At 37.6% G+C, this 130,332-nt stretch overlaps 1 protein-coding gene across 5 annotated transcripts; it reads left to right on the top strand.

The window, feature by feature from the left end:
- Positions 1-19,689: 19,689 nt before the first annotated feature.
- On the top strand, positions 19,690-118,059 carry EPB41L2 (erythrocyte membrane protein band 4.1 like 2). Of its 5 annotated transcripts, XM_034060630.1 has the most exons (24): positions 19,690-19,776; positions 23,567-23,648; positions 58,720-59,198; positions 60,511-60,723; positions 70,422-70,526; positions 76,473-76,515; positions 83,807-83,882; positions 85,134-85,352; positions 85,812-85,899; positions 87,383-87,535; positions 88,385-88,482; positions 93,637-93,809; positions 94,723-94,901; positions 99,307-99,369; positions 102,147-102,293; positions 103,658-103,762; positions 106,633-106,779; positions 107,753-107,806; positions 108,017-108,571; positions 110,424-110,546; positions 111,040-111,138; positions 112,604-112,684; positions 114,241-114,362; positions 116,781-118,059. In XM_034060630.1, exons 3-23 carry the CDS (start codon positions 58,734-58,736, stop codon positions 114,346-114,348), a joined length of 3,294 nt encoding a protein of 1,097 aa, XP_033916521.1. In that variant the 5' UTR covers positions 19,690-19,776; positions 23,567-23,648; positions 58,720-58,733; the 3' UTR covers positions 114,349-114,362; positions 116,781-118,059. The 5 variants fall into 5 exon arrangements, with proteins under 5 accessions (XP_033916521.1, XP_033916517.1, XP_033916518.1 ...); XM_034060626.1 differs by lacking the exon at positions 106,633-106,779; XM_034060627.1 differs by lacking the exons at positions 106,633-106,779; positions 107,753-107,806.
- Positions 118,060-130,332: the final 12,273 nt, after the last annotated feature.

Below are 130,332 nucleotides of genomic sequence, written 5' to 3'. Positions count from 1 at the left end.
CTGTTGAAATTCTTGTCCAGATCTTCACCTTACCTCTCTAATACTAAAACATTTTTTTTTCCTCAACAAATACAATTTAATACCGCTATGCAGTAATTTTGAAAGTTTTTGGAAAGTTAATTTTTCTAGAATTTCAGCTTTGGCGATGTCACCTATCTTTAAATTCCTTCACAGCTTCTGTATTTTAGCAAACAGTTCAGGTGTCATGACTCATTCTTTATGGTTAATTGTCTTTTCTTTAATACTAAGAAAGTTGATTTATTTTTCTGGAAGATTTGTAGCTTAATTTCTAAACAGGAACTATCAGTTGTGCATGCATAGCTGAAGAGAAACAGACCAGATCTTAACAACTGGTCTTGGGTACTAGAAACTAGGTGGCTGTATTACTGTGGCTGTACATCTGGATGAATATATTGTGATCCTTAGCTGCGTAAACAGCCCAAAGATAATACTGCACTAATGAATTTATTCTGCTTCCAGTGTGATTTTAACTCATTCAAAAGCAGCTTAAATATCTGTGCACATCATTACATAAGTGCAGACACAAAATCCATGTTTCTTCCTATGGTTCTTCTTCTGTTTGAAAAAAAAAAATAAAAATGCTGTTAGCACCAGAAAAACTCCCTTGTTTTCTCCTTGAAACTGTTATTTGCTGTGATATTGCCAGAGAAAATAAAATCCCAAACAACAACACTACTAATCCTTACAACTGCTGAGCTAGTAATGCACTAAGACAATCTTCTAAGCCATTTAACACTTATGGCTCCCTTGTATATATCCCTGTCTATCTGTCTCAGATGGGGCTTGTCTGCTTTAAAACTAGAAAAAATAACGAAGAACAATAAGCTGGCTCATGAACACTGGACAAGAAAACTTCTGGTTTGTGTGATATATACATCAGTTCAAGCCTTGACGGAACAGCTGATATCCCTTTGTAAACCTTTATTTTAAAATCTCAGTTTAAATTATTAGTAAATAACTTCAAAAAGAACTCGTAAGAATAGCAGTAAATTGTGTGTCATAAAAGGCACATCTTCCTGCAAATACCTATTCCCGAATCTTTTAAGGTATTATTACTTGAAAAGTATACTTTCCTCCAGGTATATTCCTAATGTTGGTTTTTGAAGGACTTATTGCATCCAACACTGTTGAAAACGATCCAGTTAATTACACAAAATGACATGTATGTTGGTAGAAATCCAGGATGTAAAGCTGTAATAAAATCTGTACTAGAAGGAATTATCCATATAATTATAAAGCCCTTTATATTTTATTTAAATTTGCCTTTTTGAAAGTGGTAGGGATTTTTTTCCCAATTTACACCATGAAACAGGAAATAGTGTATATTGCCTCTCTACAATCAGGACACTAGAATATTGAATAAGTCCTTTGCAGACAAAAGGGGTATATGCTTACTGTGATTCTGCTGCACACAGATTTTTTTATGTGTGTGTGATTCTCCTCTTGCTAGCAAAAGGTGGTTAAATCCATCTTCTTCTTGCTAAACAGTTACTACAAAACTGATAGCACACTGAAAGGAGACAGTATCTTTTGGAATACCGGGGCAATTTTTGCCAAAAATACTGTCCCCTTAGCATCAGAAATCAACACTGTTGTGTTCCTGCTTTCAACCAGACTGTACATGCCTAACAATGAGCAAAAATTGACCACAAATATATTTAACAGAGTTAGCTTATTACAGTTTCTTGACTATATTGAAATAGCTGAGTATAAACCAGACGATAAAGTATCTAAGTAAGTTGTTTGGAAAATGTATTTACTGTATTTTTCCTTACTACCTTGTGCTAGTTTTTACATGCCTTGTCACTGAGTGCTCACTGTGAAGGCTGCTGTACTCCTCTTACTCAGGAAAAAGGAATTTTTGCCAAAATTAAGATTTCATGAGCAGGTTCTGTACATTATGAACCAGCACGTGGAAGGTCATTAGGAACTGGCTGAACACTGAGCACAGAGGCTGGCAGTTCTCTTTCCTTCTCCTTGTATATCCTGCCAGCACCTGATTTTATTCTGACGCATCTGAAAATCATATTTTCAAACTGCAAAACTGTTTAAATTTCTGGTGTTCATATCTCTGGCTGCACTGCTAATGCCAATTTTATGGAAAACAGGTCACAGTCTGTATTAACTGACACCGGTTTAAGAAAAAAAAATTGAACCAGGAAACTTTAAATACTTGCATAAAATATTTGCCTAAACTATGAATGTAAATATAGGCACAGTAGAATTAAAAGCTTTTTGTATCTTAACTAAGTTCTGAAAAGATCAGTATAGTTTTAAGTCTGGAGCAATACTAATTTCATCTTTTGGTCCTTTAATAATTCTTTTTCCATAGTTACGATTGGAATTTGTAATGGCAGGGCAGATTCTACCCACAGATAATCTTTCACAGGTTTTACTGCTATCCTAGCACAGAGTCACCACTATTGCAGTTTATTCAGTGCCAAGACGTTGAATTCATGGGATATTTTACTCCTGATGTCGGTGGGGACTGGATTCTTGCCCTTGCTCTGTGGCTGCACAGAATGAAATTCTACCCACTCTGCAGTAAAAGACAAGCTTTCTGGTATCGTCAGTTAGGACAGAATTTCACACTTCAGGGGTAACTCAAAATTAATTCCCCATTAACAGCAGATCCACATTAAGACTCATCTCCTTGCTCCTTTCCTCACTGCAGCTGTGCATATTTGCCCCTGCACCACTGAAGTGGAAAAGATGAGAATGCTGGAAAAAAATGGATTAACAATACCTTAAAAAAAATTAATTTGGGTTTTTGTATTTATTCCTAGTCATTTTAGCAAGCCACCTTACCCTACAGGCAGCTGTGTTCACACAACTGACGTGGTTGCAAAGCACAATACAGATTTGATAAGATCAGGAGCAGTAGAAAAGAGTCCATCAACTTGACTTCACTTGAGATGACTTTGCTACCAAAAGCAGTGCTCCATAGTACGCCTAGTTTCCTAAGGCGCATGTGATTGTATTGTCAGCCACTGCCCTTTAGCTTTTGAAGCCAGTAACCAATTTGAGCCATATGTGCAAGAGGATAGTGATGTTAAAGACAATTAACATTTTACAAGCTTTGTAAAAGAACCCCACAGTTGGCTAGAAGAGAAAGCAAAATAATTCTTTAGCAGATGGAACCCTAGGCTCAGCTACTCTCCTTGTTCCAGGTTAGCCACAGGTCACATTCTCCTTTGTCTAGGACAGGTGCCACGGAAGACAGAGGAGGATCTGAGATCACTGCAGTAGGGAAGGTGATTTCAGGACCAGAAGACACAGATTTTTACCTAAGCAGACTCCATTAGTTGTGCTGCTCAGCAATATATTTGCTATTTCCTCATTAACAGCTACTGAACATTCCTAACATGAGCGCAAATGAAAGACCTCTGAATTCTCTGGCAATGCAAATAAACAGTTTGATTTTTTTTATGAAGTAAAAATAAAACCATGAAGAAAGAAGTAAAGAAATAACTTCCTGAACAGCTTGAAGGAAACAGGAGAAAAGACGTCTCTTTTTTTCTGCTTTCCTCTTTACCGGATGCAGAGCTCCCAATATCCTGGAGCATAACACCTATGAATAAGTGGAATCTGATAGTCCATTTTTAATTACCGCCTTTATCTGCAATTCTGCAAACCAAACAAATTAAAAAGCCTAAATCTGGGTTTGCACAGGGAAAACCTAGGTGTTCGTAGGACTGAATTCACCACACTTCTCTCTGCACTATTTCTCTTTTCTTCGTTCTGACTTTTGAATGTGCCCTGATGCCCTCATCTGACACAGCAACTACATCAGGGAGAGAGAAAACAGGATAGGCTTTCACTTTTGTCTGGCAGCACAAGCTTGCATTCTGTGCTTTGGAGGTTTTCAGAGGCTCTTTATTCCATGTAATGTTCCTGGAGTGGGGAAGCGTATCTTTTGTTCTTCCTTATAAAGGGATATTTTTATACACAAAGATATACAGTACACTGAACTACAAGAGTTTTTATGTATTAGATTGTGAGGCTTTAACACAGAAATTTCTGATGATTCTTTAATTCCGCCTTATCCAAAGCATTTAACTTCAAAACCCTTAAAGCATAGATGTATCGAAGCCCCAGAATCCATCCAACACATCAACTAATTGTCTGACATCAAAACCAGAATGAGACTCTTAAACAGATTTCACTCCCAGCATGCTAAACATGCAGCCTGTGTATATGTGCTAAGCTGTATTATCTCATACATAGCCATACATATGTATGGCTTTGTACACTTGCGAGTAATTAAAATGAGGGAGACAGACACCTATCTTCTCTGCAAACAGAAATAATTCTTCTATGTTTAAGCATATCTCTTGTTTTAAACACAGCTTTCATGTTTTCCCTGTGAAACACTGTATGTCCAAAGTGTCGAAGACTGTATAGGTCTTCTGATTCCTTTAATATCGTTTCCATATTAGATAGCCAGATGGTGGAGAGCGATAATACTCTGTACTAATCACTTAGGAAGTCTACAGAGTGGTGCTTTGAGATTTAGACCCACGGCTACCGCCATCACTCTTTTGATGGGAAGCTGCAGATACTATTCCAACCAATTGAATGTTTTTAAATATATCAACACTGAACAAATTGTCTAAACAGGAAAAAGACTGATAAATACCATTCAGTGCTAATGAAAAAGGGTTTTGTCTGAAGGAAAGAATTGCTTTTACAATGGCCAGAGATCAATATGGCGTATGCAATAGTATTTATACACATCTAAAAAAATATTTTTGTTTCGTTGTAGCCATCACAACCAGGAGATTTGAATTGCTAAGTTACTTCACAAAGAAAAAAAATAGCCTAAGGAGCAGAATAATTATCTCAATCAGTTCCTTAAGGTTTGATTTTTAATTCCACACCGATCTGTTCTGCCACTTTTAAGATCTTGTAACTCCCACAGATAAATCAGCTGAAACCATTTTTCTTACAGCAATTTCCAGTTATGTTCAGGAATACTTTTTTAGTTTGTGTTTGTACCTTGAAAATACTTGGGTTTCCTTTCTGAACTGTTAATCTGTGGGTGCATTTTATAGGAATCAAATGTCAGATGTGCCCATTTCTCATGTCATAGATTTTTTCATATGCTTTATTGCTCTGATTTCTACATAGGAAGGGAAAATATTTCTCTGTGAATTTTACTTTTATTGCTAAGCCTTTCATAAACCCCCACACTGCAGGTTCCACTCCACACTGGCAAGCAGAGGCTCTGGAGAAAGAGACTGAGGCAGCACTAATCAGCACTCAAATATGATAAGCAAGCAGACTAAGCATGTAAACAAGTCCTGTGCTGAGTGCTTTGTTTTGGTAGCACCAATTGTCATTTCAGTAGAGGAACAAACAAGTCACTTCAGACTATCTGGCTTATACACTTTAAATGGTAAAGATAAAACACAAAGTACCGTTAAGCGAAAAAGCAGTGCTCAGTACTGGGCTGCTCTAGCTCAAACAGCAGCAATGCTTTCCTCCATCCTTAGGGTAAAATGAGCATCTTCATTGTCCTAATATTTGTACAGTATTGTACTAATGTTGCAAAGATGGTGGACTTCATAGAATCTACCTATTCAGCATAATTTTCTCAGCACTACTGAACACATATTTGCTCAGCATTTCTGAAAATCAGGCTGTTTAACACCTGAGAACAGAAAATTAAAGTCATTACATGAAAAATAATCATGTATCAGATACAAGTCCAGAGGAGGGCCACGAGGATGATCAGGGGGCTGGAGCACCTCCCATATGAAGACAGGCTGAGAAAGTTGGGGCTGTTCAGCCTGGAGAAGAGAAGGCTGCATGGAGACCTCATAGCAGCCTTCCAGTATCTGAAGGGGGCCTACAAGGATGCTGGAGAGGGTCTATTCATTAGGGACTGTAGTGATAGGACAAGGGGTAACGGGTTCAAACTTAAACAAGGGAGGTTTAGATTGGATATAAGGAAGAAATTCTTTACTGTGAGGGTGGTGAGGCACTGAAAAGGGTTGCCCAGGGAGGTTGTGAATGCTCCATCCCTGGCAGTGTTCAAGGCCAGGCTGGACAGAGCCTTGAGTGACATGGTTTAGTGTGAGGTATCCCTGCACATGGCAGGCGGCTTGGAACTAGATGATCTTAAGGTCCTTTCCAACCCTAATGATTCTATAATTCTTAATTCATTGTGTATTTTCCTCTTACTATGCTTAGTAAAAATATATTGTTCTGAATGCCACTATTAAATTGGTAACTTTAATTAGCTTTTTTCCTGCTCTCCTAAATCTCTTACTCTGTTTTATAGTATGTATCACTTTAGATTCATTAGGTACGTTACCATGCAATGTGGTATTTCATGATGCTGCCCAGTCAGCCTGAAGCCAGAAAGCCTGATCTGAATCTTGAATGACTTCGTGGAGTTATTCTTAATACACACTAATATATTAAAAAAAAAGAAAATCCCACTGGATCATAAATTGTATAAAACCAGCACTCAAGACATAACTACTGTTACAGCATGCAATTGTGAAATATATGTGAGAAATAAACAAAGCATTAAGGAATGTCTTTAAAATGAGGATGGTGCAGGCACATGGATAGGAAGAACATGTAAACAAGTGGTGGAAAAGAACAGATGTGTGCTGTTTAGACACACAGGCAACTTGCCCGAGGGAAGTTTGGATTACTGAACTAACATGGCAAAGATACATCGTCTGTTCACATTTAAATCATAAGAGGTTTTTTTGCATCTCGTGTGAAGACTGTTCCTGCTACTTCTCCAAAGAAGTTTGCGATTTCTTTGAGTATGCCACATTCATACATATAGCCAAATTACAGTTAGTTTGCTTAGAAATTTCCTCAGAAATGCTGGTAAAATGCTGCATCTAGTACAAAATTCAAGAGATGCAAGTTACAGAAGCCCCTCCAAGATGCTTCCAAGTCAAGAGAAAAAAGTGCTTCAATAAGGCTAATAACTTCTGTAGGTGTTACTGGGTTTGCTTCCGTAGATACAGCACCCTGGTGCTAAACCTTTACGTTTTTCAGAGAGTACAGAATACAGTTCAGTGCTGTCATTACTGTATGCAGGAGGTCCTGGATATACTTTTTATTTTTGTGGACAGCTTCCCAAGACTGTTGTGCACCATAAAAAACTCAAAACAACTGATGGAGCAGGAAAGGGAGAAGAGAGAGAGGTTAACATCTCCAGACACTCTGATGGAAGTAGTCCAGAGACTGACAGACCACAAAACTCATCTGAGAACTTTCTCACCTTCACTTTAGTTATGATCCCAGTAAAAAAATAAAACAGACCAAGAATGAAACTTAAAATTTCATCCACATTAGAAGAGAAGGACATATTTTTTGAGTTCTATTTTAAGTCTTTTCATAAAAAATGGTACATAAAATGTGGCAAGCCACAAGAGTACCTATTATGTAGGAATAGCAGCAATTTGTTCACAGTGAAATTAGGGTTAGAGCTGAAGACTGTACAGCAGTAGTGAATAGTTCATTGTCACGACTCAGGCTTGCACCTTCTCACCAGCATCAAAATCTTTCCTACCCCTTTTCCCTGTCACATTTTGTCGCTCGGCTGAAGCTTTAACAAAAAGCATGTATTGAATACAGGGCCTTGCAGCAAGTCAAACAGGGACAGGAAGAGAGGAAAAAGGCTGCAGATGAGATAGGTGATGCTGAGTGAGGTGCAAGTTTTAGAAGGAAAAGTGTTTCACGTGGGGTGCCCTGGCTGAGCCCTGAAGGAATGGACAGACATGACTATCCCCAGCAACTCCAGCTATAATATTTTTTCTTCTTAAAGAAAGAGAACTTAAGAGGATTTGCAATGCAAGTGTTTGTGAGGCATGCAGAACTATTTGTGGGTTTCTCCATGTGCTGTTAGCAGACTCTTAGGAGGCATTTGGTTACCCTTTCTCCCTGCACAGTCACCCCCCTGTCCTTCCGAAGAACCTCGTATCTCCTCTCTAGGTCTTGCACTTTGCACCACACTGGTTGGCTCCAGCCCCTCCTATCGACCAAGAGAAAATGGTTCAGTGCTTCTATTCTTCTGTAATGCCTCTGGGGATTTTTGCATTTGTGATAGTGGCTTCCCATGGCAGCTATGCACAGTGAGACTGTGGACTGCAGTAGCGGAAGGGGGAGGAGAGGGGCCACCATCATCCTGGATACCAGGCACCTTTCATGGTAAGACCAGAAGAAGTCTGGGGAGCTTGGCAAAGGTCTCTCCTGGTCCTCCTGATCTCACCTACAGCAACTTGCCCTCTGGCTCACCATGAAAAGTGGAGGAAAAGAGACAATGATGGTGATGGGTAGGGAAGAGAGCCAACAAATACTATGATTAAAGGAAGTCAGTGGGTCCTGTAAATTGCTTCTCCTTTTAAATTAGTCAGGGCCACTTTTCAACAGAGCCATGCTTGGCAGAAAACTACAAATAGACCTCACAAAACCAGGGTAACTGATGCCTGCAGGAGCAGAGAGGCTAAGACTGTCAGGCTTCCTGTAGGATAGAGGCTTACTGATTCGAGAGAGGGAGAATAAATAACGCTGCTAGGCTGGAAGCCAAGCCACTAGAAAAGAGTTGTGGAGCAAAGGGGACTCCAGGTGAAGTCCCTGAACACCACCACCTCCAAACAACAGATTTGTGAGAGGCTGCCATTGTGCAAAGGAGCAGCTGAAGGTGCCAAGAGATGTTTAACCTCCCTTTGCAAGGCTGTGAAAAACTGTTTGGCTATAAAGTATTCATGCAGTATAGAACTGTATTGTAAAGTAAGGATAACATTATTTATGCTTATGTTTTTTTATGTACTTCCTTTTTTTATTTATACCTGTACTAAACAATGTTGACAGTATATGAGATTACAGACCAATGCTTGCCATGAGTTGAATTGCATAGGGTCTGCAAGCACTATGTGCTATAGCAGAACATCACTAATCCACAATAATGCAGGGAAGCCCCAGTGCAGATTAGCAGGGTTTGTGGATTACAGACTGTGAGGGCATTTGAGGAGAAGTCAGCCATGCCTTACTCCAGGCTCCTCTTCCCTCTCAGTAGTGCAGTGAGTCAGTGGAAGGGGCTGCAAGCGGCACCACTGTTCTGTTCAGCTCCAAAGGACATTACAAGCAACATCAATGTTGCCATCATTTCTTTTTCAAAAGCCATAGGAGGCCAACTCCAGAGAAATGCACTTCTGGTCTCCCCTAAATCACACACTTAGCATACACCTGCTGTGCAGACACATTAGATCAATTTAAAGTGAAGTTACCTTGTGAATATGGAATTGCCAACGAACTCTAATCTGCTCTGGGCACAACTCCCATGGGTATGTGTTACTCTGTGTGTGCAAGTTAGACCTTGAATGCAAAAGTTAGTTACCCAGAGTTTCTGGGCAAAACACTAGTCATGTAAACAAATACACTGTGTTACTGCTAGTCTCTGATTTTATATATATGTATATATATAATGGTTATTTCCACTCACCCAGAGGACAACATCATTGCCTAATTCACATTAATCTAAAACTGCACACAGGATAACCATGTTTCTCACTAATGATACAATTAGCCACATAAATTTTTAACAGTGGGGGATGTTTTTATTTGTATGAAACTGAAATACTACTAGATGTCATATGAATAACAATCAAAGTTAGTATCATGATAAATATCAGTATAGTAACCATTTTGGTTAAAGATTTTATGGATACATGCAATAATAAAAAATTGGAAATTGAACGACTAGGCCAAATATTTATATTAATTGTAATTTCTTCCTTTCAAGAAGCAAAATGAATAATCCATATTGAAAAAAAAATAAGAGTGTGAAGCTTTTGGCTGTGGGTCAGGCAAATTTTAAATTATCTGAAAATCAGGATATTAATAATTTTTGATACAAGACATCACAGATGTCTTGGGAATGTCACGGCTATACATGGTATGCTTTTTTTTATGCCAAGAAATGACCTGAGGCAAACACTCAGGATAGATGATTTTGAAGAGATTAGCTTTTCATGATGCACATTTTCCCCTTAGTGCTCTGTAGGCTCAACCTGTAAGTCTATGCATTTTAAGTTTATTGACCTTTTGGAATATAGTACTTGAAAACTGGTAACAGATTTCTTTGAAAATCAGTGCCAGTTGTGAAGCTGCTTGTTACCCACTATTTGTTCTTGAGTGTGATTAATAATAATAAAAAATCATGTAATTGAAATTGTAAACTGTAATTGATTAAAAATTAAATACTCATTCCATTCTTCCTGGGGAAAGCAAAATGTAGAAGAGGTGGATGTTTTATCTGGATGTCTCTCAGACATATATATTAATGTAGTTCATCACAGACCAAAAAAACTTCCAAAAGTCAATCCTAACCTTTCCATGAGAAAACACTGTGTAGGAACAAACCAGCATTTGCTTCTTCATCTTATTTTCACCTAAGCTCTAAAGAGCTGATTCACACTGCTGGCCATATTTCAATGTAAAACATACAGGATAAATTTCAGGTCATTACTGTCAAGAGAGGTTGGTTTTTAGTGATGCAGTGCAGTGAAGGCAGGATTTGCCCTTTGTTTCTCCTATCACCACTGACGTCAGTGGACTGACTTTTTACTGGAGTAGTGACAATTAGAAACATCAACGAAAGTAACAATTTTGCTTTAAAATACATTTTTCTGACAACAGCGCACATGGTATTTTCTCAAGGAATTTGCTGTGAAGGTATTTAAGCCTAACTAGCTGCATGGGAAATCTCTTGTGGGTAAAGCTAGTTTCTAGCCCTGCAAACAGACAAAAGGTATGAACTATGTAGGTCTGCAGGACTGAGGTCTTAGCAACCTTGGGCCAATCAATACAAACATTAAAACCCAGCTATATGGCAACCTGTCGATAGCCCGAATCAGCCATGGTTACAATATAGATGGGGCTCCACAAGCTATTCAAAGAAAACATTGCAAAAGCTGCTTGCCATTTAATGATTGCATTAACAGCATTATCTACCACCTAATCGATGTTGTGACTGACAGCTTTGCAAATCAGATTAGCTTTCAGTCTGTGTATGATAGTAGTGTGGCCAGGAATGGAAAATTGCACAGGCCCCAATTTATGGCAGATGAACAACAACAGTCAAAGGTATCAAACAGAAAATCACTGGTATTGTGGATTAGTTGTAACAACTAAACCCCAAAATGTATTAAAATCACTCGTGTGATTTTATGCTCATCTTGCATCACATCACACCAATGCTGCTTGCATACAGTGAGGGGAAGTTCCCACCCAATGACATCATAGTTTGTCTTTGGCTACAGCAAGCTACATATTTTTAAAGAGGTCCTGTTTGTTCCATAACTGAACTCTTCACCTTTTGATTATGTTTTGTTGGGGGAGAAGGGGGGGTTAAAGGGAAGAAGCCTGCTAGTAAATTTACTTTAACTTGGCTTTCACAGGCTCAGACTTGGGTGGGCTGCATTCCCTTCTCCGGTTACACCCTACCTGAAATCCTTGTATGTTAAATCACTTTACTAGTTCAGCCTTAATGATTGGGTCATACTCTGGGAAGCAAGTCCAGAGATACTGGAAATGTGTGCTTACAAAACACACTAATTGTAGAAAAGTATGTGGATAAACTACAAGAGGAACACTGGGACTGCACTGAGAAAAGCTCAGTTATTTGGAAGAAAAAAATCTCTCTTAGTTGTGATGAAGTGTCACAAAATACACATAACATGCTACATGTCCAGTGACACATTTTTATGAATAAACCCCTTGCTAATCAGGAAACTTTATTTTGATATACTAACACCAACCTGAATATTCTGTTCTGCTTCAGCTGATACAAATGCATTCCCTATTAATTATATCTTCTTTGCTCTGTGAAAGGCTTACACAGTTGTGGGAACAGTCACATCATGAGGAGGAGCTGGGTTGTCACACAAGTATTGATATGAGAGAAAGATATTCTGTAAATATCTGGATCTTTGTAGCAGCAGACCAGGCTATTGATAAGCTTGAACTATTACAGAAGTTTTATGTCACAATCAAGTGAATGGATTTATTATTACAGTTACAGGCACACAACTTTTGTGTTTTCCATAGCAGCAATCTCCAAGATGGGATCAGCAGGCAATTTTCTAATGGTCTGTAGATGATATGGTACATAGTGCTGCTTTCTTCTTTCTAGATACTCAGAGGAGTAGCCAGGAAGAAAAAAAAGTCAGGGATCTTATTTAAGAACTTGGAATGGGACAGAAATAAGTATCTTAACTGCCTCTTCTATCCTTATATGTGGTGTCCTCACAGAGAGAAAGTGAAGGCTGGAACCTAAATATCTTCTTAACATTGTTTTTCCATTGGAGCATTTGCTGTGGTTATCCCTGTTCCACAAATGAAATAGGAGGTGACACCACCAGTATCCTGTGTCCCTCACTACGGCCTCAGAAAACTTGCTTTTAAGGATCCTCAGCACATATCCCAAAGAGAAGCAGAGTGGATGCTGGATATTTTTTTTATTTTGAAAAAAATTTAGCTTTCAGGAAAATGGTTGGATATGGTATAAAATCTGTGGGTTTTTTTCTCTTTACTGGAACTGTGAGGAGAAGAAATGTGTAACTACCATGCTTGGGTGGTGGTTGGTTTTGGTGGTTGTTTTTGAGGGGTGTTGCTGATTTGAATTTGTGCCTATGTTGTGAATTCCTGTTATTAACTTTTTGCCATTGGAAAGTTTCAAAGCTTAGCAGGAAAATAAAGTCAGCAAGTGGTAGAAACTTGAAACATTGTATAAAGAAATAGGGGAAGTATAGAAATATTCTGTTCAAAGTTCTTGCAGGAATTTAACTTTATTCCTTTACAAGTATTCTGATACATATTCTAGTTTGTCTTTGTCAGAGCAGTGAGGCCAAGACTCCCATGCAGATCTGTGGGGTTAATATGTAACTCATCTAATTAACCAATATCACCTTTCCTCATTGTGTGGTCTGTCACATTGCAGTATGTTCTTTCCAAAGCATTCTTGGTGAATGGTTTGGCTTCCTATCATAGGCCACTGTGATACAAGACCTTCTTTAAAGAATAATGGTGAGTCTGTTCCTATGAGGTGTTAAGTGATTTATACTGAGTTATAATCAGACTCAGCTTCTTTGAACTTTGCTAAGTGTAAGGTTGCCCACAGCTTGGTTTCAAGTTTTTTGTCTGGATGATTCTAGCAATATGTATGATAGATACCACGCTGGTGACATAAATACCCATTTTGCCAACAAGGACAATGGGACCAAAGTGGGACCTTAGCCTATCTGGCACAGCTTTTATGGGACTCCAAAATAAATAAAAAACAAGCCTCCCAGCCTACATTTTTTCCAATATTCTATTTATCAGCTGCATGAAAATGCCTTTCAAATGTAATAATTCTTCATAGCTTTTCTAAGCTAAGTGAGAGCCCTCTCACACAACCCCATCTGCTCACTCTGAAATTGCAAACTGAAAGTCAAAACAAGAAAATCTTTACCCCCAGGAGGAAAACAGATCAGTGTGATCAGTACAGTCCACAGACTTGGTAGCTACAATTCTTCAAAAAAGAGTAGAGATTAGAGATTATACAGGAACACAGAAACCTTGGGTTGCTGCAACAGCGCCTATGCACAACCCTGCACAAAGAACATGTGGGCTCCATCCTTGAATTATCTTAACTGGACAGCAATAAGATGTGCCTCTGCAAGTTACATTATGATATTACTATTATTGTTAATGCACATGTATCCATTTTATCTAATCCTTTCCACACTAACACTAGTATCTTAGACAGCATGTTGTTCCAGTCCTCTCTCTTATATTCATCTTCTTTCTTTTACACTGTATGACTGAGCCAGCTGTTTTGGCCTCTTTACAAAGTGTTAATTCTCTCATCTCAAATGCTTTTTACTTTATGGCCTTACACCTAAAAGATGTAGCTAGTGTGTATGTGCCAAATTTATCCATCACAGCTTTTGATTTGATGAAGACAAACTCTTTCCTAACAGAGTCTTGAAGCTTTCATCAGTACTTAAATAAATTAGAATCAGAAACACTTTAGTTAACAGATTGTATATGAATTGAGAATTATCAGCTTTGCAATTGAAATATCAGAGACACATCAATCATGTTTTCACTAAGTTACTAAAAAAACACATCCTTTGTATTTCTTATTTTTTCCTTGGAGTCTCTTTTGGTTGGTATGGTGCAGCTGTGAAGTACGTAAATTACTTTCTTTCATAATGACTTTCGTTCTCTAATTTATTACCACACAATAATGTTTCAACTATGTTTCTTTTGCCTTAACTGATTTCAAGCCCTGACTGGTCTGCCAGGTTGGATCTTTCTGTCTGTTGTGGATGTTTGCTCTACAAACAAAATCTAGGTCTTCAGCAACACTTCCCACTTACCCATGCCAATATTTGTTATCCGCTTCACTACCCAGTCGGTCGCAATGCCAAGCAGCAACATCAAGAGAATACAGGCTTTTCACTTCAGCAATCACTTTGAACTACTGGTTGTTTTTTGCTGTTCAGGGGAATTTATGTGATGGCATTGATTTTGATACTTAACAACACTACAGAATCAAAACAAATCTACAGATAAAAAACAAATATCACCCAATTTTATGACCAACATGGTGTACTTTCTATGTAATTCTCTCCCTCCCTCTTATCTCCAGATGAATAGAGTTTAAATTAATTGTGTTTACCTTATATCACATACTGCTCATATTCTGTGGGTTTTTGTTGTTATTTTGTGTTTTGCCATTAACACTCCTAACTCTACAACTTCTATTGCTATAAAAGGTGCAAATGCCCCACTTAAGGTGTGCCTTTTCTTCCAGAGATAAAAGCAAGCTTCTTTTCTTTAACGGTATGGTATAACAATCAACAGACCTGTCCTAACTGGAGGACAACCCTCAAACCAGTATAGCAGTAACCAAGAAGCAATTAAGCAATTCAGAAGGTGCATTCACAGGAAAGAGTCTTTTAATCAGTAGTGTCTGCAAGATTGGAATCTCAGTAATTCCAAAACCTTACAATTACATTTATCATCTTATAATCACCATATAAGAGCTATCAGAGTGGGATTTCTACATTTGTCCCCTCTGCCAGCACCACAGTTAGAGTCTGAGAAAATTCATGCCTTCATACTGCAGCAATATAACTTGTCTCTTGTTTCGGGCTGTATCTGATGTGTCAAAATCTGAGGCCAGAGGGAATCCACAGCGCTGTTCTACTGTGAGAAACGCAAAGCAGAGTCACACATTCCTTGATGAGCAATCAAAGATAGCAACATCCATTCCTGTGATGCCACAAGGTACCTTTCACATGACCACATGCATGTGCCTAAGTCATGTAACCCTGAAACGCTGCATACAAATTATATTACAGGGCACATGAAGGCTCATGTGCCAGTAGATTAAAAATACTGTCCATGATGAACATCATGATCAGTAATGCCGTTTTATCATAGTAGAATTACAGGTACATGAACTTCTTTTCTTAGAGCACATTTTTATGCTGCAGCACATTTTCTATTCATTGTGGAAGATATTTTCACCTACTTTTCCAATGCCTTTGAGCCTTCCTGAATGTCAGCAGGCAGACCTTTGGGCAAAAAAAGGAAATACATTTCCTATCCAGATAGCTGTCTTTTAGAAGCTTATTCCTATCAATAAGTAACTTTACAGGAGGAGAGACACTCTTTCAGGACCCATTTCTAAACCACTCTGTATTTTACTCATTAAAAACCAGTGATGACGCTGAATAGCTGAAGTAGCTAAAATTAAGTTTAACAGTAATTCTATGATTGTATTAGGAATAGATTATGTAGTTTTATTGTATCTACTTTGTCCATTTCTTGGAAAGTTTTTTGTTTGCTTTTTGAGGTTTTTTCCTAAATTTATAAAATGGAGATATTTTTATAAACAAGAAGGCATCATTTTTGCTTATGTTGTGCTCTCATTTAAAATAAAATAGTTTAACAAACAGTGCTGATGGCTGTGCCATGAGGTTAATCCATAGGTGTCCCTGCCCATGGCAGGGGGGTTGGAACGACATGATCTTAAGATCCTTTTCAACCCTAACTATTCTATGATTCTATAATTCTATACAGGAGGAGTTACCTGAGTGTTATTTAAGTAAAGCCAAGAAGCCAACTGATGCAAGAGCTGAGCAAGCAGCCACTTTGATTGTAGATTTATAATCTATAGAAACAACAGCTCCAATATGAGGTCCAAAATTGACTGTGTTTACATTCAGTTGTATTGCTGCAGTCTTTATATCTCTTAAACAAGTGTTGGTTGTACCAGCACTTTCAAGAGATCTTGCATACTGAGTGCTACAACATATAAGTAACATTCTTATCACTGTAGCACCTACACAAAATTAGATGTAAACTCGGAAGAGTGAAAAGGGCATAGAGGATAATATTTGAAGCTGCATTAATGGCATTTCTCTAGTACTAGTGCAGCAGCAGTGTATCTCCAAAGAAAACAGCAGATTATGAAAATTGTCACCTGACATGCTGTAGGGAGAATGACACAGATTTTATCTGGCTACCCAGATATTTCATTACTTTGCTTATGAAATTGTCTGTGTCTACACTTTAGGCCACATACATCCCACAGTAAAAGAGTTAAGGGAAAGCATACACCAAAAATTGTGTTATATTTTATACTGTTTAAAGAAAAGCAGTATATCTTTTAGATTGAGTGAAACAGGTTATTTATTTTTTCAGAATTGTACATCAGAGAAGAAGGAAAGTTTGTCATAAGGCAGCAGATCTTTTCAGGAAAAAGGCCCAAAACGAGTGTGAGAGCAAACATCAGCATAATTGAAGCCCTCAGGGAGGCACAGCTAACTGGGATTCTCAACAGAGGTGTCTGACTCTCTCTGAAAGATGAAAAAAATGAGTCTGAAGCAATTTCTTTCAGACTCTTCCTGACTTTTTGCAACTAAGGAAATTTCATTACAGGCGTTTCCACTGGTTTTATCAACATTGGCAACATTACTGAAGACCAGATTGTTGCAGGTGCAGCTGTCTGTAGTACTGTGCCAATTAAACTTTGTCAGGCCAATGGTATTAAATACTGGCAGTCACACAAGTGCTAGCATTAAGAAAGAGCAGTTTAGATGATGTAGACTCAGGTAGCCTCAGAAAGCTGCAGAGACCAACAGCTGAGCCTGTAAATTAAGCCTTTTATAGTAGTAGCTATTGGTTGTAGGCAGGCATGTGAAGCAGCTATATTCTTTCTTGAGAAACTGGAGCATAATCTATCATTCCTTATGTCAAAGCATCTGAGGAATGAATCAGGGAAGATCCTATACAGAGTTTTAGAGTCCATTCTGCATATAAGAAGCATCTAGAGGTAAGATCCTAATCAATTGATGCTGTGGTAATTTTAGCACTTGCTATATCAAAGAAAATAAATAAATAAATAAAAACGAAACTGCACAGTGACTGGTTTTCCTGAAAAAGAAAAATTATACAAATGATACTCGATCTCCTCTTTCAAAGAGTCAAAGGTTTTTATTTTTTATGCCATTTTTGAATGCAGAGCAACAGATACTGAAAGTATTTCATTACCTTAATTTATACATTATAATAAAATATAAAGATTGCAAAATCATAGAATCATAGAATAGCTAGGGTTGGAAAGGACCTTAAGATCATCTCATTCCAACCCCCCTGCCATGGGCAGGGACACCTCACACTAAACCATATCACTCAAGTCTTTGTTTAACCTGGCCTTGAACACTGCCAGGGATGGAGCATTCACAGCTCCCAGGGCAACCCATTCCAGTACCTCACCACCCTAACAGTAAAGAATTTCTTCCTTATATCCAATCTAAACCTCCCTTGTCTAAGTTTGAACCCGTTACCGCTTGTCCTGTCACTACAGTCCCTAATGAATAGTCCTTCCCCAGCATCCCTGTAGGCCCCCTTCAGATACTGGAAGGCTGCTATGAGGTCTCCATGCAGCCTTCTCTTCTCCAGGCTGAACAGCCCCAAAATATAAATTATTTCACTGCACAGTTCTGCTCCAATGTAGAATAATTTCTTCTGTGCACTGAAAAAAATTAGTCATGGCTTGGTGTGCATATGAGGGTTACGTGGGAAGTCTGTGGTTAACTTTAGGTTAAAATTCATAAAAGGGATAAAGTTGCACAGGAAACATATAGTGTGTGCTGGATTATGTAAATTCAGTATGACTGCATGTAATGAGAAAAAAAGATCAAAGCTAAGAGAGGTCTTATTTCCTTAACCAGCTAGTTCTTTAGTTGTTTTGGGTTTTGGTTGTTTGGGTTTGGTTTTTTTGTTTGGTTTTTTTTTTGGTGTTTTTTTTTTGGGGGGGGGGTTGTGTTTTTGTTTGGGTTTTTTTTTTTTTTTTACACCTGTTAGTACTACATTTCTCTCTCAGCGTTTTCTTTTTCTTGTATGTACATGCACAAATTGCAGGCCAAAATATCACCTCTCAGTCCACGATTTGACACACCTTTTGTACGCTAGAAGTTACAAAGAGAATGAAAAAGCTAATACATGGTTTAAAGGAGAGGCCAATGGCTTAAAGACCTGTCCTAAGGTGGAGGTGGTGTCAAGGGCAGACTGCCCACAGCACCCCTAGGGCCTGCAGCATCAGGTTTTTCTTATCTGGTCTCTCAGCAGTCACCCTCCACAAAGTCATCTGAAAGATCTTTAGCTAAGTGAAGGACAATCCCTATCAAGACTGTAGAGCATTAGAAAATACAAGTTGAAAGGAGATCTATATCCAATCCTCTGCTCACATCAGAGCCAGCTGTGTAGTCAAAGGCGGTGTTGCTCAGGGCTGTCCTCTTTTGGGAGTGTAGAGCCCCCGAGGAACTCACTCCACTGCCCTGCTGCTCTCAGGAGCAAGGAAAACTTATTTACAACCTGTCTGAACCTCTCATTTCAACTCTCGACTGTTTTCCCTCAGCCTCTCACCACGCAGCACTGGCTGTGTCTTCTCAACCACCTTCCCATGGGTGCTGCTGTGAGCCCTCCAGCGTTACCACTTCCCCACGCTAAATCAGTCCCGACCCTCAGCCTCCAAGCACAGGACGGGTGCTCTGGCCCGGCCACCTTGGGACCCCGCTGAGCTCCCACCGGTGTGCCCGTGTTCACCAGCGCGGGCCCCCGCTGGGCAGGGTAACCGCCTCTTCCCTTCAGCACTGCCACCCGCCCACCCCGCCGTGCCACCGGCCTCCTTCGCAGCCCGGCAAGAGCTCGTTCCGCCTAATAGCAGCGGATTACGAGTCTGCGTGGAGACACAGCCACGGCAGGGACTGCAGGACAGCGGCATCCCGCCGCCCGCAGCCGTGCCCAGGGAGCCGAGGAGGGGAGGGGCAAGGCGGCGCCTGCGGCAGACCGCACAGCCCGCCCGGTGCTCTGGCTCGCCTGCAGCGCTCCCAGGCAGCCGCCCCTCCGGTGCAAGTGTCCCGGTGGCACCCCTGAAGCCCACCCCACAGCTCAACTCCACCACAAGGAACCCAACCCCACCACGTCCCTCACGGCCAGCGGCTGTTGGAAGTGGCCCAGGAAGAGGGGGCGGTGGCGAAGCGCCTGCTGTAACGATTGACGTAAGCTCCAGCCAATAGCAGCGGGGCGCGGGGGCGGGCGTGACGCGGATTCGCCGTGGGGCGGTGCCGGCGGGGGGTTCTCCCGTACTGCGCTGACGGCTGCAGTTGGAACTTCGGTATCGTGTGTGAGGCTGGGCGGCGGCGGGCGCTTGGGCAGCAGGTACCGGAGAGGTGTGGGTCCTCGGGCACTGCGGCCCGCAGCCCGGCCTCCCGCTGGTGGGGGAGGCGGCAGGAGGGCGCCGGGCAACCGCAGCGCTGCGGCGGAGAAGAGGGGCTGCTGTGCGCCGAGGGGCCGCTTTGCCCTGCATCCGTCAGCGCTTTCCGCCGTCCGATGCGGGATGCGGGGGCTGCGGGCGGGGCTGGGCCGGGTGATCGTCCTGTGGGCCGAGTTGCCCCCTTTCTCCCGGCCCCGAGCGGCTGTTGGGCGGGTGGGAGGTCGGTTGGTGGGGGCTGTCAAGAGTCGGGGACGGCAGGGGGCGGCAGCGGCCCTGAGGAACCGTGTCCGGAGCGGTGGCCTCGGTGGGGGAGATCATCTCGGTGCTGCAGCCCCTCCTTTCCCTGGGGCCTTTCCCTGCTCCTGGGCGGACAGGGGTCTCTGAAGGGGCTGACTTCTCCCTCCCGCCTCTCCCCCATGGGTTTGGGCGCCACTTCCTGCGAGTCGCGCCGAGGGGAGCAGCTTCTCGCCGCTCAGGTTCAAATCTCCCTCGCGGGGCTGCCTCGCCGGGCACTGCCCGCCCGCCGCTCTGCCCTATGAGCCTGCTGGAGCACGGCCCGTCAGGGTTGGGCGTGCTCCTGCGGTCCCGCCCGGCCTCGCATCTGCTGCCCTGTCGCGTCCGCCGCTTCCTCATCAGAGGCAAGGAGGAGAGGAGGATTTTTTTCCCTGAAAATATGTCCTGTTTTCTGCTGGTTACTCTCCCGCACCAGTCATGTGAATACTGAGAGAGGAGTGTTTAATTTTTTTCCTCTTCCTGCTAGAGCAGTACTCCTCATTCTGATAACTTCATCTGTTTGCATCTTGGGCAGTTTCTTTCACCTCTAAGTGAGCAACTGCAGAAAAATGCGCTAAATAGGATTCTGCACTAGAGCTGTTGATCAGTAACTAGATGGGGGATGAAGTTGAGGAAGACTGCACATTCCTAATTTTCTTAAGAATAAGACTAAAGGTCATCTTAGAATCCAATTGTGTGTGTTCTTTATCTACTATTAAAAAAAAAATGTCTACCTTTCACCATGTAATGACCTGGCCTCTGTCTGAACATTAAGCACTGACATCTTTAAAAAAATTAGGTGTTATTTATAAATTTAGGTCCTATAAATTCATCTTCTATTATTGTTCTTTTGGGAGGCTGTGATTACAGGGCAGTAAAGTCTGAATACTCTCAAAAGAGCTATTAACTCTGTGGTAACATTTTTAGTGCATCGTTTTTCCACAGGTGAACATACTGCAGAGTTGAAGTTAATGCCTTCTGATGTTAATAGTACTGTGCATGCATGTGTATGGCTGGAATGGATTTAAGGGAGGTTACTCTATGAATGATTGTTGATTGACAGAAAGGTAGTTGCTTTGAGGGTTTGTCATCTTAATGATTAGGATTTCCAGAAACAGCTTCTGAAATAAATCACTGACAGGGAACAGGTAATAGCCAGCTAGGGAGTAAACTTGGGTTAAGGTGCTTTGATACCAGTAATAACCAGCAAGCAGATCAGTTAGTTGGGTTTTTTTTTTTTCTTCGTATAAAGCTAAGACCCATTTTTAATTAAACCAGTCTAATTTATAGCTTTTTCATTGACAGGTAGTGCTTTACTTGGCTTTACTGCCTCATTTTCCTGTCTGCTAGCATGGGTGCTTCCAGAGTGTTAGTGAAATGCAACAAGCACATAGTTCTGCAAAACTTAGCCTTCAGCAAGTTCTCACAAAACCACGTATTTCCAGACCTGGAGTGTTTGAAACCAGAAGTGGTGTGATATTTTTAAGTTTCTAACATCAGATAAATTCAGCCCCTAAGCTGCAGAGCTGTCCTGTTATGGAACAGACCTAGTTCAGAACCAGTTTTGTGGCATCCTGGGTTACACAGAAGCAATCCTGAAAGGGCGTTCAGCTGAAGCATCCTGCTTCAGCCTACTCTACTCCTTTCTGACAAGTTTCCATTTCTGCTTGCCATGCTGTTCTCTATCTGATCTTAACCTCTATGGTGGGAAGTTAAAACTGCTTTCTCTTGCTTAAATTGCAGAGTTCTAATGAGTTTGATTCCCATTGTGCTTACGCTGTGACATTCCCTTCCATGTTTTCAGAGGTTATGGATCTCAAAGTTTCATCTCAAAGCAGATGAGCTTGTATTGTAGCAATATCATTTAGAATGGTTCAGGCAAGGCTTTCAAAAATTGTATGTATGCTGTGCGCACACATCTTGCAGTAAAGAGGGAGAGCTCAAATTGAACAGTCAGGGCTGTGTGGAATGGACTTCCAGGCTTCAGTTCTTTGAAAATATACCTGTTGTTCCCCTTCCGGTTTGATAAATCTCCAGAAATTGCAGTCAATTCATAATATTGTATTACCACTTTTTGGTACGACTTAAAAAGTAGGAGCAAATGAAGCACTCTGAAGCCATTCTGACTTGTTGATGTGAGTTAATTAAGTTTTAGCAACAACACTGAGTATGTCTCATTTTGAGAGGATAACCTGAAGAATAATTGCATTTCTTATTGTATTCAATATAATCTGAATAATTTAGTGAAGTCAGATATAGGCAAAATATGCATTTTTCTATGTGGCCATCTCCTAAGCATACATTTAAAGATGAACAGTATGGGCCATAGAGAATGAGGAAGTGTTCTGGGAAGTAAATACATTTGAAAGACATGTTGTGGGTTGTGAATAATAATAATTTGAACATAACTTCTCTGTAAGTTCTTATTAAACTAGGTATATACAAAACATTAAATATATGACAAAGTAATAAAACCTTTCTGTAGTTGATGCTTATGTGATTCGTTTTGGAATTCTGTGTTCACTTTTGGCATTAAACTTTAGAAAGTTGAGAGTAATAACATGAAAGAATTGCAAAAGTTACATGAAGAACTGGGAAGCACATTTCAGTACAAAGATTTATCTATTTAAGGATTAAGAAGGGATGGAACAAACTAAAATGGTGATAGTTGTGCCTGTAATGTGAATGACAACCATTGATCATGGCTGTGAAAGGATTTAGTGGCAGGAAAAGGATCTAAATAGTTTATATTAGTAATAGTTATCTCTCTAGTGCATTACTCTCCTTGAAAGAGGACAAGTTTTCTATGTTTTGGTTTATTGTGTGTAAATTTCAGGAGGGTAAAAATGGTTTTACCGACGGTTGTTGTGTATAGCAATATTTGCCATTAGATATCTTTAAAGCAAGATTAAATGCTTTCCTGAGAAATATGTACTAATTCTAACAGTGGTTTCATTCTGGAACTGATCATAAGTTGGGGGGATCAGGAGGAGGGAAGGTGGGCTTTCTCCTCATTGCACGCAAAATTAACCCAAGAAAAGTGGTATTGGAAAACTATTTGTTGTATACTTGAACAATGGCCGGACACAAGAAAGGAAGATGGGAGCAAGAAAAGGGGATGTGGAAGTGTCTGATTGTGTTATAGCCTAGGTTATACAAGAAGTCAGACTACAGGGGTGTTATTTTTGGTTTTCTAAACGGAAAGACTCATCTTGACTTAAGAGTGTTAGACTTTACAATTAACTGCTACACTTCAGTTTTTTAAAAGGAGATAAAATCAAAGAGCAAGTTAAATGATTGTGTTGGTGGTTTGTTTTTTTTTTCTTCCTATGTGAAAGGGTGTTCACGTTTTAAAAAGGTACTTAAGCACAGTTCAATTTCACTTCTCTGGTTTTGTAATTCACTCGGTGGGTGGGATAGTTTTCGATGTAATTTGACTCCAAATTTAACTCCTTCTGACAGGCAAAGAAGATACTGTGCTGTTACCCAGTTGTCACAGTTAACTGGATTCTACTAATCTTCAAGACTTCTATTGGACTGAAAGGTAACTTGTAATTAACTTTTTTTTATGTCAGAAAATTCACTGTAGGAATTTACTAAATAGGTGAAGTTCTGTGTTCTGTTTCAACTTGTCCAGTATTTCTGCTGTAGTAATAAATTTACATGATTTAAAGTGTCAGTTTTGTAATGTTATACAGGAAATAACATTAATGATACAGGAAATATTTAGATTTTTAGCAAATCTTATTTATTAATTAAAATGTTTGTGATACAAGCTCTTCTGTTAAGGTAATTTTACTGGTAACTTATTTCCTACATAGACTTCACTTTGAGTGCTTTGTGAAGATTTACACTCTTAAGTGCAGGCCACATCAACAGATCATTGATTCATTAGTATTGGGTAATCAAAAAATAGCCATTCTCTTTGGCTAGTCAAATAAGAAAATGTTCTGTGTATGGTATGAGATTATAGACTTGCCTGTTATGCAAGTGGGGCAGCTCAACGGGAATGCAGGCTTGTTTATTTTAACCAGCATGGGGGGAAAAAGTTTGTTTCCATTGCAATAGTGTCTGTTAGGTTAGTGGCATTGTGCAAACACTACCTTACAGCAGCTCTACAAGTGGTGTTGCCTGCCCAGCAAGCTGTGTAGGCATTGCTGACAATAATGCTGAATAGTGCTGTGTGATTTCAGTTTCCAGCTCCTGGCTTGGTTTTTTCATTTTATATTACTCATGTAGCTCCTTACATCTGACATACTACCTTGAAAATAGAAACAATCAGGAGAAATCTGTGGACTAGATATGTAAAACTTGAAACCCAAACAGAAACACAAATCCTTTTTCCCTTTTCCAGTAATTCTGGGCTGCATCTCCTTTAATTCTTTACTCAGTTGTAGGTAATTTTTATGAGGTCTCATAAAGGAGAATTTTAGATGCCTACCTTTTGCTCTGCACATCACATGTTTCATGACTGGACTTACAAGATTCTCTGAAGGCCTGACTTCAGTGAGGTTGGCCTCTTGTATAAAAATTGATTGGCTGGCCCTGAATACTCTCAGAAGCAGATAGTTATATTTTACTGGTTTTTGGTTTGTTTTTTTTATTTTTTTTTGTCTCTCTAATGGAGATAAGGTCCTACTGCTGTTCATCTGTGTAGTGCTTTCATTAATAGTAGCTTGGCTCTTCAGAGACCTCATTGAGAAGGAGCATTGCAGGAAGATACTCCCTTTAAAACTGGAGACTTGTCAGTGTGTAGGTGGTTAACTGGGTATTTTACTTAATATTGCATCTACCATGGTGCTCATATTCATCTGTGTCTTAGTTTCTCTTCCCTGCCTTCTTTCTGACCTGTCTTTAACTTACCTTGCTGTTAAATGATGCAGCCTGTGTGCTCTATGATGTCATTGTTAGAAGTGTTTGGTATTGAATAGTAAAATAGAGTTAGCCAAGGGAAGTTTAAAGGGAACTGTGGATTGCCAGGGTGCTCCAGATTTGAATCTCCCTTTTGCTTCTACGTTGTCTACATGGTTTTCTGTTTGCAAAGTGGTAGTTCTGGAGAAAGGTTCTGTAGGAGAAGATGTTCAGTTACCAGAAAATAAAAATAGACTCTGAAAAAGTGTGGGGTCTTTGAAAGATCAGTTTCATTTTAAATTGCTTGCACTGATGACAAAGCAGAGTTTAACCAAATATTTATTGTTGAAATTACTCTATAATTAGTAGTGTTGTACAGCTAAATGTAACACCAGATTTTACTGTAAATTACTGCTATCCCATTACTGTGGCTTGAGAAGTATAGACTTTAACTGTGGTATTCTTTTTAGTGGCCTGAATAAGAATTTGACTACAATGTTTTAAGAAGATAGTTTTTATATTTTTAATAACATTCTTCAGTACATATTTAAAATGCATGATGTGCTGTCTTACCACAATGGAAAATTAAACCAGCTTTTTCTAATTTGAAACATTCAGTTGTCCTGTATATGGGATTAAAATGTATATTCTTGTTGTGAATGTGGACTAGGCAAACTTTTACATTCTGATTGACTCAGCATGTATCCTGCTTCTTCTGAAAATGAAACCAAAATTAGAATCTGATGATAAAAATACGCACTTAGGTTTCATGTTTGAAACATTTTTATTGCTTCCAGTTACTCATAAAAGCAAGAATTAATTAATTAAATATTTTAGAGTACACTGAGTCAAGCTCCTTTGAGTTTGAACATTTTGACTTTGGAACTGCAAGTTCTTGTTCAATTCCCAAATTGAACAAGTTTTGTACTTTGTAGTCACTATATATACGTGAACTGTTTGCTGTTTCTTAAGCTGGAAGAAGCTGCTTTATCCTGTTTGGTTTACTCCTTTTGAAGTTGTACTTAAATGCTGTACTTAAATAATACTGTAACTACTGTTGTTCCATCATCAGTTGGTTAAAGAAATCTGGCGAAAGAGCAAGCCTGTACATCACTGATAATGTCTTAGGGCACTGGATCCTTTCCCTTGAATAGTTTTTTTGGGTACTTTTCCTTTTAGGATATTGCATTATTGGACCATGAATCAAGCAAATTTTGGAGGAAAAGAGGTGGGGAAGTGGGGCATAATCCCTAGCAAAACCCAAAGAATGTCACAGCATAAACTTCATACTTAAGTCCATGTTTGGTCTTAAGGCTGCTTTGTCCCTTCTGTAGTGAACAGTTTTCTATTGCAGTGATCTTTGACAAGTTACCTACCTAATGGTAAGAGGCAGCTGCTTGGATCAAGGCTGAGATTGCTGTATATCAATGCTACTACTTCTGTACAAACCCCAGTTGCAAGTGATTTGGCATTAAACCTGTTTTGGACCTGCAGTTATCTCATGTTAATTAACTTAAGCTGTTGGATATTTGAACTCAGTTTCACAGTGTGCTTTCTCTATTCTTTGTGTACTTAAGTATGTGTCTTACAGAAAGCAATTAATGTTTAATGAGATCTGTGCACTTAAAGTTTTTCTTCCCCCTCCTATCCTTGAGTACAACATCTGCTTACAATGAGACCACTGTAAGTTTTTCTGAGTAGATTGTAATATTTTCATTCAGAAGGGTAAGACACATTTCTGAAGACAGATCCATATTTTCAGACTTTATCTCTTAATTTCATTCAATAGAAAAGGTGAAACACATAGCATATTAAAACAATTTTTTTTTGTCTCAGTTGAATTTAGTCAGAATGTAATTTCAGAAAGTAAGCATGCTGTTTGTAAGTGAATTGGGGAATACTTCAGTCCTGCATTGCAGGTGAGAAAATGCTGGGGGGGAAAAGGTGCCTTCTCCATAAAAGCGTTCTGTAAAATGACTTGCATTACTAGAGATTTATGTTTAAAACCAATCCAAAACCAAAATGAAATCTTACTACAGAGCACGGTAGTGAATGACAGTGTTCTGACTTGGGGAGAGTGCCAGCATGATTGATTCAAATAGAATAGTTTTAAGAAACCACATATAACAAATTTAACGGAATATTCCTGCTTTTTGAAGACCTGAAGGGGCTGAAGAGAGAAACTTTTTTAACATAGCACTCCCCCTTCCATCTCCCCCGCACACCCATGCGAACTTGTTTTGGCAAATCTAGTAAAACATAGAGGCCTACATTTTACTTTCATCCATCAATCATGGCAAGATCAGTAATCCTGATAGGGTATTTGCAGTCTGAACTGAGTTCCTGGCTAGGCTTAAACCTCAACAACTAGAGATCAAGTATTAAATGTGAGACAGTTCTTATGGAGGAAAAGTTTGTGTGATTTTGGCTTTGATAGAAAATCATGATGCTGGAAGCTTCATTACTTGTCTCCGTTACGTATCACAGCTCCTGTTTTTTGTGTTTCAAGAAAGCCTAATGAAGCTCTATAAAAATACTGGTATGTTAGCTGAAGTGTATTTTACTATGCTGACTTATTAAAAAGTTTAAATAATTGAATTCTTCATCTTGAGGAATCATGGGACGTGGAAGTACTGGGCTAGGAATGTTTTATTTGTTGCCTGCAAATGGATTTTTAAAAGCCTATGTGAAAAACCAAAGCATGCTTCCTGTATATTGGGAGCAGATTTGATTCAATAATTTTTTTTTTGCTTTTATTGAAATACAGCTTCTTTGCTTTTTTTTCAGACTTTTGTTCAATTTCCCCTGATTTTTCTCCCCTTCATTCTCCTAACTTTCATCACAGTGGAGTACCTACTAGGAAGATGGTTGGTTTACCATAAAATTCCCCAGGTGTTGGTACTGGTTTAGAGTATGTCATATGCTTTAGATAAAGGATGAGACATATGCCATATATAGCAGCATTAAACTTTTGTAATGGGACAAGACGAAAACAGTTTTTATTGGATGAACTGTTTAGTCACAGTCATGAGCCCTAATTTTCTAGAAACATGTTATCTACATAAACTCTTGAATGATGTGGGAAGATTAATTTGCCTGGTGAAGTTTTTTTGTTGTTTTTAGTTTGGTTGGGGTTTTTTATGCATCAGAATTTGTATTACATGGTGTATGAGGGAGTTATCCTGGTTCTTGTAATAGGGAAGGTGCTTGAAGTTTTAAGCATCAGGAGCTAGTGCTGATGATAGATGCTAGAGATGATATTATAAAATGCATTGAGGTTGCCATGCAATTTTTTTTTTGGTCTCTTCCAACTTTAGTAATGGCTTATGTCTTTTTTACTAGGAGTTAATTGTATTTTTCTTGAGTGCTGGTTTCTTTTGGTCAATCTGTTACTGGATGCTGTTCTGTGTTAAGCTTGAGCCCATTTTTAATTAAATTTTGCAGTTTCCCTCTTTGAGGTAACTTTTTAGTAGAAAAGATAGTTTGTTATATATATATTTTGTTTTTTAATTTTAGACAAGTTAAGTGACTTAATATGTAATTATTTGAGCTAAAGCTTAGTGGTGCAGTGGGCACTTAAAGCTGGACATACTTCTAGAAGCTCTATCAACTTTTTTGAATTGTACTGTGTTAGGTAGTACTTGTGTGTTGCCAACAGTTTTGTGGCAGTTTGTCAAATATCGATTGTTCTTCCACCACCTTCTTTTTTAGTATAAAGTGGATTAAAGATGAACCCTTTTTTGGGGGGGATGGGGGTGTGTGGAAACAAAGTAGTTTATTTGTTTTTAGGGGTATGGAGTTTGTAATCTCTTTCAGGGAAGAGGAGCTTTTGCTTCAGATTCTGCCTCCAACCAGTGTATTGGAGCTGGTCACTTACCTCCTAGTCTTATTGCTGTTACATGTATGTGTGGGGAATCTGTGGGACAGCACTGTGTCATAACAGCATTTGTCTGCTGTCAGATGGCACTAATTCTTGAAATGATCTCTTCCTGATTTGAGGAAGAGGGTTTCTATATGCTTATGGAAAGCAACAGTGTTTCATGGCAACTATGACTTGGATTAGTCTGATTTTGTTACACAGATGCAAAAATGTCTGATTTTGTGCAGTTAAGTCTTTTTTTCTTTTTTTTTTTCCCCCAGATGATTTCATATGTAGTAGTAATCTCTGATAGTGTCTGACGATTCTGATACTTGAATGTGGTAATTTTTTACTGAAGTTCCTTTAACTTTCTCACATAACAGAGCAATTTTCTGTGCAGAAACCAACTTGGAAAGTTTTACAGTGTATACTTCTGTTATAAAATGAAAGAATAACAATCATAAAATAGCAACTTTTACATTTGTTAAAACAAAGTTTTATTACTACTAAATATTCTTATTAGAACAGCAAGATTCTGCTATCATGGGAATTATATTTGTACCATTTTTTGAGTTGCTTGTTTGCTGCTCTTAGGGTATTAACCAATCTTTTTATAGATGACAGGCCATGCTTTGCCATTAGATTTTTGCAAGCTTCAAATTATTTCTACTTTACAGTATCATAAAGTAAAATTACAGATATTTGTTTTCTTTCAGCATATTTTTGCAGAGCATTATTAGTCTCAAATGGTATGTAAACTATGACAGCATGGAGGGAAAATGTGCCACTGTGTAGGAGTGAATTGGAACTGGAGCTACTAGAGACATTTCTGACTATGACACTATTTGTTTGCCTGGTTTGGTGAGCTTGTAGTGAAGACTGACTTTTGTACTTTTGGTCATATGTATCTGGTAGGTACAAACAGTTGAACAACAAATGTGGCCCCCAATAGTTTGTAACTTTTTTTTCTTCAATACTTAATTTGAGCATATTGAAGTAGTGATATCGGTGGGAAGCTCTGTGTCCATGGATCCTTCAAGGACAGTACTTTGGAAATATTCCTCCTTTCATGGGACTTTGAAAACAATAATGTACTTAGAGATGTCTTTAAAATAGGAGGCTGAGTATATCTGTAGTCTGTATGGAGGTTATGTTACGCACCTGAAGTTGGGCTTCCATTTTCATCAATAGATACACTGTTCTGAGTGATTTCCTTTCCCTCCCTTCCACTTCAGTTTATCCTCTAAAAGCATGGTTTCTTGTATTTTATCTCTCCTTCATCCTTTCCGCTCCAAGCAAACATTTTGTAACTTTTCCTCCCCACTTCGTTTTCTTCTGTTCTCGTCTCTTTTGGTCTCCCCTTAAATTAACTCTGAAGTAAACACTACTGTTGTTTAGAAAGTCCTGTACTCCTGAAGAATTGAAGATGGCTTTTCCTCTGCTAGTCATTGCTAAAGAAACATTTGGCATGAGTTGAGAGTGGTCTGATCATGATATGCAAAGGTATGCGAAATTTTGTCTTCACTGTGAGCAGTAAAATGTTACCTGATCCACAGCTGGGTTTTTAAATGGTACACTACTTTAATATAGAAGGTTTCTTGTTGCTTTATATGAAGGTAGTCACATACAGGGCTTTACCTGAAATTGAAGCAGGTGCCTCAGAATTCTTTGTTTAAAAATAGCCAATGTTTAAATTCTTATCATGCTGCAGCATAAGGAGAAGTGATGGCAAGAGAAAAGTCACTAATGCGTGTGGAATGAATGGGTACCAGTCCTGGACTTTGACTTCCACTAGCTTTTGATTTCTGATTGCAGCACTAAAGAGGGTGTAACTTTGGGGGTGATAAATGTGACTTCTCAGTTAAAAAAATTCTTGCATGAGAATTGTTAGAGTGACATTTATAAATATAGAGTGATTTTATAATCTATCACTCATATATATGAATCTGTAAGTTCACACAAAAGAAGGTGTTGTAATATAGGAGCTGATGGGCAGACAGAAAATAATTTTGGGGAAGGATTTGTTGTGGTGAAAATTACGCTTCTTTTACTGCCAAAATGCAAAGACTTGCATATTAAGATACTTCTGAATGCTTTGAATTATTTTTGGTGGTCTTACGAGTATAGTATATATGTCATCCTGCAGCTTACATAAGCATTAGGAGACCAAAGTGTTGCTAAATATGAGGTATCTCCTGACCTTTCAGAAAAGGTTGAGATGCCATTATGAGAGTTGTAAATCAGATGTGCTGAGTTTTTGTAATAAGATGCCAAAGATCCTTCACTTTTTTTCTCTTCCCCACAGATTCTCAAGAGTATTGTAACTTGATTTATATTTTCTTCCAAGTCAAGAAATTTGTTTAAGCAGCTTAAGCTCTACACAGGCTGCAAATGAACTTCTCTGATGTATTTTACCTCTAACATAGCCTACTGGACTTGGTATGTTTTTCAGAAGAAAAATATATGGAAGTTAGTATAGTCAGTTCCCTGGGTGAGACTGAAGTGGTCTATGAATTGTCTGTATGTTAAGATGAGTCTGTGTGAACTGTCACTGCAGTTTTGAAATTGTCCATTGGTGCTCAGATCAGACGTAGCTGGACTACCCAGCTGTGAGTAAAGGTAACCTTTTGATTCAGGCCATGACACTTGTTTCCATGCACAGTGCTCTCTGCTTCCAGTCTGAGGTCACCATGCCTAGTAAACTAAACTGCAACAAATTCTGTGCCCTTGTGATGGGGGTAAAGAAATGATGCCACAATTTATTTGTAGTCTGAATTGCTGCTGCCAAAATTCCAGAATGACTGTCTAAAGTTTTGCATTCTTAGATTTGTGAGCTGCAAAAGTTGAGGTGTGTGGGTAACTTTCTGAAGTAGTTAAATTTACACACTGTGATAAGATCACCTGATCCCAGGCCTTCTCTTTCCCAAACAATCTTTGCTTTCTCAGCCTCTCATCATATGGCAGATGCTGCAAGCCTTGGATCATCTTAGCTGGGCGTGTTCCTGTATATTCTCAGCTCTCTTGTACGAGAGAGCCTAGAACTGGATGAACATGCAAACTGTAATGTGCAGCGGGGGCATGGTGGCACATAAGTCTACCATGAATCCATAGGCATCAGTTAGATATGGGGGAGGGTCCCACTAGTTTTTCTTGTAATGCTGTGTTTTATATGGTCTGTGTACCTTTTGCCTGTGATAACTTTGGCACTTCTTATAAGAACATATGGTTCATATTTGGTTCTGAAGACCAGCTTCCAGGCTCATATAAGGTATGGTTGTAATAGGATAAGATAGGATCAGCGGAAAGATGATCAATACAGAGAATGGTGTTTACTTTTAGGTATGTGTGTATGTATACATAAGAAGTTTGCCTAGCTTGTGATTTGTAATATAATGGTTAAAAATAAAAAGTTACATGATTTAGCTTCTGTTTTGTTTCATTTTGTTCATTACTTGTACAGGTATACCTTCAGGAGATGTCAGGTAGGATTTGAACTCTGTATGTGAGACACGGTAGTTACATTGAGAGCAATTATGGAAATTTTATGACTGGGAGACAGATGTTAATGTTTCCTATTTCATTTGAGAATTCTGATTTACTTCAGCAGGCTTTTTGCTTAAAGAACGGTTAATACTTCTGGTAAAAATGAGTATTTAGACTGCCTTTTGCTGCTATACAAACTCAACCTGTGTGTTCTTGGAATCATAGAATCACTTAGGTTGGAAATGACCTTGAAGATCACCAAGTCCAAGCATTAGCCCAACACTGCCAAGTCCACAACTAAACCATATCCCTAAGTGCCACATTTACATGTCTTTTAAATACCTCCAGGGATGGTGACTCAGCCAATTCCCTAGGCAGACTATTCCAATAGGCTTCCACCTGATGAAGAAATTTTTCCTAGTCCCCAATTGAAACCTCCCCTGCTGCAACTTGAGGCCATTTCCTCTTGTCCTGTTACTTGGGAGAAGAGACGGATGCCTGCTCACTACAGCCTTTGTTTCAAAAACTGTCAACTTTTTTGCTATGTCCTCTGTAAGCTTTTAAGTTCATTCAGCTAAATATCTCATATTTAGCAACTGAAATTTCTGACAGCTTGTCATGAGTAAAAGGTCTTATTTCCTCCTCTCCTGCAAATAGGAAAAGATGTTAACAAGCAGAAGGATGTTGCAAGTTAGGGAAAATACAGTCATGATTGTTAACTTAGCAATACTTAAGTCATTTGCTGGGCACCTCTTAGTACATGGAAAACTTTTGCCTGCTAGACCTAAATCTCACCTGATTCTTCTTCTTTGGAAACCTTATTATGAAAGTAAGAATTTTCTCAAGTGCCTCAAGATTATCTTTGACGCAGGGTTTTAGGGTAGATGTTAATACCTCTTTCACATTTGTTCTCCAGCAAGATCTTTTGAATTTACTGTTAGCTACTCTTAGTTTTTCTTTAATGAGGAGTCTTTTGAAATTGTAGGCTGGGTTTGTCTAGTATTTTGCTAGTGTCAGTCATTTGGTGTTAACACTAAACTAATTACCAGGACAATTGCCTCAGTGCTGTAGTATTGTCTGTTAGCTGATTCCCTGACCCTTGTATTTTTCTTTTCTACTTACTATCTTCTGTTGCCTTTTAAGCATCAGAAGTTATCCATTAATTTATGTGTATCCTGTTATTAAACCATCTGGCAGTGGAAAGTTTGTAGCAAGCTTCCCTTCTAATTTTAACCAAGGGCATGCCATGATTCAAGTGAAAATCCTTCACATTTATTCCTTTACTGTTTAAGATGAGGAGACAACCTATTAGTAGACCACTCAGTAGAGCAGACCCAGCAACAGCTGGGGCCATATCCACCAAAAAATCTAACCCTCCAATGTGTTTTGAAGTGTTTCATGAGTAAGAGGAGAGAGTCTCTGTGTTAGATTACAATACTTGTCCTGGTCATTGTCCTGAGTTGCTAAGAAAATATGGAATATTCTTATTCAAATGAAGCTGAGTATTCCAGGCAGAGAATTAACTAGGCTTCTTTTAAATGTGGAAACTGTGTTGTTTCTTTTTCTCTGACCTTAAGCACATGGGAAAGAAGATAGTTTCTAAGCAAAGGGAAAGGGAAATTGTCTCATATTTATTAAACCCTTTTCCTATCAGGAAGCATGCATCAGGATTATATGCTTGGCAAGCAAGAGTACGTATTTTGGCTCATACTTCTCTTTTTGTAACTTTAACAGCCTGCCAGCATTGCAGGCAACACTAGCAGCAGTCTGTGTCCCAGACAGTTTTGATTATAAATCCCAGTCCCTGCAGTGGGGCAGAAAGCTCCATGGGGATGGGTCATGTTTGGTTTCCTTGTCTCCTTTTCCTTCCTTAGTGCACTTGGAGAAAGAGAGGGTAAGGGATATCTGATGAGGGCAAGAAGATGGTCATGCTGATAGTAACCCCTCTGCATCTTTGTTAAATATCCTGTGAATATTGCCTAAATTTGATGTTCTGGGCTTGTTATGATGGAACCAATGGTCTGCAGTCTAATTGTATCTGAAAGATCTTCTATGAACCATTGTTTGAGTGCACCAACTGCCAGAATTACAAAGGGCATTGCCCACACAGGCATTCCAGAAATTTTGTAAGCAGTCTTTTCTTGCTTATCAAATGCAAGGTTGATTGTTATTTCAAATTCATAAATACATGGCTAAATCTTTTGTAAAGCTCCTCTTTGCCAGCAACAGTTACGTTTTCTGTTAAGACTTCCTGTGATAGTGATGGCAATTCTGTTAAAGTAGCTTAGGTATTTTAAATGCAATAAAAAGTTCTTGCACTATCTTCAGTTTCTGAAGTGTAAAGAGAGGCAAATGAAGAGAGTAGATACACTTTCATAGGAGAGAATCTGAGGGGAAGACTGGATGTCCAGTTTACATGTACATTCCATCTAGAAATACATTTATCTTCATTCTGTGGAATGAATGTGAGGGGAACCAGATCATGTAATCATGTATGTCTTTCTAACTTACGTCTTCAAGCAAATGTTATTGTATTTAAAACTTTTTTTTTGTTATTTAAAAAGCTTACATCTTCACACCTAGGATGGTCCCTACAACATTAAAGCTAATTCTTTGGGGGACTGGAGACAAATCTATAAGGAATATTTTGAATAACTTGACTGTAAACTGCTTATATGGAGCAGTTAAATGCATATTCTGCTTTTAGTAAAAATGTAGTGATGATTTTTGGTTTGTGTGTTTTGTTTTGCTTTCTTTTTTTAAGAAAGTTTTTTAAGGCCAGTCAGTTTTCTCAAATACTAAGGTGGTATTTAGGTTCTGAATAGCATCTTAGCATAAAATATAAACTCAACTACTGACATTTTCTTAACTTCATATGAGATATGAGTGGTCACATATCTTTGTGGCATGTAAACTCCCTGTCTATGTATTTGAGTGAAATGTCTGATAATGCTCCATCCCTGGCAGTATTCAAGGCCAGGTTGGACAGAGCCTTGGCTGGCATGATCTAGTGTGAGGTGTCCCTGCTCATGGCAGGAGGGTTGGAACTAGATGATCTTAAGGTCCTTTCCAACCCAAACCATTCTGTGATTCTGTATTAATAACAAATTGCCAGTGCTTGGCTCATTTTTATCACTTATCTGTTAGGCTGTGGTTTGATCTTAAATGCAACTTTTTAAGACTGCAGCAAGGAAAGCTGAAGCTACAAAGACTAAAAACTTTTTTTGCTGTGCATCTAGAAGCTACTCTCCATAATCCAAAGGAATTGGATTAACACAGCAATGTATTTGTTCAAGGGAGCACTGAAGTCCTGCTAATAAAAGTAATGTACTAGCTGCATAGTCTTCCATAGTTTCATTTATATTGCCACAGGCAAAGTGTTTAGTATGTTACTAGGATCAAGGTATTGAATGCGATTTAGTCATGAAGATAAAGGAATATTTTTTTTTTTTATCTAGCATGAGATCTGAAAGTTGAGTTCATAACTTCTGTAGTGTCTGTGCTGCTTCCTGAAGATAGTCACAAGACTAGATTTCTCTGTACAGAGATGCAAAACATGGATTACCAAAGCCGGTACCACAGCTTGTAAAGCTTGATCTTTACCTCTAGGTATTTATCTTGAGTCAAGCATCCTTAATTTCTTTTTTGAGGACTTTGTATTTCACAAGCCATAGGCAAACCAAAAACTACATTGCTATTACTGCTAGCTTTGATCATATTGTAGAGTTCATTCATTAGGTTGGTATTAATTAGCAGAAAAGGGTTATTGTTAATTTTTCAGATTGCAGCAAAGTCTTTATTGTCTTTGTAGCATAAAAACAAACAGAAAGGTTTGATTACTTGCTGTAATTACTTTAGCAGCAGTTCTCATTTAGGAAACTTCTGCCACTGTATGGCTTCCTGGTATCTTCCCTTTCTTTTACCACAGAAGAGTCTACTGCTTCAACTTTTCCTGTACATCCTACAAAGACAGTTATTGTCCCTTGTTTATTTAGCTAGCTGTTTAGGTAGCTTCTCCCTAAACCAAGGATGTGAAATATTTGATTTCAGACATAAGCTGTGGAGATGCATCTTAAACCAAAATTGTACCTGTAGCCTTACTAGATGGTAGCATCCTTCTTCCAGTTATGGAACTGCTTTTTATTCAATTTGTTATAATCCAGTTTGGTTAGGAATGGGCACACTTGGTAGGCATTGCAATGTAAAAGAGAGTACTGTAAATTTACTTATTTTTTAAGGTTGCAGATGGTGCAAGATTTAACATAGTTTAAAAAATGGTGCTATCATACGTACCAGTACAGTTGTATACCTGTTTGGTATTCCTGAATGAAAGTAGCAATGCTTCTTTCTTTAGTAAGACACAAAAATAATTGTTTGAAGTTACTATTGAAAATACTTTATGCCTTTGACAAAATTCTGACTAAACTGCAAAGCTCTTAATGACTGACAGATTGTGGAGAACAGTTTTTAAACACTTAAGAATGAGTCTGTGGCTGAGAAGTGCTGGCAAGTTACAGGTAGTGCGGCTATTAAGAGCAGTATTGAAGGGGAAATGCAGATGTCAGACAATAGTTTTTTGAAGTATATGTATAGCCTGAGTCTGTGTAAAATGCAGGTAGCTGATGGCAGCAGTTCAGTTAAGTGTAGCTATAAGCTGAGGGACAGTTGTAATGGGATGAAAAATTTATAGTGTAGCTTTGTAGAGTAATTGCAAGCTTAATACAGAAGAATGTCTCCTGAGGCACTTCGGGAGGTTCAAGTGAAATAATTCACAGCGAATTTAGCTATAGCTGGAAACATACTAATTTCTTTTTGTTTTGTTTCAGTAATAGTATTAACCTGATAGCCTTGTCTACCCACTCTCACCACCTGAAAAATGAAGTTCAACTGAAATGCTTAAAGTAAACCCCTGTAAGAGGTGATATGAATGATTATACAAGTTTGCCAAATGCTTGGTTTGAACTAAAAGTTAACGTTGGGGTTTATGGTTTTAATGTTTTTGGAGGGAGAAAGTATAGACCAAGATTGCCTTTGTTATGTGCTTTGCTTAACTGTTTTTTGTCACAGAACTGATACGTAGCATGGGGGCTGATAAGGGCAGCAAAACCTCAGCATAAAACCAAAAGATGAGACTCTGCGTGGAGACTCTGTGTTTGGCCTGCTTTGGCACAAGGGCTGCTTGAATGGCTCAGGGAGCTGACACTGAGCGAAGCCTGCAGCCCACTCCTCTGCATCTTGCTCCGTCCTGTACTGGCATTTATTATGGTAACGGAGAGTAAAATAACAGTATGTCTTTGCAACAGCTCTCAGCTGTGAGAGGCAGAGGCAAGAGGGTGGGAAGCTTGATTCTTGTAGTATCCTTAGCTCTGTTTGTGGTCTGGTGTAAACTGGGCAGATTTCTGGGAAGCTGTCAAAGGTCAGAAAGGTGAACAGAGAGGAGCCAGGAGCACGGTGTGACAGCAGTAGGACTGGAGTCACTGTGCAGTGAGGCTGGGCATTGGGTTCCCTAAACTATGGGAGGAGGGATGGAAGTGGAAGCTAGTACTGTTGCTGCAGCAAAAATGAAATGGGACTGGAAAAGTTAGTCTGGTCAGTGCTGCTGAGAGGCCTTGAATTTGCACTACTTTGTCCTTAAAGTTTCAAATTAATTAAATGGTTAATAGTCTTGTTCACTTCCATGACTGGTGACTTTAACAGAATAGACAGATCTTGGAAAAACTGAATACCAGCTATGTTTAAGTGTCTGTGTGGTTTGCTTTTGAAAACGCGTTCATAATAAGTGATATAGTTACATCTCCTCTGATAGCTTTGCTTTTTATTAAAGTAAGTTTCCTTTTAATTCTTTGGCTTATTGAGATGCTAGACATAGGATAAAATGTTGAAGGAAGCTTGAAAAGCTTTAGTGTTTCAACAATGTGTACAAAACTTTAAGGTAATTTGAGAAATGTGGTGCTTGACCTGTGATACTGCTGTAGCTTGCTGTTGGAATCAAATGAACTAGCCAAACCAGTAAATCCACTGTGTAGAAAACAGTAGTCTGAAAAAAGGCCTCCTTCAACAAATAAATCAAAAATGTTAACTAGCATGGAAATCTTTAGTTTCTTGAAAAAAGTCAATGCAGAATAGCTAGTTTAATAATGGAATAAAGGTGGTTTTGTCATGACAATAAAAAAATTACCACTAGAAATTTTCAATTATCATTTACTTCCTTAAATTTCTGGAGGTACTAAATGTTCATCTTTAAAAAAGTTTTTTACTTATTCTGTAGTACAACCATTTGAAGAGAATCAGTGTTTGTTATGCCTGACATACTACTTGGAAGTCAGCCTTAAGGCTGCCCTGACAATGAGTTCTGAAATGATGCATCCACTGTAACTTTCAATGCCGGTAGTGCCACAGAAGGATATTTCTCAGATTCAGCAATACAGTGTACCTGAAATGAAATGATTATCTAATTACACTATATTCCAAAGGCAGCCTTGGATTAGAGATATTGAAAAGTCAGGTCATTGCAAAGTAAGGTGCTGGGTGTTCCAGGATAAAATAAATTTTCCTTGAAAATTTTATTTCTGTGAAATAATTTTCTCATTGTCTCATGGCATCTGATGCAAACAGTTGCGTTGTGTCAGTCTGTTAAAATTTTGAAAAGTAGATTAGGAATCTGTCTTCAGTGCAGGTCTAGTCACCTTTTTTTTTTTTTTCTTCCTTATAGTTAAGTATTCCTTTATTTTGAAAATTTCAGAAACACCCATCATTTTAAATAGACGTTGATAGGCACTGTCCGATCTTCTGATCTAACAGAAGGAGAGGGAAACATCAGCAGTAGTTAATGGATGGGAGTGCTGAGTACAGTGGATCCACATGGGCCCACTGTGCCATTGCAGAGTCTCAGGATGATGCTCTGACGTCCCTGTGACTAGTGGGGATTCAGGTGACCATGTTTGCCCATGTGATAGCCCAGCATTGAGAATTGACTTGGAAGCTGAGCCATTTCTAAGCTGCAAGAAGCTACATTTGCTGTAGTTGTCAACTGGTTAGGACCACACTGTTGCTCAAGGGATAAAGTGGAGTTAACTATACTTTTTATAAGTCTTTTATAAGTCTTATATAGGTATGTTTGTCTTATACTTAAGTCTGTAGAGACATTTCTGGAAAACAAGATTACATTTCAGATTTCATTTTGAAAGTCTTGATGTTTCTGGGAGTTTATAAATAATCTTATTAAATATCTCTATAACGTATATGTATAGTGAGGTACACAGTCTGGTTGCCCTCAGTGTTTTCTCATGACGAACTTGCAAATCAGGGGAGTAGCAGGGGCACAAAGTTAAAGGTAAGCAAACAAACAAACCCCATCTTTTTTAGAAGAGAAGCCTGGTAGCCTGCTTTTGTGGATGAGGTTGCTGGGGTGGATTTTTTTGTTGCTTTGCTTGTTCAGAATTTACTTCTATTGACAAGTGGCAGAATTATGTTTTCAGTGCATGAGTTCCAAACATGAGCATTTCTGAATGAGAAATGCTAACCGTGGCAAAGACTTGGTGTATTTGCTAGTTTTCGCTGCTCAAGGTGGTAGTGTGCCTGACCTAACTGGGTAGAAAATTCCAGATTTGGTTCTCAGCCTTTTTCTGAGTACTTGGCAGACTTTTGAACTAAAGACTGCATGAAACTTTACTTCTCATTGACTCCTTTGGAAAATTCAACAGTAGTAACCTTTGGAGCCTTTAAAAGTTTCCCCTAAAGTATTGGCTTCAATTAAAATTAACTTCAGTTCCTTTAGGTAGTTGTACTCTATTGCTTTGCAGTTTTGACATCTAAAAGGTAAATTGTATTGTGATTTGTAGCTTAGTGAGAAAGCTTATAAAGAGAGAACTTAAGTCTGTAATTTTCAGTTCACTGGGAAAAGTCATATTTCATGGTACCAAACACTTCTAGAGGTTAAATTAAGTATCTTTTAATGAGGAAATAGGCATGATGCTCTTAATAACAATTTTGATGTGGATATATATGTTCTTAGACATCTCTGATATGCTGTGGATTTCTTATGCAAGTCACTTAGTAACTTTCATTGTGAAAGCAGTTGCGTTCAAAGCAGGTTTGTTTCTATAGCAGCCAAAAATTCATTTGAAGACAAGAAATACCGAAGCAGCTGCCTAGTACATTGGTTCTAATAATTAACTGGAGTGCATTGTATTAAGTGGTTGAGTGTCTGCATGGATGATTAATTACACTCTGACTCATAGTTGGATCTTATTGCAATAAACAAGAAACTTCTGCAGGTTTGTCTGGGAATCTTTGCTGGCAAAGTTCGAGAAATGCCTAATATGTCTACATTGTGACAATTGCACTGCTGGTTTGGTCAGGCACATTGCAGAACAAAGCGTAAAACAAATTGTCGGCATCTGCAGTACTATTGCATTTTTTTTTGTCAGATAAATATGTAGGGCTTTGGCAGGATGTCCAGTGATGTCTGTTATGTATTTTGTGTAGGTTAGTTCGTAGCATGATCCTACTGGTGTGTGAGGCTTCTCTAGTTTGCCAGTGGTCTTTAATGGCTGAGCGTTCACAAATGTTTTAGTTGGGTTTCTTTTTTAAATCTAGTGGTAGACCACTTCTAGATTTATCTGTACATCCTGATTGAAAATATTAACTCTAAATCTGGGCTTTATTTCATCACTATGTTTTTATTTGTACTCTTTTTAAAATGGAAGAGATGAAAGGACTTTAAGGGGCAAGGAATTGTGCAGGTGTTTTGTATATGGCACACAAGAAGGCAAGATTCAGTGAATTACTTTATATAAAATGATTTGTTTTTTTTTTTGTCAGCCATTCAATTTCAATAGTTACAATTGAAAATTCTTACAATGTGTCAGTATTTATAATAATATGAATTACTTTTGACCAACCTGATTATAAGGTAAGTTTGTATCACTTCTCATGTAAAAGGATATTTCCGGAGGAATCCTTGGCTGGTCAAGAGAGACAAGACTATAGTATACATACGTGTGTGTGCAAACATTAAAAAAAGTGTGTATGCATGTTTGTTTGGTTTTTTGTGTGTGTAGCTTCTGTGGAACTCCTGTCTGTTAGTGACTACTAATACATAACGATGATTTTGGACTGGCACTCTCTGCATTTCTGGGCACTTGCAGCTATTACAGATATTACTTGCATGACTTCATTAACCTCACTGTAAATAGGGCTTGTTAAATGCATGCAGGTGTACTCACCTGAATTGCTATCTTGCACTTCCTGAGTGTTTTACTGTGTGATAGCTCCTAAGCCTTAGTGTACCTTCTGCAGCCCCAACAACTCCTATACTTACAATGTCAGCTATGCTTCTGGTCTCTTGGCACAAACAGCTGTGCTGCTTATCTTGTATGTTTTGTGAGGTACTATGATGACATTAAGATGGCATTTTCTTCCACGAGCACTTGACTTGGATATTATTTCTGTAATTTAGTATTAAAATTTGAAGCTGTAATTAGCTATGCCTCACACTGTCTGTGTGAGCATGTGTTGAAGCACTAGAGCTAATGCTTGAAGGCTTTCCTTTGTTTCTCCTGTGAAAGTAGTATGAAAGGCTGTAAGACTTCTAGATTTAGCCTATGGATAATCAGAGGAGAGCAACTTGTTTGTTCGCAGACTTTCCAGCAGCTCTGTAATGGATCTCCTGTGGCTGATGCATGTGACTGTGCTGCTTGTAAATTGACCATGCTTGAGTGCACTGATGTTAAAATAAATGAGTGGATTATTTTTCACAATAGACTGTTATGACTGACAGTGATTAAATTATGAGAGATTGCAGAACACATTCTTTGGGTGGCTACAAAGAGAGCTGTCTGCTCAAAGCAGCAGAGAAAGTACATTGGGTTTCTGTGCTCTTACTCTGACAGAGTAAAGTGCATAAAAGAGACACTGAGCACTGTGACAGCAGTCTGTGGACAAAATCCTAGTTTGAGTTTTGGTGAGTGTTAGGACATTTGAATTATTAGCTGTTAAAGACTTAGAATAGGTTCCCTGGGTCATCAAGAACCAAGTAAACATCACCTGTTCAAAGACCTTTGCAAGTGCCATTGAAGGGTTGCTTTGATTTGTTTATCTTGCTACCTTTTAGGGAAGGTGGCCCCAAAAATCTCATTCACTTCTATGAAAAAACACTTTATTTAGTGACTAATTTTATCACTTTTATTCAGAAGTAATGTGATAAACAATATTCTGCAAGTCAAACACATTTAGAGATTTGAGAATTAACATTAATCATCTTAAATTTCTCGAGCTGTTTTGGTATTTTATCTTCTTTGCACAAATACTATTTTATTTTATTTTGGATACTACAATATATGATCTGCTAAGTAATACTGATTGTTGTTGTGTCACTAGTGGAAAAATACCATGACAGTTAGCATTCATCCTTTATGAACCTTTATGTGTTTTTGTATTTTCTTTTCCCATGAAACTTACAGAAGCAGGGCAAATGGAGTTCTGCACAAAGTGGGAAAATATTTTAGTCTGTTAGTAGAGAGTATTACATGAGCTAGGGAATAGATATCTGAGTTGGTTGATGTGGTATACCTAGAGTAATATTGCTGTCACAGATGTGACACAGTTTGTCTTGGTTAGCATTTGTAAATAATTTTCTTCTGCTGCCAAGTCTATATTTTTTTTTTAACCTGGATGATGGGAAGAAATAGAGTTTGCATGCATTTCTTGTTAAAAATGTTGCAAGTATAAAGCATGAAAAGCACTCTTTTAAGGGGTATTTCTTTTCCAGTGTATTTTCCTGTCACAGTGACTTAGCATGTGTTATGTACAACTCTAACTTGCTTGCTATTTTGTAGATGCTGTAGAAGTGTCAGGCTTGATGTCTTCAGTGAACTTTGTATATTTCTTCATATTCCGGATCTTGAGCAGACTGATAAAGGTGTCCTTCCTAAAAGGACTTTTCCAATTTATGGATATAAATTCAGTTCAGACTTAACCAAATTATGTGGGGCAGAACATGAGTAGTAGTTGCTGCTTGGGGTGAGCTTGCTAGGCCTGGCACAGTAGTCCACAGGCTGCTTTGTTGTGTGTGTCAGTCTCCATCCCCTCCTGAAACTTCACCTTTCAGTTCCTGAAGCAAAAATGATGAAGCAAGAGGTGGACTGTGCTGTCCAGCACCTTGCCTTTCACCTTTATCACTCTTGTGAGCCATAGCATGTGTGCCATTTGGTGAAGTGCTGGAGCCAAGCTCTGCTATGTGGAGAGCGGCTGCCAGCCTTGTGGGGGGTTGTGCTGGGGTCAGTACCTCAAGGTACTGAGGTGACACAAATGGAGGAAGAGAATGCAGTAAGGGGAAAGAAACACTCAAGCAACTTTTTTGCCTGGAATGTACGATATTATTGATAGCTCTGGTGGTTATATTTTGATGTAACTGTTGGGAAATGCAAATTTTGTGTTGTATATTGCTAGTAAGGACTAATCTGCATGGTTTTCTGCACTGCACAGAGCACTAGAACTGCTATAGGAACATACGTGTTCTAGAGCTATGTGATTTTAAAAAGGGAAATTTTAAATAAGAAATCCATGGCTTTAACTTAATTTCAACAGTAGCATTTTTAATTTTTTTTTAATATGGGTAGATCAGCAAAAAAGCATGTCAACTATTCATGCTGTTCACTAGGTACCTATACAAATACAAGTTCATGTTCTGATGCATGTGTTCAGAATAGCACTGTAAATTGTGATATAGCATATTCTGTTTTAAGCTGTATGTGGTTTTGTTTGGGAACCAAATGCTGCCTGCTAAGTATGACATGAATATAGATATTCAGAATGGGGATAGCTCAAAGTTCTGTTGGATACATCTGTACTAATAAACTAACCCATGCCAAGCTTATGCAAAGCCTGGTAGAATCTGTAATACATCTTCTTTCCCTTCACAATAGGGTGACGGACTGTTAGTGCAGTGCCAGAGCTGTAAAGAACCACTGGAATTATCTGATAGTTGTGCTAGACACTAGGGAGTATGAGTGGAGAAGAGACCTTGATGGTTTGTAAACTGTAAGTGATCATGTATTAAAATACTGTTTGCACTTTCAGTGTAGACAATTTTTAAAGCATGCTGAAAGCAGAGAGGAGAAAACTTCATTTTAAAGCTTTTGCATAACAGATTTTATTTTTGACCTCTCGAGTTTATCAAAACTAGTTTACAAAAGAGATTGGAGTGGGATGATTTAATATGTAAGTACGTTAACATGGGAAAAACTTTGAGAATGTAGGGGCTGCCTGGTTCCAGACAGGAAATGTTGTTTTCAGAGTCCGGGTAGAAGCTGAGTCTGACACACTTAAATTAAAAGCTGGCTGATATTTCTTATAAGCATAATTAATTTTGAAATCAGATTTGAGGATAGAAATGCATTCTCTACACACCAGATCTCTAATCAAACTGGGTTGAAAATTTTTGTCTCAATAATGTAGTTACAGTTTTCTATGCCATGATTTGAAAATGGATTTCAATTTCATTCTAAGTAGCATGATATATTAACCACAAATAAAGAATAATTATTTTCATTTAACATCATAAAGTGATGTTAATAAAAGTATATATCAAGGTAAAAAATACCTTGAATGTGTGGGTAATTGATTATCACAAGAGCAATGCTAAACGTAACATTAACATTGCATTCTACTGAAATAAATGAATTTTAACAATTACTGAACAAAAAGAAATGAAAGTTTCTTGGGAAAAATGATGAAAACATCTATGTGCGGGCATATGTACACAGTTTGATAGGGCATTACTGTCAGCCAGTTGAAATCAGGGGATCTGTTCTTTATTTCCGAAGGTTAGACTGAATACTGTAGAAAGACTTCACAGATTTCTCAAATGGCAACACTGAACAGTTCTAGAAAGTGGCTTTACAGAGTCTTATGGTCACTTCATTAACGAAGTTGGAGATTTTAACATGTTAAAACTAGCTTTCAGAACTGTTTGAGCACCTGTGACTAAAGCAATCTAAAAGAATTTTAGGAACACAGAAATATTAACAGAGCCATTTCTTAACCAAATTACCTATTTTTTTTTCTAAACAGCATTTATAAATATTAGCTTTTTTTCCATCAGCTTACTTGTTAAATATTAAGGGCTTTTCTTGGATCACTCTCAGCAAAGTGCTCAGAAGAAAAACTTGCTCCAACTCCACTTCTTAAAATTTATTTGTATTCCCCTTATTCTTGCTCTGTTTCCTGAAGGGATTAAACACTAAGTAGAAGAAATATTTTACAACTTCCAAAACACTTCAGTATTCTTTTTCCACAGCCCCCTAATGCTAGGAATTACTGAAAAGACAAACGGCATCTCTCCCAATTACAATTTTTCTTTTAATAATTGATTTTTGTTCCTGTTGTGTTTATTTTCATTTACTAAAGGATATACTGAGGATTAGTTAGAGCCAGTTCTTAAGATAGTGGCATTGTCAAAATTGAGAAGAAAAAGGTGGTAGTTCTACCACCTCTCCATGACTTCTGCGAACACTATAACCTACTCTGAGTAATACAGTGTATATATTTTTTCCTGAAACTTGTATATACACTGAAATTGAAAATTTACTCCTTAAATAAACACAGTGCTTGACGAGAACAGAGATAAGGAATATTATTTGTCTGCTGGGCATGGGCAGATTGCAGCTCTCCAAGTATCTTAACTTGTAGACAGATTAACATGGCCTTGTGCAGCACAGCATGCTGCTTAAACCCTGGCTCAGATTGAGCAGTCATAAAATGGATTGGTGATTTAGGCTATTCATCCCAGCCATGACAGTTTAAAGGAGGTCACTGACAGCGTCAACGGAGCATACAATCCTTTTCTTCTAGATAGTCTTTGCCTTGGGTTTTTTGTCAGGTTCTTTCAAAAGTATTTAGGCCTTCCACTTTCATCTCCATTAATCAGGGGTTGTTCTGGAAGAGATTCCTTATGAAAGGAGATCTAGTGTTGCTTTTTGATACCTGTGATCTTTTCAGTTAGGGAATGCAGGGGTCTTCATAGGCTGTGGATCAAGAACATAATCAGTCCGTGTTTTTCAGAACAAGATATTATGGGGGATAAGAGCAAAAAAATCTGGTGATTTGTACCATTCTCAGATTTTATCTCTCTGTTTTAAGAGGATTCCTGTCACTTCCACAATTATTTGGGATGTTGAAAACACTAACTGGAACATATGGTGTGACCTACAGAAAAGAAAGAACTGAATTGCCTTTGTTTCAGCCTCTCGGCACATCTTTTTGATATATTGGCTATACTGGTTTTCACTTGTTTTGGGCAGAAATAAATCCCCAATCGTAGGTATTATAGTTGTCATTTAAAAAAATTAGCTGAAGAAATGCATTCTCTATTTCTGAAGCTGTTTCATATTATATATTTTGCCTGTGGCATAATTTGATTAGTTGAACAGCTTTTAAGTACTGTTTGATTTTTTTTTGTTTTGTTACTATCATTTGACAGATAAAAGCATTCACATAATTTCACAAACAGTTTATTTTGCTTGTTTTCCTGTGGATGTGATTGAAAGAAAATTCCAGCTTGCTTATTGAATGGCTTATGTTGTTTTTGTTCAGGTGAGATCCTAAACATTCTGGATGAAGGTCAGGTTTTTGACAAAGTTTGACACCTTGGATTTCTAGAAATGGTTATGGAGTTGAGTGGAAGTTATAGGACTTAATAAATAATAAGGAAGGTTCTAAAAAAAAGCAAATAAGATTAAGCAAATGTACAAGAGGGAAGGGAGAAGAAAAGAGAATGAAAGAGGAGTTTATACATTAAACTAAAGAGTGTGTGTATATTGCAGATGGTGAAGCCCACACATCACAGCTTAGAACAGCCTTGTTGCAATGCCCTGGGAATTTTAGGGAAGCTGTGTCCTGTTATAGAACATTATACTCCAACATAATTATTTTTTTCACCATTTCCATCTAAATGTCTTTATTGTATGGCTATATATATTTAAAAGGCTTATCTGTGCATCTGAGTATTGGGGTATAACACTAGCTGGTAACTTATTTTCATAATAAAAATTATTGATGTAACTTCTCTCACAGCTTTTTGGAAGTCTTTTGATAATTTAGCATATTGACATTTTATGTGAAATACGGTGTAATACCTTGGTTCATATAACCTTACGGAATGAAAAGTTATTTTGTCTTTTCAACAATTTGTCTTTTCAGCGCTTCTTTGGAAGCCACCCTGAGCATGTTGTATAAGTTATCTGTACATTTTAAAAGGAATGCCTTCAGTTTCATTTCTTTCCCTTTTCCATTAAGCTTGCTATAATGTTTGCAACTTTTATTTCAAGTGTTGCAGTGTATTTTATACATGTGCTGTCTAAAATCCATTCTCCTTTGTTAAAGAAGACAATGAAACATTGTTTTAATTGGCATAAGAAATGCATGAAAAATGCTGCAACTTTTCCTTGCAGAAAAAGGACAGCATGTTAGTTTTGCTTCAAGTATTGAGTCGTTTCTGTGTAAATGTGCTCATGGAGATTAATGAAGTTGCAGGGATTCTTTTGATGACAGCATTACCTGATAAGAGGAATCTGCCAACTTAAAATTCTTCACCTGATGAGGCCGAGAATTTGATTTGTTTGTGCATAACTGTGGTGAATTCTAATTCAGTTGAATTGGAATGTATAGTTAGTGGTGTCTATCTCCTCCAAACTTGAATTTGACCTCAGAATTTTTGTGATGTCATACAAGCATTAATTAGCTTGGCTTGTTCAACAGGAAAATGTTACATCACTTGACAAGAGCAAACTTTTAACTTCTTTGATAGTTAAATTAATGGAAATTGAGCTGAGAATACTTGTGTTCGGGGTTATAGTTGAAAGCAAAAAAGCTCATAACTTTCTGTAGGTTTTGTAATTCCCACTTAGCCCAGTACTGGCACTCTGTAATGTAATACAATTTTTGTGCATGTCTAGGGCCTCTATTAATGAAAACAGATCAAAAAGACTTATCACAACTTTCTGTATTGCTATTGAAGTATTGCTATTGTCTAAGCAGTATTAAGCTCTTCCTGTGGTCCATCACCCTTTTGGTTTTGGAGAGAAGTGACATGTAGGTTTTGAGTGAAAGCAAATGAAAAACTATGATGTCTTCTTACGTGGAACATCTAGAAGTATTTGATGTCATGAGAGGAGGCCTTGAGACCTGTTTGTGTTTTGGTTCTACTACTGTCCCAGCAAACATGTCTTGTATGTCACTTCCTCTGCGTAGTGCCCCGAGTTTCTTTATCTGTAAAATGACTTTTTGCTAAAATCAGAAATAACTTTTATAGATATATAGAGAGACAATTTTATAATTGCCACAAAGCACTCTACCTCATGTCTTCAGATAGTTATTTTAGACTGGTGGTTGATCATTGAGCTCCCCAACAAAAGTAAATGGGGTATAATTCATGATGTGTTTTAAAACCAGGAAGAGGTTTACTATGTAGGAACTGGTGAGCCAAAGATGTAGTTCCATTGTTGAATCATTATGCCTCAAATCTTCGTATTGAATGTAACCAAAACACTTATGAACGTTTGGATATGCCTGAGAAATTAAGTGAACTAATGAGAATCCTGTCTTTTAGGGATTTGGGGATACATTAACCAAGGTTTTCCAGGAAGTACAACTTTTTGCTTAATCCAGGCAATGCAAAGCAAACATTTGCTGCTTAAAAATAAATACATAGATAATTAGAAGTGCAAAGGAAAGAGCATTCTGTTTAAATCTGACAACAGGGGAACATGTCTTGAAACTTGTCGTGAGATTAATGTTCAAAAATGAAGAGGCTACTGGAAAAGGGTTGAAAGTATTGCCCTTTGTGAGGCATTTGATTACATAGAAAAGAGGTTTTTAGGCTCTTAAAATAAATTCTGTTGAAACAGTATAGCATAAAGGCAGCAAATTTAAGGGTTTTGCTTTTCTCAGTCTTTAGGTGGGTATTTGCCCTTTCTTGCAAAAATTCTTTTGTGGTTAAATGACTTTGCTGGGTAGGATTTTATATGTGAGGGTGAAATGACAGTTGCTGGATCTCCTCCAGCCAAGCACTTTAGGGACACCAGCTCTTGGAGACTTTGTGGTCTGTCCAGTGCCCCCTGCAATATAACTTAGCCCATAGTGCAATTCTGGTGTCTTCCCACCCTGCTCCCCTTTTAGGCCTCACTGCAGTTTTTTGGCTATTACACAAATCATGACCTTTTTTTTTCCTGTTTTGTCTTCAGTGTCTGTTTCCTGTTTTCTCTTTCCCTCCCCCATCCCATATTTTACTTCTGACTTTCTCTCCACTTGTGTCTTTACTTTCTTCAGCTTGTTTGTTAGCTTCTTTTTCCCAAGTTTTTTTTTTGTTCATAATAAAATGCAGAGAGAACTGAGAGCTATAACATTGTCCTTTCTTTATGCTGTGTTCCTGTATTGACACTTGTTACTGAATTTATTGAACATTAATTTGCATGCTGCTCCTGTTTCCCAAAACTCGGGTATATTCTATGGATGTATTTCTTCCATCTTAACACAGATACACAGATGCACACACTTTCCAAGGGCTAGAATTTTTCAGTCTTACTTGTAGAAGCTCAGGGAGATGTCTTAGACTAGCACATCCCAGACTTCATCTGGATGAGAGCTCCAGTTGGTCTCTGACATCTCACTTTGGGAACTGTTGTTCAGGTGATCTTGATTTCTGAGAGAATGGGGTGCAATTTTAAACAAAAGTCTGAGTCATGTGCTCTTTTTGTTAATTTATACTTCCCATTGCTTCCAGACAAGAATACGTTCTTTCAAAAAAATTTATTCACCAGTGTACTATGGTCAAGTTTTTTAAATGGTCAAAATTTTAAATTAATTACCAGGTTTTGCTTTCTTGTTGCTTTATATTCTGAAGTACTTCAGAGTTAAGGAAAAATTAGATATTTAAGTTGGAGGAAATGCATGACTATAGATTGGATATAAGGAAGAAGTTCTTTACTGTGAGGGTCATGAGGCACCTGAATAGGCTGCCCAGGGAAGTTGTGAATGCTCCATCCCTGGTGGTGTTCAAGGCCAGGCAGGACAGAGCCTTGGGTGATACGGTTTAGTGTGAGGTGCCCCTGCCCATGGCAGGGGGGTTGGAACTTGATGATCTGAAGGTCCTTTCCAACCCTAACTATTCTATGATTTGATGAGCTCTATTGTGGTGTTGGATCTAAGATTAAATGTGAGAGAAGTGTACCCACAGAGAACAGTGTGGTAAATATGCTTTCAAACATTTGGTTGGTCAGCCCTAAACTGGTGAGCCCAAATTAGGCAAATAAACCCCCATACCAATGCAGATGGGAGTTTAATTCAAACAAAGAAGTCTTTTTGACATGGTGTTCATAATGCTGTGTTGTGGTTTGTGTAATAAAACAGGTATATGATGAATTGCTGTCAGCTTGGATTTGTGTTTGCCTTGGACTGTTTCAAAGCTTTGAAATTTCTCTGGATATATAGAATGAGAACTGAAAATATAGCTCAAGAAGGCATAATAAAGTCTCTACTTAAATTGGCCTGAAAGCTTACTGTAATAATACAGCATCCTCATTTGATATGTGGTCATTGAAAGGCTTTTCTGCAATGGGTGAGGCTGCTTCAGTAAACTGCAGTTTTGATGTATATTTACATGGGAATGTCATTGCAGTTGTGGTTTGGCAAGTCACCATCTTTTTTTCTTTGTCTACAGGCCAGTTCTAAATACTCCTCCCCACCTTGTTCTTGGTGTTCACAAATGAATTATTCTTTTAAGTTTCTCTTATCTGTTGTCTTTCCCTAACTCTCCAAAGAAAACTTTGTTTAAATAGTTACTCCCTTGGGACTTTCATGCATATCCTGTTATCTGTTTTATATTACAGTCTTTCATGCTGGGAATGTCCTTCCAAAAAGCACAAAACAGCTAAAGCACTTAGATGACTAACAAACATGTTAAGTGCTGAAGTCGAGGCACAAAACCAGCATTATTAGCATAAAATTATTTTGCTTTTTTTCCCCCTCTTTTTATTATGAGACTTGTTTCTGACCTCTGGGGAATCATTTCACTTTGTCTAGCCTGAAGATGTTGCCATGGCCTAAATGTTGTTAGTGGCGAAACCATTGCCATGAAAAGTAGGAAGCTTTTAGAAAGTTGCTGATATTTTCATTCTTCTAATCAAATACCAGCCTTCAGAAGAGCCTATGGGAGTGATGGACTTTTGGCTGCCAATTTTATTCGCTCAGCTAAGAGGCATCTCCTCTTCACTGCTTTTTGTTGCTTGGGACTGGCAATGTTATGCTCCCATAGGAACACCAGATGCATACTTTCCTGAAGAGCAATATTATCTGTAGTTTCAATACTTCATTATATATTCCAGTAAACACAAATATGTGGGGAGATGTTTGCAGTGTTTTGCTTTACATAAATCACTTTACATGCATTATAATTATTGGGGAGAGATGGGGGGGACATGACACTGGGCAAATTGGTTCTTCTGTTTCAGTGGAATACTTCTGTTCCAGTAGTACATGAAAGACTCTGCTAGCTCATGCTAGCTGCAAACGTAAAAATTAAAACGCCAATACAAGACGTCTCAGATGGCTAACCTTTGAGGTTTGGGGAATAGGATGGCTGTCAGGGAATATCAAATACCATCTGTTCTTTGTAGCAGCAGTTGTAAATTACCATGCTTTTAACTGTTGGTTTTTTTTTTCATTTATTTTCTATAAGATAATGCTGTACTGTTAGCAGCCTGGGTTTGCTTACTTGCATGTGTGTCTGCAGGTTCTTCAGCAGTTGATACTGACATACCCAGCAAAGGGACAGCTGCAAGTTAGCTGCAAAAATCATGAAATACTTCACTTCACAGCTTGAAAATTTGCACTTACTTGGAATTTGGATTAAGCTTGTTTAAGATTAATTGCCAGGGATGCCATTTAATCAAGTATTTGAAAAGAGACTTCGTTATTGGTAGGAAGTGGTGTTGTATCAATTTTTTGCATTTCAGCTGGCATCCTAATACAGGCAAATTGGCATTAAAAATAGTAGCATGAGAAGATGCTACATCTGTCATCTGTATAAAATAATTTATTATTTTAATGTCACTTTCATCCAAGTTTTTGTTTCCCTTGGTAATGGGCAAACATTAACCAATATCATTAAACTGGGTTGCCAAAGAGAACTATTCTCTCTATAGTGCTTATCTTTGACAAAAGCAAAGATGAAGTGCACTTTGAAGTTGAAATACAGAACTGATGTTGCTGCCAAAAAAGGCACTTCGGTGTCTGTTTACACCCTGAAGCTTTGTAAACAATGTTTATTTATTGAATTCTATTCTTGTACATGACAGAGCAAACTGTCTTAATACATTTTTCAGTTGGTTTCTGGCCATTGTTCCTATGTTGGGTTAGCTGAAATAAAAAGCTAACAGGAATTTTGAACATGATCTCAATAGTATCTGTATGACATTCAGCCACAGCATATTGGTGAAATAAAGCTAATGGGTATCTCTGCTTATGAAAATTTCTTACAAATGTGTTCTGCTTGTAGGGGACTGTCAGAACTCTCACCAGTGTTCTACCAAAAGCACAGATTAGTTGCTTCTCACTTCTCTTTTTGACCTTCAGTCCTGGTATTACGATTATTTCCCTCTTTTGCATGCTGTTGTACATTTCCTAAACATGCAAGATGGTAATAATTTTCTACATGACTCCCACTGAAGAGGAAATGGATACTCGTCAAAACAATGATGTGCATCTGGGATTCCAGCATCCAGAGATTTATTTCACTGGGGCCTCTCAGTTTGCTGTTTAAAAAAAAAATTCTCAGGTACATGATTTTTCAGCCTGAGTTGGAAAGTGCTTTCATTAACCATAAGTGCCTTGGAAGCATACTTTATGCAAGAGTAAACTTAATGTTGTAAGTATGAAAAGAAATGGGTTTTAATCTTTCCAAGAGATAATAAACAGAATGAAAGTTGGAAATGAGAAATTTGCTGTGACATCTAGAAATCAATTGCCTCTGAATCAGAACAAGCTAAATAATTTACAGAACACAGATTCCTTTCCCCCTCCCCACTCCCCTTTAAAAAGAATTGGAAAAAATTATATGTTTGCCTGTGCTTCAGTGGAATAGTGGCACTGTTATAGAAACAGCCATTTGGTGAGGTGAGATGGAGTAGAAAGATAGGAATGGAGTTTGGAGGGACAAAATTGCTAAAAGCAGATGTTCAGTGCTGGTTTCAATATCTGAAATTGTGGTTATTGTGAGGGTTTAATGTGAACAGTGAAAACCCACTGTAAACTTGCAGTGTTGATTTTAAAGATAGGGCAGAGATTTTTCTCAGACTGTGTTGCTCGTCGTTTGTTGGACAGATAACAGGAAAACAGAGCTGTCTCTTGACCCATGTTCATTTTCTGGCTTCTGGAATGAATTTGGAACTTAATCCCAGTTTTCCACTGAGCATGTCCTTTAGCAGTGTCAGGGCCTGGGTGGGGTCACTCACTCTTGTTCAATAGAGCCTTTTTCAAAAAGGCTGTTGGATTCTCATCAGCTTACAACATTTTTTTCACTGCTGGGGAACAGCACAAAACCAGTTTGATAAACAACAGATTGTATATGTGCATGTGTAGTCTGGCAGAGAGAGATTTCTTAACTTGAAGATGCTATTTGAGATTTTTTTTCTTTTTTTTTTCCTTTTTTTTTCCTTTTTTTCCTATCAGAGTATTTGTAGGTTGAAAATACAGAAGAAACGGTTTCCTGTTACCTCTGGGTATGATATAGCTAGCCCTGAGAGAGCTGCAGGATGTATATTTGCTTAAATGTAATCTCAAAGAAATGTTGATGTGGGCATCACAACTTGGCTACATATAGAACTTGAAAGGTATTTGTGCTTTGAAAGTTTTTTATATTTATGTTCTGAAAGGTATTTATATTTACTGAAAGTTTTGGGGTTGCTTTTGTTGTTTATTTTTGTGATGAGCTTTTCATGTTGCATGAGTACTATTACACAGATGATGCAGTTTCTCTGCATTTAATTTAGTTTGGGACACAGCACTTTCTAATATTAATCTGTGGGTTTTTTACATGTTTTTAGGCTGCTACACAGTGTAGCAAAGCTGTTTAAAGAATTGTTTAACTTCCTCTTTTAAAAGAATTCTCAATTGGTTTTGTGTCTCATAGTGTTATCTTTGCTTTCTGGAGAGTTGTATCTCTTCCACTGAATTTTCCTTTAAAACAAATCCTTTTAAGTTGTGTATGGATTGTGGTAACTATGTTATTCACCAGACAAAACAAAGATGCCCTGCAGCAGGTGTTTTCTGAAAAGTTCAGAGCTCTTGAGAGATAGGATATAGATACATGGCATTGTCCTGCTGCTTTAGCAAGAAAGGGATTCTGAGAAATAGCAGTGTTCTTGGATTCTGCTTTCACTTTGCAAAGAGTTGAGGTCACTTCCCTAGAGATGGCTTTATAAGAATTTGTCACCATAATAGAACATTTTCACAATAAAGCTATCTAGACTGCTGGTACTCACTTGGCAATTTTAGAGAAAAATACCTTTGTCTCATTTGCTGTCCATAGCCTTGCTTGTAGTTTGTTTTGTCCTCACAGTGATCTTCAGAATTACTCTAGTACTTGTCTTATATTGCTGTTTGAGAAGCATCTTAAGTTCACACCATCCTATGCAGGGGCTTGTCAGAGTTTTTCTGGAGAGTCCCTGCGTGTTCTGTGTATTGCAAGGAATGATGAGACATCTGCAGTGATTTTCTAGCACTACAAAAATTAGCTTTGGAAACTTAATGATATTTCAATGTTTATGTAAGGATAAAAATGTTTTCCTAGTCACTCAGGTAGGCTACTGTATTTTGGGGGAAAATGTATGCTTGCAAACATCCAGCTATGTAATGGTTGTCATGGGTGTAAATGTGAGGGCTAGCAAAATACCTGTTGTTTTGAATAGTGACTTCACTCTCTAGGTAAAAGGATGATTATCAGTGTAGTTGCCATTAATTCTGAGGCTGCTAGCCACTGTGATGCACCTGGAATTCTCTGGAAACTGTATTTGATAGACATAAGACCCTTAGGGGAGACACCATTTTGTGCCATTTCTGCTCTTGCAGATAAGCTTAGATGCTGTGTGAATATACATATATACTTAGGCACACACATGTTCCTGTACAAATGTAACTTTTTTTTTGTCATGGAGTAGTAATTAACTTTTTGGCTCTGGAGTTATATTTATTACAATATGTTACGTTAATAATCCTGTGAAAGCATTCAATTACTTGTCATAATTTGGGAATTACACTTGTAATTGGAGTACTGGTGCTGTTAAAAGTTTAACCTTTGAAATGTGCTACTGATATTTAGAACTATTATGGCACCATCTGCTGACTAGTGTACAGACTGGCAATGGCAGTTTGCTGGCCTGGTTACCTCCTTGCAAATAAGCTTCCAGTTTAGGAGGCAGTTCGACCAGAATCATAAGGAGAAAGGGTGATTTTTTTTTGTTTGTTTTTTAGTTTATGTTTGGGAAAAATATTTTTAGCAGGAAATACTGTTACAATGCCAGCAGTTTGAATTATAATATGCCTTTAGTTCTCTAATCAGCTGCATTATTGCATCAGGCTCCTCTGAACTGTGAAGCTTTATAAGAAAGAATTTTTAGGTGTCTTTGACAATATGTGGCATAGGATTGTTCATGGTAGTCTCTTGGTCAATGCGTTACCATCTAAGCCTCCAGAGAAGAGCTGTGATGGCATGAGATCAGATCAGGCCTCAGCTCCAGTGGTGTTGTCACAGCGTGGGAAACGGATGGGCTCTGACAGGCTTCTGCCCTGTGGGTACTGCTGAGATTCGCGAAAATGCCGAGTCTGCAATCTGTCTGTTCAGTGCAGGGAAGGGCACACAGACCTGATATCTCATTTCTCAAGGGGTGCATAGTTCTTGTGCCAAAATGAAACTTCAGGAAAAAAATAATAATGCCAAGCTTGTGATAAATAAGATACATATTTTGGGAAGTTTGGGAGGACTATCTCGCACTCCTGGTCATTGCCCTTGTTCAGTAAATTCATCCATTGCTTAAAAGCTCGTTCATAGACTACTGGGAGTATAAAGAAATCTACAGGCTTAGCAAAGAGGTGTGTTTTGTACATTTTTCCCTCCCTGTTCCTAACTTTTTTCCCCTGGAAAAGCACTGAAGTTGCAAGCTTACAGGAAACTGAGCTCTTGAAAGAAATTACCTTCTGCTGTTAACATCAAATAAAGGCTTTAATTGAACATGGACAGACCTGTTCATACAGAAGCTGTAACAAGTTTCCTTTGCTTCTGTAGTATAATGCCAAGTTCTCCTTTTAACTATATCTTCGATTATGAATCCTGGGCACTTGGAGATGCAGAACCTTTCTTTTTTCATACTGAGCAAGATTGTATCACCCACTGCTATCCTGTATAGATTTAATCAGTTAAGATGTGTAACTTGGTATCCTCAGTTCCTTTTATTGTTAGAACAATACCATAGGGACATGTTTACAGGGTGATTTATTTTGCTTAGTTCTAAGGAATTCTTTGGAGATGCCTCCTATTTGACTGTATAAACAAAATATGATCTTAATTTTGAGAGTGGGGTATAGTGACTTTTTTTAGTGTGTAAATGCATTTGTGCATATTTGGGAAAGTAAAAAAAACATTCAGGGCATGCAGTGATTTTTCTTTCCTGTAGCTTCTTTTAAGATTTGTTTATCACGTTTTCTAAAAGTTTTCAAGCTACTTTCTGAGGAGAAATTGGTTCATTCTTAGAGGTGCATGAGAAAAAAATCACCATGTCTGTTAATAAGGAAATCTCCATTTGACTTATTAAGTGGAGTGGATTGCTGATCTCTGATCAGCAGAAGTTTGGATTTTTCTCTTAGGGAAAGTAGATTATAGCTCTGTATATATTGTTCATTTTGATAGTAATTTTTTTACATTAGTCAGATTGATACCTACTTAGGAAAGAACAGTAACAATTCTGTGTATATGAAGGGGACAGCAAAATGAAATTTGATTGGTAGCCGATTTAAAACTAGTACACTAATATGTGGCTTTAAACAGCAAATTCAACAGAAACCTGCTTTTCAGAGGCCTATTACATCTGAGATAAATAATACGTAAATATTAATACTTTATCACAACTAGCTTTATTAATAGTATTAAAACTTGAAGGCTTTTGTAAAAAGTGAAAGAAATGGCTACATAACTAATATTTAAGCTTGACATGTATTCAGAAGTCTACTGTAGCAGTAAAGACACTAACTTTTCCTTCGGTTTCCCTAGTTGGCAATTGTTTTGTTTTAGACAGTGAAGTTTACAGTAAAAAGCAATGAAATACCCAGAACTTGTAGTTACTTTTGGTCTCAAGATCTTGTTTGCTTAATGTGAGTTTGCCTGTAGATGGTTCAAAGTTCCCATGTCTAAGCTTCTTACTAAGGTAACTGTCAAGTTTATTTCCTTTGGCTTAGTATTGTTCATCCCTTTTGCCAGAAGGGCATATCTATTGTATATTTAGGCATCTATTAGCTTCCTAATGGCTTAGTCTAACTTTGTCTGACTACTTATGAAAGTAACCTGGAAACCTGGAGGCAACGTGTTGCTGCTGCCTCGTGATCTGAACTAGTTTCCAGTTGGCACGAAGTGCAGTTTAAAGTGTGGTGCAAGTTAACTGCGTCAAGCCTGAATAAGATTACTGTCTCTTTGACTTTTTTTGGCAGAGGTAAGGGCAGCAGCTTTTGTGTTCTCAGCAGGAGTGCTGAACTAATGGCCTCCCGATTCTAATGGCAGGCATTGATGACAATCGATCATAATAGAGAGTGTCCAATGTTTTAGTTATGTGATTGTGACTACTAACCTGCTAACCTTCAGGTCAGAGAGACCATCAGTTTAAAACTTCATTGTCACTGGTGTTTATTTACAGCCTTCTTAAAACAGCTAATGGAATCTAATCACTTTAAACTTTGTTTGTTGGACCCTGGTATGCTTGTTTTCATTGGCTCACTTCAGTAAATTGGAAAAATAATTACTGAGTTTTCAAAGTAATGCAGCAAAATACATTGTCACATAGCTAACAAAATTTGTTTATTCTAGTGATTTTTTTTTACTTTTTTTTTCAATAAATACCAGTAATATTAAGATTAAACAGGAAGGAAACTATTGGTAGGTCTGTTTAGAGCAGTACTTTTGAGAATCTTTATGTGCAGAGCACTAAGTTTTAGCTTACTGCTTTTACTTGAGTAAAGAATTTTAAAAGAAGTATTTCTTTAAACAAACAATTTTACTTTAGAAACTCTTGTAGACTATTACTGCAAGTTACTGCAAATAATTTGAGTCAGTAAAAGTAGTGATGTTGCATAACAGAATTATTTTTTTTGTTGCTTCTTTTAGTATTAGTTGTGACAATGACAACTGAAGTTGGCTCAGAGACTGAAGTAAAGAAAGGTTCTGATCAGCTGGGACCAGAGAAAGCCGAGGACAAACCTGAAGAAGCATCAGAGACTCCAGAAGATCAAAAGTCCAAGGAAACATCCTCTGAAGAACCTAAAGATTCTTCCTCTGTCCCAGCACCAACTAGCCAAAATAGTCCAAGTAGCCAGAAGAAGGAAAAAACTTCACCTGAAAGCAAGGGTATTTCTCGTTTCCTTCCTCCCTGGCTTAAGAAACAAAAATCTTACACCTTGGCAGAGCCTAAAGATGAGACCAAGAAGAGGACAGGGGCACAGATAGCTGAAGAAAGTGAATGCCAGACACCAGAGGGGGTGTCTCAGCCAAAAAAGAGCTTAGAAGTATTAGTGGCTGAAAATCAGCAAAATGCTAAAGCAAATGACAAAGAAGAAAATCACTCTGTTAGTAGTGCTGAAACACAGGTACGTGTGGGAAGGCTAAGAGATGATTTTGAGCAGTTTTACTGAAACCTGATTCCTGATTTCTGTAATTCATGTAAAGTTTTGTTAGATCATATCGGGGAAAAAATGACAGCTGCTATCTGCCTTCTTTAACGCAGTTGGGTTGATATGAGAAGCATATCTGGTTTTAGAGGTTTCTACTCTGTAGCAGATCATTTTTCACTCCAGTAAATAAAAAAAAACTTCACACTTTGGCAAAGGAAGTTTTAACTGCATCACTGTGGTAGAAATGAGCAGGGATCAGAGTAGAAGCTTCTTAAAGTTGGCTTTGTCTCTGAAGCTATTGGATCACATAAATACTTCCTTAGTGACTTAACCACAACAAATAGCAAACAGATTACCTCTGAGTCCTTATAATCTCAATTTTTGTTATCCTTTACCTAGAAACCATGCTTGTGGTCACTGTCCTTACTGATTCATTCTAAGAGGTTGGTGACAAGTTCCAAGCCAAACACCACCTGCTGCAGTGCTCCAGAGTCTTGCTTTTTGAGAAGTTGCATGTCAGTTCTTAACACTCAAATCTCACATTCTACGGAGGTGTAGGTGATTAAGGGCATAAAGTATTTTTCACATGGGGAGAGGCTGAGAGAACTGGTACTGTTCAGCCTGGAGAAGAGAAGGGTCAAGGAGAATCTTATCAATTAATTCAACCTCAAGTGAGGGAATGAAAAAGAGGCAGGCTTTTCTCAGTGGTGTGCAGTTCAGTGACAAAAGGCAAGAGATATAAACTAAAACCATGCAATTCCATCTCAAATTACAAAAACAGTCTCGTTTATCCTGATGATGAGGCAAACACTGGAACAGGTTGCCCAGAGAATCTCCATCTGTGAAGATGTTAGAAACCCAACTGGGTAAAGTCCTGGGCAAACTGCCATAGGTGGACCTCAAGAGGTCCTAGGGCTATTAGACTAGATCATCTCAAGGGATTCCTTCCAACCTCAATCATCCTGTCATTTGGTATAACCTAACTTTCATAATCGCTTGGTTTTTAGTTTTGTGTAAGTCCTGGAGCTTAGGTTTGTTTCTGTTAGGGGAAAAAAAGCCGGTAAAACATTAAAAAAATTATCTCATTTGAAATAAAACAAACAAAACCAAACCCCCAAACCAGGAAAGGACCTTCTGTGGTTTGAGAGCAAGAATATCTGGTCCCCAAAGGAAGACCTTGATGCTTACACTGGTTATTGTGCTTCCTGTACGTGCGTAACTTTAATGAAAGTTTTATGAACAAATTAAAAATACCCACCTTCCTATTTTTTAATTGGTTTTTATATAGCCTGCCAAAGAAGATGGTAAAGAGACAAAAGTAGAGCAAGTTGCAGAGGAAAAGGAAGAAAAACCTGAAGGAAAAGAAAAAAGGGAGACAAAAGAAGTGCAGACAGCTGAAACTAAGCCAGAAAATATTCCTCAGAAGTCTCCCAAGAAAATTAAAACTGTGCAGTGTAAAGTGATGCTTCTGGATGGCACGGAATACAGCTGTGACCTAGAGGTAAGAGGTCAAGTTTCTATAAAGAGAGCTCCTTTTTTAGAGAGAAGAAGAAAATTTGCTTTCATTGCACTGATAATTTAACAAATGCATTTTTGTATATCATGAGAGCTCATTGCAGTGTTATATTTTCATTGCTGTGTGTCATGGCTTAACTGCACAGACAGCTACACACAAGTCAGCCACTTACCCTCAATGGAATGAGGGTGAGAATCAGAAAAATAAAGAGTAATATTCTTGAGTTGAGGTAAAGACAGTTTAATAGGACAGAAAAGGAAAGGGAAATAATAACAGTGATAAAAGAATTTGAATATAAAAAGTTATTCACAATGCAGTTGATCGCTGCCTGATACCACTTTATATTTACAACTGAAAAATTCTATTTTGAAGTATTTTAAGTCTAGCATGATTCAGTTAAGTTGGTTGGCAAGAAATAAGTTTAATTATTTGTAATAAGTTGAGATTTTTCTGTAAGAACAGAAGCAAAATTAACTATGGAGGGGGTGAAAGTAGAATAGAAACAGCTTGTTTTATATGTTCATTGGAATAATTTATTGGACATGAACAGTGCTGACTGCAATTTTATAGATGAATTCATGTTCTTAAATACATGGAGAACTCTTTATACTCTGTTACTTTACCAAAATAATAATGTCTCAGCTGCTTCAACTGGTAATTGAAATATCAGTCCATGATCTCTTCAGTGGATCCTAGTAGATCACTTTCTGATGCTGATCTTTTTAGTCTTTCTGTAGATATATTTAGTGTTTGGGTAAACGTTTTAGTTCTGCTTTTACAAAGTAACAGAAATTATACAAGATTTAAAAAGAAAATAAACAAAACCTCTACAGTTTAATCACAAAGTGGGAAGCCCAGTTTAGCTTGGTTGACTTTCTGGTAATACAGTTTTCAATTTGGAGCAATTCCCATGGCTGAGACGTTCCTGATGCCTCTTCCAGTCTTTTCTGTGCACTGTAGATGAACTTCATTATATTTTATTTATGTTAGAGGCAGTTCTTTAAATATACTTGTTAATAAGGAAGTAAAACTGAAAAATACATTGTTTACATTGCTGTTATTTTACAGACTGTTTTTGGTAGAACCCTGTCTTTTTCTAACTTTCATGATAAATCAAGTAATAAAATCTGAGATAATACACTATTCCTAGGGGTCTTTTCTGTTTTAGTTACAATTGCTTTAATTTTTTTTTTTCTTATAGAGAACCCGATCAGTTTGTACTTAACCTGTAAGGAGTGTGAAAGAAGAAAAATTGTTATATTTTGTCATTGTTCGTTCTTATTACATATATAAGACAGTAGCTGGGAAAGGGCATAAAAGGAGATAAAGCCATGATAGAGTAGCTTCAGTATCAGCATATAGATTAATGCTGTAGTTAGTTGTCCTGGGTTCAGCAGTAGCAGTCACGCAGTCAGGTGGGGTTTTAAACCACGACATTAGTACAAGCTGATAGGATTGTCAGCAGTAACTAAATACTGAAACTTTCGTGGTCAATTAGTAGATACAATGCTATACAATTAATTTGTGACAGTGGTGTAATTGTAAAGTAAGAGGGCTTGATATTTGAATTCAGGTATTATATACCTTGGATTCTGGAGAACCTTAATAGATAATCTTGAAGTGGATAGTAAGTCCTTGTTTGTTTTTAAAATAAATTTAAAAAAGAATACTGATACACTACTCTTAGTCCACAAGCTGTTTTAGTAAGAAACTTTTTCCAGCTTAGAATCATAGAATCAACTAGGTTGGAAACCAATGGGAAGTCTCAGCTTTAGCAAGGCTTTTTAACACTTTCCCATAATTGTTCTAGGGAAATGACTTATGGGCTAGGTAAGTGGAAAATTATGAGGACTGGAATCTGGCTCAACTGTTTGGTTCTCAAGGTTGCAGTCAGCAGCCTGAGGTCCTGCTAATATGGCAGCTCTCTTCTGTAACTGTTCGTTGAATTTTGTGATCTAGGCCAGTTCTTTGGTCTGACTCCAATCTTATTTCCCTCTAGTTTCCTTCATTTAAAAAAGTAGTTTCAGTATAGGTTCAGGTAGTAGCTGACATCCTGTGTCTCGTTTCTGGCTTTCTTTTTCTGTTTGTTTTTCCTAAACTTTAATTTCCATTCTTTTTTCTGTCAATCTTGTTTTTCATTTTTCCCGAAAGAACAGAATAATCTCTGACAATAGTGTGTGTGCTTAGGAAGAAATGCAATTTCAGTAGACCAGAAATTGCTTTCTAAGCTTCTACCCATGTGATAGTTAAACTTCTATCCTGCTTATCTTCCCTATTGCTTTTTGAGCTTAATATAGTTCTAGACATATTTGTGGCTGCATTTCTTTAGCTCCAGTGCTTTAAAACACTTCAACATACTTAATTTTTTGATAACATGAGTTTTGAATTTTGGTTACGGAAATAATTGGACTTTTTTTCATACAGCATCTTATACAAAAAACAGCCTCCCCATCCCTCCCAGTTGAAGCTGGGTTTGTTCTTCATTTTGCAAAGTGGCATGTTTGATATAAATTGAATTAGGCTAATCTTTCAAAGTTGAATGGTTATAGAAGGTATATTATTCAAACTTAAAAAAAAAATAATCTGTTCAACAAAATGCTAGTGAACTTCCATAGAATGCATTAAATGATTGTACTGGAAAAGAAGTTACAGGTTTTAGTTAAGGTTTTGTTTAACAGAAAAAGTTTAGCTGGGATTACTTTTTAGAAACGTATTGTCTCTGAGATTTAGATTTAGCAGCAAAAGCTGTATAGAGGTTGGTCTGGACCAGGTTCCCTATGCCTCACTAGATGTTTTTAAAAATTTAGTATTTATCAAGAGACAACCTGATATCATAGAATACTAACTTGTTAAAAACTGAGTTCAGCTATAGTTCTTAGCACTGGAATTCTGTAATATAAAGCTGAGATAAGGGATTAATATAAGGGAATAGGTGAAGTCCTGTGGTTGTGATATGACTGAAGCCAGTTTGTGTATGTGGAGTTACCTGTTTTCTGTCGTGGCTACCACAGATTGGTTTTTGTAACAGTTCCGATATTGCTCAAGGATCTTTTTAGTGTTGGCAGTTGAGAGCTGTGTGATGCCATGTGTGGTAGTGGCTTTGTTTTTAACTGAAGGAGTATGGGAGAAAATTTGTGTATGTTTTGTATATCAATGATTACCAAGTTCTTCTTTGCAGGTACCTAGGGTTGTTTGAAAACAGAATTATTTCTTCAGGCATGTTTTTGCATGTCCTGGGCAACACAAAAGACATGCCTGACATGGTTGATGTTTGGCTTCCAGCATAAAGTGCATCTCAGATATTTCTCCATTTTGAGGGTTACTTTGTAAATTAATTTATTACTTCTGAGAGTAATCTGTTTGTTCTCTTGCCCTTAGAACTCTATTTTGCCTTATTAGGTTTTCTGACTGGTATCAACTTGCTAGTTTGAATTTTAAGTTGGGGTTTTTTTTTTTTTGTTTGTTTTTTTTGTTTGTTTTTTTTCCCTACAAATATTTCAGTCTCTGTTGTGATGATTTCCTTCAAGGTTTTGTTTTTTGTTTTTGTTTTTGTTTCTCATCTATCTTCATACTTTTACTTTGCTTTTGTTAGATATAAATTTGAAGGACCTGGTTTGTAATATTTTTCTTCAGTGTAGCTTCTCCACATACAGTACTCCACTCCTGCCAAGAAAAGTCCATGAACTGTCAGTGTAATGAAACTAGGCCTTGTACCAGGTGAAACATATTCCTCAGTTCATTGTCATTTGAAATTTTTATAGTGTTTCATGGTCTTTGATTTCTCAGTCAATTCTGTCATCAGCATCTCTGCATTGGTATCTTGGGATAGTTGATAAGACAGGTCTCTCTGGCCTGTAAATTATTACTTTCTATCCTGGCTACTTGCTCAGAGGAATTAAAATTTTAAGTGGAAGTTGTGTTATGTACTTACATGCAAGCCAGTCTTCAAACGTTGTTTTTTTGGGGGGTTAGGAACCTGAAAGTTTTGTAAGAAAGCAAAATAACCTCAATTGAATTGTTATATTTAAGCTCTGAAGCTTTTACTCTAAAATGTATAAAGCTCCTTAAGTCCACAGGTTCCATATTAACAAATTAGATTTATTTTCTGTGTTCTGTATCTTTAAAGTAAAAATGTCCAAAGTTCTTTCTCTTTAGAAAACTTCTGAAATACATCACAAAAATAGTCTTAAAGTATTCTGTTAAAGTAGATGAGTTATGGGTACACGACATGTGCATACATAGAACATAAGCAATTGATGAAATTATTTCAGCACTATAATTGTAACCCTTAGAGATCAGACTCTTCAGAGTAATGTGTGAATGCTTGGAGAGGAGGAAGGAGGAAAAAACTATTGTTTGAATAGTTCTGGAGGAACATGACTTGAAACAACTTTTACAGGCTATTAACTGTTAAGAAATTTCAGTTATATTTTACTATCTTTAAAGAGAGTTTAGTTCACTTACAGGAATAATAACATACGAGTGTATCAGATTTATCAACGTATGTGAGTATGAAAGACAGTGAGTGGTATTTGCCAAAAATAGTGAAAGACTGAATCTTTGTGGTTACTTGAAATTACAGATCCTTTAAAGATTCTGTAAGAACCTTTACATTAAAGGATAAAATAACTTCATGATTCAGTAGTGTAGTATTTGTGAGATGTAATGGCAGTTGAGTTTTAATAGTTTGAGTGAGCAGACTGTTGGAATGGTTGAGATTTCTAGAAGCAGTTTTTAACTTCTTTATGAAAGACAGTGCACAGTGCAAGTGACATAATTTTGACCTACTGCTTTCCTGATAACTGACATCTGTGGGAGCACATGCAAGTTGTTTCAGGGTGATCCACATGTGCCTCGTGCTTTCATGATAGGGGAATCAGCTTGCTTTTTCTTCTTTTTCTGTGGTTTCTTAGGTAGTTGATAGGAAATTTTGTTGTATTTGGAATCTGAGGTAAAGATCTGTGCAGATTTTCTGCTTTAAGCATAGTCTGGGGTTTAGTAGATAACACAGTTTAAACAAACAAAAGAGTGCTAACTGCATAATGATTTTTGTTTAGAAGCAAATGAAGATCCTGTTGGGTTTGTTTACTGCATTCAGTCAGTGGTCTAATTAAATATTTATAACAAAAGGCATTTAAAGGTTGCCAGCATTGACCACATTTTATGCACGTATGAACAAGTGAAATGAATTAGAGTTGACATAGTTTCTGTGGTTACTTGCAGTTTGCTAATACAAAGTAAAAATATGCTTCCTTAATGTACAATGATCAGTGTTTAACCCTGAATTAAGCAAAGTATGAATGAAATGCAGGGTTGGTTTCTGCCATGGCCTGAGAGAAGAGTAGCAGCACTGAGTTTGTCCTTGGAAGCTGAAGGAAGGACAGCTCCTATTTGGGGTGTGTTTAAAGCTCATTTGATGGACTGAAATCCTACCTCAGCTGTTGGGGAACAGATGAGAAGAGGCACCAACACCTAGAAGTGTCAGAAACTAAAAGGCCTTTTTAGCTGTATAGCAGTGGAAAGACCAATGGAATGCCTTTTCGAGGAACGTTGAAGAGTTTGCTGTTGTCATCCCCTGCAGAGCCAGGAGCAGCAGCTGTAAGAAATGGGATGCATAAATGCTGCTTAAGGGATCGCAGTGCTTTGGAACACCCACTGGTGTCCTGCCAGGCAAGGGAAGGTTTCTTGCCCTCAAGTTCGATCAGGCTGGGGGAATTTTGCTGCTCTTGGAAACATCCCTGAGAGGCTTCAGGTTGAAGAAAAATTGGGACTGGGCATCTCCTGCGAAGCATGACCAGCCTGTGGAATGAGGAGTCAGGTCTGTCCAGGAAAGCAGCTCTACAGTACAGATCCCAAGCCCTTCCAGGAGACAGGGTCAGAGGCAGGCATACCTACAACATTGCTCAGGCATGGACTGAGACATGTTTCCTGGGCCCTTAAGGTGGGGGTCACAGGGGAGGCTGCTCTCAGCCATTGAGGCCTATGGCCTCCAGGACTCCAGGCACTCCTCTCCCAGTTTATACTTGTGTTCTTACATATATTTCTGGGGTTACTCTGTCAAAGGTGCAGAATCCAACGCTTATTCTTGTTAAATTTCATCCTGTTAATCGTAGCCCAGTGCTCCAATGTATCTAGATACCTCTGTGAATCCTCTTGTCCTTTGAGAGAGTCAGCAGCACCACCTCATTTGGTATCATCAGCAGACTTGCTAATGGTGCATTCAGCTCCTGCGTACAGATCATTAATAAATGCATTGAACAGGACTGGTAGTTGTGTTTATTTTGTATTTGTAGCTGGCAGCTCTTTTATAGCCAAACAGATCCATGATACCTTATTCCAGTTCCCAACTGGGTAACAATTTGGATTCTGTATGTCTGCTGCAATTGCTTTGCTCTTGTTTGCCGCTCTTGTGAGAAGGAATTAAATGACAAACTTTATTACTCCTAGTTTTATGAAGTGGAGGCAGCTGCGATGTCTAAATAGACTTGGAATGGGTACTGCAATAACTTTGTCATCTTTTAAACTACTGGCTCTGCAAGCCTGTCCTCACTGCTTTGACTGTTTGTATAGCTAGGCTGAATATGCGCACATTCTTGCAGGACCTGAGAATGGAAGTATACTTTTACTGCCATTTTATTGTTGGAATCAGGACTAACGAGATTTCCTTATTTTCAATGCTTATGTCTGCTGTGCTGTATCCAGAAGCATATATGTACGTGTATACCTATACGTAAAGGCTTATCTATACATATAGGTTTATCTATACATATATATAAGGTTAGCAATTATCATTTTACACTGTTGTGACTACCACTTGACATATCAAAGAGCTAGTAGAAACAAAAAGAGAATCCAGTTGAAAGAATAACATTCAGCTGTGCAAACCATGATTTTGACTTATTAAAGTCCCCTGCTCTTCTATTAAAAAGTTACTAACTTCTGAAATGACTGGATCACAGTGCTTGTCTATTTAACTTCAGTTCTTCTTTAGAGACACTCTTCTGGAAAAACCCATGCTCCTAGGAAAATTATAAGTTACCATGTATTTTAAACTATGTAGCAATGCCTGAAAAAATTGCTTTTTCAAATTAAATACCCCTCAGATTTTTAAAACTATATAACTATATATAAAAAACAAACTAGGAGTCTTTTAATTTTACAAGAAGGATTTTATAATGAGAACTGTTGCTGATACTGATAGGCTTCTTATGCTTTTGAATTCACAACAGTTCTATAAATGTAATTTTCTGATGCTGTAACTTCTTTGTATCATACCGTTTAGAATGTAGACTAATGTAACTTGGCCTTCATGACATGGTGATGTTTTTCCTCACATGGACTTAGAAGCTATTATAAAAACCTTTAAAGATACAGTGTTTATTTGCCAGTGTATCAAAGTTCTGTTGACTATAACTACATAAGAAACTGCAATATTTTACTATTGAATTTGAAATGTATTTTCTGTAAATTTGGCCAATTTATTTCTGTATGTCAAAAGATTTAATATTAACTGTGGGTTTTAGTTTGTGAACTTTATAAAAAGCTACATAATTAGCAACTGACTCCATATATGAACTTAATGATAGCATACATTATTTCTGCACTAATCTCTACATTTCCTTTACTGACATATGTATGCCTGGAACTTGCCTTTGCAAGGTATGATGAGTGATGTGCACAATGATTTAAGAAGAAGAATGATACATGCATCTGAGCAGGCTAAGATTCTTTAATCCCTCACAAACTTTTCCTGCTTTCAGATCACTTTTTTACATTTCTGATTTTTTTTTATTAAGCTGAAGGTGAGGCTCTCAAGAAAACAAAGTGGTTACTTCAGATTCTTATGGGAAATAGCCATGTCTCTTCGAAGAGTAAAATTTTTGAGAGTACCAAACAGACTTAAGATTCCTAGCTCCCCATTTCAAAAGTGACTCAGACTTCTAAGTTCCACTGCCGTACTGTGATGCTTGTGCTACTAACTGTGTTCATTTTTTGCGTTTGTGTCTTTGAAAATTTTCTGATCTCCAGGACTGTAATGTTTGCTGAACAATGCGATCTTGAATAAATAAAGGCTTAGTTTCTTGGGGAATAAACCAACAATGCTTTCAGTATTTGCTCAGTGCATGCCTCCTTTTCTCTCCCTTTCTACCCTCCTGGCCTTACTGCTTTGTGCAGTGTAGCTGAGCTGCAGGTCAATGCAGAGTTGGGGCATATTGTAAGCGTGCTGCCACTGTCTGTAGGGGACAATGGCTGCAGTGTCACCAGGGCCTACACAGGGGCACTTGATGGTGTTTCTGTGGAATTGTAATAGTGCTTGGCATTTACTGAAATCTGTAGGATGAGCAAATGCAAAAATTCCTTTAAGCTGCCAGGCCTCTGAAAATGCCATGTTGAGGCCTCATTGATAAATGCCCCAAGTAGCAGAGCAGTCATGAAGGAGTCAGTTCAAACTGGGAGACTGCATGCCATTCATGTTCAAATTTTAACTGTGCAAAGAAATTCTCCTCTTCCCCATCAGTGCATGCTGTGGGCCATCTGCTCTAAAACTTCATCTCCTCTCACCTTCCATTTCCAGTACAACAAATCTTTTCCCTCACACCTGGCATACAGAACTCAGGCTTGAACCTGTTTTTTTTTTTTTTTAGCAGCACTAGGGAGTTATGGGATGCCCTTACTTACATTCCTAGTTCCAAGGACAAGAAGAACATGGAAAGCTTCAGGACTAATTGCCATTTGCTTAAGCTGTATTAATACTAAGCTACAGCAAGCAGCCTTTTACGAGTGTGTTAAAATGATGATTACTTTTCAATTACTGTTATAAAGTGGCAGACTACAATATTGAAGCTAACCTCAAACAAAAAAAATGTTGGGTTTTTTTTTTTATTCTTTTGCTATTGACTACCACAGATATTTTTAGGAAGAATAAACTTCCTTAGGCTAGTTTTTATTTTTGAGTAGCTAATGGATTTATTGGGTACTGAAAGAGTTCATAAATCTATAGGTAGAAGGCAACCCTCATGTCTAGCTGTCTATATTGCATAGGTTTTGAGGGGCAGAACATGTTGCTTATGTTCTGCTGACACATGTATGCTTCTTTGACTGGTCTGATCACTGGCTTTTAGTAGTTTGATTGTTCTTTTTGTCTCTTGAAGGTGATAACATGCTTTATTTTCCTTGGGAACTCATACCATGTGATTCATTAATGTCATGGAGATAAATGCCAAAATGCTATAAATGCAAAATTTAACAGAAATTGGCACGATACGAAGTACATTAATTTTTAGAAAATAACAGTATAGAAAAGGTTGTCTCACATGAAGAAATCTTACATTATTTAAAAAAAGGAGATCCAGAAAAACTGAAAGCTGTTTATGGTGCACACTTTATGGTGCAAAATATTTGAATCAATGTAGGTACTGATTTTTTTCTTGTGCATTCAAGCTGGGTTTTTTGTTGTTGTTGTGGGTTTTTTTATTAATTTAAAAAACTTGAAATGTCTTTATATTTGTCAGTGCTAGATATACCTTTCAAAATACGGTGAAAAAAAGTATCATAAGAAAGCCATGACTGTGTAACTTATTTCATTGATATTGTGAATTTTCCTAATACCCTCAAATAACAGTACCTGTAATTAAGAATTTTACTGATTTACTGGTAGTAACTTTTTCTTTTTGCTCTTTCAGAAAAGAGCAAAAGGCCAAGTGCTGTTTGACAAAGTATGTGAACATCTCAATTTACTGGAAAAGGACTATTTTGGGCTGCTGTTTTATGAGAATTCAGAGCAGAAGGTAAGCCTGTAGAAGGAGTTTGCTTGTTTGTTTTTCTAAATTGCTATGAACTTCACTAGTTTAGTGAGATATGAAGTTACAAACATTGGAGTAAACCATTATAAAATGCTTAGATGTTGAATGGTCAAGCACACATGGATTGTTGAGCTGAGAAAAATCTTAAATCAGTCAGTGGCATGCATTCCATGCCACACCAAAAGCCAATTTAGATTTTCTTGGCATCTGGACATTTACAGTTAGCTATGGGCTGGCTGCCACTTTGTGAAGTGAAGATATGCGAGAGGTTATATTTTCCCTCATAAAGTAAATGGACTAATAATTACACGTTGAAGTGGGAAAAAATTATATTTCTTTTTAGCCTCCATATTGTGGCAGGAAACGCCATTACATGACTAGTATGCTTGGTCTGGAAGGTTTTGCTTTTTTCTGCCATCTTTCTCATCCCACTATTGTGTTTGAAATGCAGTCTAATTTAGTGGTCTGAATAGATCTGAATCTCTGACAACTTCCATTCAAATTTAGTAGTTTTCCAGGCTTGCTTGCTGCAAGCATTAAGCAAAATACTCAATTCCTCTGTGTTAAAGATACCCATATATAAAATGGGTTTGATGTGTTTTTTTACCTAGGTATTTAATTTTTTGTCTTGATTTTTAAACCATTTATAGAAATTTAAACTTCTTCAATATAACAATGAAAAGCATGTCAATTGATCTTAAAAGTAATTGTGGTTTAAATATCATAATTATTATTTGTTATTATCACATGTTGTCACTTTAGTAGTACTGCTCATTATTGAAAGTCTATACTGTATACACACAGCAAAACATAAAAGAGCAGTCTGATCTCTGACAAGAAAGGAAAAGTCTCATAGCAGACCTGGGATCTTTGAGCTGAACCAGGACATAGTCCACTTGAGCAGATCCTACAAGGTGGACCAGGGAGTCTTTGGCTTTTGAAAGTACAGCAGGAAAGTCTGGATTGATGTAGGGTTATTTTATTTTATTTCATTTCATTTCTTTCCTTTTCCTGTGCTTCTGGTTGGACTAATATTTCTTGCTGTTCCTCAGTCATGTCAATGGAGGAACAGCACATCACACCTTAAAAAGATCCCATCTGTTTTTTCATACTTGACTGTATATGAGCCTGGGTAGTCTCATCTGTTCCAAAGCTGGCTCTGCCTTGAAGCACAGATCAGTTATCTCCAGAGGTCCTTTTCAGCCTGGATGAGCCCCTGAGCTCCCATTGACTGTGGAGGTGCTATTGTGGCAACACTCACAAATGAGGTATTTACATAAATTCAGTGAGAAGTATTCTGATAATGAGGTCCCCGTGGTTCTGTTATTTTTATACCCAGGCTGATTCTAGCACTCTATTCAAGGAGTCAACCACTCATCACCATAATTATGGACAGCAGCAGGCTTTTGTTTAAGAACTTCTGGAGAAAGCTGGTCTGATTTGTTATGAAGACTTAAAAAACCCCACACTTGTTGGATTTTGTCTTCATACAAGTATTATTTGAAGAAACTTAAAAAAGAGTCTTCTAGCAGATTTGTATTTCACACCTCCTACTTCTGTTGCAAGACTAAGCTTAATTTATGGTGAACTGCAGGAACTACAAGATTTTGAATGCCCATGAGTAGCAGAGAAGGAGGGGTTTATTTTGGGTATTTCCTAGCTGGATAGCCCATATGCTCTAGATTTTACCCAGAGTACCATTATGTGGATGGTACTCTACCCCTGGTGCAACTTTACGTTGTGATTACCAGGTAAGTGAGAATATCCAGGTTTTCAAAGAAGAGTTTGAAAATGTGGGTTTTGGCATGAACCTAGTCACTTGGCTAAGTGCTTACATTCTTTTACAGGTTGCATGGGGTACTGTAATGTGCACATTGATACAGGCTTGCTTTTACTGCTATTGTCACTCAAATCACCTAATTCAAAGCTACTGTTTTTGTACAACACTGTGTTTGGAATTTCTTATGCAAGTTATGGTATAAACTTATCTCGATAATGTGAAGGATGGCTACTGCGGTGTCTTAAGAAAGCTTAGGGACTTGGAACTTTTGCTCATTTTAGGGCCTTCTATTTTGTTCACCTCTAAGTTTTTGACAGTTTTTTAATCTCAGTACCAGGTCCTTCTGATCTTTTTTTTTTTCTCCTGCTATGACTGCCTGTTCAGATTAAAATGCCACAAATCTCTGACCTCTAGGCCGGTCAGTACTAAATGCTGAATTATGTGTTTTTCTTGTTCTTGTGCACACATCATAGCCACCCATTTATAAGCCAGCTGTTGAACTCAGCAGCAGCTGTGGGGTGTGGAAACTGAATGCCTGGCTCTCTTTTCAATTAGAGCTGTTCCCTAATGGACTATCAGGGTACCATTGGAGGAGCAGTCCCATTAACTTTTCTCTATGGTGTTCTGTTCAGCTGAGAGAGTTGTCATGTCTTCAAATCAAACAGATTTTTGTTAGCTTCAATACACACTTTAAAACTCTTTAGGTCAAATTACTCATTAATGATTTCCTTCATTGTTTTGCAAATGCTAAATTTATTGGCCTAAAGTTTAGGTAGTGATTTCACTGTATCACACCCTCAGAAGTTCACAAATGAGCCATTCACACTAACTGGTCTACAGAAGTGTTAGAAAGCTTCTGCTCTTACGTTCTGGGCAGCAGCTGGAAATACTGTGCTTCTGGATTTGTACAAAATACTTTTGTACTGGTGGAGAACATTTTGTTGTTCTTTGACAATTCATTACTTTCTGGTCTATAACCTTACGAATCACAGATTAAGCCAATAATTATTGCCTACTGGAGCAAAGTTGTGTGTATACACTGTCTTTTGATTTGAAACACAGACCTGTCTATTCTGCATCAAGAGGTCTGTTTCAGGGTAGACTCTTTCAATAGAGTTTGTTTTGTCCATAACAAAGGGCACAGATGCAAAATGCCCACCTTTGTAATTATGTATATAAATGGAGTATAAGCATGTGACTTTATTTGACCTAGTAGTAATGGAAGTTGGTGAAAAAGTCTGCTACTGTACAGTAAGCTCACTCTAAGGTTTGGAAAATCAGAAAATGAACTGTGTAACTTCTGGAAAGAAAAGATTATTCTTCTTATCTTGCAACATATTCTGTATTATATGTTATATCTTCTACTTGATAGTGATAAAGCATTGAAAGTAGCATGCTCAGAAATCCTAGTTTTCTGCTGTAGTTATGCCATGCTATGTTCTATATTTACTTACTTTATATTTGTCCTATAATTTAAGAGTTTTAAGCTATGATTCAGAGAAAACTCCAGGAGCAAACATGCCAACAAAGTTTTCAAACTGACAAGCAGGTATTCTTTAATGCGGCGCCGGGAGACATGGGGGATAGCTCCTCCTAATGTGTGTCTCTCTATTGCTACACAAGCCATCCGTATATAGTCCCTGGGCATACATACATATTCATGAGGCTACATATGGATTGCATAATTTTCCAGAAGGTTACCCACATGTGTACAAAAATGTGGTGGTGGTCTCTGAGGGTCCTTTACTTCTTCCAACAATCTTCATCACTTCTGGCAGCCTTTGAAGCATGTGCAGTAGATGCTTATACCAGTTTAATTGGTTCGTTAGCACCAGAGACATAATAATCCTCCTATCCTCCTGCTTATCAGTTAGTTTAACTGTAGCCCATCCTTGACCCCTGCCATTCCCAGATACTCCTTATCCCTGTGTCCTGTTCTTCTAGACTGTTTTTCTTAAAACTACATCAACTATAATGATTTATCTTGCATCAGTATGTTCTCTAGCTGTACTCTGTTTTTTTTCTATATATCATGAACCTCAGTAATTTTCCATTGCCACTGTTACAAAGCCATCAAACTTAACATTGCTTAAAACTAATTCTAAAGGTTTATATATTCCATTTTGTGATTTTGTGTTCCCCTTGTTTCAGCTACTTGCAATTATCTTTAAGCTACTTGTAGTTATCTTTGCAATTGGAAGAATATGGCTGTGTATCATTTTGGAATAGAACTCGTGCCAAAACTGAAAACCTAGGATAACTGTAGCTGAAGTGAGTTTCAGCTAAAAGTATTTGAAGACTTCTATTGTCTTTCAAGGCCTTTTGATGTCAAGGCTTTTCCAACAGATAGTAGTTCTTCTGACTTAAGCAGAATAAAGAGTATACAGATTTTTTGGAGGGGTGTTTTGTTTCTCTTCCTTTGTAATGATGCTAGACTGTAAATCTCTGGAAGAGTTATAGTAGCTGTGAAATGTGGATGTCACAGACTTCTTTAAGTAGAGTGAAATTATTCATTTTTTTTTAATTACAACTGTCAAATTATAGAAAGAAGGTTTTGCATTTAATTTGAAGAGTAGTTGTCTAATATATATATGCTGCATTTGTGATTAAATCAACTTTGACCAAGGTCATTTACAACAGGGAACTTAGTATTTTAGGTCATATTTATAGACACCACATCCTTTATCAGCATGAAAGATGTGCAGCAATGCAAAACCACACAGTCCCACATTCTTTTAATCCATGCAGACCCCTAAAACTGTAGCTTCATGTTTTGTCTCCTTGAAATAAATTTGACTTTTGGTGGAAAAACCTGTAATAATGACTGAGGGTATGGAATTGGAATACAGTTGTTGCATCAGAAGTTTGGTACCATGGGCTGAAAGTTGAGTCAAATTATACTCAGAGTCTGCTGCTGGCTAGGTCAGGCGAGAAACATTGGTAGAGATAAAGGTTTAGCAATATTTGTGCTGGCATTGAGGTCCCCTCTGACTTTAAAGCTGCTAGTATGTGTAGTGGTTTGTGGAAATGCACGTTGTTCTTAATCTTACATGTTTTCTTCCCTGCTTTGCACAACTCTGTGATATGCACCAAGTCCTGCTGGCAAGCTTACTGTGCATGCTTGTTTCTTCCACGTATATGCATGTGTATGTGTGTCTGGCCATGTGAAATAAAGGTTCAAACACTGTATAAAGTAAATTCTCAGTAACTGCAGTTAAAAGGCTTATGTTTCTAATCTCTCATTTAATCTATTTTTTTAACATCTATAGGTAAAATTAGTAAACAGGATTGTCTGAATAGTGATGAATATACGTTACTGATTTATTAGTCTTACGTGCGAAAGTTATATTTTTCGATGATCAGTCACAAAAAAGGTGTCTTTGTAAATGTTGATAGTAACTGAAATGCTATGAGCTCTTTAATAGGTTGCACAGATGATGGGAAAATATTTTTGGTATTGAGGATAAACACATTTAAAAAAGGCATCTAAAATATGAAAATCTGACTTTATTTGAATTTCCTAAAATAGAGCTGAGTACCCACATTTGAACCTTGCCAGTGTATCACTGTTAACATAACACATGTCCATAAAGAACTTTGCCTTCGGGGAGGTTAGAAAGATGCTTGAAATTTGATTAGGTTTTTACAAGCACCTTTGAATGTTACCAGAACTGAAATGTATATGCCTTGAGACAAATGATACAAATAGTAAGCCTCAGGTATTCAAGAGAAATGTTAACTTAGGTAACTCTTATTTGGGTGTTATAAGCATAGGCATGTAGAGATTACGTAGCCATTCCTGGAAAGCCTGCTCATGTTCATAAAAGGACTATGAGAGAAAATTGTGTTTGTTAAATGTCAATTGCTAGAGCACCTCCACTGGAGGACTCTCCAGTTTTTAATAATACAGGGCATAAATATTCTGAAGCAGTAAGAGAACGATGAAGGCCGTCATTGCACAGTTTCATTTATGTGCATGGGTGGGGAGACTTGCTAGCAAATCTCAAGTTCAATTTTAGAGTTCTGTGAATTATTTTAAAATAGAACAGATGTCTGAACAATACAAACTTTAATTGCACTGAATGAAATTACTTCACGATCTTCAATCTGTGGTGATTTTAAATGTTGTTTGTGGGTTTGTTTTCTTCCAGAACTGGCTAGACTCTTCAAAGGAAATTAAGAGACAAATTCGAAGTAAGTACTTCTGTATTCAGATATTATGCTCCTTTTATTTCCTCACAGAAATACTCTTCATAAACTTAGTAGCCTGGATGTTGACTACATTGTATACTTGCAGCATTAAAATAATGTGTATCTGATAATGACATATTTGGTGTTAGAACAGAAAGCGACGATTAAAAGCTATTTCTGTCCACTGTCTACTCAGCCTTGTGTTGTAGAAGTTAATTGTTATACTGTCTGCTGCCTCAAAGTTTTCCTGTTTTTTGTGACTAATAGTTGGTCTTTTTGCATCCTGAAACAGTAGATTTTTTTTTAAACTTTTGTTGATGTTTGTGTTATGGGATGGAGAATATTATCTTGCAACGATGGTCGTGGTTGTTGCAATAGGACTTTCTTGCTTAAAAGACTCACCAGAATATGAAATTATAAAAAGAGAATCGATAGGTCTTACAGAAAATGTATATTTCTCAGTACTGTGCAGTTCAGTATAGCCTTTTTTGGTGTTTCCATCATTTTTGGAATGAAAATGAAGTAGGGCACAATCTTGGAATGTCTCACTTTTCAGGCTGGATCCATGTGAAATCAGTGCTGTTAATTTGGTTTTCTTCAGGCCTTTCCCAGTTGATGAAATTCCTTACTGGGCAGATGTAGTTTGTATTTTCAGAAAAGGAATTAAAGTTACAGAAGCTTCCTTGGAACCTATATTTTTGATCCAACATGCTCTTGTGTAAGAAAACTAGACCTATTAAAATGGTGAATGTATTAATATTCAAGTAGAGGACACCTTTTTAAGATTTTTAAAAAGAAATTTCTTTACACTAATTCGCAAGTAATCAGCATACTGTCACTTGCGTTCCTCATAGTCAGTGCATTAGCATTTCCAGATACTGGAATGTACTGCAGATAAATTTTATCTTCCAGCTACTTATCAAGTTGTGAGGCTTTCCTTTGTTTTAGGTTTCGATCTAAATATTTGTCTTTGAATCAATAATGGAAATCTTACATACAAAAATACTCGTTCATAATAAATTGAAGGTACCTCCAAAATGTACTAGTCCATTCGACCATGTCGGTCTGCAACTTTATAATAATCTCTGCTCTCTCTTATATGTGTGCAATAACAGTACTCTGCACATTGGCCATATACATATCACCTGTTGCTGGAGAAGGCAAAATACAATCTTTTAGTCTTCCCCAGTTCACATTCTACATCTAGCTGCCTCTTCCTAAGTCAGTGACCTCAGGCTTTCTATGTGAGCTGTTATTTATTCAGGCAGGCCTTTGGCTATGCAGTTATGTTGGATCTCAGCGATTACTGATGTTACTTTGGCTAATGAACATGATGTGCAAATTACTGGCTCTGTTCTCAGGGCTGCAAAGGTGGCAAGAAGCTTGTTTGCTTTCAGCTAGCCTGATCTCTTCAGGAAAATTAATTCTTGACTTTTTTTGACTCATGTAATTGGATATCCACCAGCACATGTTAAAACCTCTATTAAATTCAATTAGGGATAGGTAGGGTAATTACACTTCTGTCACTATCTTCTTGAAATTTGCTACCTCTAAAGGGGATTGAGGCTTTTACAAAACTGCCAAGCTCAGCTTGAATATTGTTAACGGTACAAGCAGTAGCAACTAACTTTGAAATAGGCAAATCTCAGACTTCACAGGGGTGTGGTGGTTCACCCTTATGTAAAGGTAATTTGAGAATTTATCTGTGTGAGATGTACCTGCAGTTAGTGTAGGACATGTTGTTACACTCATTTGTTTTCTATAGGTATTTTCATAACTCTTATTCTCAGTGTAACAGAATTGGATGAGTAAACTACACAAACCTGATATCATAGTTTTTATTGCAGTTGGAGATCAATCTCTTGTCTGCAATTTAGGTGTTCACAGTTATGGATTAAGATTAGAGATATGAAAGTTATAAAGCATCTGTTTTGGGAAGTCTAATTATTTGCTTTTATTGTTTGTATAATTGAAGTAAATGGAACTGGGTTACAGACCTTGTTATCTTTCTCTTCACGCAAATTTTGGAGCTAATTTTTTTAGATATATCCTGGATTTAGTGTGGGTGTATTTAATTCTCTTCCAAATGAAAATTAGATTTGTATGCTGTGTGAAATAGTTTAAATCCAAGGTAATGTTATGTCAGGTAAATCTGTTTCTAGTCTACAGCACAATTAGTGGTTTTGTTTCAAAAAATACTTCCATATTGCTTATCTGATGTTGTGTGTCTTACAAAAATTGGAGAGGATTTGGATATTCTGAGGACAGAAAAGACTAGTATAGGGAGGTTTTTGTGCATTCTCTCCCGATAAAGGATACATTTAACCTTTTTGCTCTTGAAGTTAACTGTAAAATTGTCTTAATGTCTTCTGTCAAGAGAACACTTATTTAGCTTGAAAAATTCTAGAACTCATCACTGTACCCTGGATATGACTTACTGGATCTAATATAGGCTAACTGTGTCCACCTAAGGTAAATGAACTTGTTTTTTATAAGGAGCACGCACTTCTAGGAGGTGACAGAGTTCATTCTGAAATAGATGTCTGAGAGGGGAACCGAACTAAATGCTTCTTTTCTTCCATTGGCTATGAAGGGAATCAGTACATACATAATTACATCTCAGCAGTCTAGGGTCAAAAGAAGCTGTGTCCACTAGCATCAAAAGAGATATAGAAAAGACATGTTCTTTTTAGAAAAAGGAGGGATTAACTGAAGGACTGAAGACAGAAAACTTACTTTGCCTGTTACTTGATTCAGTTTCATTATTGAGGGGAGTAAGGAAAATTGTCCATATAATTCTATGGAAGTGGATTAGAAGAGATGAAACAGTATAGTAGGTAAGGCAGCTTGTGACAAATCTTGGGTTACAAGTTTAAACCTTTCTTTTAGCTCATGCTCAATAGTCATGTTCTCTTAGTTCATGGTCAGGGCTCATATTCTCAACATCCTTTTGTTAATGGGAAACCAGTCATTCTGATTTGGGAACTTGAAAACAGCAAAATGCAATACTGGCCTATTCTGACACATACTTAGCCAACGACTTATGTAGTTCTGGGGCTTGTCATTGAGTTGAAATGGATTTTTTTTTCCTTTTTTTTTTTACGTTCTTGGTTCTATGATAGAGTCTACAACACAGCCTAAAAAACTGCTGGGGAAAGAGGATGATACAGAAAAATAATCATATGGTTAAGCAGGTATATTTTAAAATTATGCAGTGGACCGAATGGTGATAAATTCATAACTAAAATTCCATGAGAATAATGCAAGCATGAGTTTAGAATTCTGCAGCACGATGTTCTAAAATAGTTAAGAAATCTGAAGTTTGTATTTAAAGCGCTAAGGTAAGTTAGAATTAAGAAAAGTACTTGCATTTTAAATATACAAGTTAGAATTAAGAAAAGTGTATGCATTTTATATGTACATCTGTGGCTGACTATAGTGCTAACAAATTGCATGATCATGCTCAGGCACCAAAATGTGGGGGTCGCTGTATGCAGGGTCACATTATTTTTAGATCTGTATCTTTTATGTAAATAGCTATGTATCTGTAAAAGTTGTAGCTAATTTTGATGTAAGCTAACTACACTAGAGTCTAGCTTACAGTTTCTGAAGAGACCAAACTACCTGTGCCAAGGGAAGAATTTTCCCACAGAGGTACTTCTGTATGCCTGCTAATTGTAAAGAATGATTTTGCAGTTTGGAAATGCCTGAGTTTGAGAGCTGAGTCTTGTCAGTCCAACCAGGACTGCCCGTTTGCTGCTTTTTATGCATTTTTGAAAATGTGGACTGCACGTGTATCTTCTGTATTTCTTTAGTTCTCTTAATGGTAATTTTAAGAAAAAATTATAGAAAAAGATTTCTTAATTTTATGGGACATTTTTTGCATCTGCTTGTGAGTAATGTATCTGTCCTGGTCACACAGTACCCTAAAAATCTTAGCTCGGCCAAAAGAGACATCGTGAGTAAAAGCCAAAAAAAGCCTTTACTGGAAAAAAGACCTCACTGATTTTCCAGTTTAAATGGGATGAATCATGTTATTTGTATGCTGCTTGCTGCTTGGTTGTATTGCATTCTTTTTTCTCTCAGAATGTGCCTAAAGTTGCCACAGAAGCATTTTTGAGGTAACAAGCTGGTTAGAAAAATTTTTGACATTTCTGTAGCCCATATTATTAACCACCAAAACAGAGAGCCTTATCAGGGACAGAATGCTACGTACTATTTTAAATATCAGATTTATTTACTTTTTTTGTCTTGGCCACCAATTCAAAGAGCCAGTAATAGTGTGCATCATTGTGTGAAGACAATTCCATTTGTATGCCTCAGTTATGTGGCTATAAACAGTACGCTGTAGTGAGAAGTGTAAGTATAGACTGCTCCCATTGTAGTATACTTGCTAGTGTGTATTCAGAGGATAGATGGGCTTTCAGTAATAAGGCAAAATATAAGGTCACCAACTGTCCAGAAAATATTTAGTACAAAGCCAACTCCAACATTTTTTCAATGGATTAGCTCTGGAATTAGTATTTGAAGGCATCTGAAATTTCTCATAGCCTATACATTGAGTATTTACACTTTTTAGCTATTTGTAGAGAATACAGCTTTATTTCTTTTTCTCCTTCAAATGGTTTCTAGATCTCCTGGCTACAGTGCTTTCTGAAAGGTAGCTGTAGAAATGCTGACAAGATACAGGTATATGTTAAGCAGGAATTTGTCTGTGACTAGTTTAATTGCAAGTTTTAGACCAGGAAAAATTGCTTCCAAACAGGAAATACTGTTTCATTCCAGGGAAAACTTCATGACCGGTTTAGTATCTGTATAGAAAGACACATCCTTCATCCATTTCTCCCACTGTCCTGTTAAGATGACAGTGCTTCCTGAACTGTTTTGCTCAGACATTTTGGCCCAGTTGCCTATCTTCATCAGTTTGGCTTGTTCCTTATCAGCAGCTTGTCGTTAAATGACGAAAATTCCCTGGGAGATAAATGATTGAAGTAGACTAATCTATTCCAGACTTAATTCTGTTTGTGATGCTAGATGTATTAACTAGTGTTAGAATTTTTTTTTTTAAAGGTATCTTTGTCCTAATTCTATTTTACACCGCATTGTAGCAGATGATGCAACGAGGCATATTTTACCTAATTCAGCACTATATGTTCATCCAATAAATTAGGCTTTTCCATTTAAGGAGTCCTGGCTTGTTTCATAAGCAAAGTAATCGATATTCTAACAAATAATTGATAACTGGGATCATTAAGATGCACTAAAACCCTAAACTCTGTAGAGGAAGTAGTGCTTTAGGGGCTAGGTGAAGGAAGAGGTTCGCATGTAAGCAGAAATTGAAGTGCTCCAATGAAGAGACATATTTGAAAATCTGAAATAATTTTTGAAATGTTGAAAGACTTCATTAGAAATACTGACACAGAGCACCTCCTCACCGTTAACAGATGTGAAATTTTAAAAAGGGACTTTTTTTAAAGGAAATAACCTTAAACCAAAGTGTCAGCACTCTTTACTAGAATTATGCTGGAAATGGCATTTCAGTGGGGTTTTTCTGTTGTTGTTGATATACATGTTTTTCAAAGCATGGTTTATCTGTGTAGCACAGATATTTAAAATGGTTTACTGTCCAGAATTCATCATTAACAAGCTTTATAGAATTATTAACTCTGTACCAGAGATTATTTTTGCAAGACCTTTCACCAAAATACTATTTGCATTTAGGAGAAAAGGGACAAAAGAAAGACAAAAATGGCTACTGAATTGTTTTGATTATATTTTCATAGAATCGTGGAATGATTTGGTCTGGAAGGGACCTAATATGTCATCCAGTTCCAACTACCCTGCCATTGGCAGGGACACCTTCCACTAGACCAGGTTTCTTAAAGTGCTGTCCAGCCTGGCCTGAACTCTGACAGGGATGAGGCAGCCACAGCTTCTTTGGGCAACCTGTGCCACTGCCTCACAGCTACCATAGTGCATCAAGACCTTCCTCCTAATATATAACCTAAATCTTCCCTTCTGTTTATAGCCATTCCCCTTATCCTGTCACTACAAGCCTGTATAAAAAGTCCATCTCCAGCTTCCTTGTAGGCCCCCTTTAGTTACAGGAAGGCTGCTCTAAGGCCTTCCGTGAGCTTTCTCTTCTCCAGACTGAACAACCCCAGCTCTCTCAGCCTGACTTCACAGGAGAGGTGCTCCAGCCCCCTGATCATCTTTGTGGCCTTTCTCTGGTTTGTTTTTCTTAGTATTAGTATTCACAATTTTTAGCAGCTCTACATTTTGGTGTAGCTTTGGTAAGATACAATAAAGCTCAACTGCATTTGCTTTCAAGCAGTGTGCAAACCCAAACTATTAAATTCTTCTCCTAGACTCCTAGCTTGTGATTTTCTATTACATCTGTGTCTGCATTTTACTTAAAATCTGTTTGAATTAGCCAAGTTCTACATTTTGTCAAGCTATTAGTACTTTCCAATGAATGTATTCCTCTTGCACATAATATTACAGTACTGGTAAGGTAACATTCTGAGAATCTATTTTAATTATTGATGAGTGTCTTCAGCTTTCAAATCTTAAAGATTTATTTAAAATTAGAGCTGTGACTAGAGATAATGCTTTATAATTTGTCAAATTATTAATCTAGTTTTAAGAATGCTTTTGCTTAAAAATTGCATGTGGTCTTATCAATTCTAATCCATGAGAATTTAAGCTAAGAATATAATAGTTATTATAGTTGCTAAAGGTGTAGTTTCTCAAAAAATACTTTAAAGGAGGAATGGCTAATATTTGTTTGTTCTCCATCCATACTGTATGAATATGAGTATTTATCTTTGCTTATACAGTGCAGATCTCATTTTGACATCTCAAGTTCATAGTTATTATACAGTCTCTCAAACTAACAGTCAGTTAAAACAGGAGGAGACTGTTAGCCTTTGAGGAGTTGGAACTAAATACAAATTCAGTGCCAGTGTCTCTGAACACAGAATATCTTAAAAATATTAATTATATTATGGTGGTTTTCAAAATAAAAATGTCTTCTGATATTTACATAACTTACTGTAAAACTTTATTTAAAAATTATTTTAATGTGCTAATCATTCACTGCCTCTGTGTATGAGTTACTACCTGAGAATGAAAATGTTCTGTGCTTCTTACTAATATGTTGTAAAAGGAGGAAAAAAACTTTACTCAGGATTCAGTGATCTAAGATTTATATGACTGCCTAACATTTTTAGTAAGTTTTTTTTGCTTTCTTCATCTTGTTTGAGATTAACAATCCAGCATTTCCTATGTTTAGGTTTACCTTGGATATTCACCTTTAATGTGAAATTTTATCCCCCTGATCCTTCACAGTTGATTGAAGACATCACTAGGTATGTGTAGTTTCTAATTTCAAACTAAAAAATGACTGTTAGTCTGTTTTGAAGGCCATATAAAATCTCTTCAGTTTCAGGATGCCATAAGAGGTTTGGCTGTTACTTTAGAATACTATAGATGTTTTTACATTAACTTCTTTTGTGCAAGGTTGAAAAAGGCAAAGTGAAAACTTCAGAAAGAAACCTGAGAAAGAATTTAATGGTAAATGGGAATATGATTTGGGCAGGAGATAAGATGCAAATGACCTTTATGAAAGCAGCCAGTGGTTTATTGTCCGGCTGCTGCTTTACAAGGGTGTGGAGTACTGGTATTAAGAACAAAGCCCAAGGGATCCAAGATACTTCAGCAATAACCAAGGCTAGGCTGGTGAAAAGCTATACATATGCATTAAATAGAATTATCAGAATCATAAAATTGTTTGGGTTAGAAGGACCTTAAAGATCATCTAGTTCAATCCCCCTGCCACAGACGGGGACACCACTAGAGCAGGTTGCTCAAAGCCCCATGCATTCTGGCCTTGAATACTGCCAGCGATGGGGCATTCACAACTTCTCTAGGCAACCTGTGCCAGTGCCTCACAATCCTCACAGTGAAGAATTTCTTCCTAATATCTAACCTAAATCTACCCTCTTTCAGTTTAAAGCCATTCCCCTTTGTCATATCACTACAACCTGTGTGTTGGGTAGGATGTCTGGTGATTGTTAACTTGTTAAATTTGGTAAAAGTCTGTATGCAGTACCTGAAATATTAAATTCTAATGCATATGTTTAAGGCAGGTAATTGATTTCAGTACTAAATCAGATTTTTGTGTTACATGACTTGATTAGATCATGAACTGCAAGGGATATAAAAGTTAAAATATTAAAGCCGAAGGGAAATGTCGAACAGGTTTTATTTTTAAACGTTAGATACCTGCAGGCTACAATGTGAGATGAAGGAGTTCTAAGCTGGCTTTTGTTACAAGCTAGATACAGTTTTTAATTCATTTATACTGAAAAGCTGAATCTTTCCTGCTTTTCACATTATTTATGAAAGTAATATCAACTGTTAAAAATGGAATTGAAATTTACTGTGTGGTAGTGGTACTCAAATAATGTAAGGTGTAATGAATTATTAATGCATTGATTTAATTTAATATATATGATTACACGCATCTCAGTAAATTCTGTCGCATCTCATAAGCCTGCCATTAGTAACACTTTGTCTGTTCTTGGTTTTGTTTGATTTTCCCCCCTTCTTTCTTGCAGATATTTCTTGTGCCTACAGCTTCGTCAGGATATTGCTTCTGGTCGACTGCCATGTTCTTTTGTGACTCACACCCTCCTTGGTTCATACATGCTGCAGGCTGAGCTGGGTGATCATGACCCAGAGGAGCACCGCAGTGGCTATATCAGTGAATTCCAATTTGCACCCAATCAGACTCAAGAAATGGAAGAGAAAGTAGCTGAGCTACACAAAACACACAGGTGTGTCAGATACAGTGGGATTAAATGAAATCATTATGCTTTGTCATGTTTATGTCAGTCCTTTTAAAAGTATGTGTAAAACTGCTAAACTAAAGTTACTCTTACTTTGGCAGTCTTTTTCTATGTTACTGGAGCCTCTTCCATGTGTTTAAAAAGTTTGGTTTTAAAGTAGTAGCTTCAGTAAGATCTCCAAAGAGAACTTTTAGAGAAAATAATTTTATCTGAGCATATGAATTAGTTTAAGCAACATAGAGCCTAGACTATTTTGAAAGAGTGAAGGTGGATATCTCATTTCAGGAAATTTAATATGCTTTAAAAGCACACTTTCCCATTAAGGCAAAAATGTTATTGATACCGTACAGACTGAAGTTTTCCAATATGTCTCAATTCCAGGATTCCACTCAGTTTTGATTCTCAGTTCTTTTGTCAATAAACTCAAGGCTTATTCAATGGTTTTAGGGGCTTAACTCCAGCACAGGCGGATTCCCAGTTCCTAGAAAATGCAAAGAGACTCTCCATGTATGGAGTGGATTTACACCATGCCAAGGTACTGGGGATTGGTTTGGGTTTGTTCTGGTTTCGAATAGATATGCTTAAAATTAAAGAACATAGTATATATGTATTTTCTAAAAAATGTCATACTCTCAGTTTTCAGGTATAAGTCTTTTATCTGTTGGTCGTGATAATTTGCAGTTTACAGCTTTAACATAGAATTTATTTTAAATCTAAGCTTAATGCATGATGTATGTGCAGCATACAAATAATATTTTGTTTATAAAAGTGGCTAAATATATTTAAAATGTCAGATTTTTGATGCCAAGGGGACGTAGAGCCATAAAATAACGCCTAAAAAAACATGTAATTGTTTTAGTAATAACATGAGTGTTAAAATCAGGGTGGGGGGAGGAGTGTCGGTTTTGGTGTTTTCCACTCTTCTGGGAAGGTCAAATCAAATTTACATTTCTAGTGGGATTTTTTTTTTTTTTTGTTAAAAAACCAACTAACCAACCCCTTCCCACTCTCTTCCCTCCCAAATCCAGAGCCTCAAATCTTTAGGAAAATCAATGTGTTCTAAGCATAACACTCCTGTATTTAAAAAAAAAAAAAAAAACCCAAAAAACTTTCAAGTACTGGCAAAACATTCTTTTATTCTGTTTCATATGGAAACAGTGTGCACTTGTTCTTGCAAATTTTCCATAGACTTTTTTCCTGTGTTCTCATTAGAAGCACTTGAAGCAAATACACAAACTTTTATTCCTGTACAATTAACTATGTAACATTTATTCATTTTTTTTAATACAAGTGCAGCGGGCAGTTCAGTTGGTCTGTAGTGTTTTAAGAAACTTAGATTTTTAGAGTTTTATTGGAGCTTTCTTTTGCTGGAGTGAAGTTATCTACAAGCATTAGAACTACTGTTTGCTAGGAACCACTTGCAGCATTAGTTATGCAAGAAGTAACTTAGTTATTAAGAAGTAACTTCTTAATGACAGTGCTGGCATTTGATGTACTTCATTTGTTATTAGGAAGGACATGAGATTCTGCTCTATTGTGTACCACCAACACTTTGAAATTATTATGTTGGCATTTTCAGCCACCTATCCATTACTTCTCTGTATCTTCACTAGAATAGTAGGTGAATATCACCATGATCATCAACTTTTTCAGACTTTCACTCACTGTTTTCAGTCTTCTTTTAATATTTGTTGAAGTTACTGGTAGCACATCCACCGTACGTTTTCTTGTTTTTAAATTGTTAACTTAGTCCCTTTTGTCAGAATATTAAAGAATTTCCCAGAAATGTGGCATATGCAATGGCATATGACAGCCAAAGCTATTACTTAGAGTCCAAAGCCTTTCCTGTAAAATATATATACTTGGCGATTTCTTCGTTAAGAATCTCATTCTTACGGTCTTTCAGGCTGAAATATGAAGTAAAGTCCAGTTGCATTATTCCTTCAGGGTATGCTAACAGTCATTACTTGTTTGGAATGTTATTAAACTGATTTTTATGAAATTGTCTCATGTGGTAGGATTCTGAAGGTGTGGATATCATGCTGGGTGTATGTGCTAATGGCCTGCTCATTTACAAAGATAGACTCCGGATCAACCGCTTTGCTTGGCCAAAAATTCTTAAGATTTCTTATAAAAGAAGTAATTTCTACATCAAAGTCAGGCCAGCAGAAGTAAGTAGCACTTTTCTGTCCTGTTTCCTTAGTTGAGATAATTTCTATCTAGTATCAAGAAAATAGCCTAATTTTTTTTCCCAGATGTTCTCACAGCGTTTTGTTGAAGTCGAGCAGAGCTTAAGAACATTTTTTCCTTTTTGTATTCAACTGATAGCCTTCTAAGTTTATGAGAGTTGCTGAAGAGAGGGCAGGGGGATACTTTTTGAACACATTGCAACTGGATATTTAACAAAATGTCAAAAACTGTAATTCTTTTTTAGATTATATTATAAAATGTTTAAAGTAGCTTTTACTGTGTGAATAAATAAAAGTCTAAATACCAATAATACAATACTAACATTGTAGTTTTGTAAGTTTTGGAACACAGATGTATTGTTCTTGCACTCGCTGTGCTACATAGATGCAATAGTTTTGCTAAGAAACTGTTATATAGTGAAAGGGCTTAAATGAGCTTAACACTGCACTATGGATTTCAGACATTTATTAAATCCAAGGGAAATGTGTAGCACAACCTGCAGTACAATTACTTCATGCCGTTTAAAAATAAATATATCAAGCCGCTAGTCAGAAAATGAGCAAGGAACAGTAAAGCATTATTGGGTTTTTCAGCAGAGTCATTAGTTCATTTAGGAAGTAGTAATGTGGTTACCCATCATGGCTAACTCCCCAGCTATAATTTTATTAAAAGGCTGGAAATTCTGATTATTTTTTTATTATTTCTAAATCTAATGAAGTCTTATGAAAGGAGAATTAGAGCTTGTTACAGTAATGGAACTATCTGAACTCCACTGCTAGTTAAAAGCCAGCTTAAGGAAATGGGTTAATTTATTTGTGGACTCTTTCCAGACTGAACAGTTTGAGAGCACTATTGGGTTCAAACTGCCAAACCATCGGGCTGCTAAAAGGTTATGGAAGGTCTGTGTGGAGCACCATACTTTTTTCAGGTAAATGGTAATTCTCTACTTTTCCCACTTTACCAGGTTTGAGCATATCTTCCTTTTAAAGGATAGGAAGAAAGTAGTGATTTCCCTCCCTTTTTTGCCCCTTATTTCCCAGTCCTGTAACACCTCTTAGAGAGAAGACACTCCAGCAATCACTTACCCCAAACTGACAGTTCTGAAAGTCTGAATTTAACTGCTTTATTTAAACTTTGAGTGCTAACAGGATGGGGCTAAACTGGTTACCATATGTTAAGACTTCCTGAGAGATTGGCTCTTCAGAGTGACCGTCTAGAAAGCCACTATACACCCTCTAAAGAAGTTCTCAGGGCTTGACAGTAATCTTTATTGATTTCACTTTTTAGAATATTCTGCTGAGTATAAATACTTACAGCTTTTTAATATTCTGAGCTGGTCATTAAAATCATGGTCTATCTGTAAAGGAGCACTTTAACAATAAGGCACAGAGTAGTTTCTCTTTTTACTTCCTCCATTGAAAAGGAATTTGAAAAATCCTGATTTCATTTTCATAATAGCATGGGAGTGCACATGCCCCATGCAGCCTAGGAGTCACAGATTTAGGTTGACCCTCTTAAGCATTGAATGGGCACTGAATCTGAGTTTCTTGCTTCAAATGAGCACAGTAATTGGGGTATTTAAAAGATAAGCTTTCCATTCAGGAGCCTGTGGTTATATTTTAAAAAAACAATTGTGTTTTAAGGTAAACACAATCCTGATGCTGAGTACTAGTCTAAGCTGAGTATACTTGCTAGATAGAAAACTTGGGGTCATGAGACCTAAGCAGTTCATTACTGGAACTGTCAGACGGTTTTCAGTATTCAGATTTTCATTAAACGTATTCTTGAATACAGTGTTAGAATTTGTGCCAAGATTGGCAATCAGTCTCAAAACTTTTTTAAACCCTGATCAAAGTCTTTTTTTTTTCCATATTTGATAGAGTTCATTACTAAGTTTATTAAGATACATTCTATTCTTTGAAATCTTTTTTTGACTGGTGACGTGTGTTACCACAAACAGCTGCAGTTCTGTCTGCAGTGGAAAGTTTATCAACACTCTTCAGATAATTCATGCCATGATTTGCTTTAATGGGAAACTGCATTTCCTAATTATACAGGAATAAAATGGACCTGAATAGGAAAAAACAAATCCTATGGAAGTCAAATATCCTAAACTGACAACTACCATTTGAAAATATATAAGTTTTTAGGAGCATTATCACATATTTGATAATCTTGCTACAGGAATTCTGACATAATAAAAATAATTGGATTTCATTCCAATCAGAAGTGGCTTTTACTTACTAGAAATGACATTATAATGAAACTTATGTAACAAATACTTGAATAATTCTGTAAACCCCATATACTTCAGTGATGTCACTGACAGAAAATCCTCATAACCCGTCATCCTGATTTAAAAACAGTCAAATAAATGCAGTTGTGATTTTTCTTTAAAGATAAAAAGCGGAATACAACTGCAGTCCAAAAGATTGTAGCTCTTTCAGAGCATGTGTTTAGTGTCAGGTGTCCCTGCCCATGGCAAGGGGTTGGAACTAGATGATCTTAAGGTCCTTTGCAACCCGAACTATTCTATGATTCTATGTGTAAAGCTTGTGTATGATACCACAGTAAATGTTATTGAATCTAGGTGCACATTTTTCGCTTCCCAATCTCTCAACATGCCCTCTGTAACACTGTGAGACTCCTTGTGTTGTCTTTTGCAATATTTCAGTTTTTCTCAAATAATTGCATTAAGATTCATCTTCTTCTAATGGATGGGAAATTCAACCAGCATATGAAGCTATGAATAGAATTTTCTAATGAACTCTATTGAAATGACAACCAGAAGGCATTGGATTCATTTGTGATACCACCTTATAGGATTCCAGTACCATTTTCAAAGAGAAACTTTAAGAAATACAGTTAGACTACGTAACTGCAATAATCTTTTGAGCTAAGTTTAGTCTGCAACTTCCAATTTAAGAAATAGCTGCAGACACCTGCCAAGAATTCTGCTTTACCATGTTTTATTTGAAACTTTAGTGATCGTTTCAGTGTCTCCCCAGAATGTCTTAAAGTGTTAAAGGATAGTCTTCAGTTATTTTATGTAATTATGCTTGTAATACAAAAAAATCCATTCAAATGCCCTTAATCAGGAAGTAATAGGTTTGTTTTTTCCACATTAAAAGATTAAAAGTTTATCTCAGCAGGGTGAAAGATAAAAACTGTCAGTTAATGCTGTAGCCTTGCCAAGACTAGAAAATAAAGAAGAGGAATAACCTTGGAAAAATTCTTTTAGCCTTCTTTCTCTTTATGCATAATGCACTCTCTCTTGAAAATCATGTGGAGAAATAAATTGCCGCAAAGATTTCATAAGGCTGTTTTATAGAAGCAATGAAAGTGAAGCTACAGATACTAGTGATTTTATTTCATTAGTGTCCTTTGTGCAGAAGGTTAGATTAGGTTGCCTTGAATTTTGTTTTCTTTAAAAAAATCTGTTGAAACATATTAGTATTCAGGTGCTTGTGTATCTGAATCGTAGGCATGCAGGATTAGATCTTTCTGGCTAGCCCTCTGACAAACCCATAAACACAGAGTCATAGAACAGTCATAGATGACATCCTCTCCTAGAGAAGATGGTAACCTTCTACCTAGTGTTATTTGGTTTGTTTGCATGGCAAGTTTTTGGTAGCAAGAGGGTTATAGGGGGGAGTGGTTTCCTTGAGAACCTGTTAGAGGCTTCTGTCCAATACAGCCAGTGTCAGCCAGCTCCAGGACAGACCTGTTGCTAGCCAAGCATGAGCTATCAGCAACTATGTCAGTGCCTGTGGCATAACACGTTTAAGAAAAAAGGGGGAAAAACCCCAGACCTGTGGAACCACAGCCAAGGAGAAGAGTTGAGCATATGTGAGAGAAACACTTCTGCAGACCTCAAGGTCAGTGCAGAAGGAGAGGCGGAGGTGATCCAGGCACCAGAGCAGAGATTCCCCTGCAGCCTGTGGTGCAGACTGTGGGGAGGCAGGCTCATGGAAGTTTTACAGTGGAGCACTTACCTAGCTGCAGCTCATGGAGGACCCCATTTCACGGCAGGAGGATGTCTGAAGAAGGCTGTGGCCCTGTGGAAAGTCCATGCTGGAGTAGGCTCCTGGCAGGAGCTGTGGCCCATGGAGAGAGGAACCCATGCTGGAGCAAGTTTGCTGGCAGGACTTGTGACCCTGTAGAAGGGATCCACACTGGAGTAGTTCAGAAACTGCAGCCTGTGAGAAGGACTCACAGTTGAGCAGTTCATAGACAAATGTCTCCTGTGTGAGGCACCCCATGCTGGAGCAGGGGAAGAGTGTGAAGAGTCCTCCCTTTGAGCAGGAAGGAGCAGCAGAAATAACCTGTGATGAACTGACCACAACCTCCATTTCCCATGCCCCTGTACTGCTGAGGGGGAAGTAGGTAGAGAATTTGGGAGTACAATTAAGGCCAGAAAGAAAGGAAATGGTTGGAGAAAAGGTGTTTTAAGATTTGTTTTTTTCTCATTATCATAATCTGATTTGGTTTGTAATAATTTTTTCCCCTGTCAAGTCTATTTTGCTCATGACAGCAACTGGTGAATGAGCTCTCCCTGTCCTTATCTCAGCCCACAAGCTTTTTGTTACATTTTTTCTCCCTCCCATGTCCAGTTGAGGAAGAGCAAAGAGCAGCTTTGTGGTGGTACCCTGGCATCCAGCCAAGGTCAGTCCACCACACTAGCTCACCATTCTGTTTGCTAAGTATCTGAAAGTTCTTCAGAATTTCATAAACTTGCTGAAGTACCTTTAGAGTGACTATCAGTTTTCACAACCCACCACTGGATACTGTCTTAACATATCTTGGATTGAATTCCACTGACACAAATATTCCCTGTGCAAATGCTTCAAAAGAAAAGAACAAAGTCAGCATACATTTTAAGTCTTGCTTGCCAATCTGTGCTATCCTAAATACTCGGGGCACAGTAGCTGCTGGTTCTGCTTGAAGATACTGATGTTCTGTGAGCTTCTCATTATTTGCAGATCCTCAAATCAGAAAGCTTTATCTATTCTGACGGTTTTATACAGAGGGAGAATAGGCCATGGAGGCAGCCAGGCTGGGTGAGCATGTATTTGAAGTACTACACTGATCAGGAGGCAACATGAGAGGCCTTTCTAGCGGAACAAAGACAGGGAAGAGTTCCTGCAGTGATGACTGTTCTGTTCTATCAGCAGGGATAGCACTGGATCAGACAGTTCCATCAGTGTTGAAGCTGATGGCTCAGATTTCAAAAACAAAGTACAAGCAGTGAGGGTTAGATGAATAAGAACTTTAAGTCCTCTTACTAAAAGGAATTCACGCATCACGCATGTGATGTAAAAAACTGATGGAACAAACTAGAATTAATTACAGCAAATTCTGCCACATTGCTGCTTAGACTTCTGACGTTGACTCTGCTTAGGTACAAACAACAGAATCCAGCATTAATAGTACTCGTAACTGAATCTCTTTTTTCACCCTTTCCAGAATATGCCTTTTTCTTGTTCTTCTATCCAGCAAACATCAACTTACATAAACCTATAAATGATGTTGTAAAGAAAGTAGAATCTGAATCTAGCTTGTTAAACTTCTTATTGTTGGGTCACATCTCTCCAGCCGTCTCAGTCTTTTGTTTTTCATTGATATAGCCTTCTATGCAGCTTTGAGATGCTAGTCCCTAACTTGAGGAATAGCAGCTGCTGTATTGATACATCAGAATATAGAAGACACAGTGGAGGTGGGATGTATAGATTCTACTGTAAGTAACATTCTAAGGAGAGAGATTTGAGAGGTATTTTACTAATAGTGGCCTCAGCTTTCTACAAAAAATATAACTTAACTACATTAGCACCTAAAGGTAAGGATCCCTGATGCTTAGTCATACCGTGGAAAATAAGATTATTATCAGCATCACTTCAAGTCAACTTCAATTAATAAATAGGATGCATTGGTTTATTAAATTCTTAGAGCTTATTGTATAATCCTTTGTTGGAGTGTGCATATCATGCATGGTGAACTGAAGTTTAATAAGGAGCTTCAAAGTACCTTAATAAATACATAAAATAAGGTATTTTTAACTGACTTCCTTCATATTCCTTTTTAGGCTTGTATCACCAGAGCAGCCTCCAAAAGCAAAGTTTCTAACCCTGGGTTCCAAGTTCCGCTACAGTGGCCGTACACAAGCACAGACGCGACAGGCTAGCAACCTCATAGACAGACCAGCTCCATACTTCGAACGCACTTCAAGCAAGCGTGTTTCCAGAAGCCTTGATGGAGGTATAAAGTTTGTCTTATTTCTTCAGTGTAATGCTTACATTATGTATTCTGGTTCTGATCTAACCAGCACTCAAAATGTTGACATTATAGATGGCCTGAATGTCTACTGCCAAATATGTGAATTTCAGTTTCTGATGGGTGATCTGAGGAGTAGCCACTTTGGTTATCTGTCAGTTTTAGATAACCTAAACAGTAAGTTTAGTCATTGCCTAAATTTTATGGCACTGCTGTGAATATATGGAGAACTCTGTATCAGACATGTAGCATCTGTGTTCACTACTTGTATGTATATTACAGTATATCAAATCAAATAAGAGAGAAAAATAATTTAAGGCTTTTCACTCTCTTATGTTTTGACTCTATTCAGTGTGTGTATATATATATATATACATATACAGTATTTCCCAATTTTTCACAAGCATGTCAGGAGGAAAAGTCTAACATTCACTGAGCTGTTGTTTCTGGAGTTTTGCTAAGAATAAAAATACTGTAACAGTTATATGCATAGATGTATGCTATTTCTGTATTGCATTAAACCAGTCCTCTCAAAATAGTGAATTTCCACAAAACTCTGTGGCTTATTTCTCTCTTTTGTTATGGTGATGTACATTGTCACAAGAACAGTACTTCCAATTTGTCTTCCAAGACTAATCGAAAAGTTGATTATCAAGTACCTACCCAATACTGTGAGATTTTTCTCCCTTGCATGGTAAGTGCACATTATATTACAAAGGTGTGTTGCTGTTCATGATGAGAACCATAGAGTTCCTGCAAAGGCAAGAAACTGGAAAAGTGTATTATTCAGTAAGTAGCCGGTATAGCTCATTGCTAAAAATGGTTATTGTTAAGAAGCCTTAAAACCAAAATGTTCCATCTTACTTAAATTGACCAAAATTATTTTGCTCTCTAATAGCTCCTATGGGTATCTCAGACCTAAGTCTGCTAAGAGACTTCCATGCTACTGGAGTGCAGACTGCTGGAGGTAAAGGAGTTGACAGTGAAGCTGCTGGTCAGGCTAAGTTAAATGAAGATGGTGGAGAAGATGGAAGCCCAGTCAAAACTCCACAATTAGAACTGACTCAGGATGGAAAGGTATGGCTGACTTTCACACCAAACTTATTTGTTCATGTGCTATGTGTCTGTGGCCTGTCACTTCTAGGCATTGTACAGAACACCGTATTAAAATATTAAAGGAAAATTGTCAAGTGCTTTCTATAGTTTTAACTTACTGTAAATGTATGTAAGCAAAAGAGAATACAGACTTCTGAATTGCATTGACCTAGTGTTTCTTCTATTGCTAGAAATTTGATTTCTCTGTAAGCTTGCACGAGTTCTTGAAAAAATGTTTCAAAGGTTAGATAATGTTTTATTAAATTCCTTAGTTCATTTAGACTATCTGTTTACAGTTGTGAACATTCCACAAAGTTGAGTATAGAACTGTATTTAATTACCGTAGGTAACAGTACTGGTTTAGTAGCCACTGCAGAATTATTTCATCCTTCAAGAACTTGTATGTTGACTGAGGAGTAGATTTCTGTGAGAAGATGAGTACTTTGGTTTGTGCCTGTTATAAACAACCATTTACTTGTTTGTTTGAGCTATTGGGGGAATAGGTCAAAAAATTAAATTTAGATCTTGTATGATTTGATGTAAAAAATTCCTTTCAGAGTGTCAGCTAAAATCTGCTGCTCCTCTCTCCTGGAGAGCCTTTCTTTTTCAGTCAGTTCTCCAGAACTTTGTCATATTTTAAAGTAGTTTTGTTTTCACACTTTTTTGCAAGTGAGCTACCCATTTGATTCCTAGGGGAATGCTGAGTTTCTCTGTGCGGTTCACATATTCCCACTGCATTCAAGTGTAGGCAGGGAACATGTACCAGCAGCTGCTTTTTTTGTGGATTTTTTTTTTACTTTCTTGGGGGGGTTTTGTGGTGTTTTGGGTTTTTTTTGTGGTTTTTTTTGTTGTTGTTGTTTTTGTTTGTTTGCTGCTAAGTTGAAATAGTGTTGAATTAGCACGAAGTTTCTTTATGGGAGAAAAATGGTAAAATAATTTGCTATGTTTTGACTGTGGGCTTGGTAAAATAATGGTACTCCCTTGTTTTCAAAGTGGTGGTATCTTTCAATATTTTTAGCCAAAAGAAGAAGAGAAAAAAGCAGTATTTTGGGAATTTGTTTCAGGAAGCTGTTCAGTAAGGTTTTGTTCATGTGCCAATTCTGTGAACAGCTTTCTTTTCCCTCTAGTGCAGATACTTCTTTAAGTTTCTGGCTCTCTTTAAGTCTTAAAGGAAATGGCTATAAACCCAAGAATCAAAGTGCTAGCTTGTCTTTTGTGTACTGCACTGTCCCCTGACCTTTCTGCCTTTGGATGTCTGTCTGCTTCCATCTGTTGTAAGTGACTATTACAGTTCAAAAGTACACAATTCTCTATAGCCTGAGAACAAAACGTTCATAATGGGTTCCTTTTATAAACCATGGAAGTAAACAAGTTGGCTGCTTGTAAAATGCAAGGGGAGTTCTATTTTTATTTGGCATTTCTGTTGTGTTAGTAGAGCTATCCGGCTTCTAAGTGAAAATTTTCACTAACTAGTAATTTCTTTTTTTCCCCTTTTCTTGTGCCTTCAAACTCATTTTGTTGTGCTTTAATTTTCCACTGTGCGCAGAATTGTTTTCTTCAGCTCACTCATGTACACCCATCATCACTACCCATCCATTCTGTGTCATCCAGAAACCTGTCACCTGTCCCTGAGGTGGACATGCTTTCAGATATTTCCGAGGAAGATCCCTTTGGGGAGCCCCTCCTGACCATCCCAGATGCCTCAGAGTGCGATTCCATGAAAGAAACACCAGATCATAATGAAAATAAAATAGCTTCACTGAATAATACCTTTGAATCTATGGGACCTGTAGCTAGTCAAGGCTCCCCAGCTATTGAGGGAAAAATCTATACAAAGGACTACAAAAGCACTGACTTGCGTGTCTCATTCAGCTTTATCAGATGCTTTTCTTTTCGTTTCTATTCGCTGCTTGATGAGAATGGTTATATTACTTTACCTAGCCTTCCTGATGTTTGCGTCTCTTTCCTCCCACCCGGGCTTCAGCACTATATTCCTATTACCTCCCCTTCTTTCATCCCCTCTTTTCTCCTTATCTTCCTGCTGCTTCTGTCTGCTTTCCAGTCTATTTATTTTTCACTCACATTTTCCTTTCCTCTCGCTCTGTCCCTTTGCTACCTGGAGCCTAAGGCAACTTCCCTTAGTGGCTCTAATGACAATGACCTCAATAACAAAGCAGAGGAAGAGGAGGTGTGTAATTTTGTTGCTTAAAAGTTGACACTTGCACATAGCTTTTATGCTTATTCTCCCAGAAGCTTGCTCATTTTGCACACTTCCTAGTATAGGGATATGTCTCCGTAGATGTCTGTACATATATATATATAAAAATACACACACACAAATATACACACACATGTGTGTATCTGTATCTTTCTGACTTTTCCTATTTGTGAAAAATTGTCATTGTGGTATTTAGTAAATAGATAGCTGGGGGGGGGGGGGGGGTTCTTCCTGCCTGAAATCCTGCAGCATGCATAATTCTACTGATACTGAGCTGCAGGTACAAAAAGAGTTGCTTTGTAGTTCAAAATGCTTACAGGCACATAAATCTGAATACCGAAATTGCTGTGCAATAAGAGATACGTTATTACTTGATGCTATTTGCAATTTGTGCTGCTTTCACTATTGGCTTGTGTTAAAAAGGCATGTCTTCTACATGCATTGACCAGAACACAAATCTCTAACATTCTACTTGGATCCAAAAAGTGAAATTCCTAAAAGCTAAATTCAGAAAACTCTGAACACTTTAAATGCTTTCGTTAATCTAGATTTCAGATGTTTCTGGTCTATGAGGGTGTGTGTAAATTTGAGTTGATCCAAGGCCCTTTTTTGTTTTTGATTAATCTCTAGCAACAGTTTAAGTGGAGACTGATGTAGTTCATGAGCTGGGATTGCAGATTTTGTCAGACTTTAATCACTGGAGTCTGAACATTCTTTGAAATACTCTGTTAAAATTGCTGCACAGAAGCTTCAGCCACACCAATATGTTGCTCTGATCATCTGGAGGGGTTTTTAAAATGCCTGCTTTCTTTATGTCTACTGTGCCTGTTACAGCAATACCACTAGAAAAAAAGTGTTTTATTTTGATCTTCAAAGGAAATATGAATACACATATTACAGAATCAAAAAGGGGGAGGGCATGTTTGATGTTATATTTAACAAAGTTTGTTAAATTGATTAAATCAATACTATATACGCAATAAAACCATACTAAACACGACATGCCATTAAAACCACTGATCTAAGTTTAAAATAACGGAAAGTTACTTTAAAGGCTTTGCATCATTTGTAACATAAAGTTGCAGAACATAGAACCCCAGATAAGCAAGAAATAACTTAAAACGTGGTATGTAGAACAGTATATGCAGTAAATGAACCCCTCTTCAAATTTCGGAACTTGAACAGTTTTCGATTCTAAATGCATCTTTTCCTAAGACTAGCAGTTGATAGTGATACTTGTGGAAAAACTGTGAAGCTGTTTGCTTTTTAAACAGTTGTGTTCCATAAGGCATTTCAGAATACTTGTAGGTAAGATACAAAGATCAGCTATCATTTCCGATGAGTGCATTGCAGTTTGAGGAAGAATATATTCACCTAAAAATGGGGGGTGTGCAAACAAGTATCCCAAGACTGCAACATCCTTAAAATAATTAGGACACTTTGTAAATACCTTCTGTAAATACATCTAGATATTTAGGTGTTTGACATGAATCCTAGCCTCTTTTACCAAACAAACTCTTGCATTAGGTTCCATTTTCACATCAACTTGTTGCGGAATTGAAGGCGCTTCCCACAGAAATTACGCATATCATTGTTCTTTTTTCTTTACTCATTCTTAAATTTCTATCTGGGAAAACACTGCAAAGTACACCAAGAAAGGGACACAGTGTGAAACTTCCATTTTTCATGCCACTTATGCCAAATACTGCTTCAGCCATTCTACGACATGTAGGTGAAGGAAGACCAAAGACGCTTAATAATTTCAACATGTGGGGCCGAAACAGTAAAGGTCTGTAAATACAGCATGCTTTGCAGCATTTACAAAGAGATTAAGCCTCTGTGTTAGTCTGGAAGCATGTGTTAACAGTTCCTTTTCTTGATAATTTTGCCATGTGCTCACATAGGTGGAATATGAAGAGGAGGAAGCACAGCAGAAGGTGCATGGTTGTGTTTTTTTACAGTTAAATCTGGCTGTAGCTGCCTGCCTTGGTAGCACCCTCAGCTTTCTGTGGATTTAGTCTGAATAGTGCCTTTTCACCTTGCCATTTTGTTTTCTTCCTTTATTTAAATGTGATTCTAAGGATTTTCTTTATTTATTTGCTGGTACATTTTATGTTCTCTTTTTTTTCTTTTTTTTCTTTTTTGTGTGTGTGTGGCTTAATTTCACAGAGCAATTCCTTGAGAGTAGACGGGGAAAATATTTATGTCAGACATAGCAATTTAATGTTGGAGGTTTGTATATAATTTAAGCAACACTTCCTTCTCACGGGCTGCCAAGCTGCATGGGATGGGAGGTCACTTGCAGGCTGTACAGACACAGTGCATGAAGTGCATGGGGGAAAAACAGCTTGGAAATGTTGCATGTCACCATTCTAGTTTCTGAGTTTATATTCAAAACAAACAAAACTACCAAAAAATATCCAAACAAACAAAAAAACCCTTCAGCTTGAAAGTTCAGTGTACATTTTTAGTATTTTTGCTAGGTGTTTTCAAGGTGGCAACTGGGAATAATAGCCCTATTTAGATAAAACAAACACTTGGATCCAATTCATAATCCTAAATGGGATTTTTTTATACATTGCTTCTCAATGTGGGCATCTTCTGGTAAACAGGGTATCTAGTTTTTGCCAGTTTAATCAACCTTTATCACACACATTATGTGAATAAATGGAGTTAGTGAGGCACAAGCAGTGGTAGAAGTATGGAAAAACTAACTGTGGTCCTGATGTTCATTGATGTAGAAGTTTTGAGAAACGTATGCGAGCATCAGATTTTTAAAGAGAATGTTTAGATATGCTTCTGAAATCTTTATTTTTTTTTTTTCACTTTTCAAATGGAAGTAATTTCTGCTTCCTAAAGGTTGGTTTTCATTGAAGATGAGCAACAACAAAAGAGCTTTGAACAGTATGTTAATGCGTAGTGCTTTGTCACTGAATTTCCATGTAGTTTGTTAATCTGGATTATTTTATCCAAGATTGTAGTTATAATCACTATCATTTAACTTGTGGTTATTAACATAAGCTAGCAACTAAAGAAATCTTAGAAAATCCTGTGTCTTTTAAATGTCATTCATTTATTTTATTCATCCAGATGGGGCTATAAGTATAATTCCCTTTATCACAAAAATTAGGTTTTTAAAAAAATCATTGGGTTTGTTCTGTAATAATGAGATGTATGGATTGCAATAACCCAACTAATATGTTTTCTGGCTTTTTGCAGCTTTTGATCGCTGTTGAAACTTTGCTTATGTATAACTTACTAAAGCACTGAGTACGTGTTGCATAATTGTGCTTTAATCAAGTCCAAGAAACGTGCCTTGTGTCAGGTCTTAATCTAATGACATGATTGTTACGAGCTTCAGTTTTGTTAATAGAATGCCTTTGGCATAAAGCTTTACTTCGTTCAGAAAGTACATACTTTAGGGGCACATATTTATTGTCTCATTTGTTAGTCAGATTAAAAGTGAAGCATTGGTCCTGTCACAATATGAACCTACAGAGTTGCCAGAGGGGGAGAGTTTCTTAGTGTTCAGGGTGCATGTAAGAATATTTGTAGAATTAGGAAATAGATGTGCAGCCCCAAACTGTTTTTTGAGCTGAACATGTAAGAGAAAAGAAATCAGAAACTGATGAATTTGTATCGGGTTTGGATTTTTCATGACTAAAGATGAAGTGTCTTTGCATTGTGAACACTGACTACAAAAATCCCAACCAAAACATTGAAGTAAAATTTCAAAATATTCAGTTACAAAGTATGTAAAATCTTTGTACAAAAACCAGCTGCTTTACCTAAATTATTGTATCTGATTACATTCTTTTGTTAAAATGTAATTAATAATTGTATCTGCATTGATAGTATTCCATTTTAATCTTCAGTCTTTTAATTCTGGACTACAAATGGGTCTGACGCTTAAACGTGGATTTCAGCACAGAATACCAAAAAAATATTCTTGTGTTAGAGTGTGCATAGCCAACACTGGCTTTTCCCAAGACCTGACATGCTGGAAGGAGGAAAGATTATAAAAGCAGAGTGAAATCTGTTCTTCCCACCAGAGCCTAGCATTGTGTTTAAGGGATAATGAATTTCTAAGAAAGCTACGCAGACAGATTTTTGCCTACCTACCAGAACAGTTATGTTCCTGCATAGCTCCTGATCCTTGTGTCTGCTTGTGTATCTGGTACAAAGTGAAAGACTAGCTTGCAGTTATTTGATCCAAGGTGCTGCAGCTTGGCCTCAGTCATCACAAAATAGAATTCAATATTCGTGCTGTGGTGTCCTGTTTGGCACTTGCCTATGTAGGTGCAATTTAGAGAGAACACCCCTTTGATATCAGCATGCACAAAAACTATCCGTACTTGAGTGGTGTGTCTGCTGTCAGGTTCTTAAATTTGTTTATACCAGGCTTTTAGTCTTAAATCTCATCCTTCCAGTAAGTTTAAGCCTACATGACAGGTACAATGAGTAGTCCCTCTGAAGCTGAGCAAATGTTAGGTGCTTACATGTTTGGCCCTGTAGCACTGTCTTCACAGTAGTATTTTTTTATGGAGCTTGTAATATCAAGAAAGATGCATTTTTATAATGCTTCTTGGTTTAGACTTGTTTCTTACAGCTACTTCAGTAATGTTTGTTGTGCAGTATCCCAAAATGTTTGCTTCTGGGCTTACAAATTTTAGGTGAAAGCCAGTAACTACTGGAAATTATGATTGATTCAGATTGTTGGTAGTTTCATGTTTTGGATGAAAATAGCCCTCTGTTAAATAACCATGCATAACATTGTTTTTCCTTTGCCCTAAAATATGGAAGAAACAGTGTGTGAGTGACCTAAATAAATCTTGGCTCCCTCATAGCCTTAAATGTTATTTCAAAGCACTGCAGAGGAGTGAAGCTCTTCAGACACAAGGCACTTTCCTTGGTTTGGTTTCTTTTTTTCCTTTTTTTTTTTTCTCCCAGTTAAGTTTGCTTTTGTCGTTATGTTTTGTCCTACTTTGTTTTACGTTGCGGGTTGCTAGGACCTGGATAGGACCCAGGACGACTTACTGAAACATCAGGCTAGCATTAGTGAGCTCAAGCGCAATTTCATGGAATCCACACCTGAACCACGCCCAAATGAGTGGGAAAAGCGGCGTATCACACCTCTGTCCCTACAGACACAAGGGGTATGTCACTGCTGACACTTTCCACATGTGTTTTATACAACCCTGTACGTAAAACAGTAAATGCAGTTTGTCTTTCGGGTTAACACTTTGTTTGGCTAATGTGATATTTGTATATACTAAGTATACATTAACTTTTTAGCACTTACTTACCATTGGGCCTGACTTTAATGTGTGGAATTTTATTGTTCTACAAGAGCAACTTAATTTGAATCACTAGAAAAAAATGGAGGCAATGGCAGTATTTTTTTGTGTGTTAAGGACAGCTGAGATTTTACTCTTACTTACACAGATTGATGGAGATAATATTTCAGTGGCAGTAGAACTTCCCTCCTCGTTTCCCACTCTTTGACTCTTCATACGCAGCATGTGCAGAAACAAACACACAGCCTTGTGTGTTGTTTCAGGAGGACCTTATGCAATCAGTTAATTCACACTGATGACTTCTTTGGGATGTATTTAATGTACTTGTTAAAATTTACTCAATCTCCAAAAGTCTGTAAAATGAATTTATCTACTTTTCCTCTATGCCTCCTTCCTTCCTGAACCTTAAAACAGCAGTTTGAAAAACAGTTTTCTATAGCTATCAGTCTGAATGCTTGTGGCAAGAAAATTACCCAAATTTCTCTTGCTGCTCTAAAACTTCTAGGTTTATGTCGAGTTATTTAAGTAAAAGAGCAAATCGGTCTTCAAAAACAATCAGTTTATCTTCTGTTGTTACCCTTTATTTTCACCACTGTTCTTACCCTTCCCTCCTAAATGTAATGTTGTCCTATCCCGTTAAATTCTTAAGTATTCTCTTCAGTTCCTAGAGAGGTGAACTTTAACCTCAGTTAAGCTTGCTTGCTGTTACCAAATTATTTTTGTTAATAGGACATTATTTCAATAAGAGATTTAAGGAATCTGAACTGCGAATATGTGCCTACAGATAACAGTCAGTGACTGTATGGATCACTTCTTTAATGAATATTTTGTTAATTTATGGTTATTGCCAGGAAATTACTCCTCAAATTTCTGAATAGTTCCCAAATAGTTCTTCGTATAGTGGTATACACATAGGTACAAAAGTTGATCTAATATTCAGTTGTCTAGGATACATTTATTCATTTAATGTCTATTTTAACAAAAAATATATAGCCATTTAGGTAAAAATGTAACTCAATTTTTGTTATATGGTAGTGTGTATTTTCTATGTTGATTTCTTTGTATTGAAGTTGAGGCCCCTCCAAGTTACTTTGTCTCAATATTTTTGTTTATCTAGTATGTTCTGTCAGTTTCAGATGGTTTGATTTTATGTTTATGTATGGTGTATGTCTGTCTCATTACTTGTTGATTTACACTGGTTTTATGAAATGAAAACCAAATAGAAAAAAGGAGACCACATTTTCCAAGTGAAAACGCTGCCTGGGAAGGAGATGCAATGGAGTGGAATGCCATGGATTGCTGGAGCAAAACCAGAGGAAACTGATAAGGTGGCTGCCCTGAAACCTACTGCCTTTTTGCTGTATCTGCTCTGGGCTAGCTTGGGCACTTCTTTCTTTTTCTTTTCTCCCATCAGGGAGACAACTTTTTTTTACGCTAGTACTGAAAGCAAAGGTTGAGTTGTAAACCGGGATCTCTGTGTACACACACATACATGAAAGCCAGCAGCATTTTGCTTAAACACCATGAAGTTTTGAATGGATACTATTGGAAAGACAACCAGTTTTTCACTGGAAAATTACTGTATTTGATGGGGCTAGGATGACAGCAAAACATATATTTCCATTCTATATGGAAATAATTGGAGTTACTTGACAACTTCACACAGGAGCTTTTGTTTTACTTGTACACTATGTAATCATTATTCAAATGAATAATACTGTAGAAGCAGCTTAATTTCAAAGGCAGCCTGGTTGTGAGTATCTCCACACTTCTGAACCTCTCTTTTCATCCAGGAAAAGAGGGAGTTTTCCTCACCATAAGCTGGTTTAACATCTATGTGGTGAAAATCACTAGATAACTAGTGGGAGTATACTACCAGTGTATAGGAATGATGGGTGGCAATTGTGATGTTGCTTTTTGAAATCACCTTTGGACTATTTTCTAACACTTAGGAACTGGGACAAAAGTATGTTAATGTGAAGCTGTTCCAGTAACATATACAGATATGAGGTTTGTGAAGGAGTATTTCCAGCCTGAAATATTTGTGATGGATGTCGAGAAGTTTGTGTTCAAGTGCTTTGTTATCCCTGGTTTATAAATTTGCTGGCATTAGTAGACAAAAATACATTGCTTAGTCCTATTGCTGGACTCTGTTTCCTTGTCTTTTAGGGTAGCTAGACAATATACCAGAATAAAGCAGGGATACCGCTGCTAATATTCTTCCTCTTTTTCCTTCTTTTGCTCCAGTGAAAATATTTGCAAATAAGTATATTTTTGCATATGAAAAATGTTATTTTGGGTACATCTTGTTAGTGCCACTATACTTCTGTATTGCTGTACTCTCACAAATGCACAGCATCTGTGACTTAATTATAAGAGAACTTGTGACACATTGATATGTATGTCACAAATGTGTGAAATATTATGTTATGGGTGCCTGCAATATTTTACTTCCTTGTATAACCCATCCTCTCCTGCCCACTGCTTGTAAATAGTATTTCATGGTAGTGTTTATGACTATGTACCAGAGGGAATTTACCAGGAATTTAAACATTTTCACAGACTGATACAGTATTGTAACTACAGTAATTTGATGAAAAGTACCAATTCTATCTATATATTTTAATAATTTTAAGTATATGCCTCCTCAGGGAATGGGGGTTATGTTATCAAACAAATTGCATGATTGGGGTTTTCCTTTTAAAAGATTATAAAACCTAAAAATTTGAATGTGGTAAAATGCAAAAAGATGGGTGGTATGTGCTTCTCTTAATTATCTATGTATTTATATGTGTGGGAGAGAAGAAATTCACGCAGTCTGACCACATACCACTTTGATAATTTCCCCCTACACCACCCCTTTTTTTCATTTTTTTGAGTGGTTAGAAAACATGAGGTACTAGAGTATAGTAGGAGAATCACAAACATTTTTGTCTTTTGGTGTAATCTGTTAATAAATGAACATTGGACGCGCTAAACTAGGCAAAGAAAGTGGGGGTGAGGAACACATTGTCCTAATGGATCTTGAATGTGGCAGGAGGGCAAATTCGGTAAATTGCGTTCAAGTTAACTCTTCTTAGCCACCTTTGAAATACACTTTAACCTTTATTGTAGGGAAAAAAATATAGGGGTTCTTTTTCTTTTCCTTCTCTGTTCTTCTGCACGCCATATGTGTTATAGGATACGCACAGTAGCATGTTGTAACTTATGTCAGTTTAGATTCTACATTGCTACTCACACGCTGAGCCCACATGGACCACAGTTGTCTACACAACATACAGTTGTCTGCATGGCACCTTGGCTTTCCTCTGGCATGTGCTTCTGCCGTGATTCTATGTAGTACCATTTTCTAAGACAAAAATCTACCTTCTTGAATGTTGTCAAGATGTACGTTATGACCATGTTGGCTATTTTTTACATTACTGGCTTTTAATTTTAACTGATTTTACTTCTAACTTAATAGAAAACCTTGTGGAAAGAAAACTGGAATGAAGAATTTTAGCCTTTTCAGAGGCTTGTACCCCCATGAATTTTAAAAGTTTGCTGTGTTATATGGATTTGTAATACTACAGAAAATAGACCAGACAATGAACATAATTTATGCTTTAGAGCAACATACCCTTTTCATGTGTTTGAGTAAACACTCTTTCCCAATAGAATGGGGAAGGCTTTTTGAAAACAGATTCTTTAACAGACACAGATTTGCTTATGTGATGTAAACATTTGAAAAAAAAACCCCATATATATAACATATAAAGAAAACCTCATTTCAGTGTTGGGGGTATGTATTATTCAAAGTATATATAGCTGAATACCCTAAAGCTCTGAGCCAATTGGGCATCAGAAGGTTGTTAAAAATGGGTTTTTAAAAAAGCAAAATGCACTAGAAAATATGGAATTACTAAGTGTTCTGTTTGGGAAGTCCATGGAAGTGTTAATGTTTTTAATGTTTATGGTGTGATTGCATGGTGGAGAGATGCAGTATTAGAGTACAATTGTGTGCTGTGGTGATTAACTGTTCTTGTCCTGTCTGTTCTCCTACTGCCTGGGACTCTGCTATGCAGTGCTCCTTCAGTGTTCTCCCAGCCGAATCCTTTGCTCTGTTACGTTTCTTTCTCGCCAACCTTTCCTTTGTAGGTCGCTGCCGCTCCGTCTGTCACTGTTTAACTCTTCCCTTTCCCTTCTCTGACTCGTCTAGAGCCTAGAAGAGGAGATTACGTCCATTTTGTTTAGTAAAGAGGGCTTTTGCGCTGGCACCAGAGGGCCCTTCGCCGCCACCAGCGTTGGGCCAGCAGAGGGCGCTGCGGGGGAAGAGACTGCCGCCTCGGCCGCGCCGCCGCCCCAGGTGCATCCCCCCGCCCTCCTCTCAGACCCAAAGCATTAACATGCCGGAAAGGGGCGCACAGCTCACTTGTCTATAAAGACGTTGGGCTGGTGTTAGAGGGGAGAGAGATCCGGCTAGAGAGCGGAATTCTGTATCTGCAGCACTCAGGAAGTACCACTTGGTGCTTGGTTAAGTGTAGCCAGGAGTGCTGCCTTACACTTGGTAGGTGCTTTACTAGGATTAAGTCACAGATGGTGTTGATTTTTCATTTGAACTCAAATTTTGCTGCAGACTGTTCACTAAATATACACTGCCTCAAAAATACTACCTAATGCATAATTTATCGTGGGCTTTCTGGAGTAACCATCACACAGCATTCTATTACAGAGCAAATACTAATATAACTGCTTTAATCTCATCATTTTGGCTCCAAACTGAATCCTAATGAGATCAACTCAGTAATTAGCTACTGCTATTCTGATAGCATACAAGCTTAAATAGTTTCCTCCTTGCTATCTATTAGCTTTCATAAAGTAACAGACCAAAGATGAGCAACTAATAAAATCTTAAATAAAATATTTTTGTGTTTTGTGTGATAATAAATGGATAGTAGAACACTAAATATGCTTGGGCTGATGGTTTGTTTGGGTTTGTTTTGTTTTTTTATTTATTATTTATTCTTAATTCCTGATTTAGCTGAGAGAAATAACTGCCTCAGTAGGATCACTGGCCAGTGCATTCATGCTTCTATTTTTAGTCTTTCATAATTAAATTCTTATGCCAATTAGTAATATCTGTAATTCTTACTTTTGAGTGGACTGTTTCAACAAAGTAGAAGGAAATGAGCATAGTTCTGTGTGAATCTTGCAGTGAATACACAGTATCTGTCTAGTATCATATATATACATTCTTTAAAGCTTGCTTGGAGGCTGTTGCACTGTTGAAAAGGATTATGTGTTGATTTTTATCCTCTGATTGCTTTTTTGTTTCACAGAGGCATGCTTCCAGAGCAGAAGGGCCGTGTACTGGAGTCAGCGATGCTGATAAGGTTCTACTGATTTTTTTTTCCATGGTTAAAATTGGCTCTAATTCTTCCAATCCATCTTCATTCTTTCTTTCCTTCCTTTTTTAGTTAACCATCACAACCATCTTTTGTCTCCTACATGACACGAAACAGCCATCAGCTAATTTTTTTTCCACCATTTTAATTTATTCATATACCCTACTTTTGTTTTTCCTCATCCATGTTTTTGTGCAGAGTTCACATGAGACTCTTGACATAGTGGAGGAGAAGAAGCAGGCAGAGGTTGGGATAGAAGAAGTAATACTCGTAGATGAAACCAACAAAGGGAAAATGCAAGTTGCCACTGATGCTGGGGAAACATGTAAGGTGGAGCATCTGTCAAAAAAGGACTCTTCCTCATTGCCAACAGATAGTAGCAGCAGCAGCAGTAGTAGTGAGAGTGAGGATGAAGAGGTGGGAGAATACCAGCCACATCACAGGACAATTGAGGAAGTCATCAGGGAAGAACAGGAAGAAGAGGAAGACATGAAGAGGAAAGAACATGAAGAAAAAATACAGCATGTGGAAGCCACACCAGAAAGCAGTAAACTACATGTACCAGTTGAGCATACACAAGTTACAGCTGAAGATTTGGTCCAGGAAAATGCAGTTGCTGTAGCTACAGAGAAGACTTTGTCAGAGGAAATTAAGCAAGATTTAGGTGAAGAAAAAGAGGAAGAGCTCAAACTCAATGGAGATGTGTCTCATGTTGACATTGATGTTGCACCACAAATAATTTGTTGTTCTGAGGTAAATGGTAGAACAGTTTGACAACTAGATTAAGCAGAGATATTTCTTGGGGTGAAAATATACCTGCCTTTCTTCTTCTCCTATTCCTCCAGCTCTTCAGGCATTCAACAAGATTCAGATCATTTGGAAGGGGAAACCATTGATGAGCAGTGAAATTCTGTCTCCTGTTATGGTTTCTGACTTTTTGCTAGAACTGAGTGAGAACCACCAGTAAGGCAAACCTTCCGAAGACTGATATCTCCTTTTTTTATGCCTCCCCCTTCACCCCCCCTTGTTTTATATGCACAGACATACTGTATTACTTACGTGTTTCTGATGTCTCGTCTTGTCTATTTGTCAGTTGTTTTTGACACGTCCATGACATGTAATTGTGATTGGAAAGCAGTTGAAATTAGAAAACATATGATAAAAAATTATGTTCCTTTTTCCCCCTCATTACTCACTGCTCTTCTTGCCACCCTCTTCTCTCCCCTCCCTCTCCTTTTTTTTCCCTTTTAAAGTATGTCACAGATTTATAGACTAGACTAAGTACAGCTAGAAACTGCATAGGTGAGAGCATCATGTTGTAAAGCAGTAAGGCATATATCACAATCTTATAATGAAGTGTTCTGGTGCAGTAGATACTTAGGGAAGCATGTATGGGTTCCAGTCTCAAAATCAGCTGTTTTAAGCCAAACAAGATTGAAGGGTTTGTTACTGAGAAAACTGCATAAAGAAGCAGAAGGGGAAAAAAATGAAGCAGGGGGATGCATTTCTTTCTAAAGTTGGCATGATGTTCTGCTGAGTTCTTCAACAGCTGGGTGGGTTTTTTCCTGGTTATTGCTTGTTGTTGTAATGGTGGCAATTATTTTTTTTCTTTACACTTAATTTCCAAACTACTTACCTTATTTCTTTTATAGTCTTTAGCACACGCAGGTGTTCTGATTAATGATGAGAAAGAATTGGTTTATGAGACCTCGTGAAGTTGCAGGCGTTCATGCTTCCTAAAATCGTAGTTAGTTTGAAGAAAAAAGGGAAGCGGCTGCTGTGTGTGCATATGTGTGTGAGGGAACAAAAGAAGTATTTTTTTTTCCGCCTGGGATTTCTCCCTCATGCATCCAAAATCAATGGGAGATAGCAACCCATACATCTAGAAAAATAACAAAAGTCTTTACTAGATTTTTTTAAAAGTTCTTAAATATATTGAAAATCTGCTTCAGTAAGTCGCAAGTTCACTAGCTTGTAGGCCCCAGGTTAATACTTTCTTTGTGATACTGCAGAGAACACCACTGGTTAAAATGGCTTTTTAGGATTGTTGTAAATAGAAGCATTTGATTTCCAGAATTATTAAGTTTAATATAGACTGCTTAAAATCCAATTGTCAGAAGTAGTAAATGTTTAAAAGTTAAACTTAGAATTCCTAGTCCTTATCTACAGTGAAGGAGTAATGATAGGTATGTTTCCAAATGAAGTCTAGTATGATGCTTATCCATCTGAGCTAGCTGTCAGCTTCTTTATGCAAACTAAGATTTTTTTTTTTTTGCTAGTGGTACACTTTTAAACATTTTTCCATACCTGTGTTGCAGCTTGGTTTTAGCAGTTGCCTTCTGTGATACCTACTACTGGCTAAAACAGAACATTACCAAGGTTACTAGGACATTAGAATTCACTACCATGTTGTGTAGAAGTAACAGGACTGGTTTATTAAGTCTTCATTTCACTTTGCTTACTTATTGCATGCTTTTTCATTCTGAAGACAGTCAAATATTTATCTTACTGTTTGATTTCTTTGAATTTGTGATTGTGTTTTCTCGGTCCACTTTACAAACCTTCTTCTATCTTTTGAATTGATTGGTCATTTCTTGCACCACAGCCTCCAGTAGTGAAAACAGAGATGGTAACCATTTCAGATGCTACACAGAGAACTGAAATCTCCACTAAAGAAGTTCCAATTGTTCAGACAGAAACTAAAACTATCACATATGAATCTCCACAGGTATGGTGGCTGGGTTATTATATTGCTTGCAGGCTGTTTTTTATTCCAGTTACTTATAGATCAGAATAGATAATGTCCAAAAAAGGTTTTCAAAAACCTGTACTTTTTTTTCTAGCAGCTAAAATTGTACTTTGGCTATGATTTGGGTGAAATGTTTGTAGATGCAGTATTACTTCTGAAGTTCTAAGTGGTTGTTTTGTTGGGTTTGAGGATTTTTTTAATATAAGGATTTTATTGCTGTCTTTAAATGTGTGATTTATGGAAGCTTTGTTAAAATACTTCTTGTTCCTGAAAGGAACCTGTAACTTTGCTCCTAAATTTTCTGCAAGAATGAATGGCAACAACAGCATTATACAACTTGGTAAACTTTGATGGCTTCTATTTAGATTTCAGTTCTGACTGAACTAAAGAATGTGTTTCATAAGTAAACCAGTTTTTTCTTCTTGTGAAAACAAAATATACCTTCTTTTTTTCTTTATTTTCCTTCTTACAGTTTGATGGCAGTGCTGGTGGCAATGCTGGTGTGCTGCTGAGTGCCCAAACAATTACATCAGAGTCAATTTCTACTACGACAACCACACACATCACAAAGGTAAAGTATAATAATGTCTCTCTGAACTAAAAAAAAAAACCCAAACAACCAAACCCTTAAAATAAAGTCTTACATGAAGTAAGCCAAAACAAGCACACTCTGCTAATTTATTAAAGAAAGTTGAATTGAAATGGATCGGAGTCATTCCAGGCATGTGTTGAGTTAATCTTCCTGTACAAAAAGGTTAACAGAAGAGCCCTAATACACAAGCAGGAGTATCTGGGAACAGGGCAGGGAAAGGGAAAAAGATGTAATTAGGTTTTTTAGTATTTAATATAGGTCTTATTTCTGTGTTTGACAGATGAGTATGTACCTAAATTTTTACGGTTCCAGTCCTGTCATCAGTCACTGATATCTTACAGAATGTTTGTTAATGTACCTGATTTGCCTGAGGTCCACAGGAGTTCTGTTAATGGCACCAGTTATTAGAATGAACTGAAAGAATGGTTTCTCAGCCTTTGTGTTGATCCTTGTCCTGCTAGGTTTAGAGCATATTTTAAAACAGATCATACCACTAGGTTAAGTTACAAGCATACTTTGGTGCTGAATTACAGGCTCTGCATTCTATGCTTGAAAAGGAAAGAAAAACCTGATCTTAATAGAACATCACATCTGTTCCAGTCTTGTGTAGTGTTTATGCCAGAGTATGTTAGAGCTAACAAAGTATGATGGTGATGATGATGATGCTTATTGTGATTATTTATGTAAATATTTATGAGATTTTAGGTGTGCCCCAGCAACAACAGTTTTGAACTCTTGTCTTTGAATTCTTAACATAGTTTTACAAGAAAATTACAGAAAGTATTGTTAGAGTAAAGCAAAAAGGAAGAGGGAAATGTAAGGTGGGCTTTTTTTTTTTGTTCCTCAAGACAAGAACTTTCACACTGTCAGACAATGGAAATGTAATTCACTCCTTACTCAATATATATTCAATTTTAAGTACTTCTAATATTGAAAATTGTATTCACAGAATGACAGTGGAAAGGTGATATTGGAAAGTTGTCAGATAAAATCACATGAAATAAAGTAAGCTTAGAATTCAAAGTGTCTAGGTTTTTATACAGATGAGTCAACAGGTCCTTTTCAGTCTCTTGCTTCCCTTTTGGGGGAAGTGTACATTTACTTGTCAAGCTCAGATGTCAAATAATGCTGCTTTTTGGAAGGAACTATTAAAGAAAATGGTTCTGGTTTAGTCTTCTACTAAAAAATGATTGAAACTTGGGCTCCAGTAACAGAAGGAATTTTCTATTGCTTTTTCAGTAACACGTTTAGCAGTAGCTGGAATGTGACTTGCTGTGTAACTGGAAAAAATAAAGATATTTTAGCATGGATAATACTACTAATTGTAACTCAGTCACAGAAATATATTTGCTTCAGTGCAGTAGAAATGAGTGATTTGTGGCAATATGGAATAATTACAGGGATGTTTTCTTTCTTTTTTTTTTTTTTTGTGTGCCATCTGTAGATGGTAAAAGGTGGGGTATCAGAAACAAGAATTGAGAAGCGCATTGTCATTACTGGAGATGCAGATATTGACCATGATGAGGTAAGCATGTAAGCTGTTATCACTTACAGTGTGCTTTGTGTAGTCCAGTGAGATCCACACAGTATTTCAGAACCTGAAAATTGGCCGAGGTACAGAAGTTGAATACGAGGGCATATAAAGACCCTGAGACTCTTAATTGTGGCAAAGTTGTCGAAACAGTCATGTTTTCTGAATAAAGAGCCTGTAGAACATAACTGAAAGAAGAACAGCATTTGTAATCTTGCATCATAGATCATGTGAATGGATTTCTTACTATTTTAATAGGGATTTCATTTTTTGGAAGAGACCCGCCTTGTTTAGTACTGCTTTTGCCATTTGGGAGGAAAAGCATTACTAAAATAATCTTATTTTGATGCATTAATCTGAATTAGATGGGAGTCTCTATTGTATGAGCAACATCTGAATGCAGAACTTATTTTGACTGAAAGCTTTGAAATACATAAAACCATAAACTGTTTGAATTTCAAAGATAAGATTTGACTTGTATTTATAAAATTATGTATTACAAAAGTAATTGTTCATCTGCTGGAGTCTTACATAAGTACCTTTCCTCTTTATCAGTACTAAAGCAGTATTTTATTAAGTCTTAGAAACTAATGTTAAAATCAGTTCTACCTGCCCAAATAAGAAGGCTGAATTTAAGCAGCACACAAGACATTAATTGAGAAAGTGAAGCTACCTGTTCTTTGTAGTGATGACTATGCAGTCTTTATTGTTTTTTTATGAAAGAAGCTATAATAACAAAGTTGATCACAGTCACTGGATTAATACAAATGGAAAAGCCTGCCTTCTACATAAAATCACAGTGAATTCTAACTTCATGAAAGCTACACAAATCAACATAATAGGATTTAACTTCTTGATTATAATATACTGAGAGCTCTCGGGGAATTTAATTTCACATTTTAATTTGCCTCCAGAAAGTGGCTCTTGACAAGCTGAATCTCTTGAAGCTCATAATTAAATGACAGGGCTGTTCAGCATTAGGCATGGCTCTGGTTTGCCTTGCGCATGCTCAGTGCACTTCAGGCATCTGGAAAGGTCACACAATATCTTTAATATACCAGGCTCTTTTGCCTGTTCTGCTTCAGAGGGTGCTCTTATGTGGTTGACTGTAAGACTTTATATAGTATAGCATAGATCAGTTCAAAGGGACCTACAATGATCATCTAATCCAACTGCCAGTTCTGTATATTGGTACATCTCTTAAGGTGATAGATAAGCTAGAGAACTTACAGGATAGTTTATACTTATTTGTTACTGCCTTGAAATTTTGGTGAATTTGTAGCATAGTAGTTTAGCTTGGTTTGGTTGGGTTTTATGGTTTGGGGGTTGGTTGGTTTGGGTTTTTTTGTGATTTTGCATTTTGCGTGTTTTTTTTGTTGGGTGTTTTGGTTTTCGTTGCTTTTACGCCTGAGACCTCTGAAGTTAGGAATTTAGAATTCTGAACAATTACAGCCATTATAACCAGAATTTCTTATGCTGCTGTCCCATTCTCTGTCCCTGCATGAATGACCTTTTGCTGCTGCTGTTATGTATTTCAAATACGTTTGCAGGCCCTGGCACAGGCAATCAAAGAAGCCAAAGAACAGCACCCTGACATGTCTGTCACAAGAGTGGTGGTGCACAAAGAAACTGAGCTTGCTGAGGAAGATGAAGAGTAAAGCAAATATTTCAGGTAAGCTTATGTATGTAATGAACATATTAAAATGCAGCATCAGTTTTCTATTGTGTTCTGTGATAAAAGGCCTGAAAATATAGGGCATCAGATTTCCTTTGCTTTTTATACTGGCTGATGTTAAGAAACTGCAATTTCAGGTTTTTCAGACTTGGTGTTTTTTTTAATTGTAGACTTGGATTCAAGGAAAAGGGTTCATTTGGAAGGATTACATGAGAATGGGAGAGATTTAAAAATAAAATTTAAAAAGCAATGTTTTAAGTCTTTATTGGGAGACAGTTTTTTACTGATGAGTCTGTGTATTTAGCTAAAAGAGCAGGGGTGTTACCTGTCATAAACTTCAACCTGCAGCTTCAGGAGACTTCTAGATATCATGAGTGCTATTCATGAAGAGCCACATATATGAAAAAGGATACACTAACTCGATTCCAAGTTTTGTGTAAGGTACTACAAAGAGAGGAGGATGTATTCACTATCCTGGTAATTTCTCATGTTGAGATGACCAGTTTTTATTTCTGTGCCCAGGTTTCCAAAGGGCTGATGATTTCATTATTGAGTATCAGTTCTGTAATCCAGAGGCAAGCATCAGGTTGAGAGGATATAAAGCACACTTTCTGAATCCTACTCTGTGAAAGGTGACCATTATCAAGGTCATTTGAGTCTTCTTGAACTTCAGTTATTAATCATAGATGTGGGTTTTTTTTTTCAGCTGAAAGGCATAGGCTAAAGCCTAGATTCTTTTCATGTACCCACAGGTGTGTTGGTTTTTTTTAGTAGCTGGATATGAATGGAGGGTCTATGTGGATGAGGAAAGGAGAGCTAATACACATCACCAACTGTTGACACGTATATGACCAGTTAGAGACTTGTATGTTGTGTGGTATTGGGTAGAGGGGGTTTTTTTGCCTGTGGTTTGGGTTGTTTCATTGGTCCCTTGATACACAGCAACAATAAAACGTGCACACTTAAACCGTCCTTCTCACAGTTGCAGCATTTACATAGCACAGTCTAAGGTAGAAAGATACACTAAAACACCAGAAGTGATCATTTGGATTTGCAAGTATTTGCAGTTATAATATGTGCTATCATGATGTTCTTAATTTATAATTAATTGGTGTGAATTTAAAAGTCTTGGGAGTATGGATTGCTTCTTCTTTTTTATTTGTGCAGAATGTGCCGGCTTATTCATGCAGCCTTAGTCCAGAAAAATATCTTTCAAATAGGTGTCCAACATAATCTATCCCATATATATCCCATAACAACACCTTTCTTGAAGGGACTGAATCATGGGAGGAAGAAACCATTTTGGCAGGTTTGCTCCACATTTTTACATTAGCAACCAGCTGCAAAGTTGATTCTGTGCCTTCATCAAATCATAGAATCATAGAATAGTTAGGATTGGAAAGGACCTCAAGATGATCTAGTTCCAACCCCCCTGCCATGGGCAGGGACACCCCACACTAAACCATATCACCCAAGGCTTCATCCAACCAATATTTAACTACTTTGTATTTGGGGGGAAAAAGAATTAAAAGAATTCCTTCCATCTGCTGAGGGTGTTTTGGGAGGTTTGTTGGGGTTTTTTTGAGAAATATATGTATTGTAGAATGATGTTTGCAGTGTATCTGAGAGTGTCAGATGTTCATGTCTGAGTTTGCCAGTTGCTTTACAGCTCTTGGTCCGAAATGCTTGTAGGAGAGTAAAAGAGGCCTAGTGAAGACATTTTCCATGCTGCTCTTATATTTGAGACCTGGTGACTTGTTAGACTGATGATGGCTTTCACTTACTAGGGGAAAAAAATCTGTCTAAACACAGGCCACTTGAAGTGCCTTGAATGTCTCTGTGTCTTGGACCAGCAAGACCTCTATGCCCTACTGTAGCAGCAACTGAAGGGCAGGTGGGATGCAGAAAAAGCTCTGGACAATTGTGTTTAGGCAGTGGAGTCATACCATGAGCTTTGAGCTGTTTCTAAGCTCTGTCTCAATGACTACAGCAGTATTGTTTTTGTAGACTTGTTTTCTCTAATAAAAGTGAAAGATGCTGCCCCTGATTCTGAGGGATTATTAGCTGAACAAATATCTTAATTTTTAATTTATACACTAGATTGTGGATTAAAATTTTGTGTAAATTGTGCAATAGGCAACTATTAAAATACCATGACAATTCTGGTGATGGGAAAAATACAGTAAAGCAAGAAATGCACTGAAACTGAATTACCGTTTATCTCATGTTGCAGTAACTAAAGCTCTCCTTCCCCCCCTCCCCCCCATTTCTTTCTTTTTTTTTTTTTTTTTATGAACTAACCTTCTTCCCAAATAACCTATGCGGAAACAATGACATTTTGATTCAGGTAATGGGACATTCACATAGTATCTGTTACAATTGCTTATGTAATCTTCCCCCTCCTTTTTCTTCCAGAAGTAAAAATGATACGGACCTGATCATAACCATGAAGAACTGTAACCATTCCAAGTCACCACTACTCTACTGAATTCACCAAGCCTAGCAATGATGACCAGATGCTCAAGATTTAAATGCCTATACCAAACTCCATTTTAACATCTTTGGTCTATATTCCCTTAAAATCTTTCTTGTTTATTTTTATAACCACTTCTTAACAATCTTAGATTATTTTTTTTAATGAAGTTTTATAGGGTATGATCTTCTTTTGCACAAATACTTGTATTTTTGAAGCTTATTCTTGATTATATGAAAGTGAACAAAAAAGTCTGACAAGCATTGTTCACTGGAGCAGGTGGTAATTGTGCAGGAAGAGGAATCTTTACTAATTTAGATATATTTTTTTCCAGATACTTCAAGTGAAGTCTTTTACTGGAGTAATTTACAGATTTTTTTTTTCTTTCAGATTATTCAGGTAAATATATGGTATCAAATAACAAAGATTTTTGTAAAAATACAGCATTTCCTAAAATTTGAAAAAATATATTTCTTTGGATAAATTTTATACTGATATCTCTGTAACTCTTTCTGTTCTAAGGTTCTCTGTGGAGCAGAGATGGTGTGGCAATCTATAGAGGAGAAAGAGTTTCAGACATTGCTTCTGACTGAGCACTGTGTTCTTTTTGCACTTTGGTGCCAATGGTCAACTTTTTGTAGCCATTTTGCTGTCTGCAACATTCCAGATAAGGAAAGGAGGAAGACAAAATCTTTTTCTTTTTTCCAACAAGAGATGATCTAGGCAGCTTAAAACCTTAGTGCTTTTTTCTTACTGTGTCCCAACTTCAGCACTTCCATTATTTGAATACATGTGTAGAATGCTCACTTTCTATTAAACCTCACTGTCTCCATACTAGAACTGACATTTCTGCTATAGAGAAGATATACATTTCAGATGCTTCATCTAATGGTTATTGAAGGTTTTTAGGGTACTGAGTAAAAGCCATACAATGGGCTCCATCCATAAAACAGTAAGACAGTACCACCATTTGAGACTGCCATTGAGCAAACCTGTTAATTATTTTGGATTTTATTTTTATGTTGTTCTTGCAGGGGGTTGTTTGGTTTGGTTTTGTTTTGGGTTTGGTTTTTTTTCTTGTTTTGGGTTTTGTTTTTTTTCTGTCAACTCTGTGTATAGTTAAAATGCCAAATTAGATTTATAGCAGCTTGAAGTTGTATTAAGTGATATTTTGCTTTCTGTAATTCTGTTATAAAATAAAGTTGTTTATTCTCTGTATGACATTTGGCACTCACATAAACTTCGAACCTGCTTAAAGAGAGCAAGTCAGTTATGAGAACTAGAATTCGAGAGGTCACAAAACCTTGAAAAACAAGGATTAGTACAAGCAGTCTCCAAGGTTTCTAGATGAGTGGCACTATTATCTGGCTCCTCGTACTGATACTAAAGTATCGGTGGTTTTTAAACGTCTTCCAAAAAGCATCCTGGTTTCTGTGGTTCAGAGAGAAAATATTCACATGCCAAAACAGATGAGGTTTGGACAACACAGTCCAAGTTCAAATGCCTCTCAGTCTGCAAATGGTTCTACTGAGTTCACTGAGTTAGGATGTACTATGAGCTTCAAGTAACAAAATAAATCATAATACTTCTCACTATGTTTTTTTTTTCACTTTTGAACAATGCATTTTTTGGTGCTGTTTTCAGTTTAGATTGCTGTCATGTGCCAGCATGCTTGCTTAACAGAAGTTCCTGTTAGTTTTGGCTTTGTATAATTTGGATAACATAAAACAACAGTAACCAAGATGTTGATTTCTATATTTATATAGGTATTCTCAGTTACATCCCACACTACCCAGAAAAATAGTAGCAGATAACAGTCTTACTTGCCTTTCTTCAGAAACAGAGACATTCTTCCTTCAAAAAGGGGAAGAGAACTCCCCCCAGCCTAAAGACATAAGAATACTGACACCTGTGAAAACAGAACTCATACACTGAACATGAGTAGGGAGGTTGCCAAGGAAGTTGTAAGGTTGGGATATGTAAGTGGAGGTCAAAATGGAAATACATGCATTTTAGGGGGATGTCTTAATGGATTTTTCATACAAAAGTATGTAAGAGAAAGCTCTATACATTTTTCAGGTATTTTTGATACATCATAATGTTAGTTGCAGAACTCGTTTGATGGTAGGAAAGCTTGTTACTTCAGATTCTTACTGATTTGGATCTTTCTGGTTTGTTAGACACTAGGTCAATATTGGGTTTTGTTGCAATTGTATTTAAAAGTGCAAATACAATATTCTTGAAAGCAATTTTACTGAGAGCCGCATTTCTTCAAAAACTAATCAGAACCTTTTGTCAGAGAAAAATTAATAGGGCTTTCAGGTCAGCATATCTTGTGCATAGCTGTCCCTTCCATTGATTAAACAAGCACTAATTAAACAACCATTGTCACACAGAAAGACATAAGCCCCAAGTGTAAATAACCTAAAAATAGTCAAGTTTTACAGATTCTGGTTATATGTAATTATTCAGTTGCTGTGGAATATTGTGCTATTCTGAGTTTTCATCATTACTTTTTTTTATATATCTATAGCAAGAACTGCAATAGGCAACAATTGAAACTGTTTTCAAGGCATTTCACAAGCTGACTTTATAATACATAGGTAATTTCAAATACAATTACAGGCCAATTTAATGAGAAGATATTCCAGTAATTCTGCTTAAATACTTAGAATAGTGAGTCACGTAGGTCCTACACAGATATACTTAATAAATCTTCTTCTTAATCATGATAACCTAAGGGTTCATGATAAATGCTGGAATTGCTCTACAGATTGTTTTCTAGATTAAGATTTCATAAAGAACAAGTAAGAAACTTTGGTGACAGACTGGTAGGAAAAAAAAAGAAGCTTTATTGTTCGAAGCACTGAACAACTGCAGTACAAAGTGTTTCAAAGTATTCTTTTGTTTGACAACTCAAGCTGAATGGCAACTTTTATTTTAAACCAAATAGATGGAATAAAATAAATGAAATACTTTGACACAGGTCAGAGTTTGAGATGTGATAGTGATCAGAATGACAACTACTTTTGGCCAGGATGCAGTTGGGAGCTTCTCAGCTTTTAGGCACATTTGACATGGATGTAGACTGTTTGGAACAGCTGTTATTCTGCACTGGTGACCTGACTACACCTCTGGAAGGCTGGAAACCATTTTTATTTTTTAGGCTGCTTAGTTGTTTGGGGTTTGTATACTAGACTTGAAAAAAGATACTTGGATTAGTGATATTAGTACAAATTACAAGCATTACAAATGATGCTTATACCTGTAGCTTAAAGGTACTCTGTTTGGCATGCAGCAAATAATACAAGAGATTTTGGAGATAAAATTTATATGAATAGCTTACTGGGCTAGGCTAAATGACTTAACACTCCCAGATTCCTATCTCTGAGGGTAGAGATAGGAATTCCTATTGGTAGTTGCCTAGGGGTATGTGTAAAAATTAAGTACTGTACTAGCAAGTACTGCTTTCCCAAATATTCTTCCAGCTTTCAGCAACTGTCAAAGACTTACTGGGCTATCAGTCTTTCATACTTACCTGCCTCTCTGGATTTTGGGCTAATTGCTTTTAAAAGGCATTTTCACCATTCCATATGGTGAAAAAAAAACCCACAATTTCTCTTGAACCTGCCCCTTTTGGCTTCATTTGATAGCACCACTGCAGATACTAGAAGAGACACCTAGCACTCATTCTCTTCAGGCATTCCCCAGCCAGAAGCTATTCCTCAATTCTTTATCATTCTTAGCACCTCTCTCTGTACATTTCCTACTGGAATGTTGAGACTTTAAATTTTGTTCTGGGAACTGGAAATGAAGCAATCACAGAGAGACAAGAAGGTTTTAAACATGCTTACATGTAGGTAGAGTGGAATCAGTTTTTTACATTATTGCTAGTGACAGGAAGACAGTTCTTCTCAGTGATAACAAAAATTGAAGGCAAATTATTTTCTTTCACTGTTTTCATATAGATTTAGAGAATGCTTTTATAATTTATCTAGAGAAAGACTTAGTTCTGTAGTGTTACTTAAATATCTTTTACCTTTTTGAAGGTATTATGTAAGGTACCATGATGTGTTTTATGCCAGTAGCATAAAAACTGAGATACTTCTTGACACTGTTTGGTAATAGAACTGAAAACAGCAGGGCCTGAGGGCTTTCACAACATGTTACTGAGTCTTGAATGTTAGATCCTTCTACATGTTAGCGATTACTGCTCTGGAAGCAGTTGTATCAAAGGCATCCAGTGTATCTGCACAGTAATCAGTATCCATAGCACTATTTTACAGTCGAGTGCTATTGAAGAGTGATATCACTTTTCAACATGCTAAATTTCTCTGCTAGCAGTCATTTTGATCAACAAAATCAATTTTATGTTGTAGTAAGGCTTGCTAAACTTCAATTCTATATCTTTATATGTGGTCCAGGTAAGTATTTGCTTGGGAAATGGGTGTGTGGGATGGGTGGGGGTGTTACATTTCCTTTAACATTTCCTTTCATATTTCCCAATCAGTATCAAAGATCACTGATTTTTCTGTTGGCAGCATCTTTCTTAAATGTAAAATGTCAGTTCTTTGCAGTAGCTATCTCAAATTACCTGCAAATGATTGTGTAGACTGTAATTAATAAAACCAGAGGAAATTATATATTACAGTATTTTGAAAGGTTTTATTTAAAGATACCAATATCATTGAAGTTTATGTACTCAGGTAAGCAATAGTTTCTCTGCTGTAGTTGAAGAATTCACTCCTTTTTAAAGCTGTGGGTCTACTTAAAGCAAAAATTTGTTATCTAAGGATTATGTAGGAAAACATGAATTGTTCCACAGCACAGGATATTAAATCAGTTGGCAGTATGTCCATGTTGCAAGGACCTATACTAGCTGAGGAACATATTTCTTGTAGGGAATATTCCTTCTAGGAATTCCTTCTAGGGGCATATTCCTTCTGAGGAATATGTTGGACTCTTAAATAGCTAATGATAAAATAACATACCTCTGGCAATGTACAGACATAGGAGGAGGACAGCAGGTCAGACTCATCCATTCTGTACCATGGGTTTTCTAGCTGAGACAGCTGTAAGCTAAGCAGAGGTGGATCATTAGAATCACGCTCTCAGGTCTCTCTCTTTAGACGCGATGTTATACCTAATTTTAGCTTTTGGCTCTCTAATATCTGTGGTCTCTTTCATCTACAAAATCACAGCTGAACAGGAAGGAAAAGTGACACTGAAGAAACTGTGGAAACAGGAGAACAGATCTCTGCCTTTACATTCGTGCCTGGATATACTAGGTGTAAAGAAAGTGTGTGCTGCTTTGAGCTGTGTTGTATTAGGCCTGCCAGGCAATGTAAAAGTCCAGGTAAGAGAGGAGCTCAGGAAGGAGGTGCTCCCCGATATCCTGAGTAGCTATGCATGTAAGGCCCACTCAACAACTGGGTGACAGGGAGCTACTGTGATTTTTCTATTTAAGAGCTGCCTTTGGAATGCTTTTTTCCTTTTGTTGTCTGAAACATACTGTATTTGTTGCTAGTCAAGTGAAATTATTGGTGTGAAGTTTAAGAACCAAAGGACTACACGTGTTTCTCTTAGTGGGAAGAATAAGTATATATAAAAAGTAAAATGAGAAGTCTTTATTCTTTTGCAAAATACTGGGTAAAGACTCTTGGCATAATCACAGGTGGGGCATCCTGAAACATGGAGAGCCTCTTAATGTGCATCAAGTGAATAGCCAGCTGGAGGTGAGGAGCACTGTGACTCAACTGGAGATTCTTCTGCCAGCTGACTGAGATAAACTTGTTCTTACTATCTTTGCTCATCCAGGTTTGGCTGTAGCTGTCTTACAGTGTTGCTTCGTTTGAAGTAAAATTCCATACATCTATCTTGTGTTTATAACTTTTGATGTTCAAGTTAATGTGACTTCTGAATAAAGGCTTTTTCCACCTAGCACCTTCTGTTGATTTCAAATGGAACCACAAGCACTTTGCACTTTCAAACAGGTAATACTTTTGGGAACCTAAAAAGAGACTACTATATTTAATTAGAGGTACTTGCATTTAAGCATGCTTTTATCTTTACTATACAAATGTACAAGTACCTTTTTTGAAGTAACAGTTATATCTTCTGTTCAATGCAATGTATTACTTGCACAGATGTAAACCAGTGTGATGACTTAAATACTTCAAAAAATAGGATGTGATAGAGGACTGGTACATATAGTAAATGTACATGCTGTTTGACTCCTGTTTTCTTCTTGCAGACTTTGATAAATTAGTGTTTCTTAAATCTGTGGTTATGGTCTCATTAGTGTTTTTAATCAAATAATTCAGAGGAGTTCTTAAGTCTATGAGAACAAAAATTGTGCAAAACCACACATAATCTCAGGCAAGGCATTACCCACTTGTTCTTGCAGGGTGGGTAGTGACAAACAGCTGTAATGGAAGGTAGTTGCTTGCAAACAGCAGTTGCTAGCAAATAGGGATATTGAGTGTTATGGACAGAAGAGTCACTTCTCATTCTTCATCAGTTTGGGTTAAACTTTTGAGAATCAGAAACAGAAACTAAAAGGCAATAGTGCTTTCAAACAGTCTGAGTTATGTTTTTGTGGGCCATCTGCCACAGCGAATCTAGGGTGCACTAAAAATTATACGTCTACAGCAAAGGGAGGAGAGGCAGATTTTTTTGTGTGAGATATGAAATGCAAAGAAAGAAAACTCCATACTTATGAGGGTATTTATTTTAAAAATCATCCATTTGTCCTTGAACTAGAGTAATAACTAGCTGGTTTACAGAATACTGACTGAATCTTTTCATGGTTTTGAAAACTGGCATGGTCATTCAGCAGGGAGAAGTCCTTTTGTTTCCAATCACTATTATATTTTGCATACTTTACAAAAACTTACAATCTTCCCCAAAGTGTTCAAGCTAATGAAAAAGTCAGCTCCCCTTCATTACCCTTCTCAATTCCCTAGACATCAGTTCTTGTAATGAACTTGCTATTTCTGCATCTTCAGTTTAATAAGACTGCTTTCCTTGTATGTGCCAGCTCAGCTCTCTCAGGAGCTTGTTACACAGCTTTCTTAGTAGACTAGGGAGGGGCCAGCAAGCACCATGCTTTCCCTCTCCCCAGATCCTGTGCTGTGTAAGGGAACTGATACAGAATGTTGTAGGAGGTCTCTGGTGCCTGGTGAGTTCCATAAAGTACTTTGCTTGGCCGCATGTGAGAAAGCAAAACCTGTTACAAGACCTTTTTGTACTTTTGTACGGCAGCAGCTGTTTCATTTGTACAGCACAGCACTGATTTTTTTTCTGACTGTTTTGTTTTCCTCCATGGTATTTTATCTACAGGTGGTTATTTTTAAACTTTCAGAGCTGCATACTGGATTTAAGCTTGCTTCCTGAGACGTGAGACTCTCTGAAATGTCCTTCGGTTCTTGTATTTGTTCTGGTTTTGTCCAGATCTCCTGGGTTTCTGCCGCTGGCCCTGGTAATTCAGGAGGACGTTTATGGGGTCTTCTGTCATGGCCGGTTCCTCATCCACTGAAAAATAAGCCAACAACACAAAATTCCATGAGGATGGGCTAACTTCCTGTGGTAAATTTTCATAAAGAAAAGGAGCTGGTGTATATTAGTAGAAGCTAATGTTATGAAATCGAAGGTACCTAACTAGCACGTTTGTATATTTGCCCATTCTCCCAGAAGGAAGTCTTCAGAGTTTGAGACTGGGACTGTGCCTCTATGGCCAGTGAAGATTGACATCAACAGAAATACACTGTTCTCATTTGCCTCCAATCAAAATAAAATCTCTAAGCAACAGCAAGGAGAACAGTTTGCTTGTACTGGCAATTCACATTCTGCTTTACTGTGCCAGTGCCATGAGAGCCTCAGATTGGCCTGGTCCTCCTGATGCTGCCTGTGGTACAGACAGAACAGGAAAATCAACTCTGCCCCCATAACCTGGAATCTTCACAACAGGACAGTATCGTCAGAGACTGTCACGAGAGCCTGGGGAGTATTTGGAGAGGGATGGTGAAAAGACAAAATGAAGAAAATAGTAAGAAAAATCCAGTTAGCATAAAATACTTTTCCAGGGTGCATTAGCTTGGAGAATTGTGTGCTGTTTTGATGCTAAGGTGGAGTTTATTTACGTGAAGCTTCTCTCTTGCTGCACAGAGGAAAATGAACCTTGCTTTTAGTAATGCAAATTTGATTATTTTTTTCTTTGTTTTTGAGATCTAAGGATATAGGCACCTAAATCCTGCTGAATTTCTGAGGTTTTGTCAACGAGAGGAAGCGCTGGCATTTACAGGAGTCTGTTCTCAGGTTTCTCTGTGATTAGGCATTTTGCTCACCTGATAGTCTTAAGGTGAAGCTGCCTCTTTTGCCTGTATCGGGAGAGCTGCTTGGGATGGGCTGTGTAAGTTGGCTGGAGGCGTACATATGATAGGTTGGACTCTGCCTATCTCAGCTTAAGCAAAAGGACTTGGAGGTAGACTTGGGACTGTGGTGCTTGAACTATTAAATAGACATGAATTCATCCTGCATCCTTTTGAGAATCCCAGCCAGAACACCTGAGATCTGGAAGCTGAAAATCTCCTTCCCTGAGGCGCTGAACAGCCAGATGTAATTCCCTTCAAGCATTCAGGCATGTGAGAAGCACAGAAGCAATATTCCTTTGGCAAATTAGTCTGTCAACTACTTCACTCACCTTTCTCTCTTAAACCCCTGATTGCTTTAAGAAAGTTTAGGAAATTCTTAAACTTGCTGCAAGTGCAAAGCTAAAAATTCTGTGCTTGAAGAGAAGCAGGATTTAACACCTGGTTCTGCTGATTATTTACAAACCTGCAGAAAGTGCAGCTATGGAGGATGTGGCCTCTGTGAAAAGAAGACAGGCCAGTTTGTTTTAGCAGTTGTTTGTGCAGCATGAATGTGAATGTTTGCATGTGTCTTTGGCTTAATGAAAGTATAGTCTGAGCCTCAGCAAAATACCTGGCCTGATGGGATCTGTAACCCACCTGCTTTTCCTGTCTTACTTGATCCCAGCTGGAACAGAAAAGCAAGAGCATCACCAGGGAGGAATGAGCATCTCAGTATTACTTTATAATGACTAATGTCCATAGCAGATGGACACAGCTGTTTAATTGCTGCAAGGGAGAAGCCACACTTTTATCCAAAGTCCAATGCAATAGTTGAATTAGTTTCCATTTCAACCATTTTAATGAAAGAGCTCTCAATATTTAGCCTTCCTATTCCCTCATAGATACTGAATTGTTTGATGTTCTTGGCACCACACTACTTTTTGGTTGTTGTTTATTAGTGTGTGAAAAACTGTCAGCACCTTGCTGTAAGTGTAACACATAACTGAAGTCAGAGCTGGGTTAGGCATATAGAACAGACTTCCCTAGTTGATCAATTCAGCATCTGAAAGCACATCTTGAACAAGTAATGTTTGAGTTTTAGCAGCCTGAAGGTAACTTGTGGTGTATGCTTGTATGCAAACAAACACCTTGCCTTCCTCTTTATAAACGGGTAGGGTCTAAATGCCTGGAGGTGTTACAAGGTGTGACCTTTTTACTTTTGGCAGTGTGTTAAATTGCCCAATTTTTAGGATTTCAGAAGCTGCAGGATAGAGCAAGCTTAATGAATGTGCAAATCACAGTGCTTGATCTGGCATCTAGATAAGGCTTCTTCCCTAGCCTTGTGCTGATGGGTACACCTAGCTTTCTCCTGTTGGGCTGATTCACCTTGGGCGAGCTCAGGGTTTATCTGCAGAGCTCTGTGAACATGATTGTCCTGCCTGCTCTAGACAAGGCTCTGCTTTTGAGATCACAGGTTTGCTGCTAGAGCTGAAAGCTGCAGTGTGTGCATTGGACCATTGTCGTGGGCAGGGTTCTCACCAGGCTGTACCAGGAAGAATATGAAGTTCACAGAGGAAATCTAGGATGTCATCTTAGCTTCCCTAGTGCTCCCTATGGAGCAAAGGTTCAAAAGGCAGCCGGTCTGAGGAACAAGCTTAGCCTAGCGCCTGCAACAACACGTTTTGGAAGGGCTGAAGGAAAGAAAGGATGAGGACTCTGATCTGGATGTGTGCTGGGCCTGGCCTTGGCAGCTGGAAGCCTAAAACAAGAGCAGAGCATGTGTGAATCTGCTGCTGCAGCTGGGACCCAAAGCTGGAAGGCATGAGGGTCGTCCCATTAAAACTGGATGATCTGATGTACAGGGGTTTCCATTTAAAAGAAGCTCATTTCCTACTGTGGTTGTAGCCCTGTGTCTTTTTTGTGAGCAGCCTTGGTTTGCAGTACCCGGGTGTGTTACACTCATGCTGCATTTACTTTGGTGGGGATGTTTCTTGTGTTTTTTCTCTGAAGATAGAAGTTTGAAGTGAGTATAAGCTGATTTAAAATAGAAGAGGCAACATGGCAAATATGGATTCAGGTACAAAGTAAAAGTAGATACATACCTTTGAAAGAACAAAAATGTGTACTCAACAACCAGCTGCTTACAGGGTGTAGCTACTCTTCTCTGTCTCAATGAACACTTGCATGGTGAAAGCACAGATGAAAATTATCTGTACTTTAACTACCCCATTATTTTTCTCCATTTTGATTGTCTTTTCTATAGTGTAGTGTAATAAAATCTACAGTATAGTATCTAAATCTACAGAGTTTTGAGTGAGATTCCAGTCCAAGTTGTGAGCAAATTCCCATAACATTTTTCAAAGAGGAAATGATCTAAAATGCAGTACAACTTCATAAAATATCATACTTCAGTTTAGTTAATGGTACAAGCCTAACAGCCTGTTGAATTGAGAAGTTCTGTTTGCCTACCCATGCAGTGCCCCCAAGTCCTGACTCACCTTCTGTCAGTTTGAGCCTGAAGAAGGCAATTAGCAGCAGAAGTAAAGCCATGGGCATAAGGACCCCAGCAAGGAGGATATAGCCAGGCAGCTCCTTCACAAACACCGAAAGTAAGTAACTCGTGTGCATTTTCCTCTGCAACAGATGAGGTGAGCAAGATCCTTCAGATCTTCCAGTGTGGAGCTTACTTATCCTGCTTTCTTCCTTTTCTCCCTGCATCTACATTCTGCCCTTTGCTCAATCCATTATCTCTTTCTGGACTTTGGCTTGTTTGTGTAACCCTGTGATTCCCAGTGGGACGGGAGTTCGCTTGCAAAATTGCTCAACCACAACATTTAAAAGCGCATGTTATAGTAGTGTGGGTCTTTGAAACCTTTGGGATTTGTCTGGGAAGGGCTCAATATGCAAGGCTGCTGCCTTTTGAGCAATACAGGTTCTGTCATCTGCTAACTTTGCACAGGCCTTTCTGAACAATAAGCCCTCTCTTTCTAAAAATATTATTAATTTTACAATAGATCTCAAATGGTCACTCAGGGTGAAGACCTTGTTATGAACACCACACAGACTTCTCTGCTCTGGAGGGTTTTCAGACCTGACCTTTGAGGCCAGCATCAAATGATGGCGTGGATGCTGTACCAACAACATTTTTCTAAAGAGCAGCTGCAGAACAGTGAAACTCAGGAAGGTTTCTTTCTTAGCAAAGTGTAAAATATGTGATTGTGTGTGTGTGTGTGTGTTTGAGGTGTGCCAAAGAGTTCAGGAAACTTTTAAACACTGAAGTAATTGGATTTGAGATGTACAGTATATTCAGTTTTTCCCATCTGGTCACCAGCCTACGGCAGAACTATGTCTAGGATACACTGGTTGGTTTAAAAAGATGATTAGTCATTTTATAGCCCTCCCCTACACCCTCAGGTTTGTAAAAAGGTGTAGACCTGACATCTTGGAAGTGCTATTGTGCCCAGGTTGCATTGACTTCATTTGGAAGCAATGCAGAATCTCGCTGTTTGACCTGCCTGTGTGCTTGAATTCCAGCAGAGATGTACTTCAGGTTGCTGGACATCAGGTTAGTCTACCTGGACATTCAGTCTCTGGCTTATCAAATCTGATGCCTAATGAAGGCACCAGGTGACATTAAGCATTGTGGGATTTGTGACTTCACCACCTTGTTAGAACATGAACAAAACTGGGTAGGTAGGCAGGCTGGAGCCAATGGGAAATGCAGTAGATTTGTAGATTTTTCAGGGGGAAAAGGTATTTGTGTGTTCACCTAATTTTCTTTACCTGAGATAAACAACCTCAGCTAATAATTTTCTAAATTTTATAATATTCTTTTTGACTGCTAACATAGAATCATAGAATCATAGAACAGTTAGGGTTGGAAAGGACCTTAAGATCATCTACTTCCAAACCCCCTGCCATGGGCAGGGACACCTCACACTAAACCAGGTCACCCAAGGCTTCATCCAACCTTGGCCTTGAACACTGCCAGGGATGGAGCATTCACAACCTCCCTGGGCAACCCATTCCAGTACCTCACCACCCTTACAGTAAAGAATTTCTTCCTTATATCCAATCTAAACTTCCCCTGTTTAAGTTTCAACCCGTTACCCCTTGTCCTATCACTACAGTCCCTAATGAGTAGTCCCTCACCAGCATCCCTGTAGGCCCCCTTCAGATACTGGAAGGCTGCTATGAGGTCTCCACGCAGCCTTCTCTTCTCCAGGCTGAACAGCCCCAACTTTCTCAGCCTGTCCTCATGCAGGAGGTGCTCCAGTCCCCTGATCATCCTCGTGGCCCTCCTCTGGACATGTTCTAACAGTTCCATGTCCTTTTTATGTTGAGGACACCAGAACTGCACACAATACTCCAAGTGAGGTCTCACAAGAGCAGAGTAGAGGGGCAGGATCACCTCCTTTGACCTGCTGGTCACGCTCCTCTTGATGCAGCCCAGGATACGGTTGGCTTTCTGGGCTGCGAGCACACACTGCAGCTGGCTCATGTTCATTTTCTCATTGACCAACACCCCCAAGTCCTTTTTCGCAGGACTACCATGAATTTCCTTTTTGCCCAACCTGTAGCTGTGCCTGGGATTATTTGAGATCCTTCCCTTAGCACTACAAGTGATGTAGAATATCACGTTTGCAGGCAAATTCCTGGATTTGTTAATCATCCACTGTTGTGACTGATAAAAGAACAAATGGACCGTGACATACTTCTTGCTTTATATTTCTTTGGCTTTGTCTTCTAACGATTACATCTTATTCTGCATTTTCTGACTAGATGTTTGACCTCATTCATAAAGTGCTTTATGATTTACTCATGAAAAGCATGGACTCAAAGCCAGGTTGTCAGGATATTATTATTATAGGCCCATCTGTTGCAAGGTAATTCCTTCCTTGCATAGATCACTTTCAGTTGTGATCAATAAATTCCTTTAACTTTTTTTTTTTTCGCATGAAAAGTTGATTGAGATTTTTCTTTAGGCTATCATGAATGTCAGTATTCTGGTCTGCGAGACTGTTGCAATGTTTTGATGAACCCTCTTCTGGATCCCTTTTAAAATTCCTTCCTAACTGATGTTCTTCAGAACACATCTTGAGCCATTGGAGAGCTCAGTCAGAGTGAAGGCTGTGACTGAATT

Source organism: Melopsittacus undulatus, chromosome 3 (assembly GCF_012275295.1).
Source record: "Melopsittacus undulatus isolate bMelUnd1 chromosome 3, bMelUnd1.mat.Z, whole genome shotgun sequence".
Classification (NCBI taxonomy): domain Eukaryota; kingdom Metazoa; phylum Chordata; class Aves; order Psittaciformes; family Psittaculidae; genus Melopsittacus; species Melopsittacus undulatus.
The sequence above is the reverse complement of the archived record's forward strand: the minus strand, read 5'-3'. Positions and strand labels throughout refer to the sequence as shown.

What these genes read in the sequence shown, in the direction of transcription:
- EPB41L2 (XM_034060630.1), top strand. Translation starts at nt 58,734, where the DNA reads ATGACAACTGAAGTTGGCTCAGAGACTGAAGTAAAGAAAGGTTCTGAT. An exon ending in GAGCTACACAAAACACACAG is followed by an intron (nt 85,353 to 85,811) that starts GTGTGTCAGATA and finishes CAATGGTTTTAG; the next exon opens with GGGCTTAACTCCAGCACAGG. An exon ending in TCACATATGAATCTCCACAG is followed by an intron (nt 110,547 to 111,039) that starts GTATGGTGGCTG and finishes TCCTTCTTACAG; the next exon opens with TTTGATGGCAGTGCTGGTGG.